Source organism: Enoplosus armatus, chromosome 5, assembly GCF_043641665.1.
Source record: "Enoplosus armatus isolate fEnoArm2 chromosome 5, fEnoArm2.hap1, whole genome shotgun sequence".
In the NCBI taxonomy this organism is placed as follows: domain Eukaryota; kingdom Metazoa; phylum Chordata; class Actinopteri; order Centrarchiformes; family Enoplosidae; genus Enoplosus; species Enoplosus armatus.
This window is the reverse complement of record NC_092184.1, coordinates 26,000,368-26,143,577: the sequence shown is the minus strand read 5'-3', so window position 1 is coordinate 26,143,577 and position 143,210 is coordinate 26,000,368. Positions and strand designations below refer to the sequence as shown.

The window sequence follows — 143,210 nt, the reverse complement described above, 5'->3', positions numbered from 1 at the left end:
CTGATCTGATGCTCTGCTGCACACACACTTCCTGTTCACAGCTGCAGGTTTACTCTCCAACTCTGAGCTGCTTTCATTTAATAATCAGAAGATCATTTGACAGCCTGGAAGCTCGGTGTCTTGCTGGTACTTCCTGTCTGCGGGGCGGTTTGAGTTTTGAGATCATTTGTTATAACGAGGCTGTGGACAGAGTTTAACGGTGTGTGTCAGTCAGCAACAAGGAAACTCTCTCCTGAAGTTTTCATTTAACGCTGCAGCACAATGAATTTCAGTCAGTAAACATTTGACATAAAGTTTGACACATCAGCTGTGCAGAGGCAGATCCAGTGGACGGATCTGGATCGATTGATCGGTTGATTGACTGGTTCCTTTCGCAGTCAGCGTGTCGGCCGTGACGGACGACGACTGTCGGTTCTTCTCTGTGGTTGAAGCACAAGTCTGGATGAAATGAGAGTCTCTTTCTTGCACTGTGGACTGAGACCACGGTGTCCTCTCAGTTTGTTTTATGAGTCTCTTTGAGAGACAGAGAGGACATCTGCTGTTTGACAGACAGCTGCCTCCAACTGCACGAAATGCAAAACATGAAAAGATTCGACTCGTCTGAACGCCACAGGTCGATACGTCCGTCATCTGAAACATTCGAACGTGTTCAGCCTAACCTGATCCCTCATAACATACTGAAACATAACATGTACCTTCTTGTGTTTGTGCAGTACTGCTGGGTAAAAAAGACAGGTGAGTGTACTCAGTATTTTAGTTTGAATAATGAGTAACGATCTACTGTAATGAAATCTGCATGTCCGCCTGCAGCCTGTTAGAGGCTCCCAGTGTTTGCTGTCCTCGTGATTCGGAGCAGACCTCTATGCTATAACTTATATTCAATGTTTGTTCCTCTCATGCCACCATGTTATTTATAACACATGGTGTCTTCTGATGTTTAAAGCTTGTTTTGTTTCATCTAATTTATATTTTGTGTGTCCGTGTTGGAATGAATTTCACTGTGTGATGAGGAGCGATATCTACCCTGAGAGCTTGTTGGTGAGGCTCCACAAAAGGCTCCTGTTGTGGTCTTTTGTGTTTTGGAGCAGCGGCAGTTTTCTGATGAAGTGTTCCTCTACGTCTTCATCAGTTTGTGTTTGCTGACTGTCGTCATCATCCAGCAGCTGAGGGACGAACACAACACTGTCCACACTTTGTGAATACTGTTATAATATCACATGAATATAAAGGTCATTCAGAACGTATTGCTTTGGTGCTGTCCTCTTCCTGAAGCTTCAGAAAGGTGTTTTGAGTCTAGTTGGGTGATTCTTGTCAGTTCATCTGACGCGCTCAGAAACCAGTTCATTTATTATCCTTTCTGCTGCTTTTTAGTGGAACTTTCTTCTGGATGTTTTGACTTGATGAAATCAGCCGATGGACTAAATGTTTTGTCTCTTCTTCTCTGTCTCTCCAGCCGCCAAACGTCCCTCCTCAGTCTCGTCTCTGAGTGGGATTGTGGGTAGGATGATGTCGTCCGGCGAGCGAGGAGCCTCGTCCTCCTCCTGCACTTCTGTTAACACCGTCTGCTCGGACGGGGAGCGTCCCGCCTCCCTCTCCCTCTCCTCCTCCGCGTCCTCCGTCTCCCTGCAGGACACTTCCCACTCCTCCTCTTCCTCCTCCTCCTCTTCCTCTCTGCCGTACGGCGCCGTGCCGACCTACAACGCCTCTTCATCATCTTCCTCCACGCCGAAGAGGAACGGCTCGGACATCAGCCTGGACCTCACCCCCCTCGTCACACCGCATGGAGGAGGAGCTCCTGGAGGAGGAGGCGGGGTCTGTGTTGCCAAGCCAACAGGTGGAGGTCATGCCCCTAATGGAGATGTAGCCAATCCGGCGGCGGCGGCTGCGGCAGTGGCCACGCCCAGACAGCTGTCACGGCTGGAGCGAGTCGTTCTTGAGATCGTGGAGACGGAACAAGCCTACGTGAGAGATCTGAAGAGCATCGTGGAGGTAAGAACCAGAGCCGCTGATATCTGCTGAACCCCCCCATTAAAAGTACCTGCCAGCCAATCACGAGGCTGCTGTGGATCAATGTTGGACACAAACAAACAGAAACATGACGGAGAGGCAGCTGTGTGTGTGTGTGTGTGTGTGTGTGTGTGTGTGTGTGGGAGGAACTTGCTGTAGCTGAGATTTACTGGCCAGGTGTGAATGCCTCTGGGCCAGTGTACCTGCAGCTGGCCTCCACACACACACACACACACACACACACACACACACACACACACACACACACACACACACACACACACACACACACACACACACAGACCTCCGCCCACCATTGCACCATAGATGGATGCTTTTAGAAACGTTTTTTCACTCAGAAAAGAAACTAATTCAACATTTGATTTGGTCGATTGATCTGCCGGTCCGTGTCTTCGTTGTCCTCCTCTTCCTCTTCTGTCCACAGTCTCTGTGTCTTCTGTTTTCTTGTTCTTCATGGCGTCAGTTGTTTGCTGCATGTTTATTTGCAGCAGGTCTGATAACATGAATCACAAGAGGAGCTGAGAGCTGTACACTGTTAACACACGTTAATCTAAAGTTTTAAACTGAATTATTCCAAATATAAAAGTTAGATGTTGTTTACACTTTGTTATTTATGTATTTGTGGCAATGCTAGTGGCATCGCTCCATGGATGCTAATGTTGGTTCAAACTAAAGTATCTCAGCAGCTGTTGGATGGAATGTGTTCGACATACTTTAATACAAGTTAAACGTTTTTTCGTTGGATGAAAAATGAATGTTTTTTAAAGGGAGTTTTGAATGAAAAATACTTTCTAGTACTTTCTTACTAGTTTTTGTGAGAATTTGCTGACTTGGTTGTTTGATTGTGTTTCATCCATCATTGGTCCAGGTGCACCAGGAGTCCGCCAGGCAGGCACTGTGTGTGTGTGTGTGTGTGTGTGTGTGTGTGTGTGTGTGTGTGTGTCTGCCTCCATCTGTCTGACTGGAGTGTGAAACATCCTTTTGAAGTAAAAGAGAGAATTTACTGCTGCTTTCATCCTCTGCCATGACACACACACACACACACACACACACACACACACACACACACACACACACACTCGTGGCTGTCATCAGGTTTATCAGCTGTCTGTCAGTTTCTCCTCTCTGACCTTCCACGGAGGACGAACCTCCAGCTCTCTCTCTCATCACCACATCTTTCTTCTTCGTTGGTTAATCCCTCCTGACTCTCTCTGTTTCCGCCCACACTCAGAGGTCACATGACTGGTTTCATCCTGCTGTCGTCTCTGAAGGAGTTCATTGGTGGATCATTAGCAGCTTTGTTTCCTGCTCAGATTGTAGAAGAAACGCAGCAGAGTGATTTAAAACTGCTGCTTTAAACTCCTGACTTCAGTCTTTTCTCTCAGTAACAGTGACTCAGTCAACTGAAGCAGAGCAACAATCCCAGAATTCCTCTCTCCTGATGGAAAGGAGGTCTGATAGATGATCGCTGTGTGTGTGTGTGTGTGTGTGTGTGTGTGTGTGTGTGTGTGTGTGTTGTCCTGTAATGTAAGCCTTCATTCCTGCTGCTCTCTGTATTTGAGGTTTTGCTGAAGTCTGGTTTTGATTGAGACTACATGATGTCACGCTCACTGGGAATCTGAACCAACTACCATAATAGGCCTGTGTGTGTGTGTGTGTGTGTGTGTGTGTGTGTGTGTGTGTGTGTTTGAGAACAATAACAACTCACAGAAAGAGTAAAAGAGTGAAACCAGCTCCTCTTGGTCACAGTCGGACTCTGAAGAAAGGTTCCTCCTGCCAGCAGGCTGAGATCCCTCCACCTGGATCGACTCTTTTCATTCAGTTTTATCAATTAAAGTTTGTTTTCTTCAGTCGTCAGTCAGTTCAAGAGCTTTCTGGGAAATAAGTGAAACTAAATTAGAAATAAGTGGAATAATTCCATCTGACTGAGAGATTTATTTTGTAGTTTTCGAGGAGGGAGAACTCTGTTGTGGAGTGAACATGAGACGTTTGGTTCCTGCTGTTGACCTGCAGCCAAGTGGGACAGGAAACAGAGGGGGAGGAGAGACATAGAAAGATGGGGGAGCAACAGATGACTGGGGGGGGGGGGGGGGCAAGAGGGGTAAGAGGTAGAGAAAAGAAGAAGAGAGTGAGAGGGAAGAGAAGAGGATCAACGTCGGGATTGAAGGGGAGACTGGGGGGACAAGAAAGGGGGGAAGTAGAAAAACAGAAGGAGGGAGGGAAGAAAAATGTTAAAGGGAAAGAGAAAAAAGGAAAAAGGAGAACTGGAGAAAGAAAGAGGAAAGAGAAGAATGTGGAGGAGGAGGAGGAGGAGGAGGAGGAGGAGGTGAAGTTTTGGCCGCAGAGAAGATTTGGGGAACAAGAAGGGGAAGACAAGATGGAGGGAAGGAAGAAACAAAGAGAGAGAGAGAGACTTCATCTCAGCTGTTCACCCAACACACACACACACACACACACACACTCACACACACACACTCACACACACACACACACACACACACACTCACACACACACACACACACACACACACACACACACTCACACACACACACACACACACACACACACACTCACACACACACACACACACACACACACACACACACACACACTCACACACACATACACACACACACACGATTTGACCACATCACTGTGAGACACTGTTGTCAGGTTACTTCTGCTTCCTGTAGAGAGATATCTACACCTCTGTCCTGATGAGCGCCCCCTGGTGGTCGTGTGAACACCGTCACAGGCTGCTGATCGCGTGTCGAGTGTTTCGATCTGAAACTATCTTTATTTTGCGTGTAGATGTTGAACACGTCCCTCCCCTCTTCATATTTCGATGTCGACTCTTTGAGAGGTCTCTGTAAACCGTCCTCTGAAGGTCTGGTTGATGGTGCACACCTGTTTTTATGGTGAACTCGTCTCCACCTTCGTCCTTGTTCTGATGCTGGAAGCTGATTGGTTGTAAATATCTGATAGGTGCGATGCCAGTTACCTTTAAGGACCTTTACCTTTTGCAGCATAGTTGTGACGCTGATGAAGGTTGTTTTTGTCTTCTTGTCATTGAGTGCAACACTCCTCAATCATCATCATCATCATCATCATCATTAAGCTGAGAGCTGGCAGCTCAGAAAATGCTCTATAAGTTGGAAGCATCCGATTTCCATAACGCTGCAAAGTCAATTAGTTTGTTTTAACAAAACTTCTCCTGTTGGATCTCTCTGTCTCTTCCTCATTCCTCTTCCTCATTCCTCCTGTCTTCTTCTCTTCATCTTCTCTCTCATTTTTCACTCATCTCTCTCTCTCTGCCCTCCAGTGTGTGTGTGTGTGTGTGTGTGTGTGTTTCCTGTTGCCTTTAAAAGGTGATGAATGTGGCCAAGGCCTCTCATTATATGCCTCATTATACACACACACGCACACACACACACACGCACACACACACACACACACGCACACACACACACACGCAGAGTGCTTGTTTTGTTTGCATTTCAGGAAAAAGTGAACGTGTGTGTGTGTGTGTGTGTGTGTGTGTGTGTGTGTGTGTGCATGTGTGTGCGTGTGTGTGTGTGTGTGTGTGCGTGTGTGTGTGTGTGTGTGTGTGTGTGCGTGTGTGTGTGCGTGTGTGTGTGTGTGTAGAAAATAGGTTGAGAAGCAAACACACAAGACTTTCAGGGCTCCTGGTTTAACGTCAGACTGTAAACCCAACAGGACCAGATCTCTTTTTCTAGCCTTTTAGTTTATATTAAAGTCAGATCATTTTCTTTCTGGTGACGCTGTCGAGAGACGTCACGATCCCAGTTTGGGAACTTGGACTAAAGCTGGTGAGCTGACCTCAGCCTCTCAGGTTATTGCCTGTTTCGCCAAATTCCTCTTCCTCTTTGGATGAGTTTCTGTCTCTTTTGGCCAAAAGCTTCTGCTCTCCTCTGGCAGGTTTTCTGTTCATCTGTGAGTTTTAGTGTCCAGTGTGTGTTCAGTGTGTGTGTGTGTGTGTGTGCAGTGATGTACACGTCTGCAGATGATGTTGAATTTACATTTCAGGACAAAGTCAACGTGTTCATGATGCACATTTTATTTTAGAAAACAATGAGGCATATATCTAAGAACATGTCCCCGTTATTACTGTCTATTCATTTTTGATTTATCTTTACCTTTTTATTAGTTTATTAAAAAGGTAAAAGGGTTGTATTCAGTCATATCAGGGTACATTTAACAATGTTACTGCTGTAAATACTAAGAACCCCTTCCCACATCACAGGGTTGAATGACCTCAGTGTGTCTGGCCGGGTGACATTCAGTCTATTTGAGCACATTTGACAACTTGAGACTGAGTTTTACTTCATCATGATGATACTCAGGTCAGGGGACGTTGTTTCTGAAGTAACTGCTGAGCTTTGTTGCTGACATGATCTAACATTCATACCACACGGTACTTTTTATTTACATGTAACAGGAACTCAGATACTCAGAAAAGAGAAGTCTGAAGTTAATCAAACTACAGTAACTCTCTGCAGAGAGACTGTGTGGCTGCAACATGCTCGATGTGTGAAGATGTAAATAATGAGTAAAGGTATAATTACTTTCTCTGGAGACTTGAGGTGCAACATACTTGTTCCTGCTGATTGTTCTGCGTATTGATCAGTGCTTCGTCAGAATATTACGGAAGATATAAATAATTGATGAACTAATTGAATGCATACTTACAGCCTGTTCCAGCAGCAGAGGTGGATCCTCCTCATCGTCTGCCTGACTCTGATAATCAGCTTCAGTTTCTTGGCTCCTCATTAACTTCCTGTTTTTCTTCTTTGTTGTTTCCTGTCTGACTTCCTGTCTGATGCCAGCCTCGGCCCAGCGTCTCGGCACACAGCACAGGTGGTTTCCTGTTCACGCCGTTAGCTTCGATCTTAAGGGTTTGATGTGATGTTCTGGAGGGTGAGGAGAGGCCGGATGCTGCGTTCACTTTATCAGAGGGCAGGTGGAGCAGAAACCAACCAGCACCACTTTCAGGGCTGTGTATTATTACAGAGCTGTGGTAGAAGTGTGATCATCAGCCAGCGTGCACGTCGCACGCAGGAACACACTCTACTCTAATTAGTGAAACAGTACACACCTGTGTGAGCTTGACTCAACTACCTTCGACATGAGGACAGTGTTCACATGAGCTCTAGCTATGAGGTTATTAAAAACACTTTTCTCTCTGCAGGATTATCTCGGCTGCATCATCGACTGCGGCGCTCTGCCGCTGAAACCGGAGCAGGTCAGCACTCTGTTCTGCAACATAGAGGACATCTACGAGTTCAACAGGTAACACACACACACACACACACACACACACTCTGAAGTGCCTTTGAGCAAGACACTGCTTACACAGGAAACATGTCCAACTGTGTGCAGTCTGTGTGGAAATGAGCAGATGATGAACTTTACAAGGGATGGAACATTTTTGGGAATCTCAGGATTCAGTTTCAAATCTTGGAGTGACAATTTGATTGGACTCTATTCAATAAAGGGGCGGTCTTTACTCCAGCTGCCTGTCTGTCAAAGCCTCCACTTGTGTTTAGAGTTCACTGAATAACTGAATAACTAAAATGAACTGGTCCTGATGAAGGTCTCCGTCTCACAGAACTAATAATCTGCAGCTTTTCTTATTTAACTGTGCGAGAATAATGAGATGAAGATGGAGAAGGCCTCGACGCTGCAGCAGGTCTCTGAGATGAAACAGACGGTCAGCTGTCTGAAGTTTGAACTTCATGTGTCGTGGAGCCTCGTGGCTACATGGATGTAAAATGTGGTCTTTTACATGTCCTTTATGGCACAATGATCAGAACTGCCATCAAAAGAACTCAAATGAACTGTGCGTGACTCTAAAAGAAGTCTGACAAGAGGTTTTGTGATGGACTGCAGTGAGTCTGAGCCTGAGGGGCTGCCACATTGGCTTTCTTCATGGTGTGAACAGGAAGTGCATGTTTTTAACTAACTTTTCATTGTAGCTGTGAAAAACAGTTGAAACAAGAAGATCATGTCGAGGTTTTTCGGTGGACTTGAGTCTGGAAACCATCTTGTGGGGAACACATTTCAGCTGCGAGTCTCAGAGAGACTGTTAATAAGCTGGTGGTTCAGATGCAGAGGAGGTAGACACGAACTGAGCAAGGCACCAGCTGCCAGCAGGGCTGCGGGTTTGATTCCCACCGGGACGGTTCCACCAGAAGAAAAGTGTGGGGGGGGGGGGCAGCGGGCAGCAGCTGTTGAGCTCATATGACCGAACCAGATTCTTCAGGTTTTACAGAGCAGGAATGCAGAGTGCTATTCCACCCTGCCTCGCACGCCCAGAGAGAGAGAGAGATCCGAACAGCCTGGCTCTCTGCTGCAATGCATCATGGTTGTTTTTACAGACGACGGTCCAGATTCTGCACATCAGGTCAGAGGGAGTCTGCAGAGGAGGACATGTTGAGTGGACAAACTGTGGACAGTTACTGAGTTACTGTGTTTAATGTCCCGCTGAGGTTCTGGTGGTTTGCAGATGTGAAGAAGTTTGGATTCAATTTGGTTAAAAAGTGAATATTGTTCAGATATCCAGGTCGTGTACTGACCACTGCACCACAGCATATACTGTATATATATTTTTATTATGTTATTTTGACATATACAGCAGATAAATACACACCCCCCCCCCCTTACTTCTTTCAGTCCATGCTGTTTGGTGTTTTCATCATGTTGTTGGTCTGTTTTGTCTGTTAGCATCTCAAAAAAATCAAAAAATGTGTCAATCAATTTCACTGAAACTTGGTGCAAAGTTTGGACATTAGTGATTAGTGTCTGGTGCACATGAGACCACCAACACCCGGAAACACAAAAACTAAAGCATGAAGAAATAAAATAATCAGTCCTGTAACAGTCCATGTAAGGTGAACCCCACCCGCCTGGGACGGGGGACTGAAGAAATGAAACGCTCACTGAATCTTTATGTGATTTTAAAATCGAGTCAAAGACAAAGAGACTGAGAGAAGAAGTGTGTGTGAGTGTGTGGGGTGGGGGTTGCTTTGAGAGCCTGGGAAGGAAGCTGTTAAAATATGTCACACACACACACACACACACACACACTCACACACACACACTCACACACTCACACATAACCCTCCACCCTGCTGAGAGTCCTGCTTTCACACTTCACTTTCTTTGTGTTTGTTCCAACACACACACACACACACACACACACACACACACAGAGGAACAATGTCATGAACACACACACTTAAACACTAACAGTCAAACACAGTTTTCATTCCATCCAGGCTTCCTGCCGCCGGTTCTCATGGGAAATATTGTGTGAGAGCGAGACACAGAGAGAGAGAGACACACAGAGAGAGAGACAGACAGACAGACAGAGAGAGACAGAGAGAGAGACACACAGAGAAAGATGTCTCTCTCTCTCTGTCTCTCTCTCTCTGTCTCTCTCTCTCTCTGTCTCTCTCTCTATGTCTCTCTCTCATTTGACCTGGTTTCTCTCTTTTTCTCTCTTTGTCTGAGAAAGGAGAGAAAATAAGAAAACCCCCATCCCTTGTTGTCTCACACACACACACACACACACACACACACACACACACTCACACACACACACAGTACCAGATGGGTAGACATAACAGGCCCAGAGTGGCTACATCATCCAGCATAACTCAAACATGACGTGTGTGTGTGTGTGTGTGTGTGTGTGTGAGTGTGTGCGTGTGTGTGTGTGTGTGAGTGTGTGTGTGTGTGTGTGTGTGTGTGTGTGTGTTACAGTAGGAAATCAAGCCATGTGTGTTTATGGAAGTTTATTAACAGCTAACTGAGCGTGCTCAGTAAGCTGATACAGTGAGTCAGATATTAGCAGCTGTTGTGGAAAAACTCAGCAGTTGGAAATGTTAAGTGTGTGTTCATACACCACCAGGTAGGAGGCAGCCCCCCCCCCCCAACACACACCTGAACACTGTCACTACACAGTACATATAAGTGGTATTCCTGCCTGTAAGCAGCTTTACAAGACGCTAAAGTTCAGCACAGATATTTTACTAATACTACAATGACCCTCTCCAGGGCAGCGTTTACTGTGTAGAAACATGGCGGTGCAACATGGCGGTGCAACATGGCGGTGCAACATGGTGGTGCAACATGGCGGCTCCGGAGGACGTTACCTAATGAAAACATACTTCTTCCATTTCTGCCAACAGATCCTAAATCCGTCACGCTGGTCCTTTAAGTGACATTTTGAATGCAGGACTTCTACATGTCATTGAGTATTTCTGTGTTTTTTACTTAATGAATACTTCTTAAGTAGTAGTAGTAAGGTTAAACGACACACACACACACACACACACACACACATTGTGTTCATTCACACAGAGTGACATCAGACACATTAACAGACTCCCGGGACCTGAACCACATCATCATCAGGGCTGTTTTCCCATGGTGCACTGGGCCAAGACAGCAGCTGTGTGAGCCTGATGACTGATGAGCTGTGATCAGTGATGTCAGACACTAAAGTATTGATCAGTGTCGTCTTTATCTTCTTGATTTGTGTCTTTCTGTCTGGTCATGTTCCCGGTGTGTGTCCTCTCCGTCACTGGGATTTATATTCATTCATGATTTGACCTTTAGCCCCCCCACGCTAGCCAGGGGTCACACACCACATGAGGTCACACAAACACATTTGTACTGCTATCCCTATGAGGACCCTCAGTGACATGATACATTCCTTAGCCTGTCACCCTAACCTTAACCTAAACCTGAATCTAACCTTAAACCTGAAACCAGGTCTGAACCCTCAAACAGCTCTTTGAAGTCGAGAGGACCCGAGATAATCTTGACATCTACATTTCTAACTGACATTTCTAACAAATATAGAAGTACAAGACCACACACACACACACACACACACACACACTCCTCTGTTAGTGTGTGTTTGTGTGTAACTGTGTGTGTGTTCCTCTCGTATGTAACGTCTCATATCTTAGTTTTACGTAATGAACTGAGTTATGGGCCTGGATTTATTAAGTGTCTCAGAGTACCTCCTAAAAACTGCTTTGAGTGTCAAACTGAGACTAAAGCCAGACTTGAACGTTGTTTATGAAGCTTCAACACTGAGAGAGAGACAGAGGTTTTAATGAGTTACTTCATGCAACAAAGACGGGGTGAAACGTCATGATTGACAGCTGAGATTGACTGTGGTGTGCTTGGTATGATTGGGTTGGGCAAGTGTGTGGGCGGGACCTCCATACCCCGGCACCACCCTCCGACACCACTGCACAGACTCTGGCTCCCAGTGACGTCACCAGAGTTTGGCTTCATTTCTGTACAGTGGGAGACGAGTCGGCCATCTTTATATACAGTCTGTGGTGGAGACGCGTCGGCCATCTTTATATACAGTCTGTAGTGGAGACGAGTCGGCCATCTTTATATACAGTCTGCGGTGGAGACGCGTCGGCCATCTTTATATACAGTCTGTGGTGGAGACGAGTCGTCCATCTTTGTATACAGTCTGCGGTGGAGACATGTCGGCCATCTTTATATACAGTCTGTGGTGGAGACGAGTCGTCCATCTTTATATACAATCTGTGTGGAGACGAGTCGTCCATCTTTGTATACAGTCTGCGGTGGAGACGAGTCGTCCATCTTTATATACAGTCTGTGGTGGAGACGCGTCGGCCATCTTTATATACAGTCTGTGGTGGAGACGAGTCGTCCATCTTTATATAGTCTGTGTGGAGACGAGTCGTCCATCTTTATATACAGTCTGTGTGGAGACGAGTCGTCCATCTTTATATAGTCTGTGTGGAGACGAGTCGTCCATCTTTATATACAGTCTGTGTGGAGACGAGTCGTCCATCTTTATATAGTCTGTGTGGAGACGAGTCGTCCATCTTTATATACAGTCTGTGTGGAGACAAGTCGGCCATCTTTATATACAGTCTGCGGTGGAGACGCGTCGGCCATCTTTATATACAGTCTGTGTGGAGACGAGTCGGCCATCTTTATATACAGTCTGCGGTGGAGACGCGTCGGCCATCTTTATATACAGTCTGTGTGGAGACGAGTCGGCCATCTTTATCTACAGTCTGCGGTGGAGACGAGTCGGCCATCTTTATCTACAGTCTGTGTGGAGACGAGTCGTCCATCTTTATATAGTCTGTGTGGAGACGAGTCGTCCATCTTTATATACAGTCTGCGGTGGAGACGCGTACACAGCAGGCTGTAAGTCAACACTGGTAAGGTACCCAGCTGGTTAAAAAATAAAATATATCTACCAATTAAGTATTTGCTGTGTAAAATGATCCAAGTACAAACTGTCCAGTCACATCAGTCTTGTTGTTATCAGTGATGCGACGGCGACACACGAGAGAGATGCAACAGAAGTCAGCGGCTGGAGATGTTTCCACAGTGCTGCATCTAAACCTGCGTCTCCTCTTGTCCACTGTGCAGTTCCACATTCAGCTTCACCCCCTGTCTCATCATGTGTCCCTACAGGAGGGAAATAACCCATGTTATGTCATCCAGGACAATATGAAAATATCTCTAACATATAAAATCTCCCCTAATTTGATTTAAAAAGTTATTTATTTCTGTCATTGGCATTTGGAGGCACTGATGTTGGATTCACTTCACTTCAGTCGTGTCGTCTGCAGAAGAAACTGCTGTTGGATCCAGACAATCAGTCGAAAGTGTAAAATGAATGTGTTCAGGAGACAAAGCTGCAGCTCTTTCATATGAAACACTCTGATAGTTACACGATTACAGGACTTCCACCGCACTGAGAGCCATAAATCAAACACAAGCCGGAGGAATTTGTTAAACTTTTGCTCTCAGGTTTGTTTTTACAGCTAAACAGCCACCATGAATTATGCACAAGACAGACAACAGTGAATACTGAGTGATTTAGTGGCGTGGGTCTGCGGGGTGGTCTCGACACATTTTAATTTGAAGGTGTTTTGTACGATCTCGACACCCGGTGTAATTTTTATAGATAACAGTTGTCTGAGAGTCCCGTGGCTGTGTGGTCACATCTAGTTTTCATGTTTAACTTGAACCTCTGAAGAAGATTGTGGACAGGAAGAGGGCGCCGTTTGTCCTGAGCAAAGAGACGTAAAGCTTTTTGAGTTTCTGTTGATGGTTAGAGGAGTGAACAGCTGATGAAACTCGCCAATATACGATAATACTTTAAGCTGCAGTTCCACGAACGGCCACTAGATGCTGCTTAAGAAAACTTGACCTTGACCTGAATGGAAACCCCGAAATCATTTCTATAAATACATTGTTTTTTCCAAATAAATTCCAACACAGAACCGCCCAAATTGATTCCACATGTATGTTGATGGAGTTATTAGAGGCTCTAATTATTCCTCCTGCTGTGAACCGACACCTTCACACATTCGACTCAGAGATCGGGACCCTTTCTTTCCTCTCCGGAGCCCGAAGCTTACAGCCGCGTTCAAAACACAAAGTAGTTCCACAAGTTCTCCTTCGTTCTGCTCTTTTTGTAGTTCAGTGGAGTTTAAAACGTTGCGTGTAAGAAGAAGAAGAGATCGACATTCTCAGAACTCATCATGTGCAAAGACGTATTGTAGAGCTCATTTGAAGCTAATTGGAGGCTTGAGCAGTCTGACTTAGCTCCACCCAGGCTCCACCTACTTGGCCCAAATGTTTTCCATAACTGTTGAAGAAGATGTATGTAAGCCCAGAGAAGTTAAGTTATTAACTAAGTAAGTAACTAAAACCTTAAAATATGTTGTCTGCAGATTTTAAGCTGGGTATTAAAGTGATGTCATGTGATGCTGATAAACTGAGGACATTTCCAGTAGCAGGACGTCTCCCCGTGAAACTAATCCACCTTAAAATGTTTAACTGAGCTTAAACATTTCACCGTCCTGATTTATTCCTCAAAAGTATATTACGGCTCTGTTAAAGAGTAATGAGACTCTGGTTGGACGCAGAGAAGCCGCCCTGCAGTAGGCGTTAATGTTGGATTCGTGGTTCACTCTGTCGTATCAAAGCTCGTAAATCAAACTCACCTGAGGCAGCGGCGGCTGGCAGCAGGTTGACTCTAATTACAGCTTCGACCTGATGAAAGAAGGAAAACTGCCTCCAGGTTTTGAGCTGTGGCCTGGACCAACTGGTAGACTTCAGAGACCCCCATCAGGGACAGACACTCGGGGGGTCCTGTGGTACCTCATCGTACTGTGTCCAAGTACAGTTTTGAGGTACTTTTACTTTGCTTGAGTTAAATATTACACTTCTTTACACTTCTACAACTACAAATATTGAACTTTTTCAGATCAAGGTTTTACATTTAAAACAAACATCTTAGAAAACATGATGCCTTCTTGTGCATCAAACTACCAAATCATTTGTATAAAGTTTTTTAAATGTAGCTTCTCCATTTTTTACTTTTGACATGTAAAACCCATTTTGCTGCTAATAACTGCTGCTTCCTCCTTTATTTCATTTGTTTTGTTTCATTCAGTTCAGCTTTCTGATTCAGATTTAACGTCCTGACTTTGTGCTTCTAAACCTCACAGGAATAAGCTGATAAGGCTGCTTTCATGTATTTCTTCACGTGTTCCTGTCTCTCTCTTTTTATCACATTTCTCTTATATAACTCTCCTCCTCCTCCTCCTGCTCTTCCTCCTCCTCCTCCTCCTCCGTCTCTCATCAGTTTAGTTTAGCAGCATATCTGGGATGCCGCACAGTCAGCTGCTCTTTATCACTCTGTTAAAGAGTCGACTGGCTCTTTGTGAGGATGAAAACCAGACGTCGCCCCCGTTGTGTTTGGTTTGGCCCCGGCCTGCAGAGGAGGGCCCCGGCTCGGGCGTTCAGGCTTTGGGGATCACGGGGGTCATGTGGGGTCGGGGGTTGGGTTTGTGTATTTAGCAGCTAAAACCTCTGAGAACAGAAGTGATGATAATATGTGTTGTGCAGCTGAGGCCTGGAGGCCCAGCGGCTGCTCACATGCATTTCAACAAGTTCAATCTGAATGTTTCAGGACGAAAATTAAAATAATTTAAATGAAAAAAGAAGAAGAACACGTGTTTCCGCCTCGGAGGAACCTGAAATCTGCAGTCGCTGTCGTTTGAGTTTCATAAACAGAAAACAAAGGGTTTTTATATTCTATTGTTTTCCAAGATGTTTCCGGAGCGTTTCTCACAAACATCCCCAGTTCATTTAAATGTTTTGCAGCTGTGAGTTTCTCCTCCTTCTCTTTTATCAACACGTTCCAAAATGAAAGCACTTTTAATGTTTACTTCATTTTGTAATTCTTCCAGTGTGGACATACTGCGCACTCCAGTCCTGCTGGTAGTGAACATTATAGTGAATATATGATGTAGTGTGGATCTGGTTTGATTTCTCTGGAGACACTTCACAGCAACCTGCCGTTAAATCTTGGCTGTTCTTGAACGCACCACGAAGGAGAATTGTAGACAAACAATACATTTGACCATCCACAGAAAAGTCTTAAGTGCGAGTTGATCTTCAAACTGATGGAGGTTTTTAAGCTGTTATTACTTCCTGATTTGAGTTCTTTCATCGAACTTCATCACGTCTGTAAATATACCTCAAATTCAAAACTGGATTCTTTGACAGAAGGACACATTTAATCTGTCTTTATGGTGTTATCTTTCTGTCTTTATTATCACAAGATGTCTCTCTCTCTCTGTCTCTGAGCTGATGTCTTCTCATTGACCCTCTGTCAGTCCCCCCCCCCCCCCTCCGTGGTCTCTCCATAAAACAGAAAGAAAAACACCCAGAATTCCCTGTTCCTTTCCCACAATCCCCCACTAATGATGTCCGCCGGCCACAAAATGAGGCCTGACGCCAGAGGAGGGAGAGCGAGTGAAGGTCGAGAGGAGGAAGAGGAGGAGTGTGTGTGTGTGTGTGTGTGTGTGTGTGTGTGATAATGAGAGACTTGATTTCAGCTTGTTAACTAAGAATGCAGTGAAAGCTCTGTGGTGTAACCTCGTGTGTGTGTGTGTGTGTGTGTGTGTGTTTAATCTCCTGACTATCTTCTGCCCTTCTTTAATTATTGACATCCATTCTCAGTGTGTCCACATTCAAACATCTAAAACAAGGACTACGTCTCCCATCAGCCTTTGACAGCCGAGGCGTCCATGTTTGTTTGGTTTTCGGGCCGTCAGATATCTGAGCTGTTTTTTACAAGTTGGAAACTGGAACTTCTGGTGAGTCCAGAAGGACGTGAACGTTCTCGTCATAACATTCACACAACGCAACAAAATGGCCGACATACTACAGTATAAAGTGAAGTGTTCCTCGTTCAGCCCCGACAGACCTGTTGAGTTCAGCTGTCTCCTCCTCCTCTCCCCTCCTCTCCTCCTCCTCCTCTCCCCTCCTCCTCCTCTCCTCACCTCCCCTCCTCTCCTCCTCCTCTCCTCTCCTCACCTCCCCTCCTCTCCCCTCCTCTCCCCTCCTCCTCCTCTCCTCCTCCTCCTCTCTCCTCCTCCTCTCCTCCTCCTCTCCTCCTCCTCCCCTCCCCTCCTCTCCTCTCCTCCTCCTCTCCTCTCCTCACCTCCCCTCCTCTCCTCTCCCCTCCTCTCCCCTCCTCCTCCTCTCCTCCTCCTCCTCTCTCCTCCTCCTCTCCTCCTCCTCTCCTCTCCTCACCTCCCCTCCTCTCCTCTCCCCTCCTCTCCCCTCCTCCTCCTCTCCTCCTCCTCCTCTCTCCTCCTCCTCTCCTCCTCCTCTCCTCCTCCTCCCCTCCCCTCCTCTCCTCTCCTCCTCCTCTCAACCTCCTCTCCTCTCCTCCTACTCTCCTCTCCCCTCCTCTCCCCTCCTCTCCTCCTCCTCCTCTCTCCTCCTCCTCTCCTCCTCCTCTCCTCCTCCTCCTCTCCCCTCCTCTCCTCTCCTCTCCTCTCCCCTCCTCTCCTCTCCCCTCCTCTCCTCCTCCTCCTCTCTCCTCCTCCTCCTCTCCTCCTCCTCTCCTCCTCCTCCTCTCCCCTCCTCTCCTCTCCTCCTCCTCTCAACCTCCTCTCCTCTCCTCCTACTCTCCTCTCCTCTCCTCTCCCCTCCTCTCCTCTCCCCTCCTCCTCCTCCTCTCCCCTCCTCTCCTCCTCTCCTCCTCCTCCTCTCCCCTCCTCTCCCCTCCTCTCCTCCTCCTCCTCTCCCCTCCTCTCCTCCTCCTCTCCCCTCCTCTCCCCTCCTCCTCTCCTCCCCTCCTATCCTCCTCCTCCTCTCCCCTCCTCTCCCCTCCTCTCCTCCTCCTCCTCTCCCCTCCTCTCCTCCTCCTCTCCCCTCCTCTCCCCTCCTCCTCTCCTCCCCTCCTCTCCCCTCCTCTCCTCCGCTCCTCCTCCCCTCTCCTCTCCCCTCCTCTCCTCTCCCCTCCTCCTCCTCCTCTCCCCTCCTCTCCTCCTCTCCTCCTCCTCCTCTCCCCTCCTCTCCCCTCCTCTCCTCCTCCTCCTCTCCCCTCCTCTCCTCCTCCTCTTCCCTCCTCTCCCCTCCTCCTCTCCTCTCCCCTCCTCTCCTCCTCCTCCTCTCCCCTCCTCTCCCCTTCTCTCCTCCTCCTCCTCTCCCCTCCTCTCCTCCTCCTCTCCCCTCCTCTCCCCTCCTCCTCTCCCCTCCTCTCCCCTCCTCCTCTCCTCCCCTCCTCTCCCCTCCTCTCCTCCGCTCCTCCTCCCCTCTCCTCTCCCCTCCTGCAGCTCCTGCAGCTCCTGCAGCTCCTGCAGCTCCAGCGGCTCCTGCAGCTCCTGCAGCTCCTGCAGCTCCAGCGGCTCCTGCAGCTCCTGCAGCTCCTGCAGCTCCTGCAGCTCCTGCAGCTCCAGCAGCTCCAGCAGCTCCTGCAGCTCCTGCAGCTCCAGCAGCTCCTGCAGCTCCTGCAGCTCCTGCAGCTCCAGCGCTTCCTGATATATTGTTTAGTGAGCTGCACCTTTCAGATAGTCATCACACATTTGGCCCGTCTTTCTGCCTAGCAACAAAAACCTGTTCCAGGAAGTAAAAACAGAACGTGAACCTCTCAGAGGTTCTTCCAGAAGTTCATTTTACCGAGTCCTCACAGAGTCTGCGTGACGTCTTTAACTGTCTGCTGGGAAACAACCGGTTTCTGCTGCACAGAGGTCTTTAAACGCCACACGACATGTTAAATGGTCAAACCATATCTGTCTCTTTTCGTGGTTCCTGATGTTGATGTTCCTGTTCTTGAATGGAGTTTAGTTTGAACAGTCGAGTATTCTGCTGAGTTATCAGATAAAAATATTAAAAGTGAATATCAGAGAAAAACAGAAAGACGGTCTCTTTAAAAATGAACACACACAAAAGCAACATGATATTTATTAATATGGTTACAGTGAATTGATGAATGTACAGTAACACCATTACGCTGCATATATATAATATACATACTCTGACCTGGCGTCTCTGTCCTCTGTTCCAGGAGGACAGAGGACAGAGTTCAGGCCTGATGTCTAATAGAGACCACGTTAGGCTTCCAGACAGCCTGATCAGTGTTTTTATATCCTCAATGATCAGGACATGAGCAGATGTAACAGACTCATGTGAAACTGTCTCTGCAGAGGTCAGAGGGTGGGGTTTGACCCTGGGCTGTAGTCCTGGTCCTGGTTCAGGCAGAAACATCCCACAGGTCAAAGGTTCTTTCAGAACAAATGGTTTGCTGTTAAAATTTAACTTTTCTGAGGATACTGAGGAAGTTTCATTACACACACACACACACACACACACACACACACACACAGGTTACTATTACACATGTTTGTATATTATGTGTGTGTGTGTGTGTGTGTGTGCGTGTGTGTGTGTGTGTGTGTGCTGTGTATGAACGTGTGTGTCAGCAGGGTCGTGACGAGTCCAGCCTGAAACAGAAAAAGATGCAGAGATAAAGAAATGAGTTGTGGAAATTGGTTGTATTTGTGTGTGTGTGTGTGTGTGTGTGTGTGTGTGTGTGTGTGTGTGTGTGTGTAGCGGCAGTATTTGGGACTTGGCAGGATGAAGGGGTGACGATGAGGATGGATTGTGGGAACGGAGGGAGAGTCAGGATGAGCGTCTGCCAGCTGTAAGCAGGTCCTGGTTCAGCGTCACAGAGACCTCCATGTGTTTCTCAGAAGCAGGATTGTTTCTTATTATAGTGCCGAGTGTTTCCATGACTCCCAGCAAAGTAAACTGGGCCTGAATCAGCGTTCTGCTGAAACTGTGGGAGAAATGCGACCTGTTTATGCTGTTTTCTATCTGTGGTTGTCAATGCGCTTCATGCTGGGGGGGGGCTGCAGCAGGAATGGGGTCCTGCAGGTCCTGCAAGACCCAACATGAGAAGGTGCAGGCAAAGGATGTCTTTACTGGAACTATGGATGCACCAATCCAGCTGTTTCTAACAAGAGCAGCGATACTCTCCCACATTTAAACTCACTTCTTATTATTTATTCATCGTTGTTATTAAGTCCACGTGAGGCCGGAGGTTGTTAAAAACTGCAGCTCTGAAACTTCATCTCATAGTTATCCGGGTGGGGCACCCTGAACTGTAGAGCAGGTGGTCTTCATCAGCATCAGCGAGCGTCCTGACGTCTTCTCTGCTGGACGGACTTCGCTCAGCTGTTGTGGTCTAAGTGTGAAACTGTGGTTGTGTAGTAAAAGGCGGTGCCCCCCCCGCACAAAGCCAGCTCCACACAGACCGGACTGGTCGACACAGAGCCCTGACCTCAACGCCTTTGGGATGAACTGGAACGCTGACTGTGAGCCAGACCTGATCCCCAACACCAGCGTTGGACTCACTGATGCCCTGGTGTCTGAATGGAAGCAAATCTCTGCAGCTGGTCCAACATCTGGAGGAAAGACTGAGACCAGGAGAGTGGAGGCTTAACTAACGTCTAGCTGTCCCTTCTGTGTCTCCTCAGTGACCTCCTGGAGGACTTAGAGAGGAGTCCTCACGCTGCAGCCATCGCCGAGTGCTTCGTAGAGAGGGTGAGTACAGTACAGCTGTGTGTGTGTGCGTGTGTGTGTGTGTGTGTGTGTGTGTGTGAGAGGCTGTTAGTTGACTGGAAACACGACACAGTGAACCCCAAACACCCAGTAAACCAGCAGTAGAACTGGACCCTCCATTCACTGCAGCACTTTAACCAGCTGCTGCTGCTGCTGATCAAACTGACACCCAGTGAATACATTCTGACTGAGTGTGTGTGTGTGTGTGTGTGTGTGTGAGTGTGTGTGTGTGAGTGTGTGTGTGTCGGACAGTAGTGATATTGTCCTCACATGTTACAGCACACAGACAGACACGTTCTGAGCAGCTGCAGGCCTCTGGATTGTGACGTCTGTCCGAGCAACACTTTAGTCCACAGTGAGATATCTCACTGACTCCTGATCAGATCTTCATCAGATTTCCGGAGGATATTCATGTTCCCCGAAGGAACAATCCTAATGATCCTAACGACACCTCGACCTTTCCCCCTCGTGCCAGCGTCACAAGAAAGATGAAAATCTAACACGTAGACTGACGTGGATTCACGTCCTGATCCTCCTCCAGAGTCTCCAGAGGAAGAACCAGATCGATTGTAATTAGATAAAATGTGCTGTGAGTGTTCCTGCTCCCCAGAAGATGAACACTTTACATTGTAATGACTCCATGACTTTACCTGAGTGGGGGCAGAATATAATGTCATGATAATAATGGTACAACAAGACATTTGAAATGTAAAAGGAGCTCTGTCCTTTATTGCCTTATTATTGATATTAAATCATTAACCACGCAGAGATCTACAGATTTAAACTGACGTCTCAGCTGGAGTTCAGATTGTTTTTAGATTTTGTTGTTATAATCTTCTGTATTTCTTCATGAGTAAAAACCAAATATCAGACTTTCAGGAGGTTTGATGTTGAGACTGAACTGGACATTAGATTAAACGGACACAGTGCGGCCTTTCTCTGTGACCTCCTGACAGGAAGTGATGCGTTAAAAGATTAAGAGGCTGAGGGGAGAGAAGGTGATGGAAGAGAGTCTGTGTGTCCGTTTGTTGCTTTCTTTCTCTAACGTTTGTTCTCCCATCTTGGTTTTAGAGTGAAGCCTTTGACATCTACACACTCTACTGCATGAACTACCCCAAGTAAGTGGAATTAAACGTATTCAATTCAATCAGTCTGAACTAATTGCCCATTGTGTTAATCTGTGAAACACGTCCTGTCGCTGTAACACGGCAAACTGTTGTGATGCTGAAACATGTTGACGTCCTGCTGTGAAGCCGAGAAAATGTACATTTTTCTTTAGTCTGTTCCTGATAAACGGCAGATGAAACTCTCCTCAGGCGGACGGGTTTGGTCCGACAGCGAGCGAGGACGTGTGAAGCGTCGGTTTTATGGCGAGAGTGAACGTGTTTTAGTGGAAACATAAAATGGAGTAAAATAGAAGGAGAGAGGAGGTGCTGAGAGGTCTGCTTTATGGAGCAGAAGAAGAGTTTGTAGCAGGAGCTATATCTCATCCAGCACACACACACACACACACACACACACTGAAGCCAAACATCTGTCAGACAGTTTGAGGATGCTGTGTGTGTGTGTGTGTGTGTGTGTGCGTGTGTTACTGCATGTTTCACATCTCACTTTTGTCACAAAACCAAAATTTTGGTTTTGATTCTGACACAAAGTCATGAATTCGCCCCTCGATGCTTTTTGAAATGAAAACAGTCACACAGCAGTTTTCACTTTTCCACACATTCACATTGTTCTCACACACAAATAAGAGCAACGTGAACAGTAAGTGTGATGAAAATGACAACATCTGGATTGAAAACAGTACATTTAATAAATGAAAAGTGTAACAGCTGAACATCTTTACAGCACGTGTTGTTTGTAAAGATGTTGTTCTATAACATACGTGACCAAACATTATTCTACCACCGCTGGACAAGACTGTTATTTTCACTATTCGGTCCAGTGGTTTTCTCATGGATGATTAATGTGATGTGGAGCTCTGGTGAGTTAGCAAACAGCTATAGATGCTACCAGTGGACTCAGAAGCTCAGTGGGACAGGAGAGGCTGAGTGGACGGGTCGTACTCTCCACTGGGAATGAATGAGAGGCTGTGGAGGATTGGAGTGCGCGGCTTGCAGCTGGCTCTCCACAAGAGGACGAAAGGCTTAGCAGAGCAGGAGGTGCTGGAAACTGCATGAGGAAGTCCAACACAGTCAGAAAACACAAAAACATGTTTGTGCTTGTGACCACATACTGGCACGAGCTCCACCATCGTCATCACAGAGCTGTTGAAGAGCATCAGCGCTGCTGTCGCTCCAGATGTGGAGCAGCTCTGTTCCTCTTCCCCCAGCCTCTTCGTCTCATTCTCTCTCTGTGTGTTGGTCTTTTATCGTCTGGAGAGAATCTCACACTCTGTCGCCTCTCCATCAATGTGACAGACAGATGTTTGGCCTGACTGGATCACATCTGTCTGCATGTTAAAACACTGAAATCACTGCATGTATACACAGTGAATCCATACATGCCTCTGTGTGTGTGTTTAAATCCCTTCGGTGTTCCCACTCTGTCAGTTTACATGGTCGACCCCTCCCTCACCTCGCTGCGCTCGCTGCTCTCTGCCTGTCGCCTCCTTAAAGCTCCATTAAACTCCATTAAAAATAAGTAGGTCAAATGCTTTCAGACCACCAAACTGAAATACTCTCCGTGTGCCGCCTCCAGCTTTCAGTGCTGCACCGCTGCCTCTTCTGCTGGATCCTTTCAGGCCTCGCTGTTCCAAACTCTCACTCACTGCATTTACATTTCAGGACGGTCATGGTTTTCATCCTGGGGTGTTCCAGAAACACGTGAATCTTTATGTAAAGACCACAGGCCAGCTGCTTGATAACCAAACTACCAACCAGTAAAATCAAAGTGAAAGAAAAAGAAAATCAAGGCCGGGCGTCTTTCCCCAAACATGTACATGTACATGTGTGTGAAGCACAGTAATGTGATCACCAGAAGAGAAGACAGACATTTTCCACTGTGATCCGCTGGGTCAGATTTGGAGGGAAATGTGCTGGACTGCAGGTCTGTGAGCTCCGGTGTCGCCCCGCTGGGAACATGAGATGAGAGTCTTTGTTTGGTTAGTTATCCTGCGTAAAAAGAGAAATAACAAAATGGCTGCAGGAATGCAGCGTCTTTGCCATCTGAAATTGCCAGCAGCAGAATTAAAGTGCTTTGAGGAGATCTCTTCCCTCACAAATATCACAACACGTTGAATCAGCGTGATGCGTCATGTAATAGGTGCCATTAAAATGACATTAACAGACATGGATGTAATCTCAGTCGGTAGATCCGCAGGGAGGATTGAGACAGACGCTGAGCTAATTTATGCTGCTAAAGTCCACTTGGAGTAATGCTGTAAATTGATGAGCTGTAGAGCCGGGGGGGGGGGGGGGGGGGGGGGGGGGTGACGTCTTTAAAGCCAAGTTTTAACAGAGCAGGGAAGTACTCCAGTAGTGGTCAAACTCATCACACATGAAAGTGAAAGTATGTGTAAGAGTGCAGGTTGAGTTTAGAGTCGGTCCTGTATGGGGAATGCTAAATATTTTAAAATGTTCCTCTTGACTGGGGGGGGGGGACCCGGTTCTCAGTTATTGTGAGTAGCTGTTCTCTGATCAGTGAAAACTCTGAATCCTCTGTTTTGGTGACAGAGCGGCTCCGTGAGTGAGAGAAGAAGCTGAACTGTAGCGTCACTCTTTGTCCTTCCGTGAGTTCTTCTGCTGCGTAGTCTGCTTTTAAGAGGAAACTTGTTGGATTCAGTGATGGACAGATGTTTTGGTATTCTGTATCAGTGCTCCAATACAACCAGATGTGTCACCGCTGCTGCGCTCTGCAGCTCATCTACTTCCTTGAGCGATTTGCCAGAGATCATGACGGAACATTAAAGTGGACGTGATTTGCTGTTAATAACAGCAGAACGTCCTTCACGGCCTCCTTGTCTGCCTCATTATGTGGTTTCCATTTTGATGATGATTTCATCTCAAAGCTTTGGAGTTCTGGTCATGGGGGGCTGAGGTCACGTGTCACTCACATGTCAGCCTGGTTCTACAGGTTTGGATCATCACATCACACAAAATACAGAAAGTACAGCATGAATGCTTCAGTGTGGTCATGCAGCTATAATGAAGTCGTGAAAGAAGCAGACGACGTCCAGGATGATGCTGACGTACGGTGGAAAAGTCCTGGAAACTACTTTCTGCAAATGCAAACAAACCTTGAAGGTAGATGGAAGAGGGAAAGAGGGAGTTGAGGAGGGTAATAGTATTTGGAGTGCTGTGCAGACTGCAGGCTGGTGTCATGTTACCTCTGATTGGTGGAGAATGAGAGATGAATTCGGGCTCCTGGGAGCAGCTGTGATTATCTACAGTCTGTGAGAATATGGCTTCAATTTGTTCCGTAATAATGACCAACAGAGACCAGCACTGATTTCTGTCTGCGTGTATCATCCACACACACATATCTGTCCAACATGAGGTATGTAGATAATAACTGAACAAATTAACTCAGCGTGCTGGAAAAGACACCTCAGAGGTGAGTTTCATGAGCAGGAAGTTTGATGAGAATCTTTCCAAGCGCCGTTTCTAGGAACGTCTCTGGCGTACATTTTTCAATCTGCCATATGCTTTCTATTCTTCATGCAGAGGTCAGCGTTTATCTGAGGCTGAAGGCAGTTTCCTTCAGTCTGGTTTTGTCTGAGATCACAGATTACAGCTTCACTTCTCTGCTGTCTGAGACGGCTGCGGAGGACCTGGTCTTGGTTTTGTTTTGTTTTGTTTGCTGGCGATGAGTCCGGGAAGTGCGACAGTGTCTTCTTGGCCGGGTGGACAGTCGGTGTCCAAAGCTCAGGACTTTGACTCCCTTTGACACCCCGAGTCTCAGGTCTTGTTAGGTCATCCCTGCTACCACCAGACCAGAACGTCAATATCAGACGATTCTGCAAAACTCTGTGCTCCGTTCAATGACGACATAGTTTAAGTTGTTGCTTTAGACAGTGTCTCCACATGACAAGTACAGTGTGTTAGGAAGAGATGGTGGTCTTGATTAGATGTGAAAAAGGTCAATGCTGACTTGAAGCTCAAAACAGGACACATTTACTTCCTCAGGACTGAACTAACACCACCATCTTTCCAGAACCTCAACCAAAGTGTTTCAGTAGTCCTGGAAATGACCTTCATGTTGGATGATTGAAGGTTCAGCGTCAACAGTTTGCAAATGTGCAGGTTTTGTTCTTTAAACTTGTTTCTCTGTTTCTCTGATTGAAAACATTTGCGCAGTTCGTTTCTTTCAGAACGAGTTTCAGAGTTTGTTTCTGTTTGAAAGGTTCTGCTGAACACATCAGCGATGAGTCTGTAGAAGATATTACTGCTGCTCCGAATTCCTGGATTCCCTCCCGAGATTAACGTCTATCTGGAGGAGAAGAGCCTCCTCTCTGCCCCCAGCGTTACCTTGACCTCCTCCTCCTGACACCCCCCCTCCTCTTTCAGCCCTCCTTGTTCAGACTTCCCCTTCTGTCTCTTCCCTCCTTCCTATTTCACCACTGCTGTCCAAGATTCTTTGGCTTCATACTGTGATGGATGTTTGTCAGAAGACTCAACAGCTGAGGACTCTCCTCTGTCCTCCATCATCTCCTCCTCTCACCATGTCCGTCCTCTTGTGTCTCCTCCTTCTCTGTCATCTGGACAACTTTTCGTCTTCCTCCTCAGTTCCTTTCCTTCAAAATGTGTGGAAGGACAGCTGAGGAGTTTCCCCTCTCCTCCATCATGACCTCCATCATCCCTCCTCTACGTCTCGTTCTCCTTCATCAGGACGCCCTCAAGTTCGTCTTCACTTTCTGTCTTTGTTCAACTGTTTGATGAGTGTTTCTCTTTGTCCTTTTCGATTTCTCTCTTTCTTTGTTCAGATTGTGATGAATGTTTGTGAAAATGACCCAGACTTCTTCTTCTGTCCTTTATTATTTTGGCTCTTTCTCCTCTTCAGTTCCTCTCCTTCACTTTGATAAATGTTTGTCAAAGCTCCAAACAGCTGTGGAGTCCTTTTGCTCCTTCATCGTCCCCTCATAACCTCCTCCATCTGTCTTTTTCTCCCTCCTCCTCCTCCATCATTTCTTCACCTCCTCTTCCATCCCTCCTCCCTGTCGAGGAGTTCCTCTCACCTCCTGCTGCTCCGTCATCTTCTGGACCCCCTCCACCCCTGTTCGTCTCTTTGTTCCTCAGCTCTCCTTCTTATTAAACTTCCCTCCCCCTGCCTTCATGTCGTGATGAATGTTCATCAGAGGAGTCATATTCTCTCTCAATATTCTTGTCATTTTGTTTGAGTGAAAAAAAGAAACCAAAATCCTGAGAAAATAAAAAAGAGCTTAATTCACAGCAGATTGAGGCTTCCACAAACCGTCATTTGTCATGAATTAGGAGGTATTTCCATATTTTCTGCTTTTGTCCTTTTAGTTGGATGTTCGAACATAATCTGAGTTTTATAACTGGGGACATCAAAAACATTCTTAAAGGGCATTCAGACGGAAAACAACAGTCTGTTAAAAAATATGCAAGAGGCTGCGTTGGTGTGGGCATGTTGCTTCAGGTTCCACTGAGACAAATCTCATCCGGGAAGAATAGCAATGAAATAAATCCACAAGTTTGAAGAAATGCTGCACAGCGGCTTATAATACTATGAGGTAGGATTTTACAACCCTCCCCACGATCACAAGGTAAACAGCAGAAATATGCCAATCAAGCTGCAGAGTAATCTAACAGGAACGTGTTGTTCCAAGAGGGAAAGTCAGAAGATCAGTAGGTCACATTGTCAGGGAGCCATGAAGGTCTGAACAACCCATCCAGTAGTTCCAGATAGCGGAGGACCAACCAATCCACATCGCCCTCCCTGATTCCTGAATGATGTGTCAGGACGTCGGGACTCTGTTACACTGGAATTCATTATTCTAATGAAATGATGACCTGAAAAGCATCTCATCTCTGGCAGGTTTTGGTGGACGGATTTTAAAATGTCATCATTTATTTTTGTTTGTAATTTGTCTATTTCTCTCTCCCCCTCCCTCCCCCTCTCCCCCCCACCCCTCCTCTCCACAGTTCGGTGGCGGTGCTGAGGGACTGCATGAAAAACAAAAGTCTGGTTCGTTTCTTCCAGGAGAGGCAGACAACTCTGAACCATTCTTTACCTCTGGAGACGTACCTGCTCAAACCAGTGCAGAGGATCCTCAAGTACCACCTGCTACTACAGGTGATGCTGCCAATACTACGTTCAGTACTTCAAATACCACCTGCTACTGCAGGTGATGCTGCAAATACTACATTCAGTACTTCAAATACCACCTGCTACTACAGGTGATGCTGCCAATACTACGTTCAGTACTTCAAATACCACCTGCTACTACAGGTGATGCTGCAAATACTACATTCAGTACTTCAAATACCACCTGCTACTACAGGTGATGCTGCCAATACTACGTTTAATACTCACCTTGGACTCACGAGGCTGAAGGTTTTGGTTTCCAGGCAGCAAACCGATGTTTACTGTCAGTAAACCGAGTGTTTGGCTGAACATACACAGCAGCAAAGCTCTGCCTGCACTCAGTGAGAGACATACAGCGGAGACAGAGGACGGCTGAGGACGCAGACCTTTCACTGTGCGTCCTCTTGGACTTTAAAGACGGACGGCTGCAGTGTGCGTCCCACATGTGGATCTGTGTTGTACGTCATTGTCAGCTCACATCTGTGGGGTTTTACTGTCGTCAGAAAGTGCAAAGTTCAGACACAGATCCTGAGACAGCCAAGACGCTCAACTCAGATACTCAGTGTTAAATGATCAGAAGACATTTACACATCCCTAACGTTGACAGGACCCTGTCTCTCTTGCAGGGCTGGTCTCCTGGACCTCGGTGGTAATCCGTTCACCATCATAGTATCTATAATTATTGCTCTAATAAATAACAGCTCTGACTTGAATCATCAGACAGTCTTTACAAATGTCTGAACACAAACATCTGAAGATGTTCAGCTGACAGTCCAAGAATCCATTAAACACACACACACACACACACACACACACACACACACACAGATAGGAACAATAGATGCACACACGCAAAATCACAGAAACACACACATGCAGCTTTTCCCAATAAACTTGTTGAGTTTCTTTACTGGTTCCAGTCCAAGCCCACCTCTGAGAGGAGCGAGGGATGATGAAACAGACAGAAACACACACACACACACACACACACATCCAGCTGTAAAGCCTGCTCTTTGGTCTGCATTCATTTGTGTTGTTGCTGCTCCGTCTGCAGTGGCCAGTTTAAACACTGGTCAAACATGTGTTTGGAGCTGTGCTGGGAGTTTCCCATAATCCCCAGCTGGTCCCGCTTCAATCGTTTCTGTGATGAACTGCTGTGTCAGCCGCTACGATGGTTAGGTTTTGTACTGTTTAATTGTTCCTTTTATCCACGAAGAAGAATAAAAAACTCTTTCCAGAACATTGTACACATTCAGATGAACTCATCACATAAATGTTCTGGCAGGTTTACAAGTTGGTCTCAAGTCATTTTACATAAAAAGACAAAGTTGTATCTGGTGACATCTTTGTAAATCTGCAGCGGCACAAGCTCTAATACACACAGAGACTTCATTCACGTTAAATGCTTCGTCTCTTCTCAGGAACTTTCTAAGCACTTTGACAAGAGCAACCCGGGATATGAGGTCGTTGAGGACGCCATCATCACCATGACGGCGGTGGCCTGGTACATCAACGACATGAAGAGGAAGCAGGAACACGCAGTGCGCCTGCAGGTACGCACAGACGACTTCCACGATCTCCCAAAATCTGTTCTATTTCTACGTGTCAGCGTTAACATTAAAACACGTCACTTATTCTGAGGTGCTTTGTTATTTTCCATTATAAATAATAAAGTATAAATAATAATGTGAAACACCAGGTTCCGCAAAAGAGGCCGCAAAGAGGTCCGTTTTTCACTCTAAACAAGCTGCAGCATTATATTTGTCTAAAAATGTCATCTTTCAAACATAATAGATGTGTTAACACGAGTTTTTTAAAAAGAAAAAGCTTCAAAAGCTGTTTAGTAATCTCCCAGATTAGAACTGTAGAGGACCTCAGAAGGTTCCTTGAGGAACGCCTTCCAACGTTTTCATGAAGAGAGTTATTTATTTTAGCGTTTGGGGATATTTCTCTATCATCATCGTTCTGATCTCTTTGGTCCACGTAAAGAACCATGACATGAATAATTAGATGGACATCTACTTTAAAACAAAGTCACTGTTTTGGTTCAAGTGTTGATGAAGAGATTGTGTTTTTCTTTGTGTCAAGTGTTATTCTATCATTTCCTCTGGGGGCTAACTCTTTGTTTCTAGTGCCTCCTCCGGTCCTGCTGAAAGACTTAGATATAAAGTAGAGTCTTTTTTAAGATTTTTAGATCATAATCTCATCTGAAGGATTTCAAACTGCCACAGAGGTTGAGAAAGGTTTCCAACATCTTTTAGTTTATGAAACAGTTAGAATGTAAGCCCTTCCAGCCGGCTGGTTTCCTGCTTCTGATTTGAGCAGCTAACAGACCTTCAGCTCCTCTGAGCCTCCAACCAGCTGGAGGTCACCTGGTTGACCTTCAGGTGTCAAACTCTACAACTGCTGCATTCCTCAACTTCCTCCAACACATGTTCACATCATCACACGCACAGCAACATGTTATTAACCTGTTCCATCACACGTGGACCTGTTCAGCAGTGTGTGTCTTTTCCACCCTTGTTTCAGTTCCCTTTGACGCTTGAATTCAATTAATTTCAAAGTCAGTCCTAAAATGAATGAATTAAATATCTCCCTGTATATCAGCATACACTCAACACTGACCAGGCTTTAAAAAGCAGTTTCCACACTAGTCCTAAAGTCCTTTATTGATATTTTACTGATCATGTAATAATCACTTTTGTGATGAAATCCTTAGGATCTGATTTAAACCACTAAAGTTCATTATCATGTGCATGTATATAAAGCCTAACTCGTGTTATACCTGCATTTGTATGAAGAGGGCCACAGCGATGTGCCAGGTGGACGAAGGTGAACGCATTGTTGTCTAGAAAATAACAAAACATTGGCCAGTGTTGTCGCGTCAGTGTCTGAACACCTGTTTGATGTTTTGTTGAAGTGTTATGTTCATCGGTATGTGGAAGGTCGATTACCAACACAGCTTTTACCTGAAGGTTCTTGCCTTGTCTGGCGGCAGGTCTTATATTACAGGTTGTGTTGGATCTGGAATTGATGTATTTATTTTAGAGATAATTGCTCACGCAACAGAAGTGTGAAACGTCATCGACAACAAGTAGTCCAGTAATCTTTGTTTGGCTCTGTAGTCTCTCACTGCGATAGTTTAATATACATTTGTACATCTCTCTTCCAGCTGGTTGTGAGAGGTCAAAGGTCGCCTCCACAGCTGGCTGGCGGCCTGTCGTACAGCAGAGGAGCTCACTCTTTCACAAACAGTCGGGGTTTTGGAGAAACACAGATATTGAGGTTGTGTGTTTAAGAACAGTTTAGCGGTTACTGACCCGAGTTTTATAAGTTTAAACTTTAAGGTTCACGGAGCAGGAAGTGCACAGGAGTTGACCTTTGACCTCTCAGCAGCTGGGACTGGAGGGGAAACGTTCACACCCAGATGGAGGAGGGTTCAGATGGTTTAGAGAGAGCGTTAGAGTCGATGTTCACTCTAACTAACCCGAACCTTGAAAAATGACCTGTAGTTAGTGAAATGTAACTTGTGCACAGTTGGAGTGGAACAGGCCTTACATGCTATCTGCAGCGCTGATGATGCTAATCATTCAATTCTACAGTCGCACACCTTCTCACGAACAGTCGACATTCATCAAGTTGAAATGAGCAGCGCGTTGAATCCACCAAAGAGGTTCAGGATCAGAATACATAAAATGTTCTCGTGTGAGGCCCAATGACTCTGATTCTTAAGCTGTCCCTTATGTGCGTCCAGGTCTATCGAGAACCACTTAAGTTCACATTTCATAAAGTAACTTTTGAAAACGGTTTACAGAAAAGGAACAAAACACAAAACTCTATAATACAACCCTAAAGAACCAAGTTCTGCACCAAAAAACGGGAACCCCTGATGAGGTTCCTGTCTTTAGACGTTCTTGCTGGTTTAGAGCGTTTCAAGGTGCTACGATGAGGGTTTGGACTAGAGTTCATTCTTGAAGCTTCTCTCTGATTGGCCTCGGTCCTGTGACCTTTCACCTCCTCCTCACAGGAAATCGAGGCCCTGCTGGTGAACTGGAGCGGGCCAGACCTCAGCGGGTTTGGAGAGCTGGTTCTGGAAGGTTCCTTCAAGGTCCACAGAGTGAAGAAGGAGAGAGCCTTCTTCCTGTTTGATAAGATGCTGCTGATCGCCAAGAAAAGGCTGGAACAGTTCGTCTACAGCACGCATATATTTGTGAGTTTTCATTAATTGTTTCGGACATCGTGCTTTAAACAACTTCTAAAGCCGACGCCGACTCTCTCACTTCTACATGTTGTCTCATGTTTGTCGTGTCCCCCTCTCTGCTGCAGTGTTGTAATCTGCTGCTGGTAGAGACTCTGAAGGACCCTCTGTGCTTCAAAGTGTCCGATCAGACGATTCCCAAACAGCAGCACACCGTCCAGGTGAGTTACCTCCTCAACTCCGATCCATCCGAGGTCTCGTCTGAGACTCCAGCATCAGTTTCATCTGTAACACTTATTCAAGAGTGTGATGTTACAACAAATATTTCTACATGGAAAAGTCACAATTACAGCAAGTTCTGGATTACATGTCCACTTCATGTTCCTTCTGATCTCCGTTTCACTTGTTTAATACTTGTATCATAACTGCAGACAAAGAACCAGGAGGAGAAGAGACTCTGGGTGCACTACCTCAAGAGACTGATCGTAGAAAACCATCCAGCTTCACTCCCACAGAAGGTAAGGGGGGGGGGGGGGGGGGGGGGGGGCATGAATAGTAAGATTTGCAGTTGTTGTAGTAAACATTAGTAGTATCAATAGCTGTAGTGCAGTACTGGCAATATTACAGGCAGAAAAAGAAGTAGTAGTAGCAGCATTGTTAGAAGTAGTAGTATTAATTGTAGTATTGCAGTAGCTGCAGCACTTCTATTAGCAGTAGTACTGGTTGTAGTATCAGCAGTAGTAGTAATAGCAGTAGTGGTAACAACTGGAGTTGTATTCTACTTCAGTAGAGGCAGAAGATAGTATTAGTAGTAGTGTTAGAGGTGTTAGTGGTGTTTCTTGTAATACTGCAGCAGTCTTCTGTTGGTCTTTGCTGCCACCTGCTGGTCATTCACACAAACACTTTGAAACCAGCAGAGAGAAGACCGGCTGCCCTGTTGAATCTGTTGAATCTGTTGAATCTGTTGAATCCGTTTGGAGACAAATACATCAAAACTTTAAAAAACATCTTGACCCGAGGTTCATCTTGTAGAATCTCTAGATCGTAGAGAACTCACACTTCTAACCACTACTACAGCATACGAGTCGACGACAGATTGGACGCCAACATTACATCACACGGAGGAGCGCTGAATAAACAACGCAGTCAAATATGAAAACCTCTCTTGGAATGAGGTCGACCTTTTCCCCACAGACTCTCTGAATAATGCTGTTTGCTCCATGTGCCTCTGTCCTGGTTATGAATGTGAAATACGAACTCCAAACATAGAAACAGATTTAGAAACGACATCTTCTTCTTCTTCTTCTTCTTCTTCTTCTTCTTCTTCTGTGTGAAACATGAAGTGATTGTCTCTGTTGGGAAATTCTGTCTCCTTTGCCAAAAACAATAGAAGTAGTGATTAACAGCCTCTGTTGCTGCTTTAATTGTTAATATTTATCAACCTGAACAGCAGTAAAAATATTTGTAATAAAGTTCCCAAACAGACGCTCACTGTCATATCGTTCACTTTGAGATAAAGTTTAACTGGTGTAAGAATATCTTCTGTCTCGATGACTCACTGAGCCGAGTATTGTTCTTTCCAGGCGAGGCAGGTCCTGGGAGACAACTTCTGTCAATGTGAGTTCACACACACACACACACACACACACACACACACACACACACACACACACACACACACACACACATTTCTGCCAGATTTTGGTGTAACAGATTGCTTCTTTTCCTGTCAATTTTTCAACATTTATGCCGAAATAAACCAACTCTGAATGAATGTTTCTAGCATGTGGCGACGGGGTGACATCATTTCCTGTATTTCAGCTCCTCAGTTCGACCAGGACAACCTGAAGAAGTCCTCTGCATCATCGCGATTGGACGATATCCACGGCTATCACAGGGGCAGACGTCAGTCAGGTGAGGGTTAGTCGTCTTCTCACTCCTGCTGCAGATAAAACCACGACATTATGACACTTGGTCAACCTTTTATACATCCAGAGTTGTTTCTAATTAACAGACAGACTACAATACCAACATGCTCTTCCATCTTTAATACCTTTTAAATTGTCACAAACTGACCAGATGTGGGATCAAACTACTTTTGACTGCTTCATCTCTGATGATAAATGATCATTACATTTAATAAATGTTTACTTTATCACAGTAACAGTTAAACAAATCAAGAGAGAGCCACAGACTAGAATACAAAATATAGCATTACACCAGCCACACCCTTCAGTCTAGATTTAAAGGGAATACAGTTTGTAGTTAATGAGGGCTAACTTGATAACTCCTTTAAGACATTTTTTCAAGAAGAAGTTCTCTGTAAGTGCTTCCTCGAAGATTACACACTTCCATTATTTGGGCAAAGGAGGGAAACTGAAAGTAACTGAACACAGAAAACAACATTAGAGGGTTGTTCTATAAGCACATGGCTGTATGCGCAGAATGGGGTCTTCTAAAATGACTGTTTGTCCCTTCAGAGCCTCCAGAGCTGCTGATGTACACCCCTGAGAAGTCCAGGAAGAGTCTGCCGCTGCTGCTGGAGGGAAACCTGCCGTACAGACGCACCAGGAGACAGTCAGGTAGACAGAGTTCATTTAAAGCACTAGTAGAAAAAGTCCACATTATGACAGTAAGAAGATGTCCATCATCTACTGCCTGAGGACGGCTACCAACAGGCCTTCAGTCACCTGCTCAGGGTCCACAAAACCCTCCCTTCAGACTCTTCCAGACCCTGAAACCCCAACCCCAAGTTTCACAGTGTAACAGCATTAAGTGATGTTGTACACCTCTAGAATCCTGAGCCAACTGACTGGATCAAGTCTTTGTTTCTTTTACAGCTCCAGCCAAAGACATTGAGGCTGTGTTTCATCCCAAAGGTGAGAACATTTCCTCTGAAGTCACCTTTAGAATTCAGACACGTATTCACACTAATGAGGCAGCTTTCATCAAAACCTCAACTCCTATTAGATTTAATTTACTGGTATTGTTACAGAACATTACAGCCTCTGCAGGAGCTGTCTGGACCTCTTGATTTATTAATGATGTTGCTGGCTGTGTGAGCGCTGGGTTTGGTTTTGGCACAGCGCTGCAGAATCCAGAAAATTGTAAACATCAAATCAGACACACTGAACTTGTTAAAACAAAGCATCAAAGACAAAGTCGCAGGAATTTATTTTAGCTGTAGTATCGATGCCAAGTGGTTAAGTGCCTGTCAAATAACATTAACATGTTGATAACATTTGTCACGCTCTTCCTCTTCTCCTCCCCCACCACCTGCTCTCCCCCCCCCCCCGGGGCATCCTGCAGCTTTGAAGGTAAGACAGTGTCCCAGTATTTTCATGCTCCGCTGACTGTGAAAGAGTCTTGGCATCCATTCCTGTTCTTGGATATTGAACCAGCTGTCAATCACAAACTGATGTGGTGTTGGTACAGGGAGCCTGACAATCACACCAAAACTTACTTAATGGATAATATGGACGGTTATTCAAATAAAAGCAAGCACTACATATTTAAGTCCTCACCCTGTCAACATCTGATCTGATCATCAGCAGAAATAAATATGGTTTTCTGTATATTTCCAACTAAAAATGGATCAATGATCCATCCTATTCTGAGGGACTTTTGGGACTTACATTTGTAATTAAGTACCAAAAACAAAGGTATGAAAGATGTATTTAATAACTGATAATAGCAGATAGAAACTAACATGCCAAGCTTATCGTCGTCACTCCCCAGTCTCTGCAGTGCGACGAGGTCAGAACCTAAACATGAAACATGAACTGTATATATTCTATATTCACACCATAATGTGATGTATCTTCTTTTTAACCAAGATGTTGGGGTGGGGCACACCGGGACGGGACCATTTGATAAAGGAAATCTATAGGATGTCATTTACAGAGGGATCAGAGATCTTTGATGCTTTTAATGCTTTTAATTAATGAGTTTCATTAAAATCTAGTGACACAAGTTCACAATTAAAAGGGACTGGACTGAGGAAGGAAGTGGGTTGGGAGTCGATTTATGGTCGTATATTCAGGCAGATATGATGACATAAACATCAGACAGCAAGGTGAAGAACTGGCCTTCTTGTCATGCTGACTGGCTTGATGTTTTTGCAGCAGGCGGGCAGTGAGGGCGAGCTGTGCCAGGCAGACAGTCTGGGCTCAGCAGGCAGCAGCAGCACGCTCGCATCCTCCGTCATCGAGGTGGAGGCCGAGAGGCCTGAACCAGGCCTGATGCCACATCTGCGACCAAACCAAGAAGAGGTATTTTACTGTGACGTGACATGACGTTAGATTACATTAGACGTGACGGTAGATGAGATTGTATTAGACTCATTGGATGTGACATAACATGACTTGATTTCGGATCATCTTATGTTATATTAAATTGGATTTGAAGCGAGATTAGATTTAATTTGATTACCCCTTGGGTATCAGTATCAAATAAGGCGGCATACAGAGATGTACGTTTGAAAATTAGACTAAAAATGTATTGCTGAAATGTGTGAAATTGTGAAAATGAGTAAAACTTTTTTTATTTGAATTAATCAACTTGGTCTATAGTTGACAGATGTAAAAAGACTTGTGCTTGTTTAAATCTGATAGTATCCTTTTGTATTCAAATATATTCTTTTCCATTCTGTTCGAATGAGGAGGAAGAGGAAGAAGAGCTGACCCCCCTCAGCCCTCCTCCCACCCTGTCCATCACAGAAGAGATCCTGGAGTTCATAAACCAGAGCAGAGCCAGGGAGGGGCTCACCGCCATTCACACTGACACAATGGTTAGAATACACTCAACTCTATATGTAACATAACAGACTCAACTGATTCACCAATACACTAAATCAGCTTTAATCTACTGTAATCTATTGTAGCATCTGTACTCCACTGTAATCAGCCAGACCACAGTTAGAAAAACACCGTTTAAAGCCCTGCTAGCAGTCCCAAGAGGCTGTCATGTACTTTAAACAGCAAAATGTAAAAGTTTTGTACAAAATGAACAAGGTGCTATTCTTGTTGTTGTCAGAATTTCATTAGTAGTGAATCTAAAAATGTAACATTTGTCCTGAACAAGTGCGTAAATTCATTAAATTTGGGTTTCATCATCTGGGGAGATTTGAATGGGCTCGAAATCTGCCTGTTAGGTACATATTTCTTGTATGAGAGTGTCTGAGTGAGTTTCAGTGAGTGCAACACCAAAACCATTAGGATTCATCCTCTGGGGACCATGAACTGGCCAGTAACTGTCGAGATATCTTGGTCTAAACCAAAATGTTGGACAGACCAACAAACATACCATTTACTGTGTTCTGTATTTCCCTTGTTCTGGTGCATTGTTGAAGCTATGTCACACTTTTATTGACTGAAATAATGAAATACAAGGTGCCACTTTTTACTTACTTTATATACGTAATATTTGTATCGATGGATGCCCTCCAACCAAAATCATGTTGTCTTTTCTTCCAGGAGCAGGTCCTGGATCAGCCCAAAGATAGTCAGCCTCCATCTAACCAGACCAACTTCACCTGCCCACTGCCTCCAGTTGTCTGTCCCTCCAGCACAGACCAAAGACCCACAAAGCAACAGGAGCAGGAAAGAGCAAAGGTGGAGAATGACAGAACCCTCCAAAGTCAGATCGGTGGCTCTGGAGAGGAAGATGGACTTGAAAATGAGACAACTATATTTGAAGTCCAAGAAATTCCAGATGCAACAAGTCAAGTGGAAAAGGAAGTGGAGGCAGATGGAGAGACACAAAGAGAAGTGGTAGAAAAAGACAAAGAAGAGGAGAAAACAAGGGATGAAGGAGAGGGAGAAAGTATCACCCCTTCACCAACATCAGATCTTCATCCATCCATCTCAGCAGAGGAAGAAAGAGAGAACAGCAGCAATTGTCACTTAACCAGGGAAGAAGTGAACACTATGGCCAACACTTCCTCCCCAAATCCAGATCTCCTTCATCACCCCATCCAGAGACGCCAGCCACCCACAAGAGGCTCCCATCTAACCAAACGTGACAAAAAGATCATCGAAAAGATCAGGAGTTACTACGAGGCAGCAGCCGAGGCAGAGGAAGAAGAGACAGAGGAAGAGGATGAACAGGGAGAAGGAGTGGCCTCAAGAAGGAGGAACAGTTTCTCACAAATCCCATCTGGCTTGGTGAAAGATTCGGTATCACGCTTTGATGTGGGTGGACTCCAGGGGGAGCCAGAGAGTGAACAATCCAAATATGAAACAACTGAAGCAGTCGATAGAGAGACTGATCGAGAGACGGAGCCCTATTCCCCCACTGGTCCCACCTCTTTCCCTACTCCACTCTCAGCAGATGCAGATAATGATGGGCAGGCAGATAAACCAATCAGCTCCCTTGATTTTGATGCAGAGGGCCCAATCAAGTCACCAACCTCTACCGTGATGCAGGACAAGGAGACCCCAAACCAAGTGGTTCTGAATCTGCCGTTGGACCCCAACAGGCATGTTGGAGAAAAGGCTGAGATACAGGACAAAAACGGAAAGGTCTGCAAAGGACCATTGGAGGAAGGACTGGAGGAAAAGCAAGAGGGGAAGACAAGTGTTGTGGCAACTGGGGAGCAAGATGGAAATTCACTGCAAGCAGAAGGACCATCTATTACCAGACAGGACAAGTGCAGAGATGAAACAACCAAAACCAGTGCTGGAAACCAAGCTATTATGAAACATCATGAACCTAACCAAGCAGGCCTGGCAGAACCAAATGGAAGCCACAAAGAGCCCTCTACACCACTGCCACCTACAGAACAATGCCAAAAAACTGAGACCAAAACTCAGCACTCTTGGACTAGAACCAAACACAGAGACTTGGCTAAGACCAGCGGGACCCTTGAGGATCTTCCCAGCCAAATAAAAGTGGGTAGATGGTCCCGCCACTCCAGAATTGTCACTGCTAACCGGGCCTTGTTTGAGGGCATGGGATCGGATGTAGCCGGTATTGGGTTATTTGAGGCCACCCCTGTGGTAGATCCCGTGCTTATGGAAAACTCAGAGCGTATTCTGAGCAAGGTCCAAACATTGGCACGGATGTACAGTGCCAAAGCCAGCACCATGAAGGTCCCACTGCATCAGAAAAAGGCCAGCGCTTTACGGAACCCATCATGGGGCTCAGGTAGACAGTCTCAGACCCAAACTAAAAGCCAGGTTCAATCTCAGACTCAAATACAGACCCCAGCTGAGTACCGGCAGCAAACACAATACCAAATGGAAATCAATCAATCAGATACCCACACAGAGACCAAATATGGAACCCAGACTCACTCAGATGCCAAAGTTCAGAGCCAAACCGTAACACAAACTAGGCAGCAATTGCAGATCCAAACTAAAAGCCAGATGTGTAGTCAGGCACAGACACATTACCAAAGCCAAAACCAGACCAAGACTTACAGCCAGTACCAGACCCAAACCATGAGCCGGGAGGAGAGGACGATAAAGACAGCAAAGAGCCTGACAAATGGTAGGTTGGCTTTTGTAAAACTTCTTCTAGGATACAATGACTTGGGTTTTTTGGATATTCAATAGTCTCGGCCTCAGAATGATTTCAGTTGGGACCAAAATGTTGGAACGTCAGACTGGACAGCATTGCCACCCCTAGAGCCATGCTGCTACATGGCTAACAATGTATTTCTTTGTGTATCTGTTGTTCTCTTCTAGATTTCCAGGAGACAGTGATGGCCCCCTGTGAGCCTCTGCTGTTTGGTCATGTGTTTGTCAAAGACCAGCTGATCCCGGACTGTCACCTCCAGACAAATGGATTCACCCTCTCCAGGCCCAGGGACTTCATCTCTGCCTTGACCAAAGAAAGAGACTCCAGTGTGGGCTGTAGATCAGGTGACAACTCCCAGATTTCCACCACGCCTGGGGAAAATCCATCCACTTTGCTAAGAGATCAGTCATCCAGCCAGGCCCAGGCTAACAGCTGCAACTCCGGGTACACCTCCACTGACACCTCCTTGGCTTCTACAGTATCCAGGCATCACCTCAGAACACAACCTGAAAATCAGAGCTCCAGTTTGTGCTGCTCTGCCAGTAACAGCGCCTTGACATCAATCATGACCTTGAATTGTACAGTCACTGAGTCCAGGGACTACTGTTCTACCTCTTCCACGGGGAGAGGCGAAGCCCTGAATCAAAAAGAGGAGGTTTATTCAGATACTGAAGAGCGGTGAGTGGATGATATTTACAGAAATAGGTGGTAAATGACAAAACGATGAGCTGACAGTAAAGGAAGGAATAGAAATGGCTGGTATAGTGGGAGTTAAGGTGATAAACAATACAAAGTGTAGGGGCTTGTAAAGGTGCCATGACCTTTTGACTTTTGTTGGCAACTGTAAATAATGCATATATGCAAATAGAAAGTTGCATTGGGATTGCACTGTGACCCACCTGGCCTGTATTTAATAGTGATATAAAGGTGAAATCAGTACAAATTGAGTGAAGCTGAGGTGGGACATGCTGGTGTGATAGGATGTTACACCTATAACTGAGCAAATAATAAATCTTTATATCTCTCGAAGAAAACTGTACTTTTTTAATCTTTACTAAGACGCACATTGGAAGAGGTGAAATTGGCGAGAGAGACTCTAATGTTTTGGTGTGAAAATGTAAGCAAGACAGGATTTGGCAGGTTTCCTGTTCCCATCCCAGAGTTTTTATGGAAGCAGTAATTGGTGCCCATTAGAGGAACTGCAGCTTAAGATACAGTTGTACTGCTTTCAGCATTACATACAGTTATCATCTATCACTTCATGTATATTATCATTTTGTTTAATCTTCCAGTAAGAATCTCAGCCACTGAACATTTCAGTCTGAACTTCTATTCTAAAGACACTGTTTGATTCTCCTCTTGGTTTTCTGCAGGTTGGAGCTGAGTGCTGGATGCCCTGTTTACTCAGTCAGAGAAAAATCAACATCTATAAACATCATTACCCAGCCAGCACACTCCGAGCCAAATCTCTCTGCTCACAGCATACCACAGTGGGAAATGTCCAAAGTTGGAGATGAGCAGGAGAAATATAAACAAAATATATCAGCTGCACAATATATACAAGATAAACATGTACCAGAGTACAACATTTCCACAGGACATACCGACAACAAAGATACGTTAACCCAAGATGTGCAGAGTGTTCATGCAGGGCCTGAGTACTATTGCACAGGACCCATGGATAGAAAGGCATCCCCAGGAGAACTGGTACTGATGGTAGCATCTATACAGAGCCAGGCTCCAACAGAGTATCATAGATCCACAATGCCTCACCCAGGACTGGCTGGAGAGCAGGCCCAGAGGGAAACACTTTGCTTGGGGGACGGAGGCACCACAACCCTGGGGGGCTCTGGAAGGCCAAAGAAAGATGAGCCCCCAAGTGAGCAGATGAAATTAAATGAGACAAAGAATGATTTCAATGATTCTTCATCACAAACTAGGATGATTGTACAAGGTTCAGTCATCTTTACAGAAGAGCCACCTTATTACAGATCCTCAGGAGAACTGGTTGTTCCCCCACCCCTGAGTCAGCCTTCGCACGTGACCTCACAGGTTTCTAGTCATGTAGTCACAGAAACCCCAGAGGATCACAAAACAAGAGATCCATGGCTATCGGCTGAAAACTCAGAATCAAATCTTACCCACCCAAGCCCTCCACTGGTGCAGCCTACAGACTTTCTACCGACATTCACCAGCCAGAGGCCGCCAGACCTACCCACTACAATGGGTAAACGGGCTCAGTCTAACACCAGGAACACCTCTCCATATGAACACAGGTATGTCTATGGCAGATTAAAACATAATTTTAACAAAAGTTTAAAGTTGAGCCATCGAAATTGTCCATCGTTCTGCTGTTTTGGCTCTCTAACTCGTTTAAATTCACATTCTGTCCCCTTTCATGTCCCCGTTTTTCATTCGATAAAGCAAAATGTTAACTATAGAAAACTATGACCATTTAATCAGACTGTGATATGATTAGTTTTGTGATAAAACAATCCAAAATGTTAAGCCAGGCCAAGTCTTCTTTAAAGCATGGGCCTAATGGCTCTTCTAAACTGAAAGTAATAACACAGTATTGGATTTCATCCTTGCTTGTCATCAGTAAGGAATTTGCCTTCAGCTGCATCACACACCGCTGTGTTACACTTAAACTATGTGTAACAGAGGGTTTTGCCAAGGTAATGGAAAATTAGCTGGTAGAAAACACAAACAACAGCATAGAAGCTGAGAGCAGTTTTTGAGTCCTAAAGCTAAAAATGGCCCAGCAGAGACAACAGTAATAAACAGACACTCTCTGTTTAGAAAGGGGAACATTTTAAATGCTAAATATGGTGTCAATACCGATACATGTGTGCTGCAGCTGGTGCAGAGCAACAGCAACAGTTCCCATAACACATTCTGATTTATGAAATTACACTTAATAACATAACAAATGTCCAGATGATAGCCAGATTTTACCACAACAGTCTCTTTCTTTTTAAAACAATACCCAGCTCATGAGATCAGTCCCCGTCTCGCTTGTCGATCCCTGTCTCATTTTACTGGAAACCATTCAGAATCAATCAAAAAACATTTCTCTCAACCGCAATGTGCCATGTCAAATAAACTACCTTTTTTGGATATAGCTGCAATCGTTTATGATTTTTCAGTCCCCTTAAAAACACATCCTGTCACTCAGGAAGCCACTGGGAAATTTACATTAGTCTAAATATTGCCTCAACTGTACACACACTTAAATAGAAGAGGAAACATATTATAACTCAGACATTGGCAGTCAAAATACAGAAATACCATCCTAACTGTTTAAAAATGTTTTTAAATCTGTGCTTCTCTGCCAGTTCCAAGGAACCAGACCTGCAGGGCTCACGATACCCCACCAGCCTGCCCATTTCCAGCCTCCCTTCAGGCAGCCACCCATCGTCTAAACCCTCTTTGGAGACATCCACCCTGGTGGAGAGACCTAACCCAGCCATTGCCTCCCTTGGCCTGGACACAGACCTCACCACATCCTCCTCAGCCTTCAGACCCAGCCTCAGACAACACTCCCCTTCCCCCATTAGAGCTCTCCCTTCCTCCTCCTCCTCTATCCGAGCACCTCCTTGCTCCTCACCATTCAGGATGGTTCCAGCATCTTCTCCCATGCCTGTGTCTGCTGAAGTTACCTCCCTGAACACTGTCTCCAGGGCTCTTCCCTGTTTCTCTCCTACTCCCTCTTCTGGGAGGGGTTCCTCGATGCAAGCTCCCCCTGCTTCCTCTCCTACACCCTCCTCTGCTTTCACTCCCTCTTCCTCTTCTTTTGGGAGCTCTTCATCCATAAGAGCAGGTCCTCCTTCATCCCCTACGCCGTCTTCTTCTCTCCGCTCTCCTCAATGCTCCTCCCCCATTGCTTCTTCCTCTGTATTCACCAGATCCTTAGCTGCCTCCTGTATTAGCCAGTCCATCAGTCAGAGTATGGCGAGAAAGAACACTGCCCAGCAACAAGCCCCACCCATAAACACAGTAAACCAAAGCCCCTCATCTCATCTACGACAGCGTTCCCCTTCCCCTAAACTCACTCCCAGTCAGCTGGGCTCCAGCAAGCCTGCTGCCCAGCTGGGGTGCACTAAAGATGGGTCCCAACATCCAAGGTGTCTGCCGTCCTCTCTCTGGTCCTCTTGCCCTTCTCCGTCTCTCATGCAGTCACCTCCTCCCTCTCTTTCCCAACGGTCTTCTTCCCCCTCTATGGGTCTGGCCCATCATCAGCCTCCCCGCTCCTCTTCCCCTTCCCCTCGTCCCTCATTCCTTCACTCCAAAATGGACTCATCACAGAATGCAAACAACAACAACAACAATAATGTTAGCTTAGCCAGTATAACCACAGCAATCAGCAATCTGAGTAACACCAGCAGCTGTGGCATTAACCGTGCTGTCAGTAATGGGGGTTGGTCAGTAAGTCCACAGAAGGTGCTACTAGGTAATGGTAGCACTAATGCCACAGTAATGCAACAAACCCATGATCCTCTCTGGTCGGGGTCACACAACCGCATAGCTCAGCCTTTTTCTGCATCAGAACCCAGCTCACGAGTTCAGTCCCCATCTCCTTCTCCAACCCCTGCCTCATTTACTCGCCTCTGCTCCCCTCCTCCCAAACATAATTACTCCTCCCCCATGGCAAACAAACCTCCCCACCCCCGGAGCACACGGGTCGGAGGTGCAAGTTCTCATAACCCACTAGGCCTCACTTTGGAGCTACCCAGGGCCTCCTCAGCAAGTTCAGCATTTGGACAGTCTTCCTTATGTCAGAGCCCTCAGATCCTCTCCCCGCCTCCTATCGGCGTGTCAGTGAATATTTGGACAAATAATGTTGCAGCGCCTCAACCGAGAAACCCTAGATATGCTTCCTCCTCTCCCTCTCCTACCTTTTCTTCATCATTAGGCTCACCAACACTGGAGAATGCCTCTTTCCCCACTTCCTCTTCTTCGTTGGTCCCACTGCGTAGTTCCAGAGCCTCTTCCCCTTCTACACTCTGTTCTCCTGCATCCCAAACAACCTCTCAAACCCTCCGTAGGTCTTTCTCCACGAACCTGGCAGACAGACCCCCTAGCCCAGCCCGGAGCAACCCTAGTGGACAGCGACGCTCTTGGGCAGACAGCAGCCACAGGTCTCTTGGTTTTAGTGGTAGTGGCCGAGGGTCATTTGACCAGCTGGAGTCCTGTCCAACCAGTCCAAGGAGTGGATGGTCCTCATACGGCAGCTCACCTTCCTGCCTCAGCCCTCGAGCTGGTCTTCGATCCCCACTTTCACCTAGTAGGCTTACCCCAGGGAAGGGCACCCTTGGTGGGCAGCATTTCACCAGTGTGCCCTGGCCAGATGTACGAGAGCTTTCAAACAAATATAATGGACCCGATAGTCTCGATACAAGTGCTGCTTCCACCATTATTGCCTCCTCACCTTCTCCAATCTCCATGCTCTCTCACACCCACCTCCCCTCCTCTCCTGTTCCATCGGACAGCCAGACAGAATGGGGAGACCCAGAGCTAGAAGAGGGTAATTGTCGTAGCCAGCTGATATGTGCCTACATTGCCCGGCCCTCCTGTGAACAAAACCTCTCCTCCTCAGGCATGGCCTCTCCTCCACTTGCCCGCTACCAGCACCACAACTACCAATCCCAAGTTAAACCACAGCCCCAGGTCCAAATCGCCACCACAACACCTCCTGTACCCTCCATTCCTTCCCCTTTACCCTCAAGTTCATCACCACTACCCTTTGCCTATTCATCTCCTACCAAACAGGGGAACCAGAAGACCAGTTATGCCACCACGGTCAATCTCCAGATCGCTGGAAGTGGCAAAATAACTTCCTTCAGCACCGCCCAAGTTAGCCTGACCCAAACCCTGCAGGGCGGAGCCGGAGCTGGAGGACCAGGACAGGGGCAGATGACAAGGAGAGTAAGCATCAATGGACTTTCACACCTTCCTCCCCCTCTTCCTCAGAACTGTAACAGGCTATGAATGAAAGAGGGAGGTCTGTCTTTCATCGCCCTACAAGACAAGAAGGGCCAAAAGAAAAGGTTATGGAAAGAAAAAAGGCATTAGAAAAGATGTGCACGTGAATTTGCCCCTTACCGCCAAGACATAAAGCAAGCATCAGAAGTTGTTCTGTCTCTGCTGGCTTTATAGTCAGTGGCCCATGAATCCCTGAAACTACATGAGCCCACCATGTTGAAAAGGATCTTTCTCAAATGGCAAAGCATGGGGTACTTTCACATCTGAGGGACATAATGAATGTTGTCAACCCTATTCAACACTGATTTGAAGACACTCCCCTCGGCATGATGGGATGCGTTTGGGGTCAGATGTAATGCAGACTACAAATTAAATCTTGGTGGCTTCTGGAAAAGCCTGAGCATCAGATGACCTTTGAAGAATGGGAATTCTACCTGCACATGGCTCATATTTTTCAATCCGGGCTAATGACTTTGAACAGATGCGAGTGGAACTGCTTTAAAGAACTGTAATTTGTAAAAAGTAAACAAAGATGTTGACATCAGTGGAAATGGATCACTTAGCTGTGATCTTGCTGGATGAGCACCCAAAACCCTGAATGTCCACCAGCTTGATGTGATGAATTCGTAGCGGTGGCCATCTGAAGATCAGATTACACTCCAGGTCTTTAAGAAGTTCACTTTTGGAACAGCTTTGGACTCTTTCTGTGGATGTGATGACTTCTCGGAGGAACAATTCATTTTAGACTTTTGTAATAGATGGTTAAATCAGTAACTTTTAGCATTTAATAAGCTGGAGTACGTAAAGAAATGTTCCTAATCCTGCAAACACAGACACGTTGAAGGTCCAGTGTCCAACCAGTGCTGTATGCAATCACAGTTGCTTAATGTAATATTATTTTTGTTATCATTTTGTCATGTTTCTCTATTTTTTTTATATGTATGTCTGGCTGTCCAAGGCCAATGTTTAAGGTTGGTGATAACTGTGGTTATTAATAATCCATCTTTTTAACCATTTTATTATTCTTTTTTATTTTATTGTTTATTTATGAAGTTAGTCTTATTCTCTTTGGCACTTATTATCCTTAAAGTAATGTTGGTATTTTGCACAGTGTCCTCTTGGGTGCATGCATCAAGTGTGTGTGTGTGTGTGTGTGTGTGTGTGTGTGTGTGTGTGTGTCTGAAATGACGTGTCTGGGGAGTTCAGACTTCAGACCAAGCCAATATATGTGTTGTTTTTAGTGCAGTGTTTGTTCCCATATTGATGTATGTTGGTTCACTCTCTCTTGTTGTCAGTGTCCTTCAGAAACCTTGTATCTTGAGCTTCACTGGGTTTTCAAAAGTTGTAACAGGAAGTCAACAGGTGGAAAAATGCTGTTCAACATCTGCATTAGATGAAAGGTTTTACTTCATAGTAGTTTTGGCAACACATAGGTGACGTATCGACTCTTTCTTATATTAACAGTTGATGATTACCCTAATGCATCAGGCTTATAGTGTATATTTTTTATTGTTTGTCAATAAAAACACTCCCAGATTTTATTAAAGAAGCAGATCAGTTTACATTGAATTTTAATGCTCCTACATATTTAAAGATTGTGTTTCCCATTGAAAGAAAACACTGTTGATGCTGTTTACGGTTCCTCCTCTGAGCACAGAAACTTCTTCCAGTGACCGAAAGTGGGAAAAAAAAATGGAGAGGAAACACAAATGAGTTTCTGATTATACACCAGATTCTGTCAAAGTATTAAAAAAATTAAACTAGTTTAAGATGGAAATAGTATTCTTAAAATCCAATTTTATGGATTATTTAAAGTGTGATTTTTCTCCCAATATTTAAATTCAACACATTCCTTTAGAAAAATAATAATAAAAAAAATGTTGTAAAATGAATAAAAAGTGTCACAAAACATATGAAGGTCAAATATAAAAAAATAACTAAGAGATGTGGGGTATCTGCAGGGCGCTGGTGACAAACTGGAGAGAACATAATGTTTTTGGGAGCTGGTGAAAAGGGAAATATTAACTAAATCTTCATCCAGTAATCCTCATAGAGTCAGAGAGATGTACGGAAAATAAAGGTATGTGGTGCAAAATCAAAAAGAAGGGACTCATGCTTTTTATTTACTGTTGACTAACTACTGTGCTGAACTGTACGTGTCAAACTAACAATGTACTGAGCCGTGACAATAAGACAGTTTGAGTAAATAATGTTTCATTCATTGTTCATTCATTAGCTGATTAACTATGTGCCTGTGTTTTATCTTGTTAGCCTCCACACCCTGACCACCAGATTAGCTACAGGCCACAAACCTGTACCCTCTGACAGAAGCCGATAGAATCCAATAATGAGATAAATGCAGTACCAAGGCTATCCTTATCAACATCCACATGAATATTAAAATCCCCTACGATAATGACTTTGTCTGTTTTAAGGACTAAACCTGATAAAAACTCTGAGAATTCAGATAAGAATTCAGAGTATGGACCTGGAGCGCGATAGACTATAACGAATAAGACTGGCTTCAGTGTTTTCCAGGTTGGCAGTGAGAGACTCAGAACGAGGCTTTCCAATGAGTTATAATCCAGTTTAGGTCTAGAGTTCATCAACAGGCTTGAGTCAAAGATGGCTGCAACTCCACTTCCTCGGCCGGTGCCTCCAGGGATGTGAGTATTAGTGTGACTGGGCAGAGTGGATTCATTCAGGCTGACATACTCTTCATGACACAGCCAGGTTTCTGTCAGACACAGTAGATCAATATGATTCTCTGATATTAGCTCGTTTACTAATACAGCTTTAGACGACAGAGATCTGATGTTTAACAGTCCACACTTCATTGTTTTGGCCTATAGCAGCCGTGGTCTTAATTATTACGTTTTTATTAATGACTCCTCTCCTGTTTAACTTTGATTGAATTAATTTAAGTGGTGGGGGGGCAGACACAGTCACTATGGGGTTTTGGGGGTAACTGCTCTAATGGAAGCGCAGAGAAGCGTGTAGGACTGCGACTCTGCCTCCTGGTCTGGACTCTGGGTTGTCACGGTTTTGGTCAGATTTCTAGATATGAGAGCCGCTCCATCCGTCTCTCCTCATCAGACCAGGTCTCCTCCAGAAAGTCCGCCAATTATCTCTGAAGCCCACATGGTTTGCTGGACTCCACCTCGACAGCCGGCGGCTAAACATGTCATCACTGGTCAGATTGGGGTCCAGAGAAAACTACGGAGTCCGACAGAGTTTTTGCAAACGTACACACCGACTCCACGTTCATTTCTGTGACCTCCGATTGGCGTAACCGGGAGTCATTACCGCCGCCGTGAATAACAGTCTGACTGTATTTACGCTGATCCTGAGCCAGCAGCTTTAAATTTGACTCAGTGTCGCCCGCTCTGGCCCCAGGAACACATCTGACTCTGGTCGCTGGTGTCGCTGACTTCACGTTTCTGACTGTGGAGCTGCCAGTTACCAGGATGTGCTTCTCAGCGGGGGGGGTCGCTGAGTGGGGGGGGACCTGTTAGACACATGAAGTGGTTGGTGGTGAACTGTGGGCTTCAGCTGAGGGCTGTGCTTCCTCCGGACAGTCACCCAGCCTCCCGGGGGACGGCTAGCAGGAGCTACCCTGAGTCCGGCTGCTGGGGGCTGGCTGACTACAGCCCCCTCCATGGTGCGGAACCGCGCCTCCGACTCACTAAATAAACTACATTTATTACATTTATCTTTATCGCTAAAGGAGGCGGAGGAATAACTAAACATCTGACACACCGAGCAGGACAGGGGAGAGAGAAGCTATCGCTAGCTGCTAAGCTAAGCTAAGCTAACAGACAGAATAGTGTGTAAACAACTGAGAGATTAGCGAAAAAGTCGCTAAAAGAAGGAGAGAACTGTCAGTGTCGAGCTTAACTAGTGTTCGTTTAACAAATATATAACAAACAAATAGAACTTGTTTGAGCTCAGAGCCGCCAAACACACAGGCTGCCGGTGACACAGAACCCGGAAGTGAAGCAACACGCCCAGCGCAGCACGTCAGTCAGTTCAGCACTGCGGGGGGGGGGGGGGGGGGAGTGGGAAAAGTCAGAGGGAGTCTGGTGGAGAAGGGATCTGGGGAGGTGGGGCTGTGGCTGGAGGGAGGGGTGACACTGGCACAGATAAGAGAAAGTCAATAAAAGCTGGCTCATGGGCGTGTTTGTTCAAGTAGCATAGTGAGGACATGTGGACATGGACAGCCCATCTGTCTGTCCTGAGGAGCTGCAACAGACTGAAGTGGTCAGTGAGGTAAATGTTTGATCTTTGTGGTGTCTCTTTCAGTTTTGGTGTACACTCAACATGTAGACTTTGAGCCTTTGCTTTCACTTGCGTTTATTTGTTCAACTGACCTCGAGGTAAGAGCTTGACTTTGATGAGGACTTCACAGATTTACAATTAGCAGACAAGGATAAGTGTGCTTTATGAATTAATATGAAACGGGACAAAAAAGCACAGTTGGGGAAAAGTAAAAAAATGTTTCCACAAGGGCTTGATAGCAGTTAGCAGTGGTGTAACAAGAAGGCTGCCTTGCTAGCAGCTCTGTGAGGCTGTACTTAGACACAGCGGTGCTTTGAGCTATATGCTAACATGCTGATGTTCAGCAGGTATAATGATTACCAAATTAACCAAAGTATGTTAGCATGCTAACATTTGCTAATTAGCAGTAAAGACAGAGTCCAGCTGAGGCTGATGAACGTCATCAGTTCTGCAGGTATTTGCTTATAAACCAAAGTGTTGGACACATGAACATTGTGTTAACGTTGACCTGATGGTGGCGCTAGATGAAGAGTCAGAGGATCACCAGAGTTACTACAGTTCATCCTGAGGGGACCATGAAGGTCTGAACCACAATCCATCCAACAGTTGATGAGATGTTTCAGTCTGGACCAGAGCAGTGTTCAGTTTGACCATTTTACAACTTCATTAAAAACACAACTCTTTTTCTCTCTAAATGTTTTTAGTCCTGATCACAAAGTGAGCCTCATCGCTTCCTGCGGTGGTGCGACTGGTACAACCACATTTTGATTTTATTGTGCTCTGTTGCAGTTACACCTGCATTAACACGAGTTTCTCCTGATCCCGATCAGATGTCAGATACAGATCACATGTTAGACGAACAGAATGCACTGAATCGCTCTCTTGATGTTGTGGTATCGTGGATCTTGAAGATGGCTCTCATGTCTGTGCTGTAAATATGAAGCTGCAGCTGATTAAACCGCACTAATTCACACATGACATCTATTTAGTTGAATCTGTACAAAAGCCAAAGCGTAGAAACACCATGCTGTGGTTTTATGAGGGCAAAAACTACCTGGAGTTTCCACTGGTTGTCTGGCAACATCACAACAATGACAAGACTCAAGGAAATCACTTGTTTTAAGGACTAAACAAACCAGATATATCATGTTAGTCAGTGAGCTTTAGAGCTGCTGGTAGGAGGATTTTGTTGCCTTTGGACAGAAACAGGCTAGCTGTTTCCCCCTGTTTCCAGTCTTTATGCTAAGCTAACCTGCCTGTCAATCTTCTCTCTCAGCCAAAACACCAGAAAGAGATGTTTCAAAAACAACTGAAGGATTTACATGAAAGTTTCAGATGATGATGTTTTCCAGAGGATTCCTAACGCTTATAGTGACTCTATGACCTTTCCTGTGGCGCCACCCTGAGGACAATAGTAGCTCTACTGCTCGTGAGATGTATGAAAACATATCCACGAGTGTTCTCTGAGCGTTACAGGTATGTCTGGGTGATTTATGGAGCTCTCTCTCCCTGCAGGGCATTGAGGAAACTGTTGGAGAGGTGGAGAAGCAGATAGACGAAGAGGAAGGAGGTGGGAGACGGCAGGAGAAGGCAGGAGACAGAATCTGTCTCAGAAAAGAGGAGGGAACTGAAACAGAGTGTAACTGAGACCACGACGCAGGAGGAGGAGGAGGAGGAGGAGGAGGAATGGGAGGAGTGAAAACAGGAGGGCAAGTAAGTGGAAAGTGACATAAGGGAGCCGGAGAGAGTGAAGGACAGTGAGGCTGAGGGAGGTCCTGACACCAGACTCCTGCTTTAAAATAGGAGGAGATGAACTTCGATAGCCGCTGGAGGCTGACGAAGCACTCGCTACATACCTACCAGATTCTCTGAGCTGGTCTGGGATCCAAACTGGCCTCTTGCAGGATTACAGGAACATTTGCTTGTTGCTCTAACATGGACTTCTGCTTTCACAAAGTCTCCCAGCTGTGACGGGTACGTACTTTAAGGCAGAAATCCCAAACATCTCCACGAGGATGTAGCACTGTGAGACAGCAGAGGATGATGTGACGCAGATGATGGTTTTGCTGCCCGGGCCATGCTGAGAGGGAGGCTAGCTCTGGTGACTGTGTGTCTGTGTCTCGTCTGTCTGCGTCTCGTCTGTCTGCTCGCCCTGCCTGCGCAGCCAGCCACCAGACTCTGCACCCAAGACCTCATCAAAAAGGTCAATCGCCTCATCCGCAGAGCCCCCAGCCTGGTACGAGTTTAATCTTCTCCCCTTCATTATCTGGAAACACACTTTCACTGAGAAACATGTAAATCAATATGTTGTATCTTTTGTTATTATTCTTATTTTATAGTCAGGTTTTAATCATGATCTAACAGTTTAGTAACTTTCGAGTTTTTCGATTTAAAGAACGTGAGTAACAAACCTTCCAGCACTGTTCCCAAGTTATTTGTTGGTGAGCTTCTTTTTCAATTCACGTGTCACTTCTCAAGTTTCAAATTCAAATTCAAGCTGCAATCAATCAGCAGTCAGTCAGTGAGAGCACAACAAGGTTTGAGCACAAAATCTGAATTTTCAAATTCAAACAAAGTTTTATTGAACCTCTCAGTCGGGATCAATTTAGGTCACTTATCTTAAAAAGATGCAGGAATTAGCCCGCAGTCATCATTAAGTTCAGTTATCAGAGGAGCATTCTTTGATGTCAGCCTATCATCTTTAATTGAGCTGTTTTTTTTAACACATGACTCATGATATCAGGCTGTGAAGGCTCACAGTCGTGCTGACAGAAAGAATGGTGATCCGTAGTGAAACATCTGAGACATGAAACGCTGCAGGTGAGGAATCTGTCAGCCGCGTCACATGATGAAGTTTCACTAACAGGAGGAAGAAAACGTGAAGTTTCCCAAACCTGTCTATGTTTAATAAAAACAACATAACAACAAACAATGATTCTGTTTAAATATGAGAAAACTGAAAGACTTGAAGTTGTAATAGTCTCATAATCTGCACTGATTTTGTTCATGTTTTAAAAAGCAGGTTAGTTGATGACAAGAGTTTTAAGGTTTAGTTTCAGAGGCGGGGTGGACAAAATAAAGTGAACATTTAAAACAATCGAGCAAACAAATTAGGATTAAAGAATGTTATCAGACGTTGACTGATGTCCTTCTAGCACAATAGCTGTGAGCATTTTGTAATGACTGATGGGGACTCAGATGAGTTTGTCAAGTCACATCTTCTCTCCTCTGGATGACGGTGGCTGCACAGCAGGGGGACAATATTCAGAAACCCCCCACCCCCGGTGGAAATTACGCCCTTGGTTGATGGGTAGGGTACTGAATTAACATAAAAATGTATTTGTTGCAAACTTGGACTCAAGAGGACAGAGCCTCAAAGTCCCTAAGAATATATATATATACTGTATAGTTAATATTTTGCATTATTATCTTGTGTGCATAAGATAGAAAAAATCTTTTTTGGGACGTCAAGGCCTCTGTGTATTTTCATACTGTGTTTTAGGGCTGCAGTTTCATGAAGTCAGTGGAATTACGAGAGACAGTCCCGAGTATGGCTCAGGCTCCAAAAGCACCGGATCCTACATTTCCCACGATGCAACTCGATTGCATCTTTCATTAGACCCTCCTTGCCTGGTAATAAAGCCAGGGTTTTCAAACACCTCCAGTTTGTGATGCAGATGCTCTGTTATAGATTTCAACAACTGTGATGACATCACTGTGACATCATCAGGGTTATTTTCCCTTTCAGACGTCACACATCGGTTACCTGAACGTCATGTGTAAAATGTTCCTTTAACGTTTTACTCAGCAGCTTCTTTACAGAAACAGGCAGTCAGGCAGTTAGATAGTCAGTTAGATAGTCAGTCAGTTAGTTAGTCAGTCAGTTAGTTAGATAGTCAGTCAGTTAGTTAGTCAGTCAGTTAGTTAGTCAGTCAGTTAGATAGTCAGTCAGTTAGTTAGTCAGTTAGTTAGTTAGTCAGTTAGTTAGATAGTCAGTCAGTTAGTCAGTCAGTTAGATAGTCAGATAGTCAGTTAGTTAGATAGTCAGTTAGTTAGATAGTCAGTTAGTTAGATAGTCAGTCAGTTAGTTAGTCAGATAGTCAGTTAGTTAGATAGTCAGTCAGTTAGTCAGTCAGTTAGTTAGTTAGATAGTCAGTCAGTTAGTTAGTTAGATAGTCAGTTAGTCAGTCAGTCAGTTAGTTAGTTAGTCAGTCATTTAGTTAGTTAGTCAGTCAGTTAGTTAGTCAGTCAGTTAGTTAGATAGTCAGTCAGTTAGTTAGTTAGATAGTCAGTTAGTTAGTCAGTCAGTTAGTTAGATAGTCAGTCAGTTAGTCAGTCAGTTAGTTAGTTAGATAGTCAGTTAGTCAGTCAGTCAGTTAGTTAGTCAGTCAGTTAGTTAGTTAGATAGTCAGTTAGTCAGTCAGTCAGTTAGTTAGTCAGTCAGTTAGTTAGTTGGATAGTCAGTTAGTCAGTCAGTTAGTTAGATAGTCAGTTAGTTAGTCAGTTAGTTAGTCAGTCAGTTAGTCAGTCAGTTAGTTAGTCAGATAGTCAGTTAGTTAGTTAGTCAGTTAGTTAGATAGCTCAGTCAGTTAGTTAGATAGTCAGTCAGTTAGTTAGTTAGATAGTCAGTCAGTTAGTCAGTCAGTTAGTTAGTTAGATAGTTAGTCATATAGTCAGTCAGTTAGTTAGATAGCTCAGTCAGTTAGTTAGTCAGTTAGTTAGTCAGTCAGTCAGTCAGTCAGTTAGTTAGTTAGTCAGTCAGTTAGTTAGTTAGAGAGCAAAGGTTTTACCAAAGTGAAGGCAGCACTTATCAATGTTTTGATATGAGCACTAAGCTTTTGTTTCTATTTTCAAAGTAGCTGGTTGTCACTTTTGGCCGACCTCCCCTTCCAGCTGTTAAGACTCATCCAGCTGTTTCACCATTATGGTTTCACACTCAGCTGTGAAAGAACAGGAGCAGGATTCTGTGCTCGAAACTTGTTGTGCACTCACAATCTTTCCGTAGACTGGTGGTTGATTGAAGCTTTGCCCTGTGGCACTCTGTAGTGAAGCAGTGAGCTGCAGAGTCTGCAGCCATGCTAGCAGCTCTGTGAAGCTGTGCTGCACAGTGGCGTCCGCATGCTAACATGCTCAAAATGCTGATGTTTAGCAGGTATCATGTTTACCATGTTCATCAACTTAGTTAAAATAAATAAACAAATCAAACCGTTAACCTGCTGGTGGCGCTAGAGGAAAAGTCAGGACACTTGTTGAGTTAGTTATGTTCATACAATTAAATAGCTCACACACACACACACACACACACACACACACACACACAGTGTAGTATGTTGAACTGAAACCTGATCAGTTTATATGGATCCAGCCTGACTGTGCTCGTGTAGAGCTGCTGACTCTCTCTCTCTCTCCTCAGAAGTGGTTGGACTGCAGACTGTACACGCCCACCGTCGATGACTACCAGGTATGAGCTTCCTCAGAGCTCTTAAGTCATTATTCACTCTAGTGTCTACATTTCCTGTTTGTCTTATACCGATCTATCACACTCATGAAGACAAAGGTCCTCCGCTGGTTCACCACTTCAATAAAACATTGTAAGTTCTGCAGCACTCGAGGAGGAACAAACACCGCCTGCGTTCAGTCGTAACGACGTCAGTGTTTAGGTTTGTGTTATAACAAGTCGCTGTAACAGATTCAGAAAATGTCATTCAAAATGTGATAATGTAATCTCCGAGGGCCGGCTCCATCTGGGCAGTGTGTGGTTCCAGATGTCCCAGCATGCCTGTGACCTTTGGCTGACTGTGTGAGTTTGTAACTCTCAGCGGTCCAAACATATTGAGCTGGAAGTGTTTTAGAGCCGATAAACTCTGATCCTCCCCTCTTCTACAAATACACAAAGGAATGGTTTTATACACCAAACCAGAAACAGAGAGAGAGACAGCTCATTATAAAAGTTCAGATATTCATAATATGAATCATCTTCCCGTTAGATGTGACCAATAATGATAACAGTAAAACAATTCTATCATTTCCTCTCATAATCATTTAGCTTTATTCAGAATACAATAGTTCCTAACAAGCAAACCGAACAGATGTGTAGTACATCTGCTTTCCATGCAGGAGAGTTCACATCCTGTCACAGACCTGAAATTAATGTTTGCTTTGTTCAACCACTGTCTTTCACCACGTGGTTCAGCTTCCCAACGTGAACCAGACCCTAACCAGGATCCTCACCACTCTGTAGCTGCCAGTGTGTACAGACTGTAGTACAGACTGTAGTACAGACTGTAGTACAGTGAATACTCAGTCAGTGACATTACGCTCACTGGATCACATATTTCTGTGTAATGTTCATGCAGATTACATCAAGACAACGTTACATTGCAAGCTTGATGACATCCAGCACACTATGAAACAGTAATGTTAACGTTAGCTAGGAAGTGGTTGAATGCTAACGTTGGCTGTAGCTAATAGCTAATAGGTTATCAAATATGTTGTTTGACCTTGAGAAATGGCCCGATGTCCCTCCGGATTTTCACTATCTATTGTCTCTTCAGTTGCTGATCAATCAGGAAGTGGTGAAATGATAACGATTCGTAAGAAGAGGAAAATGGCTGCCGTGTGAATATGGTCTATGTTCCAACAACCGAGCTTCTGTGCCAAAATATGCCAAAACAATCATCAATCTACAAAGCCTCTCAGTAAATTGGTTATCCATGATGATGATGATGATGACGATGATGATATGGAGACCAGAATATCAATGTTTTAATTTTATTTCCTGGTGAGTGTAGACAGGCAGATTATCTGTTCACTTGTGAACGTCAATGTTCGTACCTCAGACTGAATTGTGAGAAAACTGATGAATGCCACAGATGTTTTTAAATCACTCGTACGTTCCACTTAACATCAAATCCGTTTGTTCATGAGGCCCCTTGTTTGTGTCATGAGGTTGTGGTTGTTGTCTTCATGGTGCCCCCCCCCCTCTCTCTCCAGCAGAATTGCCCCAGCTCCACCCTGAAATGTTTTGCTGACGAACTCAAAGTCCTCGTTGAAGAGTGGGAGACCGCTCAAGGCGTCAGACTGAACACGGAGCTTGAAAAACTAGCGTTGTTGTTGTTCAACCAGGTAAGGAGGGAGGAGGAGAGACACAGGATGTAATATATAAAATCATGGAAAAAGATGTAGGAGAGACATAACTATTTAAATTACGGGTATTTTCTTACATTTCTGATACTGAAACATGTCGATTGAAGAGTTTCTTTACTTTTGAATCATGTTTATGCTTTTAAAATGATCCAACCATCCTCTTGGGATTTATTGTCCAGAAGCAGTGCACTTGGCTAAGCTACAACATCTCAGTACTTTCTTCCGACCCTGTCCGTGGTGCTTCTATCAAACAAACCCTGTCCCCCCCTGGGTTACATTAACGCACGCACCCCCTACTGGACACTTTATTTTGGTCACTGCACTGTTTGTTATTTATCTTATCTAATTCTTTTACCTTTATATTTTTACATGCTTGTTGTCACCTTCACACCACAGCAAAGTCCTTGTAATGTATGTTACTTGGCAATAAACAGTTTCTGATTCTGAAATGGAGCATTTGTTGGGGACTATTTTCAGCGGTGGATGAATCCACATTTGGTGTTCTCGTGAGTATTCAGGGCGGTGTATGTGGGAGTCAAAATAAACTATTTGTTGTACAAAACAAGACGTTTGAAGACATCAACTTGGAGTTTAGGTGACATTTCTCACAATTTTTACATTTTATAGACTAAACAATTTATTAAGAAAATAATCAGCAGATTAATCCAAAATACAAATAATCATTAGTTGCAGCCCTACATTGATTGTAACCAGGGGCGAGGGTAATGACAGATAATGGCCCAATCCCAATCCCCCCCTGGTTTTGGAGTGCCTTCGACTGGATGGTGGCCCTTCAGAACAGAGTTTCAAGGGGTGGGGGTTGAAATCTAGGAAATGGGACACCACTCCTTACATCATCAGTAGCTGGAGAAGACACATAAATAACACACCCGTGACGAGGCGTGTGTGTTACGTTTCCACAGCGGGGGAAGAAGTGGGAAGGGAAGTGCAGACAAGTTGTTGCTGGATTATTTTTCAAGCTTCACGCGCCGTTGGGAGGGCCATTCGGAGTGCTCGATGACCACTACCCCTCCATCCCCAAGAGGACCAGGATACCCTATCCTACGCCAAACGGGAGAATTGGGATTGGGCCATTGTTGTATCCTCTTGACTGTGGTGGCTAGAATTTAAGAGAATAATATTCACAGAGAGAGGGGGGGGGCAAACATGTTGAATAACAGTTGGTGATAGAAGAGGAAGAGAACAAGATGAGACATTTCCTTTGAAGCCAGATGTTGGTGAAGCCCCTGCCCTCGTCCTCCTCACTGAGAATGAAACAGCCGCTGGATCGCTGATCCACAGGATTTAAGGAGCGTCAGTCTCCTGGACACCACGAGAGTGAGGACATTTTTGGAGAACAAGAACATTTTAGTCCGGTCTTTGCTTCTTCAAAGAGCTGTTTGAGGTTTAGATTTGACTTTAGGGTAAAGCTCTGAATTAGTTTAAGGTTAAGGGATTGTGGAGCATTATGACTGTAACTGAGGACACAGAAACTGCTGCGGCAGGAAAAGACTACATCATGTTAGACCCCCGTCCACCTATTTTAGGGATTTTAGCAATTTTTTTTTTTTAGCAAGTTGGAAATACATCAACACAATGTTGATATTTTCCAGCATGTGTGAGTCTAAGAGCAGCTGCTTCTTCTTGTTTTTTCTATCACTCTATCATCTGCATACATCTGAACATCAGCTGCAATACATGCTGAAGGCAGATCATGAATGTAGAAGCTGAAGAGGAGAGGACCTAGAATAGAGATCTGAGGCACTCCGACACATCAACTCAGAGCGGGGGACACCATGTCCTTGAGGTCTCGTTTGCGTCACCATGTTTCTTTGACCAATAATGTGTCTCCGTCTCTCTTCCCCTCACAGACGGAGTCGGAGTGCCGACAGTGTGAGCTTCTCCAGGAGGAAAACGCAGAAAGGTTCCTCAGAGGTCTTCATTCGACTCTTGAGATGATGAACTCTCAGTACTCCTCGTGTTCCCACAGAGGACTTTCAAAAAAGACTTCATGACCCGTTTTCTTCTTCATGAACTTTTTATGTCACCTGAGCACAAATAAAGTGCACCATGCATGAAGTCTGAGCATCTCAGTGGTATTTAATTTACAGCTGGAGGGTGTGAACGCAAGGTTTTCAGTGTGCAAATGTTAGATGTTAAACATTTTCTGCATACCTTCTAGTTTAGGTGGGTGAAGAGAGAAAATACCAGGTCGAAAAACATGGAGGTGATATCTGTTTGAACACCTGCAGGATCATTTGGATGGGATAAGCAAATTCATACAACTGAGTGTGATGAATAACCTGTGAATCCTCAGGTGAACGTGCCATCAAGCACACTCTCTGTATCTCTTTACTTCCTTGGTGAAACTAAAATAGTAAAAATGATTATATTATTGAATCTTTTATCTCTTTTCATTAGAGAACCTCGACTTTAAACACAAACCAGCTGAAGAACACAGCAGAAACACTACAGACAGTCAGACTTTGTCCACGTCTTCAGGCTCCAGACTTCAGACCTGACTGGATGGATAAAATACATGAAAATACCCGTTTTTAGTTGCATAGCTTGGGACATCAACGGGGACGTTTGTTTGAGCAGAAGTGATCTAAACATTATTATTGGGGCTATTGGGTCTGTTTATAGTCAATACAGCAGAGTCTGCTTTATGTAACTTTAACTTCCCCTCACAGTTCATCCAGAACAGCCAGCTGCTGGTACTAAACATATAAATGTTTGTTTGAATGTTTTTGACTTTATGATCATTCTAAAGAAACATCAGAGTCAGCTTTCCTGTCTGTGGAACACGTGTAGCTCTTTTCTACAATTTAAAAAATCTGTTTTTTATTATTGAAACAAGGAAAAAACACCAAGTGGTTTAGAAGGCATGGCGGGGGAGGCACAACAGCTTAATTGTAGCCTTCACTTAGCGTGTGAATTTACTCATAATGTAATGGCAGATTAGTAATCTTTCTTGGTGCATTCCTGTCGACCAGAGGAACTGTGTGAAACCACGGAAGGAATATAAATTGCATCAACCACATCCTGAAAAATAAGACAGGAACCCACTTGTGAAAACATCACTCTATAGCACTACTAGTGGTCTCAAACTCCACGGGGTACCTTTAATTTGCTGTATGCTATGTTCAGTACATTTACACTGACTATCAACAGGAAGTGAGAGAAGCCTTGATGGAGCCCAACACCAGGAAGCCTTTGAGGTTAGCTGTGGACAGACGGGAGTTTGGCTCTGTGTACGCTGCAGGTCTGCTGCTGTCTTTTTAAGGTGGAATTGCAAGTCTGTAAACCTACCCACTGACTTTGACGCAGATCTTGAATGTTCACTACATATCAAGATTACCATGAACTGAAGGTCATTGTTGGTGTAACTGAATGAAGATGTGGAGTATCGACATCTTCGGTTGCATAATCAAGACGTCTTTATGACACTCTCTCATCTCAGTCCAGCACTGACTAACAAACAGCTGGACCACACATGCTCATCCAGCTGAAAAACAAAAGGTCAAAACACACTCAAGTTAATTTACAGTTAAACAACGTGTGGTGTTATTCTGCGTCTACTGAAGACGAGAATCTTTAAAAACTCCTCACAAACATCTAGTTTCATGTTTCAAAGGCTCAGTCATTTGCTCCAACAGCTGCTCGCTGGAGTTTCTATCAAACTAACAGCAGGAAATAGTGCATTTGTTGGGGACTATTTTCAGCGGCGGATGAATCCACATGTGGGGCTCTAGTGAGGGGACAGTGTATGTGGGACTGAGTCAAGATAAATATATATATATATACACATGATATATTGTATCCCAATATATATTGATTTATGTTACTGTGCTACAGGAATTTCATATAAGTAACTTCATGTTCAGTCTGTGGAGGAAACAGTTCCAGTAACTTGTTAGTCTTCCTCTTCCTGTGGGTCCTGACAACATACTCCGTGTGTGTGTGTGTGTGTGTGTGTGTGTGTGTGTGTGTGTAAGCCATTCAGCTGTATTGTGGAAGTATATTGACGACAAAAGATTTGAATGAGCACAAAACAAATGTGAGCAAGTCAACATTTAAGAGAGCACAGAGGGAAGGCAGAATCATCAGCATTACTGATGATTGATGATTTTTGCGCTCGTAATGATCAAAGCTGCTCGCGCTCAGTTCGGCAGTTTGAATCCCCGCAGTGCAAACTGAGAGCAGAGCATCACCTGTTCAATGTGACCTGGAAGTGAAGGATCAGAACTAAACGGTGGGGCGGTGGAGACGGAGGGCAGCAGTTGGTGTCTTTATCATCTTAAAAATCTAAATGACTAAAATCAAGTTGATTTAAAAGTACTTCCTAGCAGCATGTCATAGCGGCTGGGTTAGCTTTGTGTTGACTTCTATTTTCTGACACAGATGTTTGTTTTTCTTGTTTCTTCTTTTGCTGTTTTTATCAATAATCTTAAAGACAAATATTAGAGCCATTTATGAATGAGGGTCATTGTTACTTCTGAGCTGAACGCTGCCCTCAGATCTAACGAGGCTGATTACTGTGACATGATCCAACTCCTTGTGGGATTTAAAAAAATGAATGGTTCAATAATAGTAGTAATTATGACTTTATCTTAGCGAGTAGCCAGATTCCTACACCCTTAATCTCCAACATGTTATTACAAATCCAACTTCAGTTGACGGGAAACTGCAGTTGATTTATCAGTTGATTCTCTTGATGATCAAAAGCACATTTATTGGCAACAACTTTGACACTTCATGCACAAATCCAGCAGACCACACATACAAAACAAGTGAGTCACTCTGTGGGTGTGTGCATCCTCTGTCTCAATTACCCTGCGGCCTGCTTGTTTCCCACAATATCCTCCGTCAAAGAGAGTGAAGAAAAGGAGGCAACATCGGGAACAAAGAGGATTTACATGCAACGTCTTTGAAGAGCTAATAAGGGCTTCCCTCAAACTGGAACTCAGTATAATCTGTTAACCACACGGGCTATCTGATACTGTGACACATCATTAATGAATTAACATCAGAGTTCCATTAGTTTATCCATTAAAGTACGTAGGTACAGTATTTTAACTACTTAAGGGAATCATTAGTTGATAAGGAGGAAGGGCCGTAATATGTTAAAGAGTTTTAATTGATTATGTGTCTCATCACTAATGTAAAAATAAAAGACCTTCATTTTTCATTTAAAGTGAACATTAAAGGATGATTTTCTCTTTGGTGAAGATTTCCATTTAAATGTGGAAATAATCCGTTTTAACACCGTAATATATTGTCATCTTTTCTCTTTAATTTGACCACTTATTGAAGGTAAATCTCTGCTACTCGAACACAGAAAATCCCCTTTAACAATGATGTCATTAATGCTTCCTTAAAGGCTCCATGTACGGCTTGAAATATAAATAAAAATGCATGGTTTAAGGTTTTTCCTTCTACCTCTTCAAGAACCCTTAACCAGCCGGATGTGAGTGTCCTCTAGTGTCCTCTGATTGGCCCGAAGCTCTGGAGAAAGCGAGTAAGTGGACCTTGACTTTTCAAAAAATTGATGAAAAGATGGCAGTTGGATGTTCTGCTTAATAATTATTATGGTTACTCCTTTCTTTTATATCAATTACAGGTTCACGTGAGGCCCCCCTTTGGGACATGATGAATTGTGGATTTGGACAGACCTCGGCACTCGCACACTGCAGAAGTCCAGAGTCTTCACTCCTTCAGTCAAACTGCTCGGAGATTAAAATTCATAACATCAAACCCTCCACTGGTGTACATCTACTGCATTCTGGTATTTTATTAAATACCATCACAGCTTCACATCAGTAAAGTCCACGGAGACTAAAACAAAACACTGTCCCAACATCAGAATCAGTGTGTAAACCAGGAGGAGGCGTCCAGCTCTGTTAGAGACCGACAGGAGCAAACTCATGTTCTAATTATATTACTTTAATGATTGAATTATTGTTATTTACAACTGGAAGTACTGATAAAATGTGTATAAATGTCAATAACATAATCTATATGAATGCAGCACAAATAAAGATCTTTCAAAATCTGTTTAAATATGTGATGCTTCACATGTCAAATGGTGTCCCATATCAGAAACGAAAAAAACAAAGATTTTCTTCATTAAAAGTTAAATAGAAATTTAAAAAAGAAAATGCTGAAAGAATAATTTAAGGAAAAGTCACACAACGCAGCGCTCCAACTGACAAAAAAGCAAAAACGAAGTTAAAACAAATATCAAAATCTGTTTTTTAAATAATCTAATCTACTAGATCAAAAAACCCAAACAAACATTATTGTCACTCTTGACTGATTTTCCCAGTTAATCCAGTTTATCCAGTTTATCCATCACAGTCCACGGGGACGTCCACACACCAACATACTCAGTTCAGTTTGCAGCCAGAGGATGATCCCTGATTAATTTTAGTTACTGATTAATCGACTAATAGTGTCAGCTCTTCCAGAGGCTGCAGCAGCCCACATCCCTCCTGTAAATGAACTCAAATGAAAGGAAACAAACGCTCTGTTCTGGGATCAGTTCGGTGTGTTTAACTCTAATCTGCGGGTTATTACAGCAGAAGCACGCGCACTGTTCACGTTCAGTCTCCTCATCCCAGCCTCATCTCTGCTTCTGCGCATGCTCAGTGGGCCTCGTGGACGCTCCACGGTGCGGCGTATTGATGTCAGTACTGGGGGTCAGTCTGGGCCTCCTCTCCATCAGCTCTCGGGCTTGTCCTTGTTGGGGCCCATGAACTCAACTCCGTCGATCGGGATGTCCTTCTCCTTGATGGCCTTCTGCACGCACCGCTGGTACTTCCGGAAGGTCTCGGTGCACGGGTCGCCGCTGCGGTCCCCCTTCAGGAACTTCTCGGCGAACCAGCGGTTGAAGCACTGGTCGTACTCCCGCTTCAGGTCGGTGCAGGCCTCTCCGACGCTGTTCATCTTCGACAAAACCGCCAGACACGACGGACGAACGAAGTATGGAGGACCCGTTCAAGTGTTTTCAAAAGCGGGCGCAGTGTCAACACGCACGCTCCGTGACTTTCCTTGAACCGCGTGATGGGATTGGCTGGCGTGAGGGCGCCGTCGAACGTTGCAGCGTCACGACGTGCCAAAGATTGTGTGTTGAGTGTGAAGATCACAGTGCTTTTTGTATGATGCCGAAATAAAACGAGATTGTAAGCGCAACGTCGGCAGAGTCCAAACATGTTGGAAATTAATTAATTAAATAGAAACACAAGTTGTGCTGCAGCTAGCAGGCAATGGTAATGCATGGTACTGTTGTTTTTATTTTTTTATGTTATTATATTATCAAACAATCAAGTTTATCTGTCACACCATTTGATTGGCCCGACCTTTTCCTGAGCTCTGGCATCACTTGGGGCATGTAGATTTCATTTCATTTTATTTGTTCCGCTCATGGTAATGCACAACTCTGGAAAAAAAAACAAAAAAAACAATTCACAATCAAAACACACAACTCTATTATGTACATAAATGCACAGATGGTTGCATCGTCACATTCTGCTCTGTAAGTTAATTATTATGTATATTTTATATAAGTGAGTGTCGTCATCCTTTTCTTTATTTCATTGAGGCGGGAGAAGATGATCTGCAACAATATTTTCTACATTTCTTTGACCTACATCTGACTGAGGCCAATAGAAACAGTCTGTCTGTATGTGGTTTGTAAGTTTCAGAAAATAGAGGCGAAGTGAGACCTCTTACTCTCTTGACCCAGCCGTCGTCCAAAACCCGCGAGACATTTGCGCAGCTTTCGGAAATCTCGCGGATCTCCAAGAAGACGTGAGAGACATCAGAGCAATCGAACTAAGCTGATATTTACATTAATTTATCAACCAACAAGATATAAAAGCGAGACGGGAGTTAATTCAGGTGAGTAAGAGTCACGCAGCTCATTGGCTAACATTTGATTGCAGTTGTTTTGGAGATATCCGGAACGTTACATCCATGCAAGGTACATTAGCATGCTTTGCTAGGCCATCCTGATTGTTATGGCCGGATGTGTCAGGGCTGCTAGCTTAACGTTAGCTGCTTAAATTGATTGATTCAAAGTTTAAAACGGTGGTTTGTGTTATTTGCGCTGCTGCAGTCTGTCCAGGATTACAAGATGTCTGACAGCGAGGACAGCGACTTCTCTGACAACCAGAGCGAGCGCAGCAGCGACGGAGAGGCCGAGGAGGTGGAGAATGAGGTATGTTAGCCGTTAGCTAGTTATGCTAACTGCCCAGTGCATTCAGGTAAACTATGTAATTGAATATGGCGGTTTTTAAAGTGGACCAAGCCGCTAAAAGTTGCACCGCTGGCAGAGTTTCAGTAACATTAGGAACATGTTATTACAGAAAGGACGCGGAGAATAATATTATGTACTTACGTTTTAGTTTGCTTTGTCGTGATCCGTCAACAGGAGGAGACTGGCAGCCCCGTGGGCAGCGACAAGGTGGCAGAGGAGGAGGGGGAAGACCTGGAAGATGAGGAGGAGTATGATGAAGAGGAGGAGGAGGACGATGAGGAACGTCCCAGGAAAAAGCCGAGACATGGAGGGTTCATCCTGGACGAAGCCGGTACAAATCGACTACTCCTTCACTTCAGATCGGTTGTATTTACATAGCGCCAAATCACAACAGACGTTATCTCCTAACTCCCTCAGCTCTACTGTGAGACATCTGTTGCCTTTCACAGACTTTTAATGCAGGTTTAATACTTTTGTCCTTCTGTTTCTCTCCTCTCTGTCTAGATGTGGACGATGAGTATGAGGACGAGGAAGACCAGTGGGAGGAAGGAGCTGAAGATATTCTGGAGAAAGGTGAGGGACATAGTTTACTCTTCAGGTGTTGTTGATTGTTGTTTTCCACTTTGCAGAGACACACAGTCAGGACGTGTTGTGCCGTTTGAGAGTTTTAAATCAAGTGAGAGAGTGAGAGCAGAGACTGAAACTGGCTCTGATTGAGGACCAAGCCGATGTTGGATGTTGGATGTTTGAGCCCATTTACTACATGTCACTCAAACAACACATGACCACTTTCCAAAGCATGTGTTGTTGAATCAGCCAGCCAGAGAACATGTTGACTGTAATGGATTTGATGCCTCAAGCACATTTCTCTACAAGTATATTTTTCCTGTTGCTCTGAAGGAGAGAGAAAATGCAGACATCTAAACAGCTGAAGCATTCTTTGACGCTAAAACAAAGTCTACATGATTTGCAGTTAATGGGCTAAAACATGCAGAGCACTGGTGCGGTCCTTACACTGTGTGTTGGTGTGTTTACGGTCTGATTGGTCCATCACATGCCAACACACAGATGAAGATCTCCATTTGTTCTCTGCTTATTTTTAGCTGCGGTCACACAGTCCTGACGTGAACTGTGTGGGAAACGTTCTGCGCTTGATTCATTTCAGACTCATTACAGTAAGAATGAGCCTGAGGCAGCTGTTGTTTGTGCGTTTGACCTCTGACCTGGCCTTCAAATTGTGTGATTACACGTGAATGCAACATTTTGGCAGATGTTTTGATTGGTCTACATTTTCTGCTACGATTCTTGAAGAAATAAATTAAACATACAAGAAGATATTATCGGCTGGGAGCAGAACTAAATAGATTTAATAAATGGGATTTTAATTTTGATAAACAACTATTGTTTTTGCCCTTCATGAAGTAAAATGCCAAACATTTGATTAGTTTTGAAAAGTACATTTTTTGCTAACTTTTCTTTGTTTCTAGCTTTTAGAGTCACTGAAAGGAGAGAAAAAGTCTGATTGAGTTTGTGACTTCTAAGGAGAAGCTAACATAATAACTTAAATATGTGAGCAGCACTTGAACCATTTAGTGATCCTCATCTGAAGACCAAGACTACATGATGTGTTCCCTCTAATGTCTCGACTCCACAGTCATTGGGAATGTGACAGCTGCCCCACAACATCCTGACCAAACTGTGGACTGTCAGACTGTTTATACAGTCACAGTCAAGTGTGTATTCACTAGCTGAGATTTGTTTCCATGACATAAAATGGTTTGATTTGTTTTTATAAAGGGACTGACGCAGGCTTAAAGTCGAGATGAAAAATTCCCCTTTAACCCTTTTTAACCCTTATCACATCCCCGGTCATATTGTGCAACAATATTTACCAAAGAAATTACAAAAAATCTATTTCTTTGTATTCTTATATCAAAATCCAATCGTGTTTATCATTTTGACCCTTCAGGTCCCCTCGTCTCGAAGTCAGTGGGTTTCTTGAATGAGCTTTTGGTTCGATGCCTGAAATAAGGTCTGTGGTTAACACAAGCTGCAGAGAGTTCAACGTTTTGTTCTCGAACATAAAAAACGTCAGTAGATACCTCGAGAATTTTGAAGCTATTACGTGTAAAAAAGGCGGTTGCTAACAAGCGGCTAAATGAGACTACAGAGGTTGTCGGGGACATTAAACGTCTTCACTCCGAACACGGAAAGTCATCTACTCACTAGTCCGCCTTTACAGCCTTGTTGTGTTTATACTCTATATCTATCTGTCTATATATCTACATCTATCTGTCTATATATCTATCTGTCTATATTCTCTTAAGAGTTAAGCTTAGTGGTGACGTTGAAGAAAAATCATAAAAGTTCATTAGTGACGATTATCTCGCTGAACAAAACGTGTTAAGTGTCGTAAACTTTTGTTTACACAGACAATAATCCAAAATCCCATGGAAACATCCCATCAGCTTTTTGTTGAGGGAACCAGGGCGATGCTAACTTCAGGGCTGGCCTGAAAGAATCTGTCGTCCCTGCAGGACTCTACACGTCACCATACGGACGTTAGAGACTCTCAAAATGTCTTTTCATCTCGACTTTAGAAGTCTTTGAATTGGTTTTGTAAATGCAGGACTTCAGTGCAGGACTTAGCGTTGACTCATGAACCTGACCTGTGTAGCTTCAGATGAGCTGCTTTCTGAACATGTGTTGTCTGACTGAACTCTCTCTGTCTTATCGGTGTTTCTCTCTGTCATGCATGTCCTCTTCAGTTAACGGTAATTCTACTCCAGATACTCTCCTGCTCGGATGTTTCCATTTATATCCATGTGTATCTGAAGCAAATGGAATATCAGTGTCATCCATTTGATAAAATCCATGTCCCAGAATGTATTAACCCCACCTCATCTCTGCACAGCTGTACTTGTGAGCGTATAGCTTAATGTGAGGAAGCACTGAGGGCAAATCCATTATTGGCTCCTTGAACAGCAACAACTGTTATAAACTATTCAAACAACTATTGTTCATTACGTTTAATTGGCTAAAAACATTCACCTTCAGTTATTAGTTACAGCTGTACTGATGTATGAGCTTATTCAGGTTAAAATGCTACACGTTTAATGTTGGTACTGTTACTTGTTGATTACTTCAATCCTTTTATTGTTGGATAAAACCAGACATGATGACGTCGGAGTTCTTCAGTCTGGAGTAAATTCAGCCACAGGAATGAAAAAAGTCGTAACTCAAAAACGTGTTGAGTGTAATTCTGCATCCAGATGTTTGACGTGACGCTGAGCTGTAGAGAACGTTTCAGTCTGGATGTGTTGTAATTCATTCCACCTTCAAAGAACCAAGTGTGGTCATTTGCCTGACCCTGCTCCCTGGTAGAAGACTCCTGTTTTTATTTTAAATGTTTTGACTAACAGAGTTGGTGGTTGAAGCTTTTTATGTGGCCCATGTTAACGCATACTATCACTCAAGGCCGAAGTACAGTAGAAACAAAATCCAAACTGGTGTGTTGACTGTGAGTGTCTTGGCTCCCAACCCGTTCAGACCTCTGAGGTATCTCAGATGTTTCTCAGTGATAAAAGGTCCAGTGTTGTGCTCTGTGGCTGCTGTTTCCCCAGCTGGAAAAACGAATGAGCCAATCAGTGCTTTATGGGGGGGGGGGTAAGAATGGGAGGAGCCTGAAAACGTCTCACGACGAACAAACACATTGTTGGTTTGGATCTTTTCATGGGATTTGTAGACAACAAGACAAATCTAGAATAACACCAGCCTCACTGTTTCACAAATGCTTCAAATCTTTGAAAGTGATTCAGTGTCGACTGAAAGTGACTGTGGGTCGATGGGACCGGGTCACTGCCCTCCCTAACATGAACATCCTGTCACTCAGAATATAAAGACAAATAAAGGCTAAAGGAATGAATTTGAATTTGAATTTGTACTCCAAAGGATGAAACATGGAAAGCTACAGACGCTCCGTTGAACCCCTGTGAACATCTGGCCGGCGTGCTGGCGTTGTGTTGTTTCTACTGTACTGTCACTTTAAACCACATTGAACGTCACTGGCTTCATGCTTCTCTGTGCCGTACAGTCACCATTAATCTGTTTGTTCTTCTGTTGTTCTTTTCTCCCATCATGCTTTGTGTTGCTGCTGCCTGACTCTCCTCCTGTGTGCTCTGCACTGATGACAATGTCTTTTGGCTTCTATCCTCACCTCTTCATCCTCCTCTTCATCCTTCTCTTTCCCTCTTTGCTGCTCTCATGCTTTAATCCTACTTTTTTCTTCTTCTCTTCTCCTGCCGCCTCTTTCTTTTCATCCTCTCCTTTTTCTCAACCCTCAACTTTTGCTTGTTCCTCCATCTTCTCCCCCCTTTTCTCTCTCCATACTCTTTGTTTCCTTTTCCCCGACCCTGCTCTTTGGCCTCTTCTCCTCTGTATCTCCTTGCTGCTTCCTTTCCTTTTATGCATTGCTTCTCTTCCTTCTTATTTCCTTATCTTCTTTATCCCTCACCCCTTACACTTCTCCTTTTCCTTGATCTTTTATTTCCTTTCTTCCTGCTCTTCCTCTTGCCTCTCCTGTCCTTTATGCTCCTCTTCCTCTCTTGTCTCTCTCACCGGTCGGTCCTGAGCAGAGGAGGCTGAAGGTATGTCTGTTAACTTCAGTCACAATCTTTGTTCATGATTTAATCTAAATTCATTCGATTTTTTTATTTTTGTTTAACATGAACATGAACCCTTTTCTCCCTCTCAGTGTCCAACATCGACCATGTGGTTCTGGATGAAGATCACTCTGGATCCAGGAGGCTGCAGAACCTCTGGAGGTAACGAGCATCTCTGTTAACTTCACACACAGTAAAGTAAAGAATTTTAACCGTTCTGGAAAGTAAAAGTCAGAAAGTTGTTTTGAACTGCAGGAGCATCTCCAGGAAGCTTTTTTAGGATCTTTTAAGGACCTTAAAGTACATTTCAACTGTAGGAAGCAGGGTCTAGATTAGTTCCTGTCCCCTGCAAAGTCCCTGCTCCAGGGATGAGACTTTCTGATGGCCCAGGAACCACTTTGCAGGGCCGAATATCACACAAGCGAGTTCAGCTTATTCACACAGTAAGAAAGCTGTGTCTGTCTCTAGAAGCTACTTTAGAGCTTAAGTCTGTTTCTGTAGTTCATTCTTAAACTGGACAAGTTGTACATTTTATGATTTAGAATGGAGTCCTAGTTCATGTGGATGCCCAGATTCAAGCAAATACATTTAACTTGCTAAACTATTTATTTTTTATTTTATTGGTTACACAAATATCTTGAGCTCTCTTTAGCTTGGAGAATTAGCTCCAGCAGCAGCAGCAGTGGATGGAAACAAGCATTCATCAGATCAAATTTGCACTAAATTTAGATGAAAGCTTGACTGGTGGTGTTAGGTCCTGCAGAGTCCTGCCGTGGATTGTTTGTTGGCAGTAGGACCTACTACATTCCTGCAGATAAACACATCTGTGTGTTTGTGTGTGTTGCAGAGACTCCAGAGAGGAGGCCCTGGGAGAATACTATATGAGGAAGTACGCCAAGTCCTCAGGAGGCGAGCAGTGAGTATCTTTGTTCCTTCATCTCGTGAAAATATGGTTCCAAGCTGTCAACAAGCGTTTATTCACAAAATGTCATGTTTGGCTCCTCTGTGAAGTCTAATAATAGCAGATACAGTGATGAGCTATATGATATACAGTGAGATATATATATATATATATATATATATATAAGAACCGGGACTGTATTAGTTTATATTAGAAGCAGGCCTTCATTCGAATTTACCCTGTTTTTATATTAAACAGTCTGTCAGAGACCAAAAACTTGTCTTGTTATTCTTCTTCTGTGGTGTGCAGTTACTCTGGAGGGTCCGAGGAGCTTTCTGATGACATCACCCAGCAGCAACTACTTCCTGGGGTGAAGTATGTGAACACTCATCCACCAATCAGCATCAAGGCACCTGCAGAGATAATGAGGACGTGCAGATTAGGAAGTTGTCTTAATGTTAAATTGTGTTTGTCGTCATTAGGGATCCCAATCTGTGGACGGTCAAGTGCAAGGTGTGTGTCCTCTGTTACTGTAACTCAAATACACACTCACACACACACACACACACGTCATCATACATGTACAGAGTCACACACACTTCCTCAACATATCCTGTCGTTTTAGATCGGAGAGGAGAGGGCGACGGCCATCGCATTGATGAGGAAGTTCATCGCCTACCAGTTCACCGACACAGTAAGAGCTGCGCTTTATTTGTTCACATTACTTATTTGAATGCTCTGCTCTGATTGGCCAGTGAGGCTGAACTCTCAGGTATATTGTTTCTGCGTGAGAATCTTCATTTTGCCGCCATTTTGTTGACACACTGTAGTTGTTCTTCCACCCGGGTGACATTATAGCTGCCACAGTTTCCCAAATCTCCTGCTTGTTATAAGAACTAGGAGTCATCATAATCATCATCAGTCAGTCAGCTGATTTTTATGATGAAGGACTGCTTAGCTACAGCTCATCACAGGCGTCACATCATTTTGTCAGATGTGCTTTTATTGTCTTAATAGCGTTTGAAGGGATTCATTCATCTGCAGACGGACAAGATTAATTTTATTTATTTACTATATAATACTGTCCTGGTCATCATATAATATATTGGATAATGTCCCCCCCCCCACAGCCCCTGCAGATCAAGTCTGTGGTCGCCCCGGATCACGTTAAAGGTTACATCTACGTGGAGTCGTACAAGCAGACGCACGTCAAGTCGGCCATCGAAGGCATCGGCAACCTGAGGATGGGCCTCTGGAACCAGCAGATGGTTCCCATCAAAGAGATGACGGACGTCCTCAAGGTCGTCAAAGAGGTCACCAACCTGAAGCCCAAGTCCTGGGTCCGGCTGAAGAGAGGCCTGTACAAGGACGACATCGCTCAGGTACCCACTGACTAAACATGGAAACTAAAGTGTGCACAGAACGCTGAACAGATGAACGGATGGAGTGAGCTCTGTTGTTTTCTTCATTCTCCAGGTGGACTACGTGGAGCCGAGTCAAAACACCATCTCCCTGAAGATGATCCCTCGCATAGACCTGGACCGTATCAAGGCCAAGATGAGCCTGGTAGGACTAACGCACGTTAACACACTTCTTCCACTTGATGCACCATATTGATGGTTTACTTAGACCTCGGTCTGCCTGTCTGTCTGTCTGTCTGTCTGTCTGTGTGTGTGTGTGTGTGTGCCTGTCTGTCTGTCTGTCTGTCTGTCTGTCTGTCTGTCTGTCTGTGTGTGTGTGTGTGTGTGCCTGTCTGTCTGTCTGTCTGTCTGTCTGTGTGTGTGTGTGTGTGTGTGTGTGTGTGTGTGTGCCTGTCTGTCTGTCTGTGTGTGTGTGTCTGTCTGTGTGTGTGTGTGTGCCTGTCTGTCTGTGTGTGTGTGTGTGTGTGTGTGTGTGCCTGTCTGTCTGTCTGTGTGTGTGTGTCCTATAGAAAGACTGGTTCGCTAAGAGGAAGAAGTTTAAGAGACCTGCTCAGAGGCTGTTTGATGCTGAAAAGATCAGGTACACACACACACACACACACACACACACACACACACACACACCAGTGTCTATAAGGGAATATACATTTTTTCGAATGTCTACAAAATAGAACAATGAAAGACCCGACAAGTCTTTAAGTCTACAACGTTGTCAGTTAAACAACGTAGATCACCGTGACTGAAGAGCTGCTGCTTGATGTGTTTCTGGTAAATGTTGGCTATCAGATATTCTGGCTGTTGAGTCAACACGATGATCAGAGCACAAACACACGTACAGGATCCCCTCTCCAAACCTTCTGTTACATTTGGACCTTCAAAATCAAAACAGTGCAGTAACAAGTTAGAGACGTGTAGCTGTGCGACTGACGGCTGATGATTTGATTGACAGGTCCCTCGGAGGGGAGGTCAGCCACGATGGAGACTTCATGATCTTTGAGGGGAACCGTTACAGCCGCAAAGGATTCCTGTTTAAGAGCTTTGCCATGTCTGCTGTGGTGAGGAGCTCTTTCTTTTCAGAACACACACGACGAATGAACTCCCTGTTAGCTGCTGCCTCACTACTCTGAAACTACAGAGGCTTCAAAAAACCTCCTTCAGAACCCCAGAGGACCCCAGGTCGGGCCCTGAGGAACCCCTTTTATTCCATCAGGATCAACAACACCTTTGACAAACTGCTGTTTTCATGTGAAGTCCTCCAAACTTTGATTTCATGTTTTAACTAGTGTACAGAATTCCCTCAGCAGCTGGTTTTCTGTTTCTGTCTGACAGATCACAGACGGAGTGAAGCCCACACTGTCAGAGCTGGAGAAGTTTGAAGACCAGCCTGAAGGAATCGACCTGGAGGTGGTCACCGAGTCAGGTACACTGTCTGCGTGTGTTGTGGAAGGGTTAGCTAAAGGTTCAAGTTAGGCTGAAGATGATCGGGTCAGGGTGAGGCGTAAATGACTTTATTGCCTTAAATAACTAAAAACAAATGCAGTTGTTATTAAAAAAAGAAATAAAAACCCTCAAGTTAAACTTGAAATTGGAGTAAAACGTTACAATAAAAGATTTTGGGTTTTAAACTGTGGTTTTAGTTTCAGTTGTAGAATTCATGAAAACATGTTCTGTGTGTGTCTGTGTGTGTCTGTGTGTGTGTGTGTGTGTGTGTGTGTGTGTGTGTGTGTGTGTCTGTGTGTGTGTGTGTCTGTGTCTGTGTGTGTGTGTCTGTGTGTCTGTGTGTCTGTGTGTCTGTGTGTCTGTGTCTGTGTGTGTGTGTGTGCAGGTAAGGAGCGTGAACACAACCTGCAGGCTGGTGACAATGTGGAGGTTTGTGAGGGAGAGTTGATCAACCTGCAGGGAAAAATCCTCAGTGTGGACGGCAACAAGATCACCATCATGCCCAAACACGAAGACCTGAAGGTACACACACACATTTGTCTTTCTATACTTGCTTTCCCTAACCTAAACCGAATCCTCACCTTAAAACCAAGGCTTAACCTTCAAACAGTCCTTAGAAGTAGTAAATATCCTCCTTTAAAACTGAGGTAACCCTGGTACAACACACAACTCCTCAAAGTAAACAAAGTTTCTAAAAACTAACAAACCTGTATGTTGTGTGTGTGTTTTCCTGCAGGATCCCCTGGAGTTCCCGGCTCATGAGTTGAGAAAATATTTCCGGATGGGCGACCACGTGAAGGTGATCGCGGGGCGATACGAGGGTGACACGGGCCTCATCGTCAGAGTGGAAGAGAACTTCGTCATCCTCTTCTCCGACCTCACCATGCACGAGGTACCTGCTGGAGTTTAGAGCCTTTTTGCATCAGTGTTAAGAATTACCTTGATTTGAGGTATTTACTTGACTGGTTCCGCCAAAAACAAACTTATTTTATGTATTACCTACATTTAATCCACCACATTGTACTGTATATACAGTAGACTGTATATAAAGATAGACGACATGACAGCTCCCCAAAAGTGAAGCCAAAACGATCGCCTCCTGCTGGCCAACTGCAGTAGGTCATAACCCCCACCCCATTATATACAGTCTGTGGTGGAGACGCGTCGTCCATCTTTATATACAGTCTGTGGCGGAGACGCGTCGGCCATCTTTATATAGAGTCTGTGGTGGAGACGCGTCGGCCATCTTTATATACAGTCTGTGGTGGAGACGTGTTGTCCATCTTTATATAGAGTCTGTGGTGGAGACGCGTCGGCCATCTTTATATACAGTCTGTGGTGGAGACGCGTCGTCCATCTTTATATAGAGTCTGTGGTGGAGACGCGTCGGCCATCTTTATATACAGTCTGTGGCGGAGACGCGTCGGCCATCTTTATATACAGTCCGTGGTGGAGACGTGTCGGCCATCTTTATATAGAGTCTGTGGTGGAGACGTGTTGTCCATCTTTATATACAGTCCGTGGTGGAGACGCGTCGGCCATCTTTATATAGAGTCTGTGGTGGAGACGTGTTTAAACATGTCTCTGATTTGACCTCCAGTCTGTGTTTGTGTGTGCAGTTGAAGGTGTTGCCCAGAGACCTGCAGCTCTGCTCGGAGACGGCGTCTGGCGTCGATGCAGGAGGGCAGCATGAGTGGGGCGAGCTGGTCCAGCTGGACCCTCAGACTGTCGGAGTCATCGTCCGACTGGAGAGGGAGACCTTTCAGGTAATAGTCTTCTCCGGGGCGGACACGAGAGCGTATCTGCAGCGTCCACACAACGAACATGAAGTGATGTCTTGTTTAGTTCAGTTGACATAAACGTTCAAACAATAAAACAAAGTGAAAAGAAGGAAAGACGTGCAGTGAGTGACTCCTGTGTCTCTCAGGTGCTGAACATGCACGGGAAGGTAATGACAGTGCGGCACCAGGCGGTGAACCGCAGGAAGGACAACCGCTTTGCTGTGGCTCTGGACTCGGAGCAGAACAACATCCACGTCAAGGACATCGTCAAGGTCATCGACGGGCCGCACTCTGTAAGGACAAGAGTTCATTCATCAGCGTCTGTCGTGTTTCATTTCTAACTAAACATTTATTTATTTTACATTTATATCAGCATCAAGTACTTCCTGTGTGAATGAGATCCTGCAGCTTTGTCTTCCTGAACTACTCTGTGGTTTACTGAAAGCTGACAGTTGTTTTATTTTAGACCTTTGTTTACATAGAGGAGCATTTGTGAGGACGGTTGATGTTTTGCAGTATTCATCAGCATGTGACAAACATGGACAGGAGTGCAGACAGAAACCCTGCCAAAATACACTTCACACGGTTAGAGCATAGTTTGAATGTGTATATGCACATTGAGGCTCTCAGTCTTTTTACGAACATGTGCAGTGACGTCATTGCTCACATACTTGCCTGTGTACGTTGTGGGTACCTGGATGAAGATGAAGCTTGTCTAGAGTGAATGACGGGAGTATCTCCCTGAAGGACGTAAACGAAGCGCTTCAGGACTTTCTTATATTGTTTGGATCTGTTCAGACTTCACATCCTAATAAAAGATTGATTGATTGGTGTGTGTTCCTCCCGCAGGGCCGTGAAGGGGAGATTCGTCACCTTTTCCGAGGCTTCGCCTTCCTCCACTGTAAGAAGTTGGTGGAGAACGGAGGCATGTTCGTCTGCAAGACCAGACACCTGGTGTTGGCTGGTGGATCCAAGGTCAGTACAGCTTTGGCTGCTTGATACGTCACTGTGTGCTCCTATTGGCCAAAAGGTTTTCACGTCACATTCAAATTCATTCGAAGAGAGACAGAAGACAGATGTCGGCCCCAATGTTTTTAGTGTCTCTACCAGCAACATCATTAAATATGAAGCCTGAAGTTGTAACCTGTCTGGATCCCTCACACACTGACCGGCTGCCTGCAGCTCTCAATTGTGGTGTATTATTTCTGTAAATCTCCGCGCTGTTTGTGTCTTTCAGCCCAGAGATGTGACCAACTTCACAGTGGGAGGATTTGCTCCAATGAGCCCTCGCATCAGCAGTCCCATGCACCACGGCGGAGGAGGTGAGTGTGGGAAAACCACATGCACATCAGCACGAGGGGGAGCACAGATGTTGTTACTTAGTTTGACTTAGCTGTCAGCTCCTGTTCTGCATCGTTTCAGCTAAATGAAACGCTCTCAATCAAAACTCAGTCGATCAGAGGCTGGAGGACGCTGCCAAATCTCCCATTAGCAAGGCTGTCACTTTGCCAGCTGGCAGTCAAATATCTTATCTATTATTGTGAGTCAAAGCTATGGAGTGTGTTTATGATGGTAAGTGCTTGGTAGAAAACGAGGGAAGCAGAACCCTCTGAAACTGGACTCAGTCTTTCAACTCTCCGAATCTATACAATGACTGTGAGACACGAGATGTTAGTCATCTTTTGTTTGCGTTTGAGCTGTTTAAGCTTTAAAGAAAAACAAATGACATTACGTTTCATTTCAGATGTTGTTGAAAAATAAAAGTTTTCATTTGTTTTTGTCCAACACAAAAGCAGCTATTCAACCGGAAAAATGTTGTGAATCAACAGATTCAATTAGGTTCCTGGTCAACCAGCGCCACCTACAGCAAAAGAAAGAAACAGCTGGTGCAGTTTTATAATTAACAGCCTCAACAGCTCCTGTTGTCTGACTGGGGTTTGCAAGAATTCACATTTAACAGTTTGTACCACCTGTTAGCTGATTATACGTCATTGTGTCGAACCTCCAGAGATGTTTATCACGCAGAGAGAAACACAATTTAGCTTGTGAGTGTAAAAAATAGAAGTTTAAGAATTTATAAAGACTTTTATTTCCCTCTGTGAACGACGTTAAGCTTCCTCAGGTATTTGACCATCAAACCAGTGAGCGGTAAGTGAGTGAAGGTTTAACTGTCTGCAGGTATGTGTCACCTTTTCAGAGCAAACTCGTCTTCTAACAGCACCAGTTTATGCTCAAATACTCAGCACCAAAGACAGAAGCCAGTCAACACACATTAGTCCGCATTGATCATTTCCTTGAGCTGACTTCTAATAAAACAATAAAAAAGAGTGATCGTTGATGAAGTCATGTTTTAAATAGTCTTGTGGTGCTGTCCTTGCTGGTAAACCCCACCCACCTCAACAGGTACATTGAGGGAGATAAATCAAACGCTGTCATCCTGTAGACCATAGGTCACTAACAGGCGGACCGCGGTCCGAGTCCGGACCAAGACGCCGTCCTATACGGACCCGGACCTATAATCAATAAATGATTAAGGGATTTTAAATTTTGACGGGGCGCTCCTATTTTAACCGGCGCAGCTTTTCTAGTCTGTACAGCACTGGTTCAGTGGATCAGGAAACTCTCAGACCAGTTGCATACGAGTTAAGCCAGCCCACGTGACGCTACTCAGCCAATCAAATCTGTGCATTCCAGGCGCTAAACACTGACTCTGAATCCAGACAGACGAGAGAGGAGAGAGGCGAGTGACCGATGATAAGACCAGTTAATGATACAGGGAGAGAGACTGTTGAGTCAACATGTGAAACAGTTAACAAAGAAAAAGGGAAACTCCAGCTGCTGCTACACTTTGTTTTATTTTTCTAAAATTAAACACTTTATTTTAAGATGCACAATTTTTCAGAAGCTATTCTATTTATTTTCTCTATTTTATTTTTCAATTCAGCCTAATTCTTTTAGTTAATGAGAGAAAGACATTATACACATCTACAGTATTATATATATATATATATATATATATATATATCTGTAGAGTTCAAAGTTAAGTGACAATAAATATGGTCAAAATGTTTGATTTGACAGTCAGGTGTTGATCACATGCAGACGTTGATACAACTACGAGGCCACTTCAATATATATCACACTCAATCACAGTCAGTTAGACATTAGGACGTTCCGGACCTTTGCTTGAGGACATTTTCTCTAACTGGACCTCTTCGAACTTTCGTTGAATACCCCTGCTGTAGACGATGCCTGATGCAGGTGTTTGTGTTGTCCTGCAGGTGCTCCTCAGAGAGGAGGAGGAGGAGGAGGAGGAGGAGGAGGTGGAGGAGGAGGAGGAATGGGGCGGGGCAGAGGACGAAGAGACAACGAGCTGATTGGTCAGACGGTCCGCATCTCCCAGGGTCCTTACAAAGGTAAAGGTCATGTGACTGTGATGAAGTTCTGTCGACAGAATCGGGGTTCATGTGGAAACCTAAAGCTCAGTCTGAGGTCTCTTTACAGGATCTGGTCTGTGAATGTGTTCTCACTTATGACTTTGTTGATCATTCATGGTACTGATTAATTTGCCTACATTTCCCAGGTTACATTGGGGTGGTGAAGGACGCAACAGAGTCTACAGCCAGAGTAGAGCTGCACTCCACCTGTCAGACCATCTCCGTAGACAGACAGCGCTTAACCACCATGTATGTACTCCAACACATCGTCGTTTCTGCTTCTGTTGCTGTTACAGCAGCAGGAGGATATTTCAGAAAGAATGATCAAACCTCCAGATTTCATACACTAATGATCCGTATCGTAACATATGATGAGAGTTTAGTTTCTAACCTTACATTAAGCCTCCACCCTCACCCTCCTCCTTCCCTCCAGGGGAGCTAAGAGACACAGTGGAATGACCTCCACCCACGGACGTACTCCCATGTACGGCTCCCAGACTCCCATGTACGGTACCGGCTCCAGGACGCCGATGTACGGGTCTCAGACGCCGCTGCATGACGGTAAGACGCTGTCAGGCTGGACCTGATGTATCGGACAGGTTTCCTTTCTCTGCGTACGCTTCTAGTCATTTTTCTTTTGTGGGTTTGATTTGGGACGAACTGCAAACATGTCAGGACAGAGATCTGACGGCCCCCCCCACTGTCATGACAATCTAACGCAAGATAGGGGAAACTCAATATTTTCAAGTTTTGGACCGATGAGTCATGTTGGGCTTTGGGAAATTATTATTCTAAACATTTTATTGATGAAAAGGATTAAGTGATTAATCAAGAACATAATCTGCAGGTTAATCCATAATGGAAAGAATCGTTAGTTGCAGCTCTATGCAGCGCCTTTCATACATGATATACTATCAAATAGTCGCCAGGCGCTGGACATGAATACAGCTGTGTTGTCCTCGTTGTTATAACTAGGTGGGAGCATGTACATTAAAGATGGGAGTTGAGCGAGTATGGAGCCCTGTGGAATAAAGTTTATAGATAAAGTTTTATAATGATGTAACACAACGAAAAGCAGCAAGTCCTCAAATGATCAATTCATTGATTCATCCTCTAATCACTTAAGCTGCTGTAACATGTAGAAAACACACACAGTTCAAAGTTAAATATTACCCACAATCCCGTGTGGTTGTGTGTTTCTCATCTGTCTGTCTTTCTTCCTCTAACAGGAAGCCGTACGCCTCACTACGGCTCTCAGACCCCACTGCATGATGGGAGCAGGACGCCGGGTCAGAGCGGAGCCTGGGACCCCAGCAACCCCAACACACCTTCCAGGTAACACACACACACACACACACACACACACACACACACACACACACACACACACACACACACACACACACAGAGTTCAGTGTGTTCATTTTAAATAAGTGTGTATCTTGTTATTTTTATTCAATATTATTATTTTTTACTCTCTCCAGGAATGAAGAGGAGTACGACTTCGGCTACGACGACGAGCCCTCACCGTCCCCTCAGGGCTACGGGGGGACCCCCAACCCCCAGACCCCAGGTTACCCAGAAGTCCCCTCTCCACAGGTCAACCCTCAGTACAACCCTCAGACACCTGGCACGCCTGCTATGTGAGTAACGTTCTGTTGTCCTCTGTCTCAGTTTTACAGCCGTACAGTTTGGATCCCGGTTATAAAAAGGTGGATGGACTTTTGGAATGACCTTTAACCTCCTTTAAGTCCAAACAGGAAATGTTTCCTTTTGTTCAGACAAATGATTGTGAACTTTATTAAGCTGTGTGTGTGTGTGTGTGTGTGTGTGTGTGTGTGTGTGTGTGTGTGTGTGTGTGTGTGTGTGTGTGTGTGTGTGTGTGTGTGTGTGTGTGTAGGTACAACACAGAGCAGTATTCTCCCTACGCTGCCCCGTCCCCTCAGGGCTCCTACCAACCCAGTCCCAGTCCTCAGAGCTACCACCAGGTGGCGCCCTCACCAGTCGGCTACCAGAACACACACTCTCCGGCCAGCTACCATCCGACACCCTCCCCCATGGCCTATCAGGTAGGAGACGGTTGTGACATGCCGTCCCAGCACGCCGTTTCATTCGTACTGCATGCTTATTTCCCGATCCACACTCGACTCCAGCCGGTGGTGGTAGAGCACCATGACGTTGTTAACCAGCCGCATTAAAAACAAGAACCAGAATCATGTGCGTCAGGAAAGAAAGTGTTTGCGCGACATCTCTCAAGTCAAACACCATTTAGCCGTTGTATTCTTTCGAAGACGTATTATATAAATGTGGCTACCTGCGGGTCTCCTCGAACCAGCTCTCTTCAAAACAAGCATCCGTTTGTTATCTGGAGCATGCTCAGTTGGCACAGTCACAAGTTTTGGGCTGCCAGCAAAGTATGAATTTGGCTTCATGTAGTCAGAATCATCTCAGAGTAAATGGTTTTGAAAATGACGACCGTGTTCAGTAACTTCTTGCACATTTCTTTCTTCTTTATAAAGATACATTTGGGGTTTCCCAAAAACATCGGCCAGGTGCCACATTGACTAGAGCCCAACAGATGAAACATTTTCAAAACTGTAATGTGTGGAAGGGACTACTTCCTGAGTACAGACCAGAATTACCAGAATTGAATATTTCAATCAATATCTAACCCTAATTCAGATTAGAGTTATTAAAGCGGCTAAGTGTGGGATGTAAACAGTTCTGACTGTGGCGCCCCTAGTGGCTGTGGTCAGAAACACAGCTGGACTCACTGTCTCACTGTAGAGGTGGTGTGAATATAGATATATGTAGAGACACATATATTTGTTTATAGATAAAATAAACAGATTTTTGGATCTTCCTGGGAATTTGATATCTTCAGTACTTCATCACATGATTTATAACTCTTCTAATCATCTCCACTTCCTTTAGCTTCTGAATTCATTTCCTTGTTGCTTCCACAGGCCAGTCCTAGTCCCAGTCCGGTGGGCTACAGTCCCATGACGCCCGGTGCGCCCTCTCCTGGAGGTTACAACCCTCACACCCCGGGCTCCAACATCGAGCAGGGCAGCAGCGACTGGGTGACCACCGACATCCTGGTCCGGGTGAAGGACTCCTTCATGGACCTGATGGGACAGACCGGGGTCATCAGGAGCGTCACGGTAACAAACACACTCACATGATTCACATAAGGTCTACCACAGCATCAAACCAGTCTTCAAACATTTAGAGACCTGGTCCTGTCGCCTCCGCTGGCAGCAACATCCATCATGTCAATGATCAGACCGTCAGTGTTCTGCTCAGGGAGGAGGCAGAGATGTAAGACAACTGAGGTTTGAGATCATGTCCCCCGGCTGCTGTGATGTCCCCCGGCTGCTGTGATGTCCTCCGGCTGCTCTGAGTTTCCTGCTCGACGGAAAACTGACTGTAGCTGCTGTTAGTTAGCCTAGCAGCTAGCGCTCCGTCCTCATCCTTGAAGTTGTTTTAAATTAAAACACAAGATAAATCCCACGTGTCCCGCACGTCTTCAAGCTTAGTCCTCAGGATCACTCACATCCTCACCTGGAAGAGGTTGTAATGATGTTATTTTTATTATTGATTAATCGATTGCCTATAAAATGTCCGCGCTGTCTTCAGCTCGCTCGACCGACAAAGCCCGAAGAGATTCATCTGTCGTGTAAGAGAAGCAGCAAACCCAGTGAAGTGTTTCTGTCCGTGTCCTCGTGCTCTGGTGTTTGATCGTACTTGTTGCTGCAGTTGGTCGTGTTTTTGAGCGGCAGCAGTTAAAGACGTTGAGTTGTGTGTTTCTGCAGGGAGGGATGTGTTCAGTGTTCATGCAGGAGTCGGAGAAGGTGGTCAGTATCAGCAGCGATCACCTGGAGCCCATCACTCCCACCAAGAACAACAAGGTAACTGTTGCTGTGACAACCACCGCTGTGCTCTTCTTCATTCAAACATACATGAACCAGTCTTACTTTCTTAGTGTTCCTCATGTTTTACACTGATGTTTTCTTACTTGACTGACGTTGTGTGGTTGAAGAATCAGTCTTACAGTCTCTTAGTGACAGCGTACAGGGCTCTCAGACTGGGGGATGAGCAACACGAACACAATAGGAATACAAGAAAAACATATTTCTGTCTCACAAAATCAGGTGTACTTTTTCCGATTTGCTTTTTTCTGGTGAATTACTGGATAACTTTAAATCTTCAGACCTCACAAGCACCGAATCACACGTGCAACTATCATTAATGGCTGGATGTCCACATACTTTTGGCCATGTAGTGTATATATATATGTATATATATATTTTAATAGATCAGAGAAGCTAAAACATTTAAAACACTTGCAGGCATTTTGGAGTAATAATTTAACTTCTAAGAATAACATTTTGATAATTGACAATGAATTATTATTATTATTATTATTATTATTATATTGTTATTTTGAACCCACAAGGCTGATTTGATCATCTAGAATATAAACTGCGCTGTTGTACAGCTGTTAATGTTGAGTTCCCACGCCTCCAGGTGAAGGTGATTCTGGGAGAAGACCGCGAGGCCACGGGGATCCTGCTGAGCATCGACGGAGACGACGGCATCGTCCGCATGGAGCTGGACGACCAGCTGAAGATCCTCAACCTGAGGTTCCTGGGACGCCTCGAGCACTGAGAGACGGACCGACGGAGAGAAACGTGTGGACAGAAACTCAAACACAGCACAGAGACAGACAGACACACACACACACACACACACACACACACACACACACACACACACACACACACACACACTGAGCAGATCCCAGACCTTTTTGCGTCTCAGGCCTCGGAGGACTCGTGTTCTTCCAGTGTGACATACAAACATTCCTCTCCCTCTCTCTGTGTCTTTCTTCAGCCCAGCAGGTCTCTCTCTCTCCTCGGCCCGTTAGATTCTTTTTTTAAATTTCTTCGTTAGCTTGTATTCTCAGTAGTGGTCTGAATCTGTTTTTAGTGCTTTCTGAATGTTCTGTCAGTACTTTTGCTTTTCTGGGTGGAGGGGGGTTGAAAACCTTGTAACATGTCAATAAACTGTGAACCAGTTGATCTGTTCTATCTGGTGGATCTGTGACCAGTGGGGGTACAACATGTGACTCACCAGGAGAGACCAGAACGAGGCAGAGCAAATCAGTTCTGAAGAAACACATTTGACTTGTATGAATTCATTTATTTGTGGAGATGTTCAGGTCCACTTTGGATAAATCAGAGGTTTTAAGTCGTCATTGGCATTCTGTTTCCTCCGTGCGACCATTTGACTGTATTTAGCCTGCAGCAACAGCTGTTACTCTAATAACACAGAGTCTACACTGATCCACTGATACCAGAAAAAGCCAGCCGCTGTTGAGGTTTTCCAGGCGGTCCTGGTTCAGTTAGCCGCACGGCCGCCGCGGCTGCTGGTGGTCTATGGGGAAGTAGTAGAAAGGGACCTGAGGAGGGCAGGGATGCCCAGGGGAGGGGTTCCATCCTGAGCCCCCGTCAGCAGCCTCGTGGTGTTCACAGCCGAGAGTTATGTTGCGTGACAGACGGATCTTCACCTGAATCCACACCTCTCTGTCCTGTTATGCAAACAGATGAGTGTAGTTGTGAGAATAGAAACGGGTTTCCATGACGACACTGACGCGATCGGTTTGTGTTGTTTCTCCTTATAATGTGATCTGTCAGCAGCACTATTTTTTTTATGCTACGAAGTTAAAATGATCACAGCTGGCGTCGTCACGGACAACGAGCGCGAGTGTCTAAGAGTGTCTCTTACTTGTTTGTAAACAACATGCAAAGCCAGAAGTGACGACTGAGAGGGATTCTGTTTTAAATCCTTCTCTTTCTGCCCAATCATAGGTTCAAAACAAAACACTGTGTGTGTGTGTATACAGTGCTGTGAAAAAGTATTTGCCCCCTTCCTGATTTCTTATTTTTTTGCATATTTGTTACGCTTAAATGTTTCAGATCATCAGACAAATGTTAATATTAGACAGAGATAACCAGAGTAAATACAAAATGCAGTTTTTAAATGATATCATTTTATTAAGGGAAAAAAGCTATCCAAACCTACCTGGCCCTATGTGAAAAAGTAATTGCCCCCTAGACCTAATAACTGGTTGTGCCACCCTTGGTGGCAACAACTGCAATCAAGCGTTTGCTACAGTGCATCCGGAAAGTATTCACGGCGCTTCACTTTTTCCACATTTTGTTATGTTACACCCTTATTCCAAAATGGATTAAATTAATTTTTTTCCTCAAAATTCTACACACAACACCCCATAATGACAATGTGAAAAAAGTTTTTTTGAAATTTTTGCAAATTTATTAAAAATTAAAAACTAAGAAATCACATGTACATAAGTATTCACAGCCTTTGCCATGAAGCTCAAAATTGAGCTCAGGTGCATCCTGTTTCCACTGATCATCCTTGAGATGTTTCTGCAGCTTAATTGGAGTCCACCTGTGGTAAATTCAGTTGATTGGACATGATTTGGAAAGGCACACACCTGTCTATATAAGGTCCCACAGTTGACAGTGCATGTCAGAGCACAAACCAAGCATGAAGTCAAAGGAATTGTCTGTAGACCTCCGAGACAGGATTGTCTCGAGGCACAAATCTGGGGAAGGTTACAGAAAAATTTCTGCTGCTTTGAAGGTCCCAATGAGCACAGTGGCCTCCATCATCCGTAAGTGGAAGAAGTTCGGAACCACCAGGACTCTTCCTAGAGCTGGCCGGCCATCTAAACTGAGTAATCGGGGGAGAAGGGCCTTAGTCAGGGAGGTGACCAAGAACCCGATGGTCACTCTGTCAGAGCTCCAGAGTTCCTCTGTGGAGAGAGGAGAACCTTCCAGAAGGACAACCATCTCTGCAGCAATCCACCAATCAGGCCTGTATGGTAGAGTGGCCAGACGGAAGCCACTCCTTAGTAAAAGGCACATAGCAGCCCGCCTGGAGTTTGCCAAAAGGCACCTGAAGGACTCTCAGACCATGAGAAACAAAATTCTCTGGTCTTATGAGACAAAGATTGAACTCTTTGGTGTGAATGCCAGGCGTCACGTTTGGAGGAAACCAGGCACCGCTCATCACCAGGCCAATACCATCCCTACAGTGAAGCATGGTGGTGGCAGCATCATGCTGTGGGGATGTTTTTCAGCGGCAGGAACTGGGAGACTAGTCAGGATAGAGGGAAAGATGAATGCAGCAAAGTACAGAGACATCCTGGATGAAAACCTGCTCCAGAGCGCTCTTGACCTCAGACTGGGGCGACGGTTTATCTTTCAGCAGGACAACGACCCTAAGCACACAGCCAAGATATCAAAGGAGTGGCTTCAGGACAACTCTGTGAATGTCCTTGAGTGGCCCAGCCAGAGCCCAGACTTGAATCCGATTGAACATCTCTGGAGAGATCTGAAAATGGCTGTGCACCGACGCTTCCCATCCAACCTGATGGAGCTTGAGAGGTGCTGCAAAGAGGAATGGGTGAAACTGCCCAAAGATAGGTGTGCCAAGCTTGTGGCATCATATTCAAAAAGACTTGAGGCTGTAATTGCTGCCAAAGGTGCATCAACAAAGTATTGAGCAAACTACTACTACTACTTATGTACATGTGATTTCTCAGGTTTTTTATTTTTAATAAATTTGCAAAAATCTCAAACTTTTTTCACGTTGTCATTATGGGGTGTTGTGTGTAGAATTTTGAGTAAAAAAATGAATTTAATCCATTTTGGTATAAGGCTGCAACATAACAAAATGTGGAAAAAGTGAAGCGCTGTGAATACTTTCCGGATGCACTGTATAACTGGCAATTGAGTCATTTACATCACTGTGGAGGAATTCTGGCCCACTCTTCTGTGCAGAATTGTTTTAATTCAGCCACATTGGAGGGTTTTTGAGCATGAACGGCCTGTTTAAAGTCATGCCACAGCATCTCAATTGGATTTAAGTCCTGACTTTGACTAGGCCACTCCAAAACCTTCATTTTGGTTTTTTTAAGCCATTCAGAGGTGGACTTGCTGGTGTGTTTTGGATCATTGTCCTGCTGCATAAAGTGCGCTTGAGCTTGAGGTCTCTAACTGATGGCCAGACAGTCTACTTTTTGGGTTAAAAATTTTCTGGTAGAGAGCAGAATTCATGGTTCCATCAGGTCCTGAAGCAGCAAAGCAGCCCCAGACCGTCACACCACCACCACCATGTTTGACTGTTGGTATGATGTTCTTTTTATGAAATATTGTGTTAGTTTTACACCAGATGTAACGGGACGCACACCTTCCAAAAAGTTCAACTTTTGTCTCGTCAGTCCACAGAATATTTTCCCAAAAGTCTTCCGGATCATCAAGATGTTTTTTGGCAAATGTGAGACGAGACTTCTTTTTGGTCAGCAGTGGTTTTCACCTTGGAACTCTCCCATGGACGCCCAGTCTCTTTCTTATCGTTGAATCATGGACCCTGACCTTAACTGAGGCCAGTGAGGCCTGCAGTTCTTTAGATGTTGTTCTTGGTTCTTGGCTCTTGGAGTAATTTTGGTAGGCCGGCCCCCCCTGGGAAGGTTCACCACTGTTCCAAGTTTTCTCCATTTGTGGATAATGGCTCTCACCGTGGTTCGCTGGAGTCCCAAAGCCTTAGAAATGGCTTTGTAACCCTTTCCAGACTGATAGATGTCAGTGACTTTGTTTCTCATCTGTTCTTGAACTTCTTTAGACCTCGGCATGATGTTTTGCTTTTTGAGATCTTTCAGCCTGCTTCATTTTGTCAGACAGGTTCTATTTAGGTGATTTCTTGATTCAACAGGTCTGGCAGTAATCAGGCCCGGGTGTCGCTGGTGAAATTGAACTCAGCTTTCCAACCAAATATGGTTAATCACAGTTAATTCATGATTTAACAAGGGGGGCAATTACTTTTTCACGTAGGGCCAGGTAGGTTTGGATAGCTTTTTTCCCTTAATAAAATGAAATCATCATTTAAAAACTGCATTTTGTATTTACTCTGGTTATCTCTGTCTAATATTAACATTAGTTTGATGATCTGAAACATTTAAGTGTGACAAATATGCAAAAATATAAGAAATCAGGAAGGGAGCAAATACTTTTTCACAGCACTGTATATACATATACAGTACATACGGGGTGTATATGTGTATATATACCATTAAAACATGTATGATAGTGAAATTAAAAGAAAATCACAATACAGACATAGAGTTGTGTTCCTAAAAATGTAAGGAAATATCTTCTGATACGTTTTAATATTCACAGGAAATTCAGTCTGTTCAGACTTTTACTTCCTGCAGGTGTTTATTATTGTTTTTTAATCACGAATATAACGACATACATGAAGATATTTCAAAAGATGCTGTTTTCTTTCCCCTTTTTTGTAATTGTATGTGGGTGGGTGGGGGGCGGTGGGGGTGTTCAGTGTTTATACAATGGTAAAACAGGGGTTTCTTAAGAAAAAGGTTGGGAACCACTGAAGATTTTCATTGGCAGAAAATAATATTGGATAGTGAAATAAATCAATAATAATGACACGAAGCGTTTTTGGGTGCCAGTAGAGACATGACGGGGGTCCCAGAGGACAGTTAGGCTCCAGAAGCTCACAGCCTCTTTGTTTGTACTCGGCTGCGGTTGGATGTCAGCGTGCGATCAGGAGGAAGCAGCTCCACAGAGTCAGTGGATCTTCAGTCTGTTTTGACAGCTGACGCACTGAACCATCGCAGCACTCTGATGTGGGGCGGGGGCGGGGGCCGAGCTAGTTCTAAGGTCTACAGCCTACCTACACATCATACAGACTGCAGTGTGTTTGAAGCAAACTGAGGCCTTTATGTGACTTTGCTATAAAAATCTGAAAACCAAAGAAATTACCACTCTGGCCGGTGGGCCTCTGCTTGTATTCAGAGGGAGGGGGTTAACGGTGCAGTCTGGGATCACGTCCAACACCAACGCCTGCACTTGTGTTCAAAGCTGCACCTAATACGTTTCCCCTTTGACTTGTAACTCAGTTAACGGCCTTCATCTGGTTTCAATCATGTTAGTAGAGTTATTGGAAAGAGTGAATTTGTTATACTTGTGTGGCTGTGACACCAGCCGGCCAATCAGATGATTCAAAGATTGAAAGATACTCAGTGCACTGATATAAAACAGAAGTGGATGAGCTGCATATTTACACTATAAACACCTTAAATATTATTTACGTGATTGTCAATCAACTAATCCTTTCAGCTGTAAAAACAACAGTTTGACACGACGATGAAGACGGTCTGACCTTGTCGTCTGTAACACACTGGATCTCGTGTTTGTCGCCCAGATGTGGAACCAGGACCCGATGAACCTCCACAGCCTACACAAACACAGGAGGTATATTCTCATGTAATGACAAACGGCAGGAGGCCCTGAGGCCCAGGAGGCAAATCCAGTCCACAGGAGAGGGAAGAGAAGTTTCAGGTTTCAGTCACACATCATCTGTGTACTGTTCATATGTTTTAAAGCAACCTAAGATTATTAAATGGAATATAAAAATAATATTAAACTGTAAAGCACATTTCAGATTGACTCACAAAAGGCAACAATACACTGTTTAATATTTGGTGGCTAAAACTTTCTAATCTAAATGACGAGAGTTTGACCTGTTTCTAACGTATTTAAATCACTGTGGAAAGAGGAAAAACACTTGAATTCATCAGAAATAAAACTGACTGTTGTTTATTCAGTGTGACCAAACCGTGGCTGAATATGATATAATGGACGTCACTGAGTCAGTAATGTGTGTTTTATCAGTTGAACGGTGGGTTGTTACCTTGTACTGTCGCTCACAGGACGGAGTGATACCAGCGTCCTCCAGCAATCTGCAGGAAACACAGACATTAAACTTTGTCTCATTCGATCAAATGTTTTGAACAAAAACCCCACGAGGGAAATATATCTGAGGACTTGTTGTGGTCTTAAAGTGAGTGAAAGCCTCCTCAGTCAGTCGGTGCTGTGAACTAACCTGTGGATATCAAACTGTCCTCGTAGTTTGAGGCACATGTGGAAGTATCTCAGTGGAGAGTTCAGACCTTCAACACACGCTGCACACACACCATGTTTCTGCCACTCCTCTCTCCTGTTACACACAGACGAACAGGTTGATGCTGATATACAGCAACACACATCAACATGTTTAACATCAGGGCTGCAGTTACTTTCTCCGTGCATCGACTGCTCTGCACAAGCCAGCCAACCCTTCAAATCACAAGTTCCCAGAGTCCATGGTGACTGTTTCAAATAAACTACTGTGTGTGTGTGTGTGTGTGTTCGTGGTGATGAACGAAAACAACTCACTGATGTGTTTTTAATAGTGTTTTGATGCTGATTTACCAGAAGTGGAAGCTGGACTTTACTGTCAGCAAGGACGGCCAGTGTTCAGTCAGCTCGGCCTCCAGCTCCTGGAAGACGGGGAGCATCAGCCAATCAGCTTTAAGAAGTGACATCATATCTGTCCACCGCTGTAGGACGTGTCAGGTGACCAGGTGAGCTGATCCTGACTGGGACTCACCTGGACGTCTGAGCGGAACATCGGCCAGCATTTGCAGCAATTCTGCGCCCGAAGAGGCCTGCAGGCAGAAACACAGGCTGTGACGATGAACCGAGTGCAACCGTTAAACTCTGTAAGGGAGTGTTTCTGATCAGCGGGGAGGTCAGCGGCCACTCGATCTGTCCACGCTGTTTGATTTGAACGGATGACAACTATTCAGTCGACATCTTCCAGGAAAACATTTCAGACGGGCTTTGGTTCAGCTCATCTCATTCATCGCTCTGTAAGAAACTTCATCTCAGTGTGTTCAGCCAGCAGAGGATTTGCTGGAGGTCTCAGAGCTCCTGAGTCCAAATCATGAACTTTATTTATTATTTAAACATGTGAATGGCTGCATTATTATTGTTATTATTATTATTATTATTAACAGAACTACACGTCACAGTTTCACTGACAGAGACATGATACTTTATGATGAGCGCTGTTCTTTACTGCTTCATCTTTGATTAATGTTGAATTCTAGCTTCTTTCCAGCAGAATGTGAATCACGTCGACTCTGAGAGAAGACGTGAACACGTGATGGCTGCGTGGGATATTTACCACAGACCATGTATGGTCCAGTTGTTGACGCTCTGAGGAATCCTGCAGAGGGTCTCTTTGTTCAAAGACTGCAGGGGAGACAGACAGAGAGACAGACAGACAGAGAGACAGACAGGATGTTGACGAACCTGTGAAGTGACATAATCTGCCGTCGTAAAGGAATCAAATTCAGCATCTTCTCTTTTCCATTCTTCCTTTCCTACCTCCTCTTGTCCTTCCTTGCTTCTTTCTTCAAATCTAAATCCAGCTGTGTTTTAATTTATTTTCTTTTCTTCTTTTTTCTTAAATGTTTTATGTATTTATTATTAATAAATTACTATTATTATTAAGATGAACACACTCACTGCCATCTGTGTTACTACTGAGGAACTTGAGTCCGACTGTGACTCTGCTGTGTTACTGAAAATCTGCAGGAATCAGAAAACTCCGTTTAATCTGCGGCTTCTGATCACAACAGCACCAGGAGGACTAAAGGAAACTCCCTCTTCCTTCTCAGAGCAGGAGAACATCAGTATACTTACTTCCCCACCTCCCATTTCCTTACCCCCTCCTTTCCTCCACTATCTACCCCTGTCCTTTACTCCCTCCTCCTTTCCTAACCTACCTCCTCATTTCTGTCCTGCATCCTTTCCTTCCTGCCTCCCTCTTGTCAGCCATTTTAACAGCAGCTTAAACACCTTGTAGGACCTTTAAACTGTCATCTCTTTCACTCCAGAATGAATGAATATCTGAATGAATCTCTTCTTCTCATGTCTGACTTAATGATTAGTATTGATGATGATGATGAAGCTCACCAGACAGAACCCTCCGGGCCACTGCAGAGTGAATATGAGACATTTCCAGGAGCAGAAAGGCTTTTTGTTGCGCAGCTCAGAGCCTTGGTGGCCATATTTGTAGTCCTCTCCGTGTCCTTCCTGTGTTGTGGTGTATCCAGGCAGCTGCAGCAGGAACAGAACTACAGGACTCAGACAGACCAGCAGGGGCAGCATCGAGCACCACATCTCCTCTGTCTCTATGATCCGAAGTGCACTGATCAAACACCAAACAGGGATCAATTAAACAATAATATATATATATATATATATATATATATATATATATATAACACATGACAGACAAGTAACATTTATTCAAAATGTACAAAGTCAGTGTGTAGTTGTGTGTCTTATACAAAGTCAGTGTGTAGTTATGTCTCTTATATAAAGTCAGTGTGTAGTTGTGTGTCTTATATAGTCAGTGTGTAGTTGTGTGTCTTATATAAAGTCAGTGTGTAGTTGTGTGTCTTATATAAAGTCAGTCTGTAGTTGTGTGTCTCTTATATAAAGTCAGTGTGTAGTTGTGTCTTTTATATAAAGTCAGTGTGTAGTTGTGTGTCTCTTATATAAAGTCAGTGTGTAGTTGTGTGTCTCTTATATAAAGTCAGTGTGTAGTTCTATAAAGTCAGTGTGTAGTTGTGTGTCTCTTATATAAAGTCAGTGTGTAGTTGTGTGTCTTCTATAAAGTCAGTGTGTAGTTGTGTCTCTTATATAAAGTCAGTGTGTAGTTGTGTCTCTTATATAAAGTCAGTGTGTAGTTGTGTCTCATATAGTCAGTGTGTAGTTGTGTGTCTTCTATAGTCAGTGTGTAGTTGTGTGTCTCTTATATAAAGTCAGTATGTAGTTGTGTGTCTTATATAAAGTCAGTGTGTAGTTGTGTGTCTCTTATATAAAGTCAGTGTGTAGTAGTCTGTCTTTTTATATAAAGTCAGTGTGTAGTTGTGTGTCTTCTATAGTCAGTGTGTAGTTGTGTGTCTTCTATAGTCAGTGTGTAGTTGTGTGTCTCTTATATAAAGTCAGTATGTAGTTGTGTGTCTTATATAAAGTCAGTGTGTAGTTGTGTGTCTTATATAGTCAGTGTGTAGTTGTGTGTCTTATATAAAGTCAGTGTGTAGTTGTATGTCTTTTATATAAAGTCAGTGTGTAGTAGTCTGTCTTTTTATATAAAGTCAGTGTGTAGTTGTGTGTCTTATATAGTCAGTGTGTAGTTGTGTGTCTTTTATATAAAGTCAGTGTGTAGTTGTGTGTCTTATATAAAGTCAGTGTGTAGTTGTGTGTCTTTTATATAAAGTCAGTGTGTAGTTGTGTGTCTTATATAAAGTCGGTGTGTAGTTGTGTGTCTTATATAGTCAGTGTGTAGTTGTGTGTCTCTTATATAAAGTCGGTGTGTAGTTGTGTGTCTTATATAGTCAGTATGTAGTTGTGTGTCTCTAATATAAAGTCAGTGTGTAGTTGTGTGTCTCTTATATAAAGTCAGTTTGTAGTTGTGTCTTTTATATAAAGTCAGTGTGTAGTTGTGTGTCTTTTATATAAAGTCAGTTTGTAGTTGTGTGTCTCTTATATAAATTCAGTGTGTAGTTGTGTCTTTTATATAAAGTCAGTGTGTAGTTGTGTGTCTTCTATAGTCAGTGTGTAGTTGTGTGTCTCTAATATAAAGTCAGTGTGTAGTTGTGTGTCTCTTATATAAAGTCAGTGTGTAGTTGTGTGTCTCTTATATAAATTCAGTGTGTAGTTGTGTCTTTTATATAAAGTCAGTGTGTAGTTGTGTGTCTTCTATAGTCAGTGTGTAGTTGTGTGTCTTTTATATAAAGTCAGTGTGTAGTTGTGTCTTTTATATAAAGTCAGTGTGTAGTTGTGTGTCTTATATAGTCAGTGTAGACAGTTGTGTGTCTCTTATATAAAGTCAGTGTGTAGTTGTGTGTCTTTTATATAAAGTCAGTGTGTAGTTGTGTGTCTTATATAAAGTCAGTGTGTAGTTGTGTGTCTTATATAGTCAGTGTGTAGTTGTGTGTCTTATATAAAGTCAGTGTGTAGTTGTGTGTCTTTTATATAAAGTCAGTGTGTAGTAGTCTGTCTTTTTATATAAAGTCAGTGTGTAGTTGTGTGTCTTATATAGTCAGTGTGTAGTTGTGTGTCTTTTATATAAAGTCAGTGTGTAGTTGTGTGTCTCTTATATAAAGTCAGTGTGTAGTTGTGTGTCTTTTATATAAAGTCAGTGTGTAGTTGTGTGTCTTATATAAAGTCAGTGTGTAATTGTGTGTCTTTTATATAAAGTCGGTGTGTAGTTGTGTGTCTTATATAGTCAGTGTGTAGTTGTGTGTCTTTTATATAAAGTCAGTGTGTAGTTGTGTGTCTTTTATATAAAGTCAGTGTGTAGTTGTGTCTCTTATATAAAGTCAGTGTGTAGTTGTGTGTCTTTTATATAAAGTCAGTGTGTAGTTGTGTGTCTTTTATATAAAGTCAGTGTGTAGTTGTGTGTCTTATATAAAGTCAGTGTGTAGTTGTGTGTCTTATATAAAGTCAGTGTGTAGTTGTGTGTCTTTTATATAAAGTCAGTGTGTAGTTGTGTGTCTTTTATATAAAGTCAGTGTGTAGTTGTGTGTCTTTTATATAAAGTCAGTGTGTAGTTGTGTGTCTTTTATATAAAGTCAGTGTGTAGTTGTGTGTCTTATATAAAGTCAGTGTGTAGTTGTGTCTCTTATATAAAGTCAGTGTGTAGTTGTGTGTCTTTTATATAAAGTCAGTGTGTAGTTGTGTGTCTTATATAAAGTCAGTGTGTAGTTGTGTGTCTTTTATATAAAGTCAGTGTGTAGTTGTGTGTCTTTTATATAAAGTCAGTGTGTAGTTGTGTGTCTTATATAAAGTCAGTGTGTAGTTGTGTGTCTTTTATATAAAGTCAGTGTGTAGTTGTGTGTCTTATATAAAGTCAGTGTGTAGTTGTGTGTCTTATATAAAGTCAGTGTGTAGTTGTGTGTCTTTTATATAAAGTCAGTGTGTAGTTGTGTGTCTTTTATATAAAGTCAGTGTGTAGTTGTGTGTCTTTTATATAAAGTCAGTGTGTAGTTGTGTGTCTTTTATATAAAGTCAGTGTGTAGTTGTGTGTCTTATATAAAGTCAGTGTGTAGTTGTGTCTCTTATATAAAGTCAGTGTGTAGTTGTGTGTCTTTTATATAAAGTCAGTGTGTAGTTGTGTGTCTTTTATATAAAGTCAGTGTGTAGTTGTGTGTCTTATATAAAGTCGGTGTGTAGTTGTGTGTCTTATATAGTCAGTGTGTAGTTGTGTGTCTCTTATATAAAGTCGGTGTGTAGTTGTGTGTCTTATATAGTCAGTATGTAGTTGTGTGTCTCTAATATAAAGTCAGTGTGTAGTTGTGTGTCTCTTATATAAAGTCAGTTTGTAGTTGTGTCTTTTATATAAAGTCAGTGTGTAGTTGTGTGTCTTTTATATAAAGTCAGTTTGTAGTTGTGTGTCTCTTATATAAATTCAGTGTGTAGTTGTGTCTTTTATATAAAGTCAGTGTGTAGTTGTGTGTCTTCTATAGTCAGTGTGTAGTTGTGTGTCTCTAATATAAAGTCAGTGTGTAGTTGTGTGTCTCTTATATAAAGTCAGTGTGTAGTTGTGTGTCTCTTATATAAATTCAGTGTGTAGTTGTGTCTTTTATATAAAGTCAGTGTGTAGTTGTGTGTCTTCTATAGTCAGTGTGTAGTTGTGTGTCTCTAATATAAAGTCAGTGTGTAGTTGTGTGTCTTTTATATAAAGTCAGTGTGTAGTTGTGTGTCTTTTATATAAAGTCAGTGTGTAGTTGTGTGTCTTTTATATAAAGTCAGTGTGTAGTTGTGTGTCTCCTTCACATAATGCGATAAAAAAAGGAAAAAAACAAATGAGTAAGGGTGAAACAAGAAAGCACATTGATATTTCAAATGATAAACATGTTTTGAAATGAAGCAAAGTAAAACTAAGCAACACATAAAAACATGGATCTCTCAAGGGAAATTAAATAAAGCGAGTATTCTCCCTCCCTGACAGCACTAAAACATCATCACATTAATGAAGTCCAGCCTGTCTGGCTGCTGTTATTCCTGTGACACTACGAGACTTTAGTCCAAGTTGGAGGAAAGATTTGAGAAACTTACCAGAAAGCTACTGCTGCTGCACTGAGCTGCAGTTAAAGCTTCACTCTGCCACAGTTCAGAAAAATAGGAAGTGAATAAATGTGTGCCTTCATGCGAACATCTTTAGGGGAAGCAAACACCTGGCAGCTGTCAGAGGGAACATTTTTGACAAACTGAACTGAATTAGTCACATGAGAAGACCAAAACCAACAACGATTGATGCCGCTAACATTGTCTGTATAACCAAAGCCTAAATAAGATCAGTGCTAATGTGTCTGTACTTCTACTTAAGTAAGATTTTGAATGCAGGACTTTTATTTGTGGTGGAGTAATTTCAACATGGAGTACTGCTACTTTGACCATGACTTGTAGAGTCCCCCAGGGACAATAACGTTGCTTATCACAGCTACGCAGACGACAGCCAGATTTACTTAGCTCTTTCACCAAGTGACTATGGTCCCTTAGACTCACTCATCAATGCTTACAGTAAGTAAATAGTTGGATGCAATTAAATGTCATTCAATTAAATAATGACAAGACAGATATCATAGTATTTGGCAACAAGGAGGAAAAAATTAATGTTATTGCTCAACTTAATTCTAGAGCTATAAAGACAAAAACCCAACTTATAAATCTTGGTGTTTTAACAGACTCAGATTTGAGCTTCAGCAGCTACATCAAGGTGATAACTAAATCAGCATTTTATCATCTCAAACAAACAGCAAGAATCAGAGGTCTCACGAGCTGAAAGATTCAGAGAGACTCATTCATGCCTTTATTTCCAACGGGGTGGACTATTGTAACGGCCTCTTGTCTTCCGAAGAGACTGTTAGACAACTTCAGCTCATTCAGAACGCTGCTGCCAGAGTTCTAACAAGAACCAAGAGAAGTGAGCACATTACTGCTGTTCTTAAATCAAACAAAGTGCTGCTGATCATTCAGAACCAAACAGGGTGAAGCTGCTTTTAGCTATTATGCTGCACACAGATGGAACCAATTTCCTGATTACCTCAAATGCACCCCAACTTCAGCCACGTTCAAATCAAAATAAAAAACTCTGTTGTTCTCCTCTGCCTTTGATTGATTGGTTTCTGTACTTTTTGGGGCAACTTTACAACATATTACTGCACTCTACTGTAACAGCATTTTATGTCTTTTATTGCATTTTATGTCTTTTATTGCATTTTATTCTTTTCTTTTCTCTTTTCTTGCCTATGTAAAGCACTTTGAATTGCATCTGTGTTGGAAATGTGCCATATAAATAAAGCTGCCTTGCCTTGCCTTTAATAAAACATGTGAATACTTCTTCTACTTCTGCTGCCCGCCCAGAGACTGCAGATAGAAATAAACTAGTAGCTAAATCTGGTACAATACATCTCTTCTCCTTTTATGAGATTAATGTGTTTGGAACACTAGTGTGCATTTAAAAACTGTCCAAGACAACTTGTAGCTTTGGGTTTCCTTCAGTTTTCCCACTAAAAACACAACAAGAATACACAGAAATAAAAAGTGCATGAAAATGAATGTGAAATATAATTTGACCACTAACAGATGACAGTTTTATCAATCATAAAAACTGTCTTTGTTTCCTGCGTGTTGCCGAGCGCACACAGTTTGGCCTCTACAGCAGATCGTAGTTTGGCAGAGATTCAGAAACACTGATACTGTGTGTGTGTGTGTGTGTGTGTGTGTGTGTGTGTGTGTGTGTGTGCGTATGTCCTTGTTAGGGTGAAGCGAGGCAGCACAGCTCGACACACACCGCCACAGACATGAATCACCTTCTGGTAACTACAACTGTTGTTTTTCTTTCTTTTTCCTCTCCTCTCTCGCTCTGCTTGTTTCTCTGAAGCTTCTGGAATCATTTCAGGTAGAAAAGAGGAAGTCAGGAAGAGAAAAGACAGAATAGTCAGCACGTTTGTGCAGGAGGAGGTGAGGCGAGATCAGGCCTGACCTTTGTACTGTGGAGGACAGAAGTGTAGAACGTCGTCAGACGCTGTGTGTTGGTGCCTGCTGGGCCTCAGTGTGTCGTTCACGGTGTCATACGAGGTAAAGATATGATCTATATATATACTGACTGCAGGGTCAAACGTCTCTGTCAGGACCTGCAGCACAGACACACACATGCATGTTAGCATGATTCTGTCTATTGTGGTGGAAAGTAACTAAGTACGTTACTCAAATACTCTTAAGAACAGTTTTAAGGTAGTTATACTTCAGATTTATATTTTATAAAATATGTTGCTGTACAGATTAAACATGTAACATAACGCTGCAACATTAACGATCCAATAATATATATAATCCTATAGCACTCTTAAAGAGGCAGACAGAGTACTTCAACTTTCAGTAGAGTATTTTTGCTCTGTTATACTGATACTTTTACTCAGGTGAAAGAAGGGCAGGCAGGGCTTCCTGTTGCTGTCACTGTGTGAAAGCATTCTTGTGACTTTTTGAAACCGACAATCTGACATTCACACCTGCTGTCAGCTGTGATGAGAACGTCTCTCTCAGCTTTTTCATTCTCCTCAACTACTTCCATCACTTTTCATGTGAACAACTGAGTGCAACACTACGAACGTCCTCCAGGAGAGACTGAGCTGTCAAACACTTCTTCTTTAGAATAATAATATTGGTTAATATTATGATTAGTAAATGCCCAGTATCATGTTTCAACTGTCATATACCTGTGTGTATATCTGTGTGTATATCTGTGTGTATACCTGTGTGTATATCTGTGTGTATACCTGTGTGTATATCTGTGTGTATATCTGTGTATATACCTGTGTGTATATCTGTGTATATCTGTGTATATCTGACTCATCTTCTGTGCCAAATTACGTTTTGAGGAAAACATCATTTCTGCCTGGATTCTGTTCACAGGCAACATTCTTTCAAGTGAAGGAAGAGCTTTATCTATGAGCATACTTTGACATCAGAGGTCAGATTTTGCATCCCGAGTTTTCTACAAAACATATTTAACAACATGGAAACAGCCTGTAATGAATACATTTTGTCTACATTACGTCCATGTCCGTGTTGTGGTGCACGTGAGGACGTCCAGGCTGCTGGAACAGACAGGCTGTAGTTTATGTTTGGCCTCTGTTTTTTACATGAAGGAGTGGATCTTTTATTGGTCGACCTCATGGCCACCTGACTGCAAACAGACCCCACTGTGGAAATCACAGCAGGCAGTTTGGCACAGTTGACAGAGTGAGAGGGCGCTCTGCTTCTCTGCCCCCTGATTGCTTGAAGTGTCAGGTTCAGAGGCTGCGATTGGCCGTCAGTTGCGTCAGTAGTGCCTGCTGCTACCCGATGTGACCTTGGTACACGGTTGAAAAGTCATGCAGCTTTCTTAAAGCGACAGACTGCTGCTCACAGTCGGGGGAGGAAATGACAGCTGAGGTGTTTCAATCCTAAATAAAATATCCTCCATTAGACAAGCAGGAAGCTGCCTCTTCCACACATCCTCTGTTCAGAAGCAGCTCGACAAACTTTCACGTAATTAAACAAGGCAGAGAGCAAACACATGTTCCACAGTCCGCTTCCACCCCGAGCTCAGCAGTCATCTGGGGCGCCACCAAAGACGAGATGCTCAAGCTACTTTTAAAGGTTCAGCGTGGAGTTTTCAGGAAGTCCTTGTTATTAACGACACTGGTGGCCGCTCGGTGAACTGCAGTGCTGCTGCTCGCGCTCGCAGTCTGTAGGCAACCTCATAATGTCCCTGTTTGCAGTTTTAGTTGAAACGTCTCATAAGCTGTTGGATGGACTGTGATGAGATGTGGTTCAGACCTTCATGGTCCCCTCAGGATGAACTGTAGTAACTCTGGTGATCCTCTGACTCTTCATCAGCGCCACCATCAGGTCAACATGTTCATGTGTCCAACACTTTGGTTTATGACCAAATACCTGCAGAACTGATGACGTTCATCAGCCTCAGCTGGACTCTGTGTTTACTGCTAATCAGCTAATGTTAGCATGCTAACACGCTAAACTAAGATGGTGAACATCAGCATGTTGGCATTGTGAGCATGCTGATGTTAGCATTTAGCTCAAAGCAGCACCTACATACAGCCTCACAGAGCCGCATGGCTGCAGACTGCTAGTTGGCCAAAGGCCACTTTAAATCAGAAACAGACTCTGTTCAAACACCAGGTCGGGCGAATCCACTCTGGTATTTAGACATATTCGTTTGGGATTGCACAACACACGAACAAAATGCAGTCATGATTTTCCTAATGTGAAAATAATGGTGTCAAACCCATAAAAACTAAACCACAGAAAACAGAGAAGAGGAGTTGGTCTTCAGTCTGTCAGTGAGAGTTGTTATATATCTATATATCTATATATATAGATATATAGATATATAGATATAGATAGATAGATGTAGTTGATATTGATGTAATGATGATATACTGACTGTAAGTCCTGGTTCATGGATGGTCAGCTGTCAGACTGACCTCACTTTGGCTCCAGGTGATGACGTCTTGTGTGATGGAATAAAGGAACAGAGAGAGTCAGAGAGTCACTTTCACATCAGAGCATTAACAGCGGTGAAACAGAACAGAGAGGCTTTCAGCTGTCAGCAGCCTCCTCGGCCTGGAAAACAGAAATGATACAAGCCTCAATCTCTTTCTCTTCCCCTTTCTCCTGTCTCACTGTAGGTAACAGACTTTAAAAAAGGAAAGTCTTTGTTAAAATTCGCCACAAAACACATTTCGATGTGAAATGGTAAAAAAAAAAAGAAGAAGAAAATTAAGGTTTCATGGAAGTCTCTACTTTGGTCTAAAGCCTCCTGAAACAACAAAACCAAAGTGATGAATATTTACTTCTAATAGTCTGAATACTTTAAAAGAAATTGATGCATGGAGAGAAGTGGAACAAATTAAAAGCATGGAGGAAATCACGTACAATTGGAGGTTATATATGGGCTAAATGGTTGTGACGAGAACATTTAAATCATGAGACAATGAATAAAATTAACATACAGTGGTGGAAGAAGTATTCAGATATTTTACTAAAGTCCTACATACAAAAGCTTAATGAAGTAAAATTAAGTATTATTCAAATGTTTGTTTGTCACATACACAGTTTTTGTAGTGAAATATAGGTGTGACATATACCTAAGGTTGTGCTAAAAAATAAGAATTAGAAGAAGAAATTAGAAAGAAAGAAATATGAAGGATAAGGGGAGGGTGCTTTTATTATTTATTTATTTACTGCTGCCTTCCCTGCAGCCATTTTCCAGATTGAGCTTCCCATTTCTTTGTCCTTCCAGAGAGTTCCGGTCCTGGCCCGCCGTGCCTTCAGCAGCTCTGCCAGGCAGCTGAGGAACAAAGTGCCCGAGGCCCAGAAACTCTTCCAGGTAACGAAACAGCAGAGAATAGAAGAAGAAGAAACGTTGTTTATTCTATTTACCACACATTATTTGACAAATGTGTTATTGTGGTGTGTGTCGGGCTTCAAACGCATTTTTGGAATTTTTGAATGGGACGTGTTCCAGCTAAAACTCTTAAGCTTCCCTTTAAGAAGATCTCAACGTCCTGTTTCACGTTGGCCACGCCCCTCTACATGTAGAAAATGGAGCTAACCTAACACTGCTCACATCACCATCCAGATATTCAACATATTTTACAGTCTTTTGTGGAGTTTGGCTGTGATTGTTCCTCCTCGACATCAGCATGGCCAGAAACAGCTGAAGTATAAGTATTTCTTTTCAACCGCTCGGCCAAATTCCACTGAAAACACATCTGCAAAAGCTCTGTGACACGAGAAGCAGCTCGTCATGTTGCAGCTGTGCAACTTTTAATCATCAATAATGTGCCTTGTGAGAGTGCACGCTCGATTAACTAATGATGAGTGTTCTATGAGGAGTTGAGGAGGAAGGATTTAGATCCTTTAGTTCAATAAAAGCACTAATATCACACTGTACAAATACTCGACCGCTTTAGTTACTGGTTACTTTACAAATTAAAAAATATGAAGCGTTTATGAAATATGTTTTGTTGTAAATTAAACTCTAACAGTTCACACAAGTACAGCTGAAACGATTAGTGGAGCGACAGAAAATGAATCAGCAACTACTTTGCTGGTTGAAGTGATTTTTGCTGTAAAACCATTTCCTGGTTCCAGCTGCTCAGATGCAGATGTGCTGCTTTCCCTCTGAATGCTGTTAATAACTGTAACGTCTTGTTAATAATGTGGAGCTTTGTGAAGGCGTCACTTTGGGCTCTGGGTCATTGTGACCAAACAATCGATCCATTAATGGAGAAAATAATCAGCTGATTCATCCACAATGAAAAGAATCATTAGTTGCAATCCGATACCAAAGCAAAGACTCAAGTACAAGTACCTCAAAGCTGTACTGAAGTACAGCTACAGAGTAAATGTACTTGGTTACATTCCACCACTGTCCCATTATGAACCGCGTCAGGAGATGGGCATTTATTCCCTGAGTTTGTCTTTCAGACAGTGCTTCTCCTCAGGCTTGGTGGTGCAGTTATGTTTCCTTGTCTTAAACAAAATGCTGTAAAGTGATTGATGGCAGCCTGATGCCCCCCCCCCAAATCCCGTATATACAGCAGGTCATACACCTGCATGAATATACCACTGCACCTCTCGTTAGCACACTGTGTTGAGTGATATTAAGCTCCATGCTAACACGTTAGCATACAAAGTTTTCACCATGTGGTTTCCATGGTTACAGGAGGACAACGGGTTGCCAGTCCACATCAAGGGAGGAACCGTCGACGTCCTGCTCTACCGAGCCACCATGACACTAACTCTAACAGGTAACAATTCACCAGTTTGGTCTGAAAAGTTGCTAAACAGCCACCAGATGAACAGTTTTCTCAGTAAATGATATGAGGCTCTTCATCAGAACATTCGCGTTTCAATAGCTTATCCGACTGAATCAGTATTAACTGGGAATTACATCATGCTGTAGCCATTCAGCTCCCTTCCTCATGGTCACAATAACTACATGAGCTTCACCTTCACACAGAGGAAGAAATACTGTTAAAACACCACAGCTGTCCCAAAAGAGCCTGATTGGGAAGGTGTATTAATTCATGAAGTCATCCAGGGTGTTTTTCTTATCAACCATCTGTGAAGCCAAAATATTCCCACTGAAATAGAACTTTTGCCAGTGTTTCTATTGGCCGACGGTTCAACATCCACTCCATCATTATTTCACAATGGTGAACTCTGAACTGTGATCGAACCAAAACAACTTTTTTACAGACGACACGCTGTTTTATTTGGTCAATCAGACCTCCAGTAGAATCTGTGTTAAAGCAAAACGTACTCAAAAACATGTGGTGGTTACAAAAGTAGTGCCATATCACTTTTCATAAAAATACACACAAAACTGTTTTTTATTTTATAAGACATCTACAGACAGGAATTGTAAAGTATATATTCCCCAACAACTAAAAAGATAACAAAGAAATTCAATAGAAAATGAAAAAACTAAATGTGTGTTTGTCTTCTCGACAGGAGCCTGCTACTCTCTGTACTGGCTGCTCGTCGCCTCGATGCCTCAGAAGAAAGCATAGAGGAGAAACAACCCCGGGCTCGGTCTATCGCATGGAGAACGACGCTCGGCTCCGTCTAACACTAATGTTTGTTGTGTACAATTCCATTTGATTTTATCACAAGCCGTCCTTCTTTCATCGTGCCAACGATGAATATGTAAAAAGTGTAAAAAAAAACAAAACAAAACCAAAAAACGTGCAGAGTTTTCATTTGTGTGTCTTTCTGGTTTCTGACTGCAGAACATTCATGAAGAGAAATATTATTATTATTATATTATTCACAAGTAATTATCTTCTTGTTCTCCGCCTCAGACGAGGAGATGGTTTGTCCAGTAAAGAGATGGACGAGGGACGAGGGACAAGTGAGAGTGAAATGACTGCTTGAAGTGAACGTCACTGCTTTACATTTTCAAAAAGGGCGGAGGTAAAATGTCTGATGATGATTTACGATAGAACTATTCAATTAAAGGCTACTAAATAAAGTCCATTAACATTTCAGTGTGTCCTCGAGCGGAACAACATCAGGCCACAAATGCATCTGTTACTCACATTGTGGGAATGTTTGATTTGGGTCACTCTACATGCCGTCCGGGTGGTCTTTCTTTCTTTTTTCTTTTTTTTTTTTTTTTACATATGACAAAAGGGTGGTCGAGATTTCACCAGAGGAGGAGGAGGAGGAGGAGGAGACATGTTTCTGTGAAATGAAAACCTGCAGAGTTTCTACACACAGATGAACATTTAGTCTCGACATTTGACCTTCAGAGAGCTGGAACGAACAGAAAGAGGAACAGAGGAGGTGTTGTGATGAAGAGCAGGAAGAAGATCAAACCCCACCAGGACCAACTGATGTGACTCCAAGAGGAATTAATGAAGCGGATGGCTGTTTCTCATCTTCTCCAGCTGCCAGAGACAGAGAGAATATTTAGCTGTGGCTCCACCCAGTGGTCACAAAGAGGGAACACACCAATACTTCACTGTCTCTGTGAACATTGACATAAATCTACTAAATAAATCTAGGATATGATATAAGTTATTGGTTTTAATAGTTTGCACAGGAAGACGCCTCAGTGTGGGACAGTTCCAACCTTCACATTCATTTCAACATTTCTTAACAAGCAGGTTTAAGCAGACATCACATTCTCCAACTAAAAACTTGTAGGAAACTTTGACTTCAGACTGTTCACTGCTCTCGCGCTGTAGTCCTCGTCTCACTGTCCTGTGGAGGCTGCAGACAGACCATTTTCCCACCAGCATGAAGACAGCCACAGTGCAAACGCAGTGCAATGAGTTCCATCATCTGTTCTCTGCATTTGTGCTTATTTTTGTCTTTTCTCAGCTCCAGATGAAGCTGCTGGTGCTGCTGATGCCAGCAGGAGGCAACCGCATGATCCCTCAGCAGCTTCCCACCAGGCTGCCACTTGTGTTTGTGCTTAATATGCACAAGCGAGTATCGATTACTGTCACAGAGAAACTTTATGATCATTGTGCACGCCCAGAGGACGGTGCTGAAGCTTTCTGCAGCTGCTCCTTCATCATTATTGTTCACCTTCATTTTTGGGTTCTCGTCACAGTTTAACTCTTAAACTAAGCTTTGTAGTTTTGTTCTATTTTACATGCTGAGCTGGTTCTCTAGCCGTTGTATGTACAGAGGTAAGGTTTCCTCACTGATCACTTTCCCTTATCATCCATTTTCATTTACAGCCCTGAAGATCCTCTTTACTGGGATTTGAAGGGTCCCAGTGCTGCTGATGGTGATTGTTGTCGACTCACATCAGACTCATCTATTCTAATTAAAAGATATCTTCATATCTTCGACTGAATCTACCAGGAAAACATAATTTCACACTTTGTAGCGTCTCCATCTTCGTCTCTAGCAGGTTTTAGAAAGCGAACAAGCGTCTCATCATCTTCTTTTCAACATTAACAGGAGATTCCCAAAATCTTAGCAGGTCGTGTCTTTATCTCAGGAAGCGAATGCTCATCTTGTGATCGATGTTCACTTTCTCCAGTGACTGAAAACAAAATAAAAAGCATCATTTTCATTCCTGTAACATTCTTTTCCTGCAGACAGACATGGTGTCTCCTTCAGGATGTCAGCGTGTTTCGAATGAAATAAAATCTTTTTCACATTTCAAATACATACATTTGATAATATTTTGTTTGTTTTCATCCATGTTAGCGTTGTCCATGTGCCCCAAACACATATTCATCTTGTCCTAAAATATTATTAGTAATATTTTATAAACCTTCAAACAGTATTAACGTGAATGGATTTTGTTTATGTGAGTTTATTTCGTTGTTTAATTCAGCAAACACATTTTCTTGCTTTTCTTTTACTTCTCTAAATACTAACAGAAATGACAAAATGTGCATCTGTCAGGAATATATTCTAAAGTGAAACCAGATTTCTGAACCACTGTTCAGATGAATTTGTCCACTTGGTCCCTGTACTCACCTTTCTGAACTCGTCGAAGGAGATGGCGTCGTCCCTGTCCAGGTCGGCCTCCTGGATGGCTCGCTCAGCGATGCTCTGCAGCTGCTCCTCTGTCACCTGGATGCCCAGCATCTCCCGCAGCACCTGTCAGTCACAGCTATCAACCATCAATTCAAATGTCTCTGACAGTTTTTATTTATAATAAGATATCGTTTCTATGTAGATGATACACAATCATTCCTGTTGATGCTAGTAGTTCAGTTTCCCTGAGCGATTGATTTAAAGGATTGGACGACTTGTTCAACGAGGACAAAACTGAAGTAATTACACTGAATGTCTCCGAGGAGACTGTCCAGAAGTGTGTGTGGAGTCATTGAGCTTTTCACAAACTACCCCCTACACCCTCCTCTCCACTCTGTTTGTGCGTCCACGTCGAGGGTCCGGCATATTAAGTACCAGCCCAACCTAACAGCGGGGGTGGGGGGTTTGGGAGGTTGGGGGTGGAAGTGGGTTATAAAACCCTCCAACAGCAAGTCTGCACTGATGCTGACTTACTGAGCATGTGCAACGCCGTGTTGAGTTCGCCATGGAAGACGCATACAAATATGAGTTCTGTGCAATTTAACTGCTCAAAGATCGACATTTAATATTGTAACTGCAGTTTATTCAGAGACACTGATGAGTTCAACACACCTGAAGAAGCTCTGCTCTGGAGATCTTTCCATCTCTGTCCTGATCGTACAACTGAAAAGCAACTGAAGACACAGACAGACACACAGACAGACACAGAGACAGACAGAGAGAGAGACAGAGAGAGAGAGACAGACAGACACAGAGACAGACACAGAGACACAGACACAGAGAAAGAGACAGACAGAGAGAGAGACAGAGAGAGAGAGACAGACAGACAGACAGACACAGAGACAGAGACACAGACACAGAGACACAGACACAGAGAAAGAGACAGACAGAGAGAGAGACAGAGAGAGAGAGAGACAGACAGACAGACAGACAGACACAGAGACAGAGACACAGACACAGAGAAAGAGACAGACAGAGAGAGAGACAGAGAGAGACAGACAGACAGAGAGAGAGAGAGACAGACAGACAGACAGACACAGAGACAGAGACACAGAGTAAGAGACAGACAGAGAGAGACAGTGAGAGAGAGAGAGACAGACAGACAGACACAGAGACACAGATACACATAGAAAGAGACAGATAGAGAGAGAGAGAGAGACAGACAGACAGACAGACAGACAGACAAACAGAGAGACAGAGAAAGAGACAGAGAGAGAGAGACAGACAGAGAGAGAGAGAGAGACAGACAGACAGACAGACAGACACAGAGACAGAGACACAGAGAAAGAGACAGACAGAGAGAGAGACAGAGAGACAGACAGAGAGACAGACAGACAGTTTTAAATCAGTTTTTAGAGGAAGTGTCATTGGTGGATCGGAGGTCTCCAGCTCCAGATGAAAAGCTGGAGCAGAACCGAAGTGGACTGACATTTGAGTTTCCTGGTGCTGCTGTTGGCCGGCTCCTGCTGTGCTCCGTCTCTGGTCCGGTTTGTTTCTGTAGGACGGAAGTGAGCTAGAACCCGAACGAAGGAGGCAAAGTCCACCGTTTCCTGTCTGGAGAGAGAGGAAAGGGAAATGTTTCCTGCTTCCTGTTCAAAGTGACCAACAAACACAAGATGGACCAGAAACTGCTGTCAAGTCCAAACCCTCATGACTCCAGTTCTGTTTGTCACATGAACGATTGAATGTTTCTCTGTGTCTCCATCTTCTGCTGTCGTCTCTTCTTCATTTGATTTGACTCTGATCTCTTCATTTCTAGTTCAGAGAGCGTCGTCATTAAAAACAGACAAATTAAACGATGTTCTCTGTGACGGTTTACATTACTGAAACCAAAGGCTGCCTGCAGAGCAGAGCAAGCTGTTGGTGTAAAACAGCATTAATGTCATTTAATGATCTAATCTTGTCTAAAAAGGGAAACATTAGCGGGCTGCTGTACCCCGGAGAGAAAAAGGCGCTGATGATTCTGTCTCCGATGGGGTTCATGGCCAACTCCCGAACTGCTTCGAAATCCTGAGGCCTGAGAGAGAGACAGCTTCAGTACGCTAACATCACACAGCCACCACATGACAATTCAACTGCATCGCAAACTACCGTCTTTAAAACATTACAACCCTCACGAGGGTCAGAGTTTACATATATATTATATATTATATATTAACGTATCCTGGGTTTAGCCTCCATGCACAAAAATGTGTTTCAGCTTCTTCACTGGGGAGTTTCATTATATTCAAGATGCACAGTCTTGAAAGAACATTTTCTTACATTTTTAAAAAATATAACAAACAAACAGCATGATCAGACCCAACGCCAACTCAGTCCACTCTGATCTGTCCGTCCACCAACCTGAGCCGTCCCCCCTCGTCTCTGTCCAGACACTCAAACCTCTCGTACAGACGGAGGATGTGAGCAGCAGAGACTGAAACACAGAATGCGTTTGATTGATTGCAGACTAATCAATAATCCATCAGGTCAGAGAACCAGAACACAGCATCAGTCAGGGATCAGTCAGGATCAGTCAGGGATCAGTCAACATCAGTCAGGGATCAGTCAACATCAGTCAGGGATCAGTTAGGATCAGTCAGGGATCAGTCAGCATCAGTCAGGGATCGGTCAGGATCAGTCAACATCAGTCAGGGATCAGTCAGGGATCAGTCAGGATCAGTCAGGGATCAGTCAACATCAGTCAGGGATCAGTCAGCATCAGTCAGGGATCAGTCAGGATCAGTCAGGGATCAGTCAACATCAGTCAGGGATCAGCTAGGATCAGTCAGGGATCAGTCAGCATCAGTCAGGATCAGTCAGGGATCAGTCAGGATCAGTCAGGGATCAGTCAGGGATCAGTCAACATCAGTCAGCGATCAGTCAGCGATCAGTCAGGATCAGTCAGGGATCAGTCAGGATCAGTCCGGATCAGTCAGGGATCAGTCAACATCAGTCAGGATCAGTCAGGGATCAGTCAACATCAGTCAGGGATCAGTCAACATCAGTCAGGATCAGTCAACATCAGTCAGGATCAGTCCTCTCTGCAGTTCACAAACAGCTTTAAAATGTCACTGCTTCATTCTGTTCAGGTCAGATTTCACATCCCAGCTGCACCGTTGACCTTCTCTTGTTGTTTACACTCGTAATCAGCTCAGCAGGAAAGTTACATTCCTAAAATGCACCTGCAGCCTGAATGTGAACTCAGCAGACAGACGACAGGAAGAGTTTAAATCCAGACTAAAAGCTTTTAGTTTTTCAGTGACTTTATGAGTTATCTTGTTCTTCGTGTTATGAGCAGGGGCCATTTTGAAAATCTTTCTTTGTGGTTTTGCATCGAGAGATTTGTGTCAAACCCAGAAGAAGAAAAAGAAACACATGGACATTATGGAAAGATTCCCCTGCTCACAGTTAACTGCATCACATCAGTAACTTAGCTTTGACAAAAATAAAGATGAAGGATCATTTCTCCACCGGAAGCTGACTTCATAGAAATAATCTGAACGTGACAGATGTTTGGAAAATGATCAGAATCATTATATAATTATATATAATTATAAATGATAAGGCTCATGATTTTTCTCATTGTCAGCATGTTAGTCTGTCCCTTTGGTTCCGACTGAAGATGTAAATGTTTAAAAACACAAACATATAGTTTATATGTTTAACAGGTTCAGTCATTCCCTCCAACAGCTGCTCGCTGGAGTTTCTATCAAACTAACAGCAGGAATTAGTGCATTTGTTGGGGACTATTTTCAGCGGCGGATGAATCAGACAGTTGCAGCTCAGTGAACAGTCACCTGTTAACCTCAACTGACAGTTTAGGGTGTTTACACACACACACACCCACACACACACACACACACACACACCCACACACACACACACACACACACACACACTCTGATAAACAACACTGATGAGTTTTACTGTGCTGCTATCAGAGAGAACAGACTGAGGCCTCAGCAGATATCACACACACACACACACACACACACTCACACACACACACAGTGGTGAGTTATGGTGAACATGGTCATTTTTTGAATAATAAGTGCTGTATATATTTAATAATAAATTATAATATGATAAAATTAATTATTTTTCAATATAATGTTTTGAATATATGTTTACAAATAAACAGATAAATACAGTTTCCAGTGATAGACATAATAGACAAATAAACAATAAAGTGCTAAATAAAAGTTTCTTTAAACTCACAATCACGTGACATTCTGTAATTGTCTAAACACCAAAGGAACGTAAACAGAAACACACTCAGATTAAAGACATTTTTACATAAATATTAGAAATAAAGTGATAGTGCTGTAGAGGAAGCGTTTATAATCTGCATAAAAGGATCAATTAATGGTTAATAACACATCATAAAACACTATAATGTTGTTGTAATCAGATGTCAGGACGTTTTAAGTGTTTATTGATGTATTTGTCAACAAGCATCCATAACAGATAATGAATTATTGACAATGCAATAAAACAGCTGTAATTATATATTTTATATAGCCTTCATATTTAACATGAAATACGCATGTATTATATTTATTAATGAAGTATTTATTTCAGAGGTCAAGACTGAACCATTATTAAACGTTTGTTCATGTTATTAAACTGTTTGTTCACGTTATTAAATGTTTGTTTACGTTATTAAACTGTTTGTTCACGTTATTAAATGTTTGTTTACGTTATTAAACTGTTTGTTCACGTTATTAAATGTTTGTTTACGTTATTAAACTCTTTGTTCATGTTATTAAACTCTTTGTTCATGTTATTAAACTGTTTGTTCACGTTATTAAACTGTCTGTTCATGTTATTAAACTGTTTGTTCACGTTATTAAATGTTTGTTTACGTTATTAAACTCTTTGTTCATGTTATTAAACTCTTTGTTCATGTTATTAAACTGTCTGTTCATGTTATTAAACTGTCTGTTCACATTATTAAAGGAGATTATAACTCCTTTCTGTCATGATGTTCATTAGAGAACAGAGTCTCTTTGTGTCATTCATTAAAACACTTTTTAAGATTAAGATTAAAACGATTATTAAGATGAAGGAATCAGAGAGAATAACTGTGCTTCATCGTACACACTGAGGATTCAGGAGAGACTCAGAGTTTATTACTGCCTGTGGATGATCTGCTCTCCTTCTCTCTTCTTCTAGTTTTCCACAAACTTTTCAAAAAGAGGAAAAACAATCAACCAAAGCCAAAAAAGTGTGAACTCACAGCCAGTTTCCTGCATGAGCTCCGGGGCGTTTGGGATGTGGTCCACGCTGGAGCTGCTGGATCCCATCCTGCTACAAACTCAACCTTCTGTCTTTAGTGTCCTCCAGGCTGCAGTTTGTCGTCTGCAGCTGCAGCAGGAGGACTTTATCTTTCTGACTGAGGCCCACCGCAGACGTGATGGACATGTTGCTCAGCCAATCACAACTCACCTAGCAGGCTCTCACTGACCAATGAGCATCCTAGGCCTGCTCAAAGACTGAAACACTGAAGTCTATGGTTTCATATAGATACCATGAAACTGTTACAGCAGACGGACAGAAGAACTGCTGAACGGATGACAGTCTGATGATGACTGTGACTTTTATTGATCCAACATCAGAGAGAAATAAAATATAGAAATCAGCTGTTTTCAGCTGGCTGCAGAGAAACAGGCGGAGAGATTACAAGTTGGACTTTGGTGTGTTGACTCAGTGGAGCTGATACTGTGTCACTGAGCAGCTGCAGTCTGATCATAAACACCAGATGGAGCCATTGCCTCATAAATACACACTGTCCAATGTCCTCAGAAGTACTGCAAGACATCCAGGTGTGAGGACCTGTGTCTGCTCCAGAAGAAGCTCCAGAAGAAATCTACAGTTTCCAAAGTAAAGAATGAAGCCAGTCTGAGTATAGACAGTTCATAAATGACGCTGCAGGGATCCGTTAATGTGTGTAATCATTTATCATTATAAACTGTTTATAGACCAGTTATAGATGCTTGATAAAAGTTATAATTGTTGTCAAATACCAAAAATATCCTTCAATCAGGTTACAAGTACAATATAATGTTATAAACTAATTAAGCATGCTCATTAAAGATACAGTGGCATTAAATGCATTCATTTAGGTGTTTAAAGCTGCACTAATCAATATCTTTATGTTAATGTCCAATTAATGATATCAACACTAATGTGTACCTGTTATTAACAGTTAATTATCACCCAACTGTGCAGTTTCCCTCTGAGCTTCTCTCAGCTCACTGTGTTGCTGTCAGAAGCTTCTGCACAGACTCAGTGAGAGACCAGCTGCTGGACACGGTGCAGCGTTTAGCAGCTAAAGCTAAAAACAGAGCTAACAGAGAGAGTCCTGGACTCCATTCATGAGGAGACACAAACACGACTCCACACGGAGGTCCGCGCTGCTCTGTAACAGCTGGATGTGGAAACAAGCAGCTGTAACAGCTTCCTCTGCTGCCCCCAAGTGGCCAAAAGAACAGGATCAATCAATGCAGCTTCACGTATGTTTGTGTTTTTTGGGGTTGTTTCGGCAGCCGTGATATATTATAGATATTATTAGCATTTGGTATAGTATTAGTAATACTGGTACAGTAATATTAGCCGTTTCCTTTTTGTTTTATCATTATTAGTTCAGCTTTTCATTCTGGACTAGAACGAAACTGAGTCCAAACCCTTCAGTACACACACACACACACACACACACACACACACACACACACACACACACACACACACACACACACACACACACACACACACACACACACAGGCTCAGTGTTGGCAGGCTGTCAGAGAGTTTGCATTCCTCTCTGGTAACATTTACAGCTGATTTATCAGCTCTGTTTATCTGAATAAAGAGCTGTTCCAGGATTTATCGTCAGCTTGTCTTTAGTTTCCAACACTGGAGGTCAGGGCAGAATTAGCAGCATCAGTGTGCAGCTGTACAACACATGAGCTGGTGTCAAAGACCTCACAGAGAAATAACTGATCATCAGCATTAGGAGTCCAGAACTGGAGCTCATCGGTCATAAATCACGACAGAGAGAGACGACGAGGACATGATAAAATAAACAAACGTCGTCTTCACTCTGGTGAGACGCATACATATTGTTACCACATGATCTTGTATAAATACTGTGTACATGCCAGTTATTATAAGTTCACAATCAGCAGAAGGATTGAATAGTAGTTAGTCATGCTAACATCACATATCTATCACAGCTCAGACACGTTCTCAAACCTGCAGCCGAGTCGCCGGATGAGTCGGTAAACTTGCTGCATTTCCAAAACGTTCCCTCTGCTCATTGGTTGGATGTGTCTGAAACAGGAGCGAGTCCAGGTCAGACATGTCTTTTAGGTGGATCAGATCGAGGTCGGATCACGTTCCACAGCCAAACGGGAACCGGATTACCAAATGTAATCCGCTATCAGAACCCAACCCTCCATATTGTATTATGAACCTGCATCTGATAAACGTTCAAAATCAGGGACCTGTTACTCAAAGTGGACCTTCATTTCATCTCTGAAACACCAGACCTTCAACGTACAGAGGTCATTCTCAATAAAACTGTCTGGCTCTTAGTCATAAACACTGATTTTGGGAGAATTGACAGGAATTTGTTTTGCAACTGATCTGCTGATAAAACCAGATCTGACCTCCTTTCTTCTCTCGACCCTCTTTGACGTCTCTGCAGCTCTGTAACAATTCATAGGAACAACCTGAACATGACGAGAAACAGACATTCTGCCTTTTTGTTTCCATCGCCGCGGTGGCGTCAGTTTCTATGAATTCACACCCGTCTGTTCGTGGAAATGAAAGTGATGAAAGTGTGTTCGGTGTGTGGAAGCAGGTGACAGGTGACAGGTGACATGTGGGCGGGAACAAAGATGACAAATGAAATGAATGCGTTACCACACTGAGCTGCACAGAGAGCAACAACACAAGACGTCTTGTCCACTGAATGCTCTGATCAGGACAGAACACGTCTCTGACTTTATGTGATTGATTACAATCATCTGATCTGAAAGTTATCACAGATTTGTTCCTGTTTAAAAAAAAAAAAAAGCCTGAAAAAAGTTCCAAGAAACACTAAAACATTTATGTTCCTCTCCACCGCAGACTCTCGGGGCTGCGTGAGGGTGAACGTGCACGGCGTCCTTCATGTTCGTGGGGACGTCGGATCAGACAATCATCCCTGCAGGTCTGAGACTTTTGTCTGCTTCCCGGGGATGTCGGGCTGCTGAGCCTCCTGGACTCTGAGCTCTGCAACAGAGGATCTACTGACATCAGAGAGGGTCCGATTGTTGCAAATAATAGTTATCAAACATTTTGGGGTTGGTCCAGCAGATCTCCTCAGCCGGCAGCTGCAGGCGGACATCCATTAAAAGTGCTTGTGTTTGTCAGTGAGAGGTCTGACAACATCACGGGAAGGAGAGACCTTCGTCTTCCTGCAGCAACTCAGAGTGAGACTTCTGCTTCAACAGAAAGGATCTCAACAAGGTTTTAAAAATACCAGAATTCACAACAGCTGTGAATGTTTGTTGCCATTTTTGTGTCTAAGGGACAGAAAGGTGACGTCATCATTCTTAATCCCACCCACTAAGCTCTGATTGGTGGATTGTTTTCCAGGGAAACAGCCGTCAGTGAGCACAACGAACTGAACTATTCGGAGATACACGGCCACTCAGAGGTGTGAACCTGTCTGATTGACAGGTTGATTGATTGACAGGTGATCAGTGTTGATGGGTTTATGAATCACAGACAGAGACTCAGCTCTGCTGTTCGGCCTCGCAGGGCTTTTGTCCCGACTGTCACAACCAATGAAACCGAAAGCATGTCAGTGTGTGTGTGTGTGTGTGTGTGTGTGTGTGTGTGTGTGTGTGTGTGTGTGCTGGCTGACAGCCAGCAGGAAATGAATGAAGTTTTCCTGGGTGAGTGAACTTTGACCCCCCCCCCCTCTCTGGGGGCCGAGCAGGATGGAGGTCTGATATAATACAACATGATGCACACTGTTAGTACACACAGAATACTTAAGAGAGTACCAAGAAATACTTAAACTCTGAGGTGAAGGTTCTCAGATGAAAGCTGGAAACAAAACACAAGAATCAGCACATATTATTGTCAATATAGAGATACTGAAGGACAGATGTGAAATCTTCCTGGAGGGGCAACTAATTAAAGATTAACCAGTCGATGACAGACTCATTCTTTTTAAATAAATTATTCAATATATATATATATATATTTTAAGGTATAATGCTGAAATCAGTTTGGTTTATCCGTAAACATTCATTTCCACAGTAGAGACGTCGTGTTAGTTTGGAAGCAGCCTGATTATTATCAGTTGTTTTTATGATTATAAAATTGACCTGAGATCTGCAATAAGCAGCTGCTCACAGCCTCTTATGAACTCTTTCAAAACTCTGCTGACAATAAGCAGTTTTAGGTGGCTCTGATGTCTCCATTGCAACATCAGATAGAAAAACTTCTAGAAGATAAACTTTGATCCGAGAGCTGAAATCTAATATTTGTTGTTTATGTTTTTATTGGACAGTTTAATGTTGTACAACAGAGCTGCCTCTGCGGACCTTTGGCTGATTATATGAACACGTCTGTATAAATATGAATAAACATGTCTACATGCTGTGTAGTAGTGTCAGTGTAGATATGATATACAATCTTATACACAGGAAATATACAGACTAACCTTCTGTCTGCCCAAAAAGGCTGAAAATGTGTCTCGTTAGAACCCATTTTTTGTGAAAGTATGTGAGGAATGCGGTTATATAACTGTGCCATTGTTTCCAGAGACAAATGAGAGGTGAAGCTCTGCAGTCCGGCTTCTAACAGGAGAGACGGAGGAACATCCCACTGAGTCCAGGAGGCCGTAATGAGAGAAAATTCCTGCTCAGCACAGGAGAGAAAGAAATGGAGAGAAACTAGTTCCTGGATGAATGACATGCTGCAGTGATACTGATTCATGCGTTGTGGACTTATTGACCTGCACTGAGGTCACAACTAGTTCTCCCTCCCAAAGCATCTCAACATCTATGGGCCACATTGTATGAATATTAATGACGATGACCTCCTCATGATTCCTGTGGCGCCACCATCAGGCCAAAGAAAGAGGCCAAGAAAGTCATGACCCTCCCTGATCACAGTCCTGCTCTCCAGAGGATGAACCCGCCACATTTTAATGATGACGCCGTGACCTTCCTTCTCGTTCCAACCCCAAGACAAACCTTTAATAAGAGAGAAATCATCAGTTTGTTCTGTCCAATAAAAATATGGCCTTAAAAAGTTGGTGTAAACAAGACCAGTTGAGAGTCTGTGAGGATCACCAGTCAATCAAATGCATCCTCCAGGAAGCTTGAACATCTGGAGCAGATTTCATGGCAATTCATCCAACAGTTGTGGAGACATTTAACCACCAAAGTCAAGCTGTTGGTGGCGCTAGAGGAACAGTCTCCAACGTCAACAGGATTCATCCTCTGGGGAGCATGACGGTCTGTAGGTCTGTCAGTCAGGAGGCGAAATAACTGATCGTAGCATAAAAAACTGTGTGTGTGTTGTGATGTTGGTGAGCAGAGAAGAGAAATCACAACCTGAACTAATCAAACTGGAGAATGAAATTATTTCAACAAGCAAAATACTTCCAACAGTTTCAAGCAGCAGCATTTAAAACATACTTCAGACCAAATCAACTGATGGGAAAAACTGTAAAAAATAAAGAAACAACATATCCAAGCCGAGTGCAACGAGAAAGAAAGAAAGCAACACAGAGAGACTTCACCAACTTTCTATAAACATCAGTTTCATTTGAAAGATGTTATAAGAACGAACAATGAGCTCTGACTGCACAGGAAACTGTCGTATTGAGCTGAGTGATTCGTGTTAACTCCACATGACAACAATGAAGTTTGTGACTCAGACAGCTACGCCCGTTCACTTTCACTATTGTTTAAAGTGACAGGTATTCCCCGTGTCACCTGAACACTCACACACCTGCTGATTATGTAACAGCGGAGCTGTTTCTGGAGAAACCATTCATCCCCTTTCATTTCACTGATAAAACAATAGACATATTTATCTTGAACTTCCAAGGTTGCAGGTTTAGTTTCAGAATTACAAAGGCTTAAACTTCGGCCAAAGAACGTAATGAACTCTGGCACACTGCGGCGGTCAGTGACCTTCATCAGACACCAAACTCACAGTCTGAAATAACATCTGTATAGCGGAGCAACTTAATTTGTCCAACACTTTATGCAATGCAAATACCACTAATGACACTCCTCAGCCTCAGCTGTACTCTGTGTTTAGCAGTAATTAGCAAATGTTAGCATGCTAACTCGCTAGACTAATGTGCCATTGACTTAGTCGTGTTTTATCATCATTGATGTTTTGTTGTTAAACTGGGAGCTTAATGCTTGACGAAGGTCTGAAGGACTGAAACGACAACCTGAAGTCATGACTCTGTTTTGCACACCTGTCTACCGCTGCCAGCTGACCCGGAGCCACGTGATCGTGACACAGCGGTGGTTGTGGTGAACAGCGGGTTTGCAGTGATGAAAAGCAGCAGATTACTGAGTCTGTCTTCAGCTTCCTGTAGGTTGTGTTCAACAGTCTCCTGTTGGAAACTTGGAGAAAGCACAAGCAGCCCGAGTTGACCAATCACACTTCATCACTGCTGCTGCAAAAACCAAAACTAGGAGCTAAAAGTGGCTGAAAAGCTTCGACAGAGCTGCAGAGTCGGTAATGATTCTCTGTCGTCACAACCAGAGACACCTTTCACGTTACTGTTTGATTCCATGTTAATAACACAGATGTAACGTAGCATCAACCACATAGCCAACTGACGTGCCAGCTAGCTCAAAGCTAGCGTGGTCAGGAAAGACGCAGAGGAAAGTAGCATTTCTGTGAAAACAGTGACAGTACCAGTTATTGTGGCCTTGCTTTTCACTGACCAGCTTCAAAACAAAACTACTTCCTGCTTCTAGTCCAGTTTCCTGCTGGATGCATGCAGTGCCTCTGTTGCATTTTGGGCATTATTCTCCACAGTCATTTAGCCCACATATTGTGCAACTAAAGCAGATAAGCACTCTTTAGATCTTACTTCTGATCTAACTTTACTTTCCTGGCTGAAAACCCCGAAGCCTCCGCCGCCACCCCTTCCTCTTCCTCCTCCATGTTCTCGGGAGTTTCCAGTTACGTTGATCCCTAAACGGGTTTCTGATTTTCTTTTTGGGCTTTGAGCTGAAACATCTGATTTACTGTAACTACTTACAAAGTTAGACACTTGATAAAGCTGACTCGCCACTGACGCATCGCCCGCTGAGGTAGGTTTGATGGAGGGGTACGAGTTCTTTATTTATGTGTATTATCTGTCTACATCCTGTTCTTATCCAAACATCAGAGACAGTTGATGCGCTGACAGAAATGATCTGTCATGTCGTCAGGGAATGTTTGTGACAACTACAAAGGGCCGACAGCTCAGGGCCGAGGTCAAAGTCTGTTTGTCTCTTCTTTTATGTAATGAAAGCGAGAGAATATGAGTCCCCGTAGCAGCTGAAACGGTAGGAAGTTGTATAATGATGTCATCAGAACCTTTGTCTTCACTGAAACAATGATGAACCTGCTGACTGCAGGCCAGAGCTGTGCAGCGCGACGGGTTACTGCGACAGGACCGGAGTGATGGAGTCATTTCACCAGTCTGAACTGGGACCATTGTCAGGCACTCACTCTCCCAGTAGACCAGCTGACGTGAGACTGGAACTCACGGCTTCTTTTACAGAAGTGAGAAAACCTCAAAATCCCACTAATGACTAAACATCCTGTGGAGAGTTTCTATCCACGTGTTCAGATATTTTTCACTTAAATATTGTACATGCATATGTTTTTTATTTTTTTTTATATCTTATATTTTTACATACTTCTCATTCTAACTCCAAAATACTTCTTCTACTCTTGAATGGGAGCACCTGTAACCTGTAACTTGTGTAATTTCCCCCTGGGGATCAATAAAGTATTTCTGATCTCATTCAGATAACGATGATAGTATTCAAAATAACAATCTAGTATCTTTTATTGTTTATTCAATGTTTGTGTCGTAAGAGGCTTATCAGACACCATTTGCTATAAGCTGGACAGTCGAGTGTCTGTGGTTAGTTCACTGTCTGTAGTTACAGCGGGACAGTCGAGTGTCTGTGGTTAGTTCACTGTCTGTAATAACAGCGGGACAGTCGAGTGTCTGTGGTTAGTTCACTGTCTGTAATAACAGTGGTACAGTTGAGTGTCTGTGGTTAGTTCACTGTCTGTATTAACGGTTAGTTCACTGTTTGTAATAACAGTGGTACAGTCGAGTGTCTGTGGTTAATTCACTGTCTGTATTAACGGTTAGTTCACTGTCTGTAATAACAGTGGTACAGTCGAGTGTCTGTGGTTAGTTCACTGTCTGTAATAACAGTGGTACAGTCGAGTGTCTGTGGTTAGTTCACTGTCTGTAGTTACAGTGGTACAGTTGAGTGTCTGTGGTTAGTTCACTGTCTGCAATAACAGCGGGACAGTCGAGTGTCTGTGGTTAGTTCACTGTCTGTAATAACAGCGGGACAGTCGAGTGTCTGTGGTTAGTTCAGTGTCTGTAGTTACAGTGGTACAGTTGAGTGTCTGTGGTTAGTTCACTGTCTGCAATAACAGCGGGACAGTCGAGTGTCTGTGGTTAGTTCACTGTCTGTAGTTACAGTGGTACAGTCGAGTGTCTGTGGTTAGTTCACTGTCTGTAGTTACAGTGGTACAGTTGAGTGTCTGTGGTTAGTTCACTGTCTGTAGTTACAGTGGTACAGTCGAGTGTCTGTGGTTAGTTCACTGTCTGTAGTTACAGTGGTACAGTTGAGTGTCTGTGGTTAGTTCACTGTCTGTAATAACAGTGGGACAGTCGAGTGTCTGTGGTTAGTTCACTGTCTGTAGTTACAGTGGTACAGTTGAGTGTCTGTGGTTAGTTCACTGTCTGTAATAACAGTGGGACAGTCGAGTGTCTGTGGTTAGTTCAGTGTCTGTAATAACGGTTAGTTCACTGTCTGTATTAACGGTTAGTTCACTGTCTGTAATAACAGTGGGACAGTCGAGTGTCTGTGGTTAGTTCACCGTCTGTATTAACGATTAGTTCACTGTCTGTAATAACAGTGGTACAGTTGAGTGTCTGTGGTTAGTTCACTGTCTGTAATAACAGCGGGACAGTCGAGTGTCTGTGGTTAGTTCACTGTCTGTAATAACAGTGGTACAGTTGAGTGTCTGTGGTTAGTTCACTGTCTGTAATAACAGTGGTACAGTCGAGTGTCTGTGGTTAGTTCACTGTCTGTAATAACAGTGGACAGACAAAGAGGACTGAACGCTGTAGACATTTTTAGACATCACAGGTTACAACTGGAAATTGGTGAATTTTCTAGATACGAATGAAACGAAGTGACAATGATAAAACTACCTCTGCTGGCACATTTTCAGGGCGCTGTACTGTAGTTTTTCGCCTGAGGGTATTAACAGAGTGACACCTCTGAGATAGACAGAAAGATCCACTTCACTGTCGGCTGAGATCAGCGGGCTTCTCACTTTGTTCGTCTGTGTAGTCTGAAAACGTAGTCTGGGTGTTGATCAGAGGCAGATCGGTCATCTGGACATTAACTTTTTGAACGGATGCTCATTCCACTGACCTGACCGCACACATGAATCAGACCAACAGGCGGAGGAGGGAACGGAGTCTGAGTCAAAAGTACAGGAAGACGTTCCCAGTCGCTCCCTGGTCTTCATTTTGAATTTCCTCATCAGTTTTCCCTCAAGGAAGAAATTCCTGATGGTACTGTGACCGATCTGGTTCAAATAAAGATAAAAAGACAGAAGGCTGAAGTACACACATATTGAAGGACTGACTACTTTTGCGACACTGTTAGAGAGATATTAAGAAGTAGCCTGTGACTGAGGATGGTTCAAACGCTGCTACATGACACATGTTAATTAATGGCACTTTACACTGAGACAATAAGACAACATTAAAACTGCTGGCACCAATGTCCCAGCCTGAATATTTTGATTCGACCAATCTGTTTGGCAGGGCAGGCTGTGTGCAAACAGGTTATTTATAAAAATAGAAAGCTCAGGAAGAGCAGCAGAGGAGGGGTCCCTCTCCAGGACGGACAGACAGGAAGTAGATGTCGTGTGTTCGGAATAGATTCACAACAAAAAATCATGATCATAGTATATACAATTATGATGACAAAAACAGTGGTGTCCTGCACCAGAGTCCTCAACACCTCCAGCCTCCCTGTGTGGAAGCTGTCGCTCTGATGTTCAACCATTGACTCCGCCGGGAGCCAGAAAAGCTTCACACAACAAGTGCAGACGACATGTCGACAGGTTGCTTTCAATTACAATGACTTGGTGAAGTGAGTGATGAGTGTGCACCCTGTTATCGAGGAACTTCCTGGTTGATTCCTGTCTGTCTTTCTTCTCACCCACAGCGAGTGACTGTGCACAGTTTCTGTTCCGTTTCTGTTCAGTTTGATTGAGTCAGGATGCTGAACCGGGTGCTGAGTGGACGTGCTGGGTGGTGCAGCTGAAGCAGCGAAACAATCTATAGTGAGGGAAACCCCGTCAGTCCGTCAGAGTTTCATTCCAGAGTGACCTGAACTCGTCAGCTGTGTGAAGTGTGAAGAACGATCCATCTGGTTTTTATGATGTCCGATTACAGCAAACGTGCAGATTTGTCTCTATTGAAGTGAAATAGAAGACATTTCAATGACATGGTTTTATGTTTACATCTCACGTACAACATAAACGTGAAAGTGCAGTGAGAGAAAGCAGTCCAGGTTTTGTAAATCAGATGTGCTTTGTAATATTTTGATCCTCTTTTTGTGGTTTTCCAAAGAGAAGTGGTCAATATCAGTTTCTGGGTTGAATATTGCTGTGATGAATCATTATTACCAATATTAGCAGTGTCAGCTTGGATTTTCCTGATTATCACTGCATTTTAATTTAATTAATCATACTGATATGCTAATTAATACAAAGCACAACACACCCTGTTTTTATCTGTGGCGACTTTATGTCGTAGAAACTAACACAAGCTGAGCGAGCCACTGTGTGTGCATGTGACTGTTCAGTGTGTATCAGTCACTTCCTGAGTTTTTGTCACTCGTCGGTTGGTATTTGGGAAAATCCAACCTCTAGAAGAGCCAGCTGTCAGACGCAGCTGCCTCACATGTTGACACGTTCCTTAATGTCAGCTTCACAGCGGCATCACAAACATGCAGCATGTTTGCAACCTTTTTCTGCCTCCGTGAAAGTCCCCGTCAGACAGTCAGGTGAATACTTCCAGAGGTAAAATGAGGAAGACGTGACCAGCGTGACTGACATCTGTGTCATATGTGACAGAATGTTTGGTAAACTCCAAACACTGGTGCCAAGGTAAACGCTGAGCTGATGACAAAGAAATCTCTACTGAGTCAAGAATTCACTCAAGATGAATCATCTGAGCAAAGAAACACAAACTAAAAAATGACCCCCAAAAATCCGGTTACGTGTAGTTGTTTCTGAGAAAAGGGACGTTTAGCTAAAAGCTGCAGCGGTTGACATCTGCAGTCTGAAAGTGAAATACAAGTGATGTGTTCATACTTACGTGAGCTACACACCGAAACTACAACGCTTCAATAAGAGAGTCCAGCAGCTACAGATCTCTGGTCAGCTCACTTCTGTCCGACACGGCCGACGCCGACTCGAGTGACATCACTGGAGGACCGTCATCAGACTCCAGCTCCCTCTGAGACCCTGAAGGCATCATGTGCACCTGGAGACGCACTGCGATGTGGACAGCCGCTTTTGTGTTTCCTTCCGATCATCTGCAGCAACGTACTTCTCATCAGCCTGTGATGATAAACACGTTAAAGGAAGTATTTACACAAAGTGTTGTAATAGTTGTTTTATGAGCCAGTTTCCTTCAGCTTGTACACTTCATGTCATACTTTCCTGAATTTCCCGTAAGGCCACCGTCAGGCTGTGATGTGTCATCCGGATGAAAATCAACACAATAAACAAACACATACTTAGTTTACCGTCATTATGTGCAATCATTCTGTTTCCTGAGCATCGTTCGACATGATTTGTTGTGGGCGGGGCGCCTCCAACAGACTCTCAGGGCTCTATTTCTGTGAAACAGGGCGTGAGGCTCGAAGCACCGCCGACCTGGCCGCCCACGGTGTGAAGGGGGCACACGTGGACCATGTAGACCTGAGAGTGTGACGACAGCATCTTAAACACGCTGCCAGGATCAGATGATGTCTCTCTTCAACTTAAATAATAGTGCTGGTTTTTAGTTTTCATCACATGACCATCAGTTAAATACCAACTTTACAAAGAATACAAGTACTACTATAATACTTCAGTTATTTCCATTAGAATCGACAGTTTTACATTAAAAATATACAATCCGAACAAAACAGAACAAGTCTTTGATTTGCTAAATAAGCCGGCACATCCCATAATTATCCTGTTTACTATTGAGTGAATAAATTATCGGCATTATTCTGGTTTCACATCATGTTGTCATCACAGCGCGTCCACACAGGAGATCCTCAGAGAACAGAGAAGCCCTCTGCTGCAGCTGTTATCCTGGACCGATCTGGCTCTGCAGCCAACACAGAGCTGCAGGTCACAGCTCTGTTGTTTGGATAGTTTGATAATCTTCACACCGATCAGCCAGTGTTTCTGGTTAATCATATGTTTGTGCTCCTACGCTCTGGAAGAACGACCGGTTACCTGTTCGTTCCTCCTCTCACCTGCCTGGCGTCCGGCCCGACGGCTGTGGTTAAGAAGTCGATGCCAGGATCATTCCTGAGTCGTGACATCAACTCAGTTCACCTGAGACAACAACGGCCGCACTTTCACTAAGTGAACCAAACTTCCACTAAAAACTATTTCCTCATATCAGTTGCACTTGATAAACTACTGTCGCCGTAGAAACACACTGAAGTTAAGTTCCAGGAACGCAGGCTGCGACGGCAGAGTGAAAGTGAAAGCATCTTATCGCAGCGACCTTTGGTACTAAGAGCTTATAATTGTGCTGAATGTTAAACACAGTTTGATAAACTGACACACTTCATTTAATATGCGTCACACCCACAGAAAACCACGGACCAAGTAAACAACATAAATCACTGCGATGAAAGAAGTTAGAATGGGAACACTTCAATCAACACGCCAAAGAATAAAGAGACCCTTCCACTTCACTCCTTCGATGTTTTGAGACGGTACATTTTATGCATTATCAGTTTACTTTTAGTTATTTAAGATTTCTTTTTAAAGGGTAATTTGAGTATTTTTAAACCTGGGCACTACTTTTTACAGATTTTGGTGTCTTAATGACTAATAGGCAGCCGGTTGCAGATCTCTGAATAGCGCCTGCAGAATGTCGGCCCACTAATGCTGAAATGCTGAAGTTGTGGCTGGTTGTGCTACAAATGGACGCTTCTGAACAAACACTGCACCACCGAGTCTGAAGAGAAGAAGTGAAATAAACCAAATCACTTTTCCCAGAGTGGAGGTAATGTTATTAACTAAAGTTGTTCAAAACTCAATAAACCACAAAACATCAACCGAGTCACGACTGATTATAAAAGATCTGTGTAGATTAATTTCCCCTTTCAGAGCGAGACTTCTGTTTCTGGTTCAACAACAAGGATCTCAGTGTTTAACATACAGCTCTCTCAGTAGGGATCCTTTCCACAACGTTGTCAGAATTACAATCTGAGTCGGAGAAACAAATACTTTACGTTGCCCGATTCCAAAACCATGAAGACTGCAAGCCAAGAATCAAAATACACAGAAAGTTTTGATTAAGACTCAGCTGCATTACTTCGCTTCTTATTTAATAGCAGAACTTTATTGACATGTACAACGGCCAAGAGAGCTTAACACGTTGTGCCTCATGAAAAGTAAATGAAGGAAACATCTTAACCACCATCACAACAGGAGAAACACCAGGAAATACACAAAGCACCGGCACACACTGGCCTGATGTTGGTGAGCGTTACGGTTACCGTGAAGTCTGGTAGCTCTTTTTAAACACACCTCACGTTTGTTACTGATTGGAATTAATATGTGTACTTTGCAGTTTTGAATGTCACATCGTTTCATAGAGCTAACATTACATTTGTGACCGTTTCTAAAGCTCCTGGTGCATTAATGATACAGCAGAGCTTTACATAGCATTGTTCAAAGCACGTTTACCAATTTCATCATAATTTCTATTAGAAATGTGCTATATTGATTTAAATATAACTGCGTGTCAAACGTGTGATAGGTACGTCTGCAGCGGCCCTCCATGACTGAGGCTGGGGGCTGAAGTGCTGCCGACTGTTCCTCCGATGTAAAGGGAAACAAAACCATCGGGTCCAACGGGGAAATACGAAGAGACAGAAGTGTTCCCCTCCCTGCTGTCCCTCTGCTTCAATTTGGGAAAGTTGTCCCCTGGACTCAGCTCGCGTAGAAACTCATCGACAGTGATGGAGTTGTCACTTTGGATCACAGAGTGACAATAAAGACACTGACTAACACTGAGGAATGTCCGCCGGTCCTGTCAGAGCTGCACAGTCGCCCGGCGGGGGGGCAGGCAGGGGTCAAACACATGTCAAAGTGTATGAACTCAGTTTCACTCACAAACTGCAGCTTCACAACCAACACGAGATGAAGCTTCTGTGTGTTTTCTCTCGTTAACGTTCATTTATTAAGTGACAGACAGACGTCATGACGCGGGCTGACTCGGGGGTATCAAGCTCATGTTTCTGTGCTGGAGTCAGGACATGTTAGCCTAGCTTAGCATAAAGACTGGAAGCAGGTGGAAACTGTTCAAACACACACACACACACACACACCTTCCAGACCTCTGAATCTCACCCATCAACACTTTGTGGCTTTAGGCGGAGCTACATGGAACTACGTCTTGTTGGACTGCCGTCGGTGCAGCGACTGTGTGCAGCTTCCTGACGTCTTGTCGTCACAGTTGGGTTGCCAGGTTTGGTACCGTCGTGCCCGTACTGGCAGTTCTACGGTCTGAGGCGCAGGATGCTAAAGGCATATTGTTGCGAGTGTGTGAGTGCAGCACTGCACCTGACTTTGTGAGGCTGCAGGAGAGGTTTGAAACATTTCTGTGACGTTTTGTGGAGCTACGAACTCCTCAGAGAAACTTTTCAAGACTATTGACTTTGAGTAAATTATATTCAAGACACAAATAACACATTTCAGTGTAGTATTATGTGTAAATACTTTGACGCTAAATATTAAGTGTGTTGAAATGTGAAGCTCCTCTGTAAAAAATCCCACATTGCGTTTCCCATGAAGACAGTACAGTATCATATCAATACCACTTATGTGACAGTCGTGTTTACATCCCTCAAATCACCAGCAAAATAATCAATATCCACTGAACATCTTGTTCTTTATGCTGCTGTAAGTTCCCCGATGTCATTACTAATAACTCACCTGGTGATTAAATCATCATTCCTGGATGAAACCTTTCAAATCACTGTTGTAGCCAGCGGGCACAACTTTAAAACGTGTTCTTGAAAACAAAAGCTGAGCATCAGGAAACACAATCTGCAGATCTGCAGGTCTGCAGTCGTCCCTGATCCCTGTGTCGGAGCTGCAGCAGGGCTCAGGTGGAGGCCTGCAGGGCCACATAGCTGAGAGGAGCTGAGGCGTGATGAGACACGCAGCACCTGAACACACTGCAGGTTTACTTGGGTCACTTCCAGACTCTCAGAAGCAGCAGCAGGACCGACACGCGGATCATTAGACAGGAACTTCAGCTGACGCAACACGACCTCCGCTGGACGCCGGCTGATGAGAGAGTTCATGTTGTAAAACACGACATTCATCATTCACGTTATGTTGTTAACGTGAAAAACAGAATGAGTCACGCACTCATAACTCAAAGCATTACTGAAGACCGACAACCGACGGGCCGCCCTCTGGATTTTGCCAAAATAGTCTTAACACCCCTCTCCTGTAGTCCAGACTCCAGGGGTCAGGTCCAGGGGTCAGGTCCAGGGGTCAGGTCCAGGGGCCAGATGCAGAATACTCTGTAAGGGTTCACAGAGACAGAAACATGCATCCAGACGTGTGCACAAACCTGATTTCACTCCCCCAGATGACGGGATGTAGAGCTGAATCTTTTACTGTATTATATGTTTTAAAAAACTATAGTGAGATCAGCCAACTGTCAGTGTTTTATTATTTCATTTGTCTAGAACAACGTGTGCAGCAGCGGACGGCACGTGATCCTCTTATAAAGACCACTGTGGGTGAATCGAGTACACGTGGTCTTTGTGGGTCCGCATCGCCTCCCGGTCAAACTGGCAAACGACTGCATTTCGATGCAGCAGCGGAGTGTCGGGTGCAGATCAGCTGACCTTCGAGACAACAGGACGCGACCTCTCACCGGCAGGAAGAGGATATGAGCTGACAGGAAATGGATGTTTTCCCTGGAGCAGCTTTTTATAGAAACACGAGGAGTCGGATCATTTAGACACGACCTGGCCGCCCTCGGCTGAAGACGAACTACCTGCTGAACACCTCCGACCGACACCAGGCAGAGCGACAGGAGAAACGCTTCTGAATCCCTCTGCCGTTGTTTTGTCAGCTCATTAGAGTCTTTCCTCACTTCCTCCAGTTTCTGTTGCTTTGTTTACCATTTCTCTCAGCGTGTTTACCGCCTCCTGATTGGCTGCTCATCATTTCTTGGCACTGCCTTGATTGGACGCAAAAACATGGCAAGAGGAAATGTATTGTTTGTGTGAGTACCTCGTCCTCCTTCCAGCTCTTCCTTGGAGCTGGAAGAGAGAAACAGTTTCAGGCTGAGTCACTGGCAGCAGTTCAGCTGCAGTTTATCAACCATCTGCTGAATGTCTTGTTGCTTTGCAGGACGGCTGGTCAGACTTTATATTCTCAGAAAATGATCTGTGTATGGCGTGTTGTGGTCACCTCGGCTCAAATCTCACCAATAAAAACTAATCTAAGTATTATGTTGCACGTGTCCCACGGCAACATGTTGGTGGAAGTGTTAAATAATGTTAAATTAAGCAGGAGGACCAGACACAGCTGACCTGGAGTCAGTGCTCCGCTGCTTTGGAAACCATTGGTCTTTGCATGAACACGACTTGAACGCGACTGGACTCTGACCTTTGACCTTCCTGTGGAGACAGACGGAGACGTGACAGCGAGCGGCAGATGATGTTCCTGATGTTCCTGAACGCGTCTCAGTGCGTCTCTATGAGCGGCTGGCGGTTTGACGGACAGGTGAACAGGTGAGTCACATTACTTCAGTCTTCCTGCAGAGGAAGCTGCTGTGCTGAGCAGCGTGACCATGTCCAATCATCACCTCCTCCTGTGTCGCTATAAAACACTCTTACTGACATTTAGGACATAAGACACACCGAAGACCTGGAGTGTCCTGAACACCAAGCGTCCAGGAACAATAAGAGCAGCCAAGTCTCAGCCGCACCATCGTGTCTTTTTATATATTAACAACAAGCGGTTCCCTGCTCTTCCATCATGCATATATACAGTATTTTATTTAATCTTACTATGTATGTATCCAGTAAAGACGTTTCAGTGTTTAAAGCTACTTTAAAACATCTGAAGTTAAGCTACAACACTGCACTGTTACTGAAAGCAGCAGCTAGTCGTAGCTTAAAGGTAACTACCCCCTCCAACTCTGCTAGAAGCCTCTCTCGCAGCACATTTACAAAATGCAGCAACTGCAGGAGGCGTGGCCTCGAGGCTACCTAGTCTCCAACAGGTGGGAGGTTCATTCAAATGAGACGGCGCAAAGTGAATTGTTGGGATTTTGGTGGTAAATGTGTCAGAACAGACGTCTGCTCCAGGTGTCAGTTTGCCGCCGTCAACAACAGCGAACTAATTACTACAATAACAGAGTCATGCCTGAAATGAACATTTGAATTCATCATCTCGAGCCAGGAGCTGCGTTTAGATCGTCTTCAGAGTTTGAATGTGGTTTAAGCAGGACCATGAGTCTGCATTTATCTCCGACTCTGTTGGAGTCAGTTTTATTTATATAACTCACACAAATCTCACGCTCTGACTCAGCAGCTTCGTATCGTACGAGAAGCTTCTCCGTCGACTCATCTGAAGGCAGCAGGACACATGATGATGAATCTGATCAGAGAGACACACACACACACACACACACCTCTACACAACAGACTGGTCAGCTCTAACTTCCTGTTTATGAGGGAAACGTCTGATTACAGCAGCTCTTTAATCCTGCCTGTCATGAACTTTCTTTTCAGCAAAAGTGTCGTTTCATGATTTATTCTTGCAGCGCACAACAGAGGAAACGCTGCTGGGCCACGTTTTACGATACGACATGAGACACAATAGTTAAAAGCAGTCATATAAACAGCTTCGTCAACAGTTTCCATTATTTATTTCTATCATCATTGTACATATTAAATAAAACACACGCAATCTGCAGATTTATGGTTCTCTGAATCAGAAGATCCTGATTCACAAACTTCAGAGTTTCAATTCAACTGACCTCAAAACACAAAGTAGGAAGTCAGAGGAAACTCTAAACTGCACAGGATCAGATTATCACCTCCTACTGACAAAACTACTGCCGGAAAGACTCAATACAGAGTGTGTGTGTGTGTGTGTGTGTGTGTGTGTGTGTGTGTGTGGGCAGACATAACAGGAAGAACACATGGTAAAGACATCAGCAGTCTATAAATCTACGAGGTGGGTATCCGCATGAAACACAAGTCAAATCAGAACAGTCACAACATCCTCAGCTATCTGCACCTCGTCTCAACTCCTTCACACAGCAGCTGGCCTAAAATCAACAGTGAATTTATTTCTGTCAAACCTACAGTTACAGACAGATGTACGAGGACTCTGTCAGGTTGCCAGTAAAATGATGCAACTGATAAGAGAGTCTGGAGGAGATAAAAACATGGAGAACCTTTTCAAAATCTGCAGAAGAAACAACTGATCTTGGTGACAAAGCATCAAAAGGTAACTGCCTCTATTTCAACATCAACATCATAAAGCAGCCAGCCTCGACCAGAGAGTTCATGCTGCTTGTGCTGCTCCAGAAGGGAGAACTCTTCGGTCTTTCAGTTCTTAAAAACTGAAATTCTTGTCAGCGAGGCCTAACAGACATAATAAAAGGACCCGTCAGTGGTACCAGCTGATCTGCCCCAGGGGTAGCATGTATACAGTAAACAAAAGGGGACCCAGAATAGACCCCTGGGGAAGCCACAAAAGGACCACGTGGAGGTTTTGTGAAGGAATAAAAGTGGCACAAAATGAAAGTTATGTTTGGGCTCATTCAATATGTATTTTCAGGTGTTCCCGTTTAGATGTGTATAATACGGGATGCATCAAGACCAGCAGTTTCACTCCTTTACATGCACTGAAGTCACCAGGCTACTCACGTTACTCTAAATCTGTGGATTCTGTACATGCAGCAAGTCTTTTAGCACATTTCTCCCTCTACCCTCGACATTACTTTGGGAGTTTATTGTTAACCGAACCACATCGCTTTTTGTTTCATTGTCAGAACAAACTGACGGGCAGTGAGAGGACCGGCAGACAGAAAAAGCACAACTCCTCCTCACAGCATGACATTTGGAATCATCACTCTGTCATTTACTTTCCTTTTTCCCAGCTGCCACCTGTCACCTTACCTTTACCTGTCTGCAGAGAGCCGGTTACACAGACACATGACAGAGAGATCTACCTGAGGAGATCAGCTTCCTCATCCCATACCCCAAATACACTAAGCAGGTTTTACAAGACGATGTAAGGTCGACTCTCTGTGGGTTGAACTGATTATTGCTTCTGCGTCACAGACGTCTCACTCTGGTGGGAGTTTGTAAGTAAGTCCATAATCATATCGCAATCCAAAGGAATCTGAGACGTCAGATCCAGACATGTTGGTCCCACATGTCTAAATTAAGGACAGGTCGGGATATTTGAAACGTTACCCTTTTTTTAAGTCCCTCATTACCCCCACAGTGTTGTAATGAGCCCACTCAATCAGAAAAGTAATCTCATTACTCATCCTCCTCTTCCCAACTTCTCTCCCACATCGATGTTTGAATTAGTTCCACCACATTTCTTTGCCTTGTCCTTCGTTTGATCAAAGCTATCATGTAATCACTATTATTCACTATTATTCACTCCCACTCTTCATGTTGACCCATTTGTCTGTTACAGTCTTGCCAAACTGAGTTGGGAAACAGATGTTTACTTTAGTGTATTACAGTAAGGGGGGGCAGGAGAGGTGGACGTAATTCCAAAGGTTTGAAACTAAAAGGTCACTTTGTAAAGTGTCTTCTTCATTCCTCCTGTCACACAAACGCTGAGTTATGTTGTTTCACAATAATCCGACACACAAACAGGATGTGAGGTCAGAGGTCACCGAAATGGAGGGAGAAGAAATGTAATAATCCTTCTCAACAAGCTAGAGGCCTTTAGGACACATGGTGAAATAAACAGAGAAGACTTAGGAGAGCGACAGCGTTTAAACATCCAAAAATCATCAGCATGCTAGCTTTCGCATCCTGCTAGCCCCGCTGCGTTAGCCCCCGCTGCGTTAGCCCCCGCTGCGTTGACATTCGCTAAGTAGATCTGTTGCTGGATCGGGGTTTGTGTGTTTCTGACTTGTTTCGTTTCTGCAGCACGTTTCTCCTGATGGAAATGTTTTGGGCCGTTGTAGCACTGATAAGCAATTATTCCAGAGTTGGTCTGTAACTGTGCCAACATCAAACTGATGCACTGCAGCAGAATGTAAAAACCTCTGGGTCAGTTTTCTGGTTTGAAGTTTCAGTGTCTAAATGAGTTTAATGGACCTTCACAGAAATGAAACCTGGTGGGGAAACAGAGTCCAACAGTTAATGGAGGTCACACAGAGGAGCACAATAGGACAATTATTTGACCTCAAGAAGATGTGATCACTTTTCAAGAAGTCGACTTCAGCGTTCACAGCAGAGCGTTTAGACAATGTTCTCTAAACCTGGAGAACGATCCTCTCAGTCCACTGCAGCTGTTAATGTGACGGTGACACACAACACACAGTGCTGCATGTTCGAAGAGGGTCTGTAACACAAAGTCAGCTTCAGAGGAACGGAGTAAACAGCCCTCGAGAGCATTCACAACAGTTTACAACAATCTGCTTCGCTTCCTGACAAACACATGATCCCATTTTATTCTGGAAAAAAATGATAAACAGCGTCAAAGGTATTTTTCTGTGGAAAATGTTTACTCACATAAAAAGATCAGAAGTTGTCCTGGTTAAAGATTCGGAGGAAAAGAAAGTGGAAAGAATGCTGAACACTGAAGTCCTGCGTGTGTGTATCACAGCCTGGTATATCTTCTTCCTCTGCGCCATAAAAAACTATTAAAACACCTCAATGAGCCTTTTAATACCTTTTAAGCTAACTGCTTTTTCATCCAGCAGTCCTGCTTGTGTCACCTGATGGATGAAGTCCAGTATTTTGTCTCTGTTAGCTCTGTTTCTGGTCTCTTTAGCTGCTAAACGCTGCACCATGTTCAGCAGCTCTGAGTCTGTCTGCTGCTGAGCGGCTTCGTCCTGTAAACACAAAGCATCGTCAGGTGAAGCGTCTGAGCCGACCTTCGTCACAGCTCGAACAGGTTCAGACGGAGCTGCGAGTGTTTTGAAGAAGAACTCTGCATCTTTGTCTTCCTGCTGTGAGGAGAGATGTTGTCATCAGTATTGATCGCCTCTTCCAATGAAATGACTGCCTTCACTCACCGTCCTCACATCCTTCACTGACAACACTTCCCTGACTTCAGACTTAATGACCACCCGGCCTCTTTGTGTGTGTGTGTTTATCATCATTATAAATGTTTCACTCCAACAACATTGTTGGACAATAGGCCACTAAACCCACAGCGGTACAGTGACATGACACCACTGCAGCACAGGAGATCACATGACGCTCGAAACAATGTGACGTATGAAAACAGATGACATCAAAACTGGAAACATATATTTTATTGCCGCCATGTGTTGAAATGTGTTTTGTTCCAGTTATAACCAACTGGAAGGCTTCATTACGACAGAGGATATCGCGGGGGACAGGAAGTGGGAGAGGTGGGGCGTCGGCCAGTAGTCTCAAAAAGAGGCAATGTGAATACAGCCGGGAGCGAGCAGAGCTGTATCACATGAAGTTAGATGCCAACGAATGTTCGACTGAAGCAAATCGGTCCACGACTAAAACGGGAGGCAGCGAAGTCGATGTGACAGATGGACGACAGGATGTGATGTTACAGTCAGTACATTTTTCAAAATGTTGTTTCAAGATGTTTCTACTCACACTGGGACAGTCGACCGTATGTTTCCTTCAACGGGAGTCCAGCACAAAGAAACTCCAGGAAGATATAAAGTTAGTAACATGCATTGGACTGTGATGAATGTGCAAAGATGAAGAGGAGGAAAGCTCAGTGCATCATGGGAAGTCCCCCAGCAGTCTAGGCCTATAGCAGCATAACTAGGGGGCTGGTCCAGGCAGGCCTGAGCCAGCCCTTAACTATAAGCCTGATCAGAAAGCAAAGTTTTGAGCCTACTCTTAAAAGTAGAGAGTGTGTCTGCCTCCTGGACCCAAACTGGGACCTGGTTCCACAGGAGAGGAGCTTGATAGCTGAAGGCTCTGGCTCCTGTTCTGCTTTTGGAGACTCTAGGAACCACAAGCAACCCTGCATTCTGGGAGCGCAGTGCTCTAGTGGGGTAATAGGGTACTATGAGCTCTTTAAGGTATGATGGTGCCTGACCAGTAAGAGCTTTGTAGGTCAGGAGAAGGATTTTAAACTCTGTTCTGGATTTTACAGGGAGCCAGTGCAGAGAAGCTAATACAGGAGAAATATGATCTCTTTTCCTGGTTCCTGTCAGTACACGTGCTGCAGCATTCTGGATCAGCTGGAGAGTCCTCAGGGACTTATTGGGACAGCCTGATGATAAGGAATTGCAATAATCCAGCCGAGATGTAACAAATGCATGGACTAATTTTTCTGCATGAGTTTGAGACAGGATCTTCCTGATGTTTCAATGTTACGGAGGTGAAAGAAGGCAGTCCTTGAAGTTTGTTTTACGTGGGAGTTAAAGGACATGTCCTGATCAAAGACAACTCCGAGATTCCTCACGGTGGCGCTGGAGGCCAGGACAATGCCATCTAGGGTAACAATATCCTTAGATACTGTGTTTCTGAGGTGTTCAGGGCCGAGAACAATAACTTCTGTCTTGTCTGAGTTCAACATCAGATAATTACAGGTCATCCAGGTCTTTATGTCCTTAAGGCATGCTTGGAGCTTGGCTAACTGATGAGGTTCTTCTGGCTTGATCGATAAATATAGCTGGGTATCATCCGCATAGCAATGAAAATGTATGGAGTGTTTTCTAATAATATCCCCTAAAGGAAGCATATATTAGGTGAATAGTATTGGTCCAAGCACAGAACCTTGTGGAACTCCATGACTGACTTTGGCGTACATGGAGGATTCATCGTTAACAAACTGAGATCGATCTGACAAATACGACTTAAACCAACTTAGTGTGGTTCCTTTGATGCCAATTAAATGTTCCAGTCTCTGTAATAGGATATGATGGTCAATGGTGTCGATTGCAGCACTAAGATCTTACAAAACAAGTACAGAGACAAGTCCTTTGTCTGATGCAGTTAGAAGGTCATCTGTAACTTTCACCAGTGCTGTCTCTGTGCTATGATGAGCTCTGAAACCTGACTGAAAGTCCTCAAGCAACCTATTGTCATGTAGAAAGTCACACAGCTGGTTGGCGACTGCTTTCTCAAGAATCTTGGAGAGAAAGGGAAGGTTAGATATACAGTAGGTCTATAGTTGGCTAAAACCTCTGGATCAAGAGTGGGCTTTTTAAGAAGAGGTTTAATTACAGCTACTTTAAAGGACTGTGGTACGTAGCCTGTTAATAAAGACAGATTGATCATGTCTAGTAAAGAAGTGCTGACTAAAGGTAAAACCTCTTTGAGCAGCCAGGTTGGGATGGGGTCTAAGAGACAAGTTGATGGCTTAGATGAAGAGATAGTTTTAGTAATTTGGTGAAGGTCAATGGGAGAAAAGCAATCTAAATATACATCAGGTTTTACAGCTGTTTCTGAGAGTCCTGTGTTTGAAGGTAAGATACCACCTGAAGACAGGAGGTGATCAATTCTGTCTCTAATAGTTAGAATTTTATCATTAAAGAAGCTCATGAAGTCATTACTGCTGAGGGTTATAGGAATACATGGCTCCATAGAGCTGTGACTCTCTGTCAGCCTGGCTACAGTGCTGAAGAGAAACCTGGGGTTGTTCTTGTTCTCTTCTATTAATGTTGAGTAATAGGCTGCTCTGGCTTTACAGAGGGCCTCCTATAAGTTCTAAGACTATCTTGCCAAATTAAACGTGATTCCTCCAGTTTGGTGGAGCCAAGTTTCCTTTCAAGTTTCTGCACTGTTTGCTTTCATTTGCAGGTTTGGGTGTTATACCATGGAGCCGACTTTCTTTGTTTTATTATCTTCTTTTTAAGAGGGGCAATAGAGTCAAGTGTCAATCGCATTGAGCCTGCAGCACTGTCAACAAGATCGTCCATTTGAGAGGGACGAAGGTTAGCATAGGAGTCCTCAGTTGTATTGAGACGTGGCATTGAATTTAATGCCGATGGAATCACTTCCTTAAATTTAGCTGCAGCACTATCAGATAGATATCTGGTGTAGACTTTTTTGCCTAATGGCGTGTAGTCCAGTAATAGGAATTCAAAAGTTATTAAATAATGGTCCGATAACAAAGGATTCTGTGGAAAGACAGTTAGATCAGTTTCAAGTCCATATGTCAGAACCAGGTGGAGGGTGTGATTAAAACAGTGAGTGGGTTTCTGTACCCTCTGACAGAAGCCGATTGAATCCAATAATGAGATAAATGCAGTACCAAGGCTATCCTTATCAACGTCCACATGAATATTAAAATCCCCTACGATAATGACTTTGTCTGTTTTAAGGACTAAACCTGATAAAAACTCTGAGAGTTCAGATAAGAATTCAGAGTATGGACCTGGAGCGCGATAGACTATAACGAATAAGACTGGCTTCAGTGTTTTCCAGGTTGGGAGTGAGAGACTCAGAACGAGGCTTTCAAATGAGTTATAATCCAGTTTAGGTCTAGAGTTCATCAACAGGCTTGAGTCTAAGATGGGTTAAAATGACCGCCCACAGTAAATATCTGTATTGACAGATGATGTTTCAGGAACATAAGAACCTTTGGACAGAGCCAGGCTAGCGGTTTATTTCCCAAAATGTTGAACTATTCCTTGAAACCCTGAGGAAGTGCCCCATGTAACACAATGACACAACACTGGCTCAAACTATTCAATTGTGAAGAAACACATGATTGGGTAACACCTGCAGTACAAATGCAGACTGTATGACGACACGTTCAAACTAATGCAAAGAGGCAGGAGGTGTCAGCATGCACACACATACACAGCCCGGGCTTTGTTCCCATCAGCCACTCTTTCACCACTCGGTTCTCAGGAAGGAATCAGACAGTGAAGAAACCAACGGGACAGGAACAAACACACACACCAATCACAGAAAAGACTTTTCTGTGATTTTTCAGTCAGGTATCTCTGGTTTCCAGTTAGCAGGAAGGTTTACCACACGTGGTTTTGTGTGTAACCTCTATTTACTGTCCGCGGTCAGTGTTTTCCACATTAGTTTTGAAGCACTTCAGTTGCGTACACATGACCCAGTGCCAGTGCTGACTCAGCACGTCGTCTATGTAACAACATTTTGATTCAAATGGGAATCATTTTTAATCTCCATAAACCAATGAGATGATGGAACAACACAGCAGGAATCGGTTGAATGTTTCAGGTCTTCTGAGGACGGGCAGTTCGTCCAGATGTTTGAGGAACAGGAGCTTTGTTCCAGCATGTGTTAATGTTAAGACTTTATTATCCATAATAATATCCATTAATGTGCACTAAAATAAAATAATGTTGAGTCTCTGAGGGGAGCTGACAGCAGAGCAGCCAGCAAGTAAAGTCTGAGTCAAAACACTCACCAGACCGAGACTGCGTAGTGCTGCAGCCCTGCCTCCTGACCAACAGTCTGAACACATGTTAGTCCAAGACTAGTCCAAGACGCAGGTTCACCTCGATGACTCTGTTGAGTAAAACCAGGAACAGGTCATCAGCTCTGGGTTTTGCTCAGTGGAGCTGCTTCTTCGAACAGACCCCTGTGATCGGAACAGAAAGACAGCGTTTACCACAAAGGAAACCCCAAACTTTGGTGAGTGCTTTCATGTGCAGCTGTTCTGTTGTTTAACGCTGAATACTGGGGGGGCAGAGTTGTTTTATTTCAGCTGTGGGACACATCTGTCCTCCATCTCCGCCGGCTAGTGACATTTAATGAGGTAACAACAAGAAAAGCAACTAAACTATTGCTGGCAAAAAATGAACAAACAAGTCTTTTGTACTGAGACTTTGTGGAGTTCAGTATGTTCCAGGTCTCGACTGTGTGAATCAGGTCTGACCAAAGCGCTCACCTTCTCTGCTTTTAAATATTTACTAACTGCCAGGATCGAATAGTATTACTTGCTTGCTAAATACTTATACATTTACTTCTATAAATACTTTAATGAGCCAATCGCCTCACAAGTCTTCTATTAGCATCCAAACACGCAGACACAGTCTGTCCACCCGAGCCATCCCCGAGTATTTCAGTACATTAGTTGTGTGTGTGTGTGGGGGGGGGGCAAACGTCCATACCTCATATGTCAGAGTGGATGTGAGCTGGACATGAACAGAACAGCTCCTCTTTAAACCTCAGTGCAGAGGGGAAACCCTTCTGACATACAGACTGCAAACACGTTGACTGGATTTAGATGAACAACAAGCTTTTTCTTGGTTCAGTTTTCCAATAATCTGTGATGACTACACACACACACACACACACACACTATCAACTATATCACCATCATTTTCACTATGGGTCAGCCACAGTGTGACTTTATAAAGATTATATTGTCCCCTCGTGGAGTTTATTGAAGGAACGTGTGTAACCACAATAATAATTAGGCCATTGTAAACTGTTTTACAATTTGGAGTTTATGTTTCTACTGTCCTCTGCTGGAGTCGTACTTCTCCGAAGACGCTGTAAAAACAACAGCATGCTGTGCAGACATGCAAGGTCATTGGTAGATCCAAGTCCTGTCGGGGGGGGGGGGGCAGGTTGGTAATGGAAAAGAAAAACCATGTAAACTTAGATTGAGTACAAATGTAAAAGACACGTGCAAATGCAACCTGCACTGTGCATGTTTGCCTGTTAGCATCCTCCGCGCTTTACTGGTTCATCTTCGTCACGCACTTTGAACTGCAGCGACCTGAACCTGTACGAAAGGTCAAACACTTGTGTAATTTAACACAAGCTTGTCGGTTGGTGACACCAACATAAAGCTGTGGTGTCAGACAGTCCATCCCTCAGAAGTCTAACACGTCACTATGAACTTCCAGGACGCGTCTTCAGAACTGAATTACAAAAAGGTCCAATAGCTTCACAAACCTCCTCCCCCCACACCACATTGTGCAACATAATTCTGTCACTTTCACATAAACAACTGGGTGCAGCACTGTGAATGTCCTCCCCCCGCCTCCGAGTGTTCGGACGACAATAAACACTTTAGATTGGGTACAACACGCCGTACGAACCAGTTCTGTTTGAGAGCGATCCAAGTTTTAATTCTGTGAGATCCTGAGATGTAAAAGCATCTCGTACAGAGGGAGGGAAACACGGCACATCTGGCAGGTAACTGTTGATGTACAGAAATTCACATAAACAAGGTTCCCACACACCCACACTGTTCCCTCCCTTAATAAATGTACACATGCTAACTGTATGTAGCTCTAATAGCAGCAGTAAACTTCCATGATGTCACCTCTGAAAACACAGATGACTTTGATTAACAAAGAGGCTGTTAAAGCTGCTGCAGCACACCACTGCACGCTTCATAGCTGCGACCAACGAGGCAGATTAACACTCTAATCTCAGATACCCGCGTAGGAATGCAGGATCTGTGGACAAGGTTTTGGTACCTGAAGTGTTCCGGGTCCGTGTGGTCCGAGTAGTATTGACCAGTACTGTTTGAACGGGCTTTGGTTGCATGCAGGTAAAAAGTCTGTGTTGAGAGCAAAACAGGCAGAATGCGTTGGCCGAAATGCAACCTCAGAACCCGTCGGCTATCAGCCAATGACCATTCAGCTTTTTATCAATCTCGGAACCCTAGAGATTAGCTTTTTATTCGCTTTTATTTAATCTGCTTTCAAATCAGAGTCTGTAAGCAATGACCGGCGCACAGAAGAGGAAGTCTCAGTCCTAAATCTGGAGCTGGAATCTCCAAAGTCCCTGTTTCTGGACCAAATGTGTCACAACAGGTCGACAAGGCCTGAGGTCCTCCTGACTGAAACACGACGGCTGTGTTATTTGATGGAGCTTCTAACACCCTCATCAATTCAACGTGAAAGAGGGTAAATAAATAATAGAAGCCAAGAATAAACAATGTGCTTCACGACATGATTTCTTGACTTCCTGTTCGTCTGCAGTTGTTTTGATTCATAGTTTGTTATGAAATGCCCGAAAATGGTGAAAAATGTCCATCACAGTTTCTACAAGATGGAGATATATACATGAAGATATACATATATACGGCGAGCGTTAAAGATTTGTTCGTACTGAACACCTCTGCTTTATTCTGGTTCATTGAAAACATTCGAATATATTTATATAAACACAACATGTCGGACGTTACAGAACGAGTCCTGAACGTTCACACAGTTTAACACTCCTCCAGATGGAGATAGTAATCCAGTGTTTGACATTAAAATATGTTTTTTAGAAGACAGACAAGTTTAAACGTATCACAGACGGTCAGTACTTTCTGACTTCCATTGGTTCCTACTGAGGATGAGAATCTTTAAAAACACCTCACAAATATAGTTTCATTTTTTAGGCTGCTCACTTTAGTTTCCATCAGACAAACAGGAGGAAATAGTGCATTTGTTGGGGACTATCTTCAGCGGCGGATGAATCCATATTTGTATTCACAACTATAATACTAATATCTAATATAATATCATGGTCCTGATTAAAAGGTGTTACAGAAGAGAGACTTTGTTGAAAATACAAACTCACCGGATGTGAGGAGATCTTCTCAGACCATCTTAACAACGTCGGGTAAAACCGAAGATGGCGCAGGACTCCGTCTTCACCGACCGGCTGGACCGAGCTCAGACCTGGTGGACAGAAGATATTTAAGTTAGATCTTTTTATTGCTGTACAAAGTTCTTAAAGCAAAGAGCCGAAGTAACTCACTAAACTAAGTGTTTACCTTTAAACTCAAAGCTCAGTCATCAGACTACAGACAGCTCGTATTGAACTACAAGTTCAAACAGTGAATACTAAACACACCCATGAAGGCAACACGTGTTTCTCCTTTCTAAAATCAGCATTATTAAAATGATGCAACGTGTTGAGGGTCTGTCACTCTAGTGTAAATTGTGGTGTAATTTGAATGTAGTTTGGTGTAGTTCTATGTTTACTGTAGCGGCCAGAGTGTTTTGCGTCTCTTGACTAAATGACATGTGACTCTGACTGAAGTCGTGCTTCAGCAGGACAAACAGCATCAAGCTTCAGGTGCTTCATTCTCACCTGTGCAGCCAACACCACCATTTCATTCAGCTGGATGTTGAACAAGCAAAGGGCTCCACTGGATCAGCTGACCCTGCAACACCTGACATCACACCTGACCGCAGGCAGCCAATCACTGCCGCCAATCAGGTTTCAAAGCTGGTGCTGCATTCAAATGCAAGTAGAGACTGGGAAATCCCTGCTTCCTGCCTGGAAAAGAAAACAGTTTGTGTGGTTTGGACTTTTTCTGAGACTTCCTGATCTGTCAAATCTGACCTGAGACTCTTCAACACACAGGAGCATTAACAGATGTTGGACCTGTAAGATTTAAAGTGCGACAGGAACATAATGTAGATGCAGTCTAGTTCCTTATCTTTGCTTTAAGAACTGCTCGTATCTGAATAAAAACATGCAGTGAGTGTCAGTGTTGGAGGACAGAGGAACGAGCGCTCGGAGACACTCAGAGTTTGGTTTTATTTGAAACTATTAAAGGGCGACTGTGAAGAACACACTGTCTCCACTGAAACTAATACTGTGTGATGTAATTCACACACACATACATTAAGACATAACTAAGCTAGACACAGAGAGAGACTGAAAGGGGGAAACAAAAGAGGAATTCACTGTACACACTCATAATGCATCACACACACACTTTACACAGCAAGAGGAACTTAAACACACACACACACACACACACACGGTGCCCCGGCTCTCCTCCTGGGAAAAGCCCTTGATTGGTGGCAGCAGATCTTTATCAGCCCTGGACTCAACAACACTCCTCTTCCTCTTCCTCTTTTCTCACAGAGCCTCGGCCATTGTGTTCGCAGCTCGCCTGTCAATCAGGACAAAAGACCGTTAACTGATCGCAGTTTGACTAATGAGGCTTTACGTTTCTAAAAATAGGCTAATCGAGGCTGTACGTTCCCAAAGTACCAGAGGACTACAAGTTAGAAAGAAGTGAGCGGACCGCACGTCTGCAGCTCTGCTGAACCGGACGGGCAACGGTCCAGTTGCATCGTGGGTAATGTAGGCGTCAGGTTTTGACGAGGAAGAAGAATGTGTGGAATGAAACAGATGACGTCTTAGTCATCAGTTACAGGAGTGTGATGATTAATCAGGAGAACTCTTTTAATAGTAATAATAGCGTTTGTCATTAATTTACCGTAACATTCACAGTAAGATAATCATGGTAAGAATCATCTTTTTGTTTTGTTTTTTCTCTTTCTGCACAAGAGAACTCTTCATGTTGTACGATTTTGCACAACATGCGTTCAATAAGATGCCAAACTGCAAAATGTCTGAGTTTTTGACATTTCTGCTATAATCTATGTGAAGCAGAACGTGTGTGTATTTGACTTCATCGTCTTATCTGATTCCATCCACACAAACTTCCTTTGGATTCTCCCCCAGTCGACACCTTTGCCATATTTCACAATTCATCGTCTGAACGTGTCGGCCACTGACTGTTTGTTCAAATGTGATGACGGTCGGTGGAGAGCAGGTGAGAGGTTATCTGAGGAGGGAGGAGCGACTTCCTCTGGCAGCCGTTCTGCTGAGCTCACATTCCTGGGAACGTACAGTTCACGGCAACATTTAAAATATGAACAAACAGCGCTGACGTCCTCTATTAACAGACTGATGAAGGCTGAAAGAGAGAGCGAGACGGGCAGTGAGACAGCGTGTGCATGAAGGACAGAGAGGGAGACAGGCAGTGAGACAGCGTGTGCATGAAGGACAGAGAGGGAGACGGGCAGTGAGACAGCGTGTGCATGAAGGACAGAGAGGGAGACAGGCAGTGAGACAGCGTGTGCATGAAGGACAGAGAGGGAGACAGGCAGTGAGACAGCGTGTGAATGAATGAGAGACAGAGAGTGAGATGGGCAGTGAGACAGCGTGTGCATGAACGACAGAGAGGGAGACAGGCAGTGAGACAGCGTGTGCATGAAGGACAGACAGACAGGCAGTGAGACAGCGTGTGCATGAAGGACAGAGAGTGAGATAGGCAGTGAGACAGCGTGTGCATGAAGGACAGACAGACAGGCAGTGAGACAGCGTGTCATGAAGGACAGACAGACAGGCAGTGAGACAGCGTGTGCATGAAGGACAGAGAGTGAGACAGGCAGTGAGACAGCGTGTGAATGAATGAGAGACAGAGAGTGAGACGGGCAGTGAGACAGTGCGTGCATGAAGGACAGACAGACAGGCAGTGAGACAGCGTGTGCATGAAGGACAGAGAGGGAGACAGGCAGTGAGACAGCTTGTGAATGAATGAGGGACAGAGAGTGAGACGGGCAGTGAGACAGCGCGTGCATGAAGGACAGAGAGTGAGACAGGCAGTGAGACAGCTTGTGAATGAATGAGGGACAGAGAGTGAGACGGGCAGTGAGACAGCGCGTGCATGAAGGACAGAGAGTGAGACAGGCAGTGAGACAGCTTGTGAATGAATGAGGGACAGAGAGTGAGACGGGCAGGTAGTGTGAAACAGCTGTCTCCGGCTGTGTTCCCATGGCATTCCTCACCAAACGATAAACAAACAACATCCATAAATCAGATTCTCACCTCGCAGCTGATTATTGATCCGACTGATTGATCTGACTGATTGATCTGACTGATTGATCTGACTGATCGCTGACCAATCAGCTGTGTGAGATGTTTCTGCAGATTTAAAGCTTCATTACTGTCGTTCATGCACAAACATCACATTAGGAACATCCAGCAAAATGATGATGAAGGTTATTGGTTTATCAGAGAAATCAGCGGTTATTAATTAAAGTCTCAACGTCCTTCAGTGATCTTTGTTCTGACGCTGCTCACAGAGCATCGTCTCTGCCTGTCTCTCTGCCTGTCTCTCTCTCAGTTCCCACAGTGTGTGATTTATTGCAGGTTGTAAATTCTTCTCGTCATCTCCTCCCTGAGTGATAGAGTCAGGTTACAGAGTCTCACAGAGAGACACAAACCTTATTATTTACCTCACTCTGTTCAGGTTAAGCTTCAGCAGAAGAAGTAAACATTTAATTCATTTAATTCAAACTCAACAAGATA

At 43.8% G+C, this 143,210-nt stretch overlaps 6 protein-coding genes and 1 long non-coding RNA gene across 9 annotated transcripts; 3 read left to right on the top strand and 4 right to left on the bottom strand.

Moving 5' to 3' along the window:
* The first annotated feature begins 49,160 nt into the window (after positions 1-49,160).
* Positions 49,161-58,475, top strand: il15l (interleukin 15, like). Of its 2 annotated transcripts, none has more exons than XM_070905886.1 (5): positions 49,161-49,241; positions 50,766-51,486; positions 54,664-54,711; positions 56,247-56,375; positions 58,268-58,475. In XM_070905886.1, the coding sequence occupies exons 2-5, from the start codon at positions 51,328-51,330 to the stop codon at positions 58,409-58,411; spliced, it is 480 nt and encodes a 159-aa protein (XP_070761987.1). In that variant the 5' UTR covers positions 49,161-49,241; positions 50,766-51,327; the 3' UTR covers positions 58,412-58,475. The 2 variants fall into 2 exon arrangements, with proteins under 2 accessions (XP_070761987.1, XP_070761986.1); XM_070905885.1 differs by having other exon boundaries at positions 56,244-56,375.
* A 4,117-nt stretch (positions 58,476-62,592) lies between these two features.
* On the bottom strand, positions 62,593-63,420 carry triap1 (TP53 regulated inhibitor of apoptosis 1). The gene has a single exon (XM_070906357.1). The coding sequence runs from the start codon at positions 63,342-63,344 to the stop codon at positions 63,120-63,122; it is 225 nt and encodes a 74-aa protein (XP_070762458.1). The 5' UTR covers positions 63,345-63,420; the 3' UTR covers positions 62,593-63,119.
* Positions 63,421-63,667: 247 nt separating this feature from the next.
* On the bottom strand, positions 63,668-64,959 carry LOC139284852 (uncharacterized). Its single transcript, XR_011597345.1, has 2 exons — positions 64,798-64,959; positions 63,668-63,837 (listed from the first exon to the last, which is right to left on the bottom strand). It is a non-coding gene; the product is annotated as an uncharacterized lncRNA (long non-coding RNA).
* On the top strand, positions 64,186-83,481 carry supt5h (SPT5 homolog, DSIF elongation factor subunit). The gene is made up of 30 exons (XM_070905192.1): positions 64,186-64,298; positions 64,516-64,617; positions 64,831-64,987; positions 65,161-65,229; positions 69,291-69,302; positions 69,410-69,479; positions 70,165-70,233; positions 70,528-70,593; positions 70,701-70,731; positions 70,844-70,912; positions 71,349-71,600; positions 71,695-71,784; positions 72,149-72,219; positions 72,589-72,694; positions 72,969-73,059; positions 73,465-73,601; positions 73,816-73,971; positions 74,699-74,845; positions 75,007-75,153; positions 75,710-75,835; positions 76,098-76,182; positions 78,142-78,276; positions 78,444-78,546; positions 78,731-78,858; positions 79,527-79,632; positions 79,782-79,940; positions 80,198-80,366; positions 81,264-81,461; positions 82,113-82,208; positions 82,828-83,481. Exons 2-30 carry the CDS (start codon positions 64,534-64,536, stop codon positions 82,966-82,968), a joined length of 3,270 nt encoding a protein of 1,089 aa, XP_070761293.1. The 5' UTR covers positions 64,186-64,298; positions 64,516-64,533; the 3' UTR covers positions 82,969-83,481.
* Positions 83,482-95,711, bottom strand: rnaset2l (ribonuclease T2, like). Its single transcript, XM_070906093.1, has 10 exons — positions 95,703-95,711; positions 95,370-95,414; positions 91,215-91,358; positions 90,421-90,488; positions 89,842-89,899; positions 89,664-89,731; positions 89,296-89,409; positions 89,104-89,152; positions 88,573-88,647; positions 83,482-83,890 (listed from the first exon to the last, which is right to left on the bottom strand). The coding sequence occupies exons 1-10, from the start codon at positions 95,709-95,711 to the stop codon at positions 83,705-83,707; spliced, it is 816 nt and encodes a 271-aa protein (XP_070762194.1). The 3' UTR covers positions 83,482-83,704.
* A 1,330-nt stretch (positions 95,712-97,041) lies between these two features.
* On the top strand, positions 97,042-103,069 carry cox7a1 (cytochrome c oxidase subunit 7A1). Its single transcript, XM_070905191.1, has 4 exons — positions 97,042-97,132; positions 100,624-100,710; positions 102,052-102,136; positions 102,843-103,069. Exons 1-4 carry the CDS (start codon positions 97,118-97,120, stop codon positions 102,899-102,901), a joined length of 246 nt encoding a protein of 81 aa, XP_070761292.1. The 5' UTR covers positions 97,042-97,117; the 3' UTR covers positions 102,902-103,069.
* On the bottom strand, positions 102,596-110,712 carry chp2 (calcineurin-like EF-hand protein 2). 2 transcript variants are annotated; one of them, XM_070905189.1, is made up of 7 exons: positions 110,617-110,712; positions 107,739-107,811; positions 107,332-107,412; positions 106,825-106,949; positions 106,008-106,069; positions 105,336-105,458; positions 102,596-104,892 (listed from the first exon to the last, which is right to left on the bottom strand). In XM_070905189.1, the coding sequence occupies exons 1-7, from the start codon at positions 110,681-110,683 to the stop codon at positions 104,839-104,841; spliced, it is 585 nt and encodes a 194-aa protein (XP_070761290.1). In that variant the 5' UTR covers positions 110,684-110,712; the 3' UTR covers positions 102,596-104,838. The 2 variants fall into 2 exon arrangements, with proteins under 2 accessions (XP_070761290.1, XP_070761291.1); XM_070905190.1 differs by lacking the exons at positions 107,739-107,811; positions 110,617-110,712 and having other exon boundaries at positions 106,825-106,945; positions 107,332-107,490.
* Between the last annotated feature and the right edge of the window lie 32,498 nt (positions 110,713-143,210).

What these genes read in the sequence shown, in the direction of transcription:
- il15l (XM_070905885.1), top strand. Translation starts at nt 51,328, where the DNA reads ATGCTGAGAGGGAGGCTAGCTCTGGTGACTGTGTGTCTGTGTCTCGTC. An exon ending in CCACCGTCGATGACTACCAG is followed by an intron (nt 54,712 to 56,243) that starts GTATGAGCTTCC and finishes CTCTCTCTCCAG; the next exon opens with CAGAATTGCCCCAGCTCCAC. An exon ending in CGTTGTTGTTGTTCAACCAG is followed by an intron (nt 56,376 to 58,267) that starts GTAAGGAGGGAG and finishes TTCCCCTCACAG; the next exon opens with ACGGAGTCGGAGTGCCGACA.
- triap1 (XM_070906357.1), bottom strand. Translation starts at nt 63,344, where the DNA reads ATGAACAGCGTCGGAGAGGCCTGCACCGACCTGAAGCGGGAGTACGAC.
- supt5h (XM_070905192.1), top strand. Translation starts at nt 64,534, where the DNA reads ATGTCTGACAGCGAGGACAGCGACTTCTCTGACAACCAGAGCGAGCGC. An exon ending in GGAGGTGGTCACCGAGTCAG is followed by an intron (nt 73,060 to 73,464) that starts GTACACTGTCTG and finishes GTGTGTGTGCAG; the next exon opens with GTAAGGAGCGTGAACACAAC. An exon ending in CTCCCAGGGTCCTTACAAAG is followed by an intron (nt 78,277 to 78,443) that starts GTAAAGGTCATG and finishes TACATTTCCCAG; the next exon opens with GTTACATTGGGGTGGTGAAG.
- rnaset2l (XM_070906093.1), bottom strand. An exon ending in GGCCCGGAGGGTTCTGTCTG is followed by an intron (nt 90,489 to 91,214) that starts GTGAGCTTCATC and finishes TCTCCCCTGCAG; the next exon opens with TCTTTGAACAAAGAGACCCT. An exon ending in TGTTCCGCTCAGACGTCCAG is followed by an intron (nt 89,732 to 89,841) that starts GTGAGTCCCAGT and finishes CCCGTCTTCCAG; the next exon opens with GAGCTGGAGGCCGAGCTGAC.
- cox7a1 (XM_070905191.1), top strand. An exon ending in AGGCCCAGAAACTCTTCCAG is followed by an intron (nt 100,711 to 102,051) that starts GTAACGAAACAG and finishes CCATGGTTACAG; the next exon opens with GAGGACAACGGGTTGCCAGT. An exon ending in CATGACACTAACTCTAACAG is followed by an intron (nt 102,137 to 102,842) that starts GTAACAATTCAC and finishes TCTTCTCGACAG; the next exon opens with GAGCCTGCTACTCTCTGTAC.
- chp2 (XM_070905189.1), bottom strand. Translation starts at nt 110,683, where the DNA reads ATGGGATCCAGCAGCTCCAGCGTGGACCACATCCCAAACGCCCCGGAG. An exon ending in GCTCATGCAGGAAACTGGCT is followed by an intron (nt 107,812 to 110,616) that starts GTGAGTTCACAC and finishes TCTGTGTTTCAG; the next exon opens with TCTCTGCTGCTCACATCCTC. An exon ending in CCTTCGACGAGTTCAGAAAG is followed by an intron (nt 104,893 to 105,335) that starts GTGAGTACAGGG and finishes TTTTGTTTTCAG; the next exon opens with TCACTGGAGAAAGTGAACAT.